We start from the raw sequence: 144,179 nt of genomic DNA on the forward strand, positions 1-144,179 counted from the left end.
AGTCTTCTTGAAAATCCTACAGAGTATGGTCAATATCGGGCTACATTGGAATATAGAACCATATACACCGATCTCACGTTGTATGTTCTATGGCTCATAAAATGCGCATTAGTTATCCGATTTCTCTGAAATTTGGCACAGTGGCCTATGTTAGAATTTTCGACATTCGTAGTATATATAGTTCAGATTGGTCTTTATAAGGATATAGCTGCCATATACACCGATCTGCCGATTTAAGGTATTGGCCCCATCGGAGATTATTAAGGTGCTGTGATAGTCGAATGTGTAAGAATTCCAACCACCAAACATCGAAATATACTTTTTGTCCACAGGTTACGGATAGTGGATTTCTCTCTAAGGAGAAGCTGCAATTGCAGTTGCGGACAATCAGCGTTATGGAGCAGAGAGTCTCAGTGAGTGGCCAGGCGGCACCGGCTCTTGCATATATACTGTGGGCCTATGGTGCTCGATATGACAAGGCGCCTTTAAATATCCAATGATCATCGGCGGCGGTCGGACCTTTGGACCGAATCGAACTTACTGTCCTACACGAGGTTGACGAGGATCGCTACCTCCTCATATAGAGATGTGGTCATGAGTAGAAACCAAGCCCTCTAGTCGCTTGCCGACAACACTTCGGCAGCTCACAAAGAAACCAGCCAGCCGGTCGAATACCACAAGTGCGGTTCAATTTCCCGGCCCAGGCAATGATAGCGTGACGAGTGTGAGGGAATTCGTTGCACGGACCCCACTAAGCCCTCAATCAGCTAGCTGAATCTGAAAACAAACAGGGAAATCAACGAACATAAGCGGAATGTCTAGAACACTTAGAGGAATGTTACTTAGCTATAGGTTAAGGTTAAGCTGTGATCTACTGTTAAGTCATTATCGTATCCCGGAAGAAGGGATGACAGGTTTTCAGTCACTTGGCGACGTAACTATGACTGGCCCAAAGAGAGGCGCCAGGTTATTCAACCGTCAATATATCTACACTAACAAAGCTAGGAGGAGAGCCATTCGTCGTCGTCATGGTCTACGAACCAATGGACAGCCACTACAATTTATAGTGGACGAAGTTATAAACCGATCTCGTTGAAAATTGGGCAAGTTCAATATGGATATTTCCATATTTGGATATAACAGCCATATAAACCGATCTCTGGATTTATTATCAATTGCCCATAAGAGTCGCATTGGTTAACCCATTTCGCTGAAATTTCATACAGTGAACTATGTTAGGCTTCCAGTCTCTATCTAGCGGCTCCCATATTTTAACAGAATCCATGGTGGGGAGTTCCCAAGAATCGACCCGGCCGAACTTAGCACGCTTTTACTTGTTTTTACATTATTTTTGTGCTTTATTTATTACTGTTAGGAGAAGAAATTCTTCCGTTAGCTTTTGTCAAAAGAATTCCTAACTTAAAATTTCTCCCAGTGTCAATGTCTATCGTGACTTTTTGTACACAAAACAAAAGACTTAAGAAACATACTTATCTCGATTACCTACCACTTGTCTTCATCCCCACACCTACATAAACCCTTGCCCGTTTTATTTTCAGATGCTCAAATACTTACTATTGAGCGCCTTGGTTACCATTCATACAGTGGTATGGGCAAAACCAGCACCCGCAACGATTCATCATCATGGACAGTTGACGCCTCATGTTGTTATAATGACACCGCAAGCTCAGTTACAACTGGAGCCGGTGGCTCACGGTTCTCCTTTAATACAACATTTATCGCCATTTACTCGATTCGTGGCACCACATGAAGAGACAATAATCTACGTGCCAACGAGTGCACTTGGCGGCAGTTCGGTGCCTTCTATAATCTCCCCCTATCAGTTTGAAGCGCGATCAGTGGCTCCCAGACAAGCATCTACTGTTATCGAAAGCATCACCAATGCCATCAACAACCCCAATGAAATTATTAATGGTCTAAATCCGAATGGAGTCTTTGAAGCCATACAAAATAGTGTTACCAATGCCATAACGAATGCAGCACACAATAGTCCCTGTGATACACTCAATACCATAGCCACCAATTCACCACAAGAATGGGCGGAAAATATTTCCAACTCGGCAGGTATTGCTGGGGCAGCGCTGCAAAGCGCTAAAGCTGAAACAGCTGCACAAAAACCCCAGAGCAATGCTAAACTAGCTGCCGCTGAATCACCACAACCACAAGCATTGCCCAAGGTACAGCATATTGAATATGAAATTCCCATTACCCCCATATTGGCACATGAGCCCAGGCACCAACATCAGCACTATGCAAGTGTCATTGGACCCTCGGTACCCCATGTGGTGGATTTAATACAAACCCCCATTTTTCTGGCACCCTCAATACCCACCATCAAGGGACGTAGCCTGGCATTGGATGAAAGCAAACCGATTATTGCCTTACCCATACCGGAACCACCAAAGCCAGAAGCCTTACCCTTACAGCCTATATTGCAGGAGCTGCAACAGAGTGCCATGGCCGCAGATAAAAAGGAAGAAGAAAAACTTCCGGAATTAGGACGTTTCCTTGAAGCTGATGATAGTTTAAAGCAGGAGAAGCTAAGTGAAGCCATTTCGCCGATTAAAGAACTTCCACCACAGGGTAAGTGTTACCGATTGGAGCGTTTTCTGTTCCTTTCGTTATCGGTAAAAACAATCTTCTACTTATATATTGGTTGCCCAAAAAGTAATTGCGGATTTTTTAAAAGAAAGTAAATGCATTTTTAATAAAGCTTAGAATGAACTTTAATCAAATTTACTTTTTTTACACTTTTTTTCTAAAGCAAGCTAAAAGTAACAGCTGATAACTGACAGAAGAAAGAATGCAATTACAGAGTCACAAGCTGTGAAAAAATTTGTCAACGCCGACTATATGAAATGTCAGCAATTACTTTTTGGGCAACCTATAGAAATCAATTTGCGTTTGTTTGTTTGTATGTTTGTGTGTTCCTTATAGACTCAGAAACGACTGAACCGATTTTCTTGAAATTTTCACAGATGGTGCATAATGGCCCCGTGGTGAAAATAGGTTTTTGATATCTGAAGGGGGGGCGGACCCTCCCCCTTACCCTAATTTTCAGAAACGCCAGATCTCGGAGATGAGTGGTGCGATTTAAGCGAAATTTTGGGTGGTCTCATACAGTATCCTAAAAATAAAAATTTGGTATCCAAATTTCGGATGGGGCTGCCCCACCCTTAAATCTACCAAACATATAATTAGACCAATCATGACAATATGGGACTCAAATAAAAGATATTTAGGATAAGAAAACGTATCTGATATCCAAATGTCGGACCAAGTGCTAGGGGGACCACCCCAAGCCCCAAAAAACCCATAAATCGGACATATTTACCGACCATGGCAATATGGGACTCAAATGAAAGGCATTTGCGAGTAGAATACGAATCTGGTGTCCAAATGCAGGACCATGTTTCTGGGGGTCCACCCCTTCCCCAAAACACCCCCCAAAAAGGACTTATTTACTGACCATGGGAATATGGGGCTTAAATAAAAGGTATTTGAGTGTAGAATACGAATCTGATATCCAAATATGGGACCAAGTGCTTGGGGGGCCGCCTCTCACCAAAGAAATCCCCCAAAGGGGACAAATTTACGACCATAGCAATATGGGCCTGAAATGAAAGGTCTTTGGGAGTAAAGATAAGAAAACGTATCTGATATCCAAAAAGTAATTGCGGATTTTTTAAAAGAAAGTAAATGCATTTTTAATAAAACTTAGAATGAACTTTAATCAAATATACTTTTTTTACACTTTTTTTCTAAAGCAAGCTAAAAGTAACAGCTGATAACTGACAGAAGAAAGAATGCAATTACAGAGTCACAAGCTGTGGAAAAATTTGTCAACGCCGACTATATGAAAAATCCGCAATTACTTTTTGGGCTACCAATATTTTCGTTGCATGGTATTTCACCAGAAGATCTTTAATTGTCGAAAATAAATATTCCAAGGAAACTTTTGTTCCGTATAAAGTAAAAGAAGGCGCAGCGGAGCGGGCCCGGGTCCACTTAATGCTAACTAATTCACTTTTGTACTTCCTTTCAGCTGAAAAACTTGAAACGGAAATTCCCGCTCTGAAGCCCCAAGCCCCTGAGGACAATAAGCTCGATGAAAAACCTCAAATTCAGTTGGCTGCCTAGAGACTCCGCGAGAACAGCTAACACAAATCCAGACATCATTCAACATTCGAAGTATTTAAATACACTATGGGCCAGTTAAACAAAAAAGAAGAAGACCAGAAGAAATGTTCACCAACACAAACAACAACACCGCATTAAAATCTAAGATTTCATATATTTTATTGTAGTTTAATATTCATTTTATTATAGACTTACAAACAACATCAATTATAGAAGCCATTTTTAAAATGTCCTTAATACACTGAGAAAAGCAAATTCAAACAATCATACATTCATGCATACAAAATCATCATATATCATAATTCATTCATGGAAAAAATAGAGGAGGAAAAATGAAAAAATATTTATTTAAGTCATAAGATGAAGAAAAAACAACACTTTAACAATAACAAATTCAAAACAAGCAGTCTGATTTAGTTGAAGTAAGGTAACAAAAATAAAATAAACTATAGCCATTGAGTTTGTGGTATTACCCAATTACGAAATGAGTACGATTGGCATTAAAATAGATACTAAAGGTGTGTTTTTAAGCATTTTGTATCTGCCCTGGATAAGTAACCCAATCCAGAGCAGAGACAAATTCATGTACAATATGGCCAAAATGAAGTGAACATTGTGTGAATATCAATAGCGAGTAAATGTCCGCTATTTTCGGTTTAAATGTCAACAGAGGGAAAAATGTTGTAGCATTGCTATCATACTACAACCAGCTAACGTATGGCAGAGAAACCTACATATATTGTGGGGCTTTTTTGAAAGAAAATAAAAAAAAATGTGCGTAAAGCATCTTAAGTGACATTTTGTCTGAAGGTCACGGTCATTACCTGGAGCCTTTAGTGGGGGTATTTTTTAGATTTGCACTTCATTTCATTTGAGCTCCATATTGCAATGGTCACTAAATACATCCAGTTTGGGGGTTGTTTCGGGATTGGGTGACCACCCAGACGCTTTGGCCTGAAAATACAGGGTGCGCCCGAGAAACTTACTTATTTGAAACAAGTAAAAGCGTGCTAAATTCGGCCGAGCCGAATCTTATATACCCTCCACCATGGATCGCATTTGTCGAGTTCTTTTCCCGGTATCACTTTCAAGGCAAACATATGATAAAAGGAAAGAATTGCTATGATATTGGAGGCTCAATATCAAGTGATCGTCCGATTCGGACCATAATTCAACTGAATGTTGGAGACCATAGTAAAGGGGAACACTGATTTTGGTAATAAAATTCAATGATTTGCAAGCGTTGCTCGTTAGTAAGTCTATTCATGATGAAATGTCAAAGCATACTGAGCATCTTTCTCTTTGACACCATGTCTGAAATCCCACGTAATCTGTCAAATACTAATGCATGAAAATCCTAACCTCAAAAAAATCACCCTTTAGAAGTCGTGTAAAATTTCAGCCAATTCGAATAAAAATTGCGCCCTTAAGGGACTCAAGGAGTAAGATAGGGAGATCGGTTTATATGGGAGCTGTATCAGGCTATAGACTGATTCAGACCATAATTGACACGTATGTTGAAGTACATGAGAGAATTTGTTGAACAAAAAAAAAACAAAATAAAAACAGCCAAATCGGATAAGAACGACGCTCTCTAGTGCCTCTAGAACTCAAGATCCCAGATGGATTTATATGGCAGCTATATAAGGTTATGGACCGATTTAAACCACACTTAACACAGTTGTTGGAAATTATAAAAAAACACGTCATGCTAAATTTCAGCCAAATCGGATTAGAATTGCGCCCTATAGAGGCTGAAGAAGTCAAGACCCCAGATCGGTTTATATGGCAGCTATATTAGGTTATGGACCGATTTAAACCACACTCAACAAAGTTGTTGGAAGTGATAACAAAACACCTCATGCAAAATTTCAGCCAAATCGGATTAGAATTGCGCCCTATAGAGGCTGAAGAAGTCAAGACCCCAGATCGGTTTATATGGCAGCTATATTAGGTTATGGTCCGATTTAAACCACACTTAACCCAGTTGTTGGAAGTCATAACAAAAAACCTCATGCAAAATTTCAGCCAAATCGGGTCAGAATTGCGCCCCATAGAGGCTGAAGAAGTCAAGAGCCCAGATCGATTTATATGGCAGCTATGTTAGGTTATGGACCGATTTGAACCACACTTAACATAGTTGTTGGATATCATAACAAAACACCTCATGCAAAATTTCAGCCAAATCGGTTAAGAATTGCGCCCCATAGAGGCTAAAGAAGTCAAGACCCCAGATCGGTTTATATGGCAGCTATATAAGATTATGGACCGACTTGAACCACACTTAACACAGTTGTTGGGTATCATAACAAAACACGTCGTGCTAAATTTCAGCCAAATCTGATAAGAATTGCGCCCTCTAGTGACTCAAGAAGTCAAGATCCCAGACCGGTTTATATGGCAGCTATATTAGGTTATGGACCGACTTGAACCACACTAAACACAGTTGTTGGGTATCATAACAAAACACCTCATGCAAAATTTCAGCCAAATCGGTTAAGAATTGCGCCCCATAGAGGCTGAAGAAATCAAGACCCCAGATCGGTTTATATGGCAGCTATATTAGGATATGGACCAATTTGAACCACACTTAACACAGTTGTTGGAAATCATAAAAAACACATCGTGCAAAATTTCATTTCAATTCGATAAGAATTGCGCCCTCCAGTGACTCAAGAAGTCAAGTTCCAAGATCGGTCTATAGGGCAGCTATATCAAAACATGGACCGATTCGGCCCATTTACAATCCCCACCGACCTACGGTAATAAGAAGTATTTGTGCAAAATTTCAAGCGGCTAGCTCCTTCAAAAGTAAGCGTGCTTTCGACAGACAGACGGACGGATAGATGGACGGGCGGACGGACGGACGGACGGACAGACGGACGGACGGACAGACGGACGGACAGACGGACGGACAGACAGACGGACTGACATGGCTAGATCGACTTAAAATGACATGACGATCAAGAATATATATACTTGATGGGGTCTCAGAGAAATATTTCGAGGAGTTACAAACAGAATGACGAAAGTAGTATACCCCCATCATATGGTGGAGGGTATAAAAACTCCCGAGCGGTGAGTTGGGTAGAGAGGGGGTCGAGAGGGGGTCGAGAGGGGGTCGAGAGGGGGTCCGAGAGGGGGTCGAGAGGGGATGAATCTGTAGGGTGAAATTCCCCATTCTAGTTCTCTCTCTAGTCATTTGCCATCTCTGCTCGAGCCGAGAGCTTCTTTTCTCACGGTCGCTCAATTGTTGCTACGCAGCGTGCCTTTCGCACTCACTTTGAAATTCCTCCTCATAGACTCATATCTGACCGTAATTAGATATTCTGTTGGGCGTTAACTCATATCGGAAGTGTGGAAGTGTCTCTAAATACAGAAATGAACTTCAACGTACCATCAGAACTCCGCAAAATATCGAAAGAATGAGGCCTTCAGTTGTGCATTCCCTCCGGTGCACAGTGTTGACAAATCGAAAAATCTTGGAAATAATTCTGGAACATTTGAACGCATAGAGTTATGCAAATTTTGCCCATAAACATTCTTGGAAATAATTCTGGAACATTTGAACGCATAGAGTTATGCAAATTTTGCCCATAAACATTCCACTTAGGAACAGGGACAAGCTTCTCACATATCGATGAGTGCAGTCCGATTCAAGTTGTAAGCTCAATGATAAGGGGTATCCTTTTTATAGCCGAGTCCGAACGGCGTGCCGCAGGGCGACACCTCTTTGGAGAGAAGTTTTACATGGCATAGTACCTCACAAATGTTGCCAGCATTAGGGGGGGGGAAAACCACCGATGAAATTTTTTTCTGATGGTCTCGCCAGGATTCGAACCCAGGCGTTCAGCGTCATAGGCGGACATGCTCACCTCTGCGCTACAGTGGCCTCCGTAGTTTACATATATATACCCGAGGTGGTGGTTATCCACCTCCACCTTCGACCCGGCTGAACTTAACGCCTTTTTACTTGTTTTTTTCTTTGTAGTTTAGGTGGCTGATATTGGAGAAAGAGCGCAAAGGAACGTAGCGCTTGGAAATCTATTCTGATGGAATATTCGGCTGATGGAACAAACCATTGTAGCAGCCAACTTAGTAAGTAAGGGTGATTTATGGTGAGTTGCGGTTGGTTGGCAAATGCACATGTCTGTTGTTTTTATCATTGTTTTAAAAATTAAACTTTTGTTAAAAGCCCAAAAATATGATGACAAATATCAAACAAATTGACCAAAACAAACGCAATAATTATCAATTTGTTTTATATTTCATTACCAGATTGGTTTATATTTAATGTTCCTTATTAACAAATTTATTTATCACCTTCTTGTGTTGTGCCTAAATATGAAATAAATAAATAAAAAACACTTAAATGCTAATTTAAATGGCAAAAACAAAAAAATGAAAAGAGAAACCGGTACTGAAGTGACAACAAACACCTTGTTGTTGCTGTTATTGTTCAAGATTTTCCTTTCGATTTGTGGTTTTTGATTTCGTTAAATTCATTTTCTTCACTGATGGGCGGCATGGCCGGCACCAATGCTGGCTTTGGTGATGACGATGGTGACAATGATGGTTGCGCATGCGTAGCAGTCTCATTTTTTGTTGCTATGGATTCGTTTACTTTGCTTGCAGTTGTTGTTGTTATTGTTTTAGCCGTTGTCGATTTCATTGGCACCGTTGCTTTCGTTGCAACCGACGATGTTGTTTTGTGCATTTCTGCATTCGGCTTGATTGTTGTATTTTTATTAGCTCCATTATCACTGTCCAAATCGGTATCGATTTCTTCGTAAAGCGTATCATTTATGGGCGTAATTGGTTTGTTTTTATCTCGCAACGGCTCACTACTATCGGTGTATTTGTACACCGAAAAATAGGTCTGTATACGCTGGATAACACGTTCCAAAAATGGTGGAAATTTATGCTCTATTCCCTCGCCATAGATCTTCATGCTAAGGTCGTTTAGGCTATTTCCCGAATGTCGTATGGCATTCAAAATGGTCCTAAACAGTACCGCTTGTTGTATGGCATTCTGTATGGCATTGGGAGAATTTTCCATGGTACTGCGTAAAATCAATGTCCCATTGGGACGTAACTCCAAAAATCCCTCCTCATTGTTGGCAATGACATTCAGTTTGGGATTTGGTATGATGGCACTTCGACTTAGTCTAGTTTGAATAACTACCGTTAAAATGATTGCACTAAACAAGCGTTTTATCATTTTATTCCGACTCGTTTGGAAAAATTGAATTTCTATTTATTTTAACACTTATTGGGGTAGGTATGTCTGGCTTCACTCTCCTATTAACACTGCTTAACGATCGATCCAACACTGATTGCCAAACCATGGGATTTGTGGTCGCTGAGGTTTATATTAACTAAGTGTGACTTGCATCCACTATGAGCACTGGTGGTCAGGCATTTCTTTGCAGCGTCTTTATCGTTTGCTTGGTGTTTTACTTCTGTGGAATACCCAACTTTGTTGTACTCTTCCATTGCATTATGCTCTGCACAATGTGGTTGGGCGCAGAGTGTTGTCAAGACCATGGCGTTGGAAGAAAACTGCCAAAATTTGGAAAGAAAAAAAAAACGTTAAAAATATGAAAATCGAATTGAGCTTATTTGGCCAGTGGGCATATCCATTTGAAAGTTTTTATAAATTATCAATTTGAAAATTCTTCGTAATTTTAGATAGATAGTGAAAAAACTAAGAAGAAGAAAACGGTGCCCCTCCCCCATGGTGACGGCATCCGCAAACGTTTTAAGGACCATGTACCTTAAATATCCGCACTCTTTATAGAGAGGGTGCAATGTACGCACTCGCAGATGAATTGGAGAAGTACAAGGGCTAGGGAATGGCTCCACAACAGCACCAGGTGGTGAAGCCCTATGCCATTAGGCGAGGCATGACTTTGGCTGTGGATTTGTGGCTAGTCGGAGAATGTAACACTCTGTCGCCAGGTTTACTCCGGTGGATGGGAGGCTAGCCACAATCCGCATAAAGGCTAAAGTCGTCAACATCAGCCAAATATACGCCCATGTCCCGAAGGAAGACAAGGACAAAAAGACCAAGAATATTTTCTAAGAGCGCCTAAAAAGAGAATATAACCGCTATCACGCCCACGATATTAAAATCGTTCTGGGAGGTTTTAATGCAAAAACAAGTAAAAGCGTGCTAAGTTCGGCTGGGCCGAATCTTGGGAGCCCACCACCATGGATTCTGCTAAAAATTTATATTGGGTTGCCCAAAAAGTAATTGCGGATTTTTTAAAAGAAAGTAAATGCATTTTTAATAAAGCTTAGAATGAACTTTAATCAAATATACTTTTTTACACTTTTTTTCTAAAGCAAGCTAAAAGTAACAGCTGATAACTGACAGAAGAAAGAATGCAATTACAGAGTCACAAGCTGTGAAAAAATTTGTCAATGCCGACTATATGAAAAATCCGCAATTACTTTTTGGGCAACCCAATAGAAAAAAAACTTTGTAAAAAAATTTAAAGCCTCTAGGAATCGAACAAGGATGATCGAGAGACCGCTTTACATGGAAGCTATATCAGGTTATAGACGGATCTGGACCGTATTTGCCACAATTGTTAGAAGTCGTAACAGAACACCGCATGCAAAATTTTAGCCAAATCGGACAAAAATTTCGGCTTGTAAGGGCTCAAGAAATCAAATCGGGAGATCGGTTTATATGGGAGCTATATCAGGTTATAGACAGATTTGAACCGCACTTGGCACAGTTGTTGAAAGTCTTAACAGAACACTACCCGCAAGCCAAATCAGCCAAATCGGGCAAAAATTGCGGATTCCAGGGGCTCAAGAAATCAAATCGAGAGATCGGTTTATATGGGAGCTATATCAAGTTATAAACCGATTCGGACCGTACTTAACAAAGTTATTGGAAGTCTTAACAGAACACTACCCGCAAGCCAAATCAGCCAAATCGGGCAAAAATTGCGGTTTCCAGGGGCTCAAGAAATCAAATCGAGAGATCGGTTTATATGGGAGCTATATCAAGCTATAAACCGATTTGAACCGTACTTTGCACAGTTGTTGGAAGAACACTTCCCGCAAAATTTCAGCCAAATCTAGCAAACATTGCGGTTTCCAGGGGCTCAAGAAGTCATATCTGGAGATCGGTTTATATGAGAGCTATATCTACATCTGAGGAGGCCACCGTAGAACAGAGGTTAGCATGTCCACCTGTGATGCTGGACGCCTGGGTTTGAATGCTGGCGAGACCATCAGAAAAAATGTTCAGCGGTGGGTTTCCCCTACGAATGCTGGCAACATTTGTGAGGTACTATGCCATGTAAAAGTTCTCTCCAAAGAGGTGTCGCACTACAGCACGCCGTTCGGACTCGGCTATAAAAAGAAGGCCCCTTATCATTGAGCTTAAACTTAAATCGGACTGCACTCATTGATATGTGAGAAGTTTACCCCTGTTCCTAAATGGAATGTTCATGGGAAAAATTTGCATGTTTTGTATCAACGTCTGAACTGATATGACCCAATTGCAATCCCCAACGACCTACATCAATACTAGGTTAGGTTGAAAAGAGGGTGCTGATATTTATCCGCCCCATGCCACTATGGACATCCTTCTAAGCCAGTAATCGGCTTGTTGTGCGCTCTAAAAACTATAAAGAAACCTCAAAAAAGAAAATTTTAATTTTACGTGCTAATTACAAAATCCTTAATTGTTTCCAATACCACTTCCCTAAGTTGGTTCATGTCTGGAATTGTGTCCTCACCTAAGTGCCGGTATCTGTTGGACGCGAAAGCCGGGCAATGACAAAGGAAATGCTCCAACGTCTCATTATCTTCCCCGCATGCCCTACACATGCTATCACTTGCCACACCGATTTTACATAAGTGAGCTCGTAGTCCTATGTGTCCCGTTATGATACCAATAGCTATACTAACCTCCTTCTTGCTTCCGTTCAGTAATAACCTTGTCTTCTTACGATCTGGATCCCCCCATAGGATTTTCACCGTCCTACCGACCGTTTCGCTGTTCCACAATGTTTCATGCGCATTCCTCGACCACTCTCTTAATTCGGATTGCGTTAGCCCGAAAGGCTTCGGGTTAACCAAGTTAATTGATGGCTGTCTTCTGGCCTTCACCGCCAAATTGTCTGTCCTTTCATTTCCCCTTACTCAGTTATGACCCGGCACCCAAACGATGCGGATTTTGCCATCCTCAGAGAAGGCGTTAATCTCCTACTTACACTGCAAGACTGTTCGTGACCCTATCCTCCTGGTTGTTATTGCCCTTATGGCAATTTTACTGTCGGTAAAGATGTTCACACTCGACATTCTCGCGTTAGCACCACACCACTTTACGCAATCCGTAATCGCCCGAATCTCTGCCTACAGAACCGTATTATGGTCAGGTAGTCTAAAACAGATCTCAGTCCCTGGGTTTTCAATGTAAACCCCCAGGCCCACTCTGTCCTCTAGCTTTGATCCATCCGTGCAACATGATCACCCAGATGGCAATACTAGGTTTTCGTCAATCCAAGACTGTGCCGATGGCAGCAGTGCCTCGCACTAGACCTCAAGGTTCATCTCAGGTATCCGATCGGAAACCTATTCCCTTCCTTCCAGGTTTCCTATCGTCGCCTAGATTATACCGCGGTGGTATGAACTGCTCCCATCATCGCCTTAAGTCTCATAGCCGCAGTGGCTATATCACACATAATCTGTATGTCAATAGGTCGGATATCAAGAATTGTCTCCAATGCCCCAGTGAGCGTGGTCCTCATTGCTCCGCCTATGCCAAGACAAAATGTTCTCTGAACCTATTGTATGGTCCTTATGTTGCACTTTTTCTCCATAGCAGTCCACCAAACTACTAAGGCGTATGTAAGTATTGGTCTAATCACGCTCCTGTATAGCCAGTGGACTATCCTCGGATTCAGGCCCCATTTCGAGCCTACGGCCCGTCTATGTAGTGCCCAACATCTGTGAGCCTTCTCAGTTCGCTCCTGAATGTGACACTTCCAATTCAGTTTCCTGTCCAAGATCACGCCTAAGTATTTGACCTTGTCAGATATCGAAATCGTCTTATTGAGGAAACGTGGTGTGTTAAATTGGGCCACCTTGGTCTTCCTCGTGATCAGGCATAGGCATATTTCAGTCTTCTCTGGGTTAACATTGAGACCTCTGGGTCTAGCCCAGTCAAATGCAATATGGAAGACCCTTTCGGCCCATCTGCATAGCTCGTTCGGATCATTACCCTTTAGAAGTATCATAGCATCGTTTGTGTAGAAGACGGGTTCAAATCCCTCCTCAGTCAGCATCCGTAATAGGTCATTTATGGTAGTCACCCATAGGAAAGCGATATAATGCCCACCTGTTCCTTAGCATATGGTTTATCCAGTCTCTAAGAACCGGGTCCACCCGTTACTGGTCTAAGGATTGGATCAATGTGTCGGTCCGCACATTGTTAAACGCCCCCACATCAATACTAAGTATCTGTGCAAAATTTCAGGCGGTTTCACGCGTTCGATCGCTATGGCGATTTCAAAAGACGGACGGACATGGCTACATCGACTCGGAGCGTCGAGGCGATCAAGAATATATATACTTTATGGGTTCTTAACGGAATGACTACATTAGAACACCCCCATCTTATGGTGGTGGATATAAAAATGATATGGCAACCATGTAAAAACTTCTCCACAAAGAGGTGTCGCACTGCGGCACGCCGTTCGGACTCGTCTATAAAAAGGAGGCCCCTTATCATTTAGCTTTAACTTGAACCGGATAGCACTCATTTTTATGGGAGAAGTTTGCCCCTGTTCCCTAATGGAAGCTCTGTTAAGAAAGGTCATCGCGCCCTTCTTCTTCTTCAGCGTCGAAGCTCATCTTTTGCTCAATGGGTTTGTAAATAAGCAGAATAGTCGATTTTGGAGTGAATATTAGCCAGTAGCATTGGAAGAGCTACCAATGCACTCAAAAACGTCACAGTTTGGTGCGGTTTATAGGCTGGTGGCATCATTGGACCGAACTTCTTCAAAGATGATGCGAATCATAACATAACTGTGAATGGTGAGCGCTATGGTGAGGAGATATCCAACTTTGTTTTTGATCCAAAATGCAAGAGCTTGACTTGCATGACATGTGGTTTCAACAAGACGGTCCCACATGCCACACAGCACGCGTGACATTGGGCTTATTGAGAGGCGAGTTCGTTGAACATTTTTTTTCACGTTCGGGATCGGTCAATTGGCCACCTAGATTGTGCGATTCAACGCCTCTAGACTATTTTTTGTGGGGCAATGTTTAAGCTCATGTCTATACAGGCAAACCAGCTTCAATTGACGCATTGGAAGACAACATTGAAGCACTTATTCGTGAGATACCGGCCGAAATGTTGGAAAGAGTATGCCAAAATTGCACTAAGCGGATGGACCATTTGAGGCGCAATCACGGTCAAAATTTGCATGAAATAATCTTCAAACATTAAATTTTATGGACCGTACTATTGATTCAAATAAAGATTTCATGCATTTTTCCGAATTTTACCCACCACCGAAGGATGGTGGGTAACACATCGAAATATCCATTTTCGACCCTATAAGGTATATATATTCTTGATCAGCGTAAAAATCTAAGACGATCTAACCATGTCCGTCCGTCTGTCTGTTGAAATCTCGCTACAGTCTTTAAACATAGAGATATTGAGCTGAAACTTTGCACAGATTCCTTTTTTGTCCGTAAGCAGGTTAAATTCGAAGATGGGCTATATCGGACTATATTTTGATATAGCCCCCCTTATAGGCCGATCCGCCGATTTAGGGTCTTACGCCCATAAAAAATACATTTATTATTTGATTTTTCTGAAATTTGGGACAGTGAGTTGTGTTGTGCCCTTCGACATTCTTCTACAATTTAGCTCAGATCGGACCAAATTTGGATATAGCTGTCATATAGACCGATCTCTCCATTTAAGGTTTTAGGCCCATGAAAGGCGGATTTATTGTCCGATGTCGCCGAAATTTCTGACAGTGAGTTGTGTTAGGTCCCTCGACATTTTTCTGCAATTTGCCTCAGACCGGTTCAGATTTGGATATAGATGCCATATAGACCGATCTCTCGATCTAAGGTTTTAGGCCCATAAAAGGCGCATTTATGGTCCGATTTCGCCGAAACTTGGGACAGTGAGTTGTGTTAGGTCCCCCGACATTTTTCTGCCATTTGCCATATAGACCGATCCGTCGATTTAGGGTCTTAGGCCTATAAAATCTACATTTATTATCCGGTTTCCCCGAAATTTGGGACAGTGAGTTGTGTTGGGCTCTTCGACATCTTTCTTTAATTTGGCGCAGATCAGTCCAGATTTGGATATAGCGACCATATAAACCGATCTTTTGATTTAAGGTTTTGGGGCCATAAAAGGCGCATTTATTATCCGATTTCGCCGAAATTTGGGACAGTGAGTTGTGTTGGGCTCTTCGTCATTTTTTTTTAAACTTGACCCAAATCGGTCTAGATTTGGATATAGCTGCCATATAGGCCGATATCTCGATTTAAAGTCTTGGCCCCATAAAAAGCGCATTTAAAATCCGATTTCACTGAAATTTGACACAGTGACTTATGTTGGGCTTTTCGACATCAGTGTCGTATATGGTTCAGATCGGTTAATTTTAAGATATAGCATTTAAACAATGACTTGTACTTATTAGTATTTGCTCCAAATCGGAACATATTTCGATATAGCTGCTATGGGCATAAGGAATGCATTTTTCACCTAATGGTGATTTACTTATATACCCGAGATGTTGGGTATTCAAAGTTCGTCCCGGCTGAAATTAACGCCTTTTTACTTGTTTTTTTTTGTTTTCCTATAGCGCTTGAAAAATCACCCTTTATATGAGAAAAGAAAACTCCAAAGAAATTGGGAAAACTGTAGTTTATATGGCGCACCCCTATATTTTTTAATTTTTTGCACCCCCTCTAATTTTGACCCAGGAGCACGAATATGAAGCCCGTTTTTGGGGCAAAGGCTACTGGGCCCTCCGTAGGGGCCAAAAACCACCCTTGAGGGAAGTGGTCCATCCTAAGCAATATGGGTATTTAATGACAGGTTTTTTTTCGAGAAGATTACGAATATGTATAAAAATTGGACCCGGGAAGGACCTAGAGGGTCTTGAGAATTTACAACCCAGATAACATAGGCAATATGGGTATCAAATGAAAGCTGCAAAGAAGTAGAATACAATAGATATGCATAAAAATAAATCAAGCTCAATGCTCGCACCTTTCATTTGATACCCATATTGCCTAAGTTGGACAACTTCCCCCCAAGGGCTGATTTTTGGCGCCATAGGGAGGCCCAGGGGCCATTGCCCCAAAAGCGGACTTCGGATGCTTGTTCCTGAGGTCAACCCACATCTACACACCAAATATGAAATTGGAGGTGCGCCCTATAAAGTGCAATTTTGCCAAAAAATTTGTTTACCTGTTTTATGATGGCGTCAAACCAACATTTGGCATAGTGGGTGAGGGCTATATAAAACCTTTATCTTTTTTTTCTATGTGTGCCTACATTTGCTTTGACAAGTTAGTGCAAGAGAGTTGCATCCCATTTTTTTTTTTTGTTGTTGGGCATCTGACAATACCTTGTATATGATTCTACCATATATTTAAGTATACAAATAAATCTTAATGATCAAATGCCCACAACTTAAAAGAAATTTTAAGTTTTAATCATATTCAAATAATTAATTAAACACACGCTTTCATGTAATGGCGCCAAAATGATCTTTTGACATGAGTCTAAAAAAAAATAGCTAACACTCCCTGTTTATGCATTGTGCTATCAATTGTGGCATTAAATTTCCACGATTTACCTTTCACAGTTCCATGGGTCATTTGACTTTTTAATGTTTTTTCGACTTTTTTTTTGTGGTAGTCATTTCAATTGTGGGATTTTCCGGCCAGCAAATTGCGCAATACGAACTCATTCAAGCACATAATTACTAAGATAAATAATGGTAAATTGCCAAACGATAGCCACAGCTTCTACATTCAAAGTTCATTCAGTAATATTTTTAGAAATTCTAAACCAAAACAAACACAAATTAGGAGAAACACAAATCCAAAACAATCATTAGGCTTTTATTGAAATTCAATACAAGTGATTAAAATTAAATGACACGAACTATCGTGAAATGCAATCTTCTCTATGATATCAATTAAATGCTTGCACAGTTCTAGCTTTGTTTTTGAGTTCAGTGAATAAAAAAGAGAATACAAAGTTGAACGAAACATTATAGAACCAACATGTGCAAACAATGGGCCAATAATCTCCTAACGAAATCAATTTGTTATACCCTACACCACTACTGTGGTATAGGGTATTATAACTTAGTGCATTTGTTTGTAACACCCAGCAGGAAAGAGATAGGCCTATTGATAAGTATACCGATAGACTCAGAATCACTTTCTGATTCGATTCAGCTATGTCTGTGAATCTGTATGTCTGTCCGTCAGTATGTCTGTCAGTATGTCCGTGAGTATGTCCGTCCATCTGTCTGCCCGTCTGTCTGTCTGTCTGTCTGTTCGTCTGTCTGTCCGTCTGTCTGTCCGTCTGTCAGTCCGTCTGTCTGTCCGTCTGTCTGTCTGTCTGTCCGTCTGTCTGTCTGTCCGTCTGTCTGTCCATCTGTCCGTCCGTCCGTGTGTCTGTCCCTCTTTCTGTCTGTCCGTTTGTCTGTCTGTCCCTCTTTCTGTCCGTCTGTCTGTCTGTCTGTCTGTCTGTCTGTCTGTCTGTCTGTCTGTCTGTCTGTCTGTCTGTCTGTCTGCCTGTCTGTCTGTCTGTCTGTCTGTCTGTCTGTCTGTCTGTCTGTCTGTCTGTCTGTCTGTCTGTCTGTCTGTCTGTCTGTCTGTCTGTCTGTCTGTCTGTCTGTCTGTCTGTCTGTCTGTCTGTCTGTCTGTCTGTCTGTCTGTCTGTCTGTCTGTCTGTCTGTCTGCCTGTCTGTCTGTCTGTCTGTCTGTCTGTCTGTCTGTCTGTCTGTCTGTCTGTCTGTCTGTCTGTCTGTCTGTCTGTCTGTCTGTCTGTCTGTCTGTCTGTCTGTCTGTCTGTCTGTCTGTCTGTCTGTCTGTCTGTCTGTCTGTCTGTCTGTCTGTCTGTCTGTCTGTCTGTCTGTCTGTCTGTCTGTCTGTCTGTCTGTCTGTCTGTCTGTCTGTCTGTCTGTCTGTCTGTCTGTCTGTCTGTCTGTCTGTCTGTCTGTCTGTCTGTCTGTCTGTCTGTCTGTCTGTCTGTCTGTCTGTCTGTCTGTCTGTCTGTCTGTCTGTCTGTCTGTCTGTCTGTCTGTCTGTCTGTCTGTCTGTCTGTCTGTCTGTCTGTCTGTCTGTCTGTCTGTCTGTCTGTCTGTCTGTCTGTCTGTCTGTCTGTCTGTCTGTCTGTCTGTCTGTCTGTCTGTCTGTCTGTCTGTCTGTCTGTCTGTCTGTCTGTCTGTCTGTCTGTCTGTCTGTCTGTCTGTCTGTCTGTCTGTCTGTCTGTCTGTCTGTCTGTCTGTCTGTCTGTCTGTCTGTCTGTCTGTCTGTCTGTCTGTCTGTCTGTCTGTCTGTCTGTCTGTCTGTCTGTCTGTCTGTCTGTCTGTCTGTCTGTCTGTCTGTCTGTCTGTCTGTCTGTCTGTCTGTCTGTCTGTCTGTCTGTCTGTCTGTCTGTCTGTCTGTCTGTCCGTCTGTCTGTCTGTCCGTCTGTCTGTCCATCTGTCCGTCCGTTTGTCTGTCTGTCTGTCTGTCTGTCTGTCTGTCTGTCTGTCTGTCTGTCTGTCAGTCAGTCTGTCTGTCTGTCTGTCTGTCTGTCTGTCTGTCTGTCTGTCTGTCTGTCTGTCTGTCTGTCTGTCTGTCTGTCTGTCTGTCTGTCTGTCTGTCTGTCTGTCTGTCTGTCTGTCTGTCTGTCTGTCTGTCTGTCTGTCTGTCTGTCTGTCTGTCTGTCTGTCTGTCTGTCTGTCTGTCTGTCTGTCTGTCTGTCTGTCTGTCTGTCTGTCTGTCTGTCTGTCTGTCTGTCTGTCTGTCTGTCTGTCTGTCTGTCTGTCTGTCTGTCTGTCTGTCTGTCTGTCTGTCTGTCTGTCAGTCTGTCTGTCTGTCTGTCTGTCTGTCTGTCTGTCTGTCTGTCTGTCTGTCTGTCTGTCTGTCTGTCTGTCTGTCTGTCTGTCTGTCTGTCTGTCTGTCTGTCTGTCTGTCTGTCTGTCTGTCTGTCTGTCTGTCTGTCTGTCTGTCTGTCTGTCTGTCTGTCTGTCTGTCCGTCTGTCCGTCCATCTGTTTGTCCGTCTGTCTGTCTGCCCCTCTGTCCATGTTAATTTGTATACAAAATACAGGTCGCAGTTTTCATCCGATCGTCTTAAAATTTGGTACAGTCATGTTTTTCGGCTTAGAGACGAAGCCTATTGAAATTGGAAAAAATCGGTTCCGATTTGGATATAGCTCCCATATATATGTTCGTCCGATTTGCAGTAATAATGCAATAAAATGGTCATTTGTCAACCGATTTTCTCGAAATTTGGCCGGAAAGATTTTCTTATGACATTTCTGGTTAATTTCATAGAAATCGTTTCAGATTTAAACATAGCTCTAATATATAAATATAAATATACTAACCGAACCGGGCCCGCTCCGCTGCGCCTTCTTTAACTCTCTAATATCTTTTGAGGTTGGCGACACTTCGCCCTGAATGCGGATATCCAATTCGTGCCTAGCCTATGACGCTGAACGCGTTCGAATCATGGCTAAAACATCAGACAAAACGGTGTTTATCCCCTCTTAATGTTGACGGCATTTGCTAGGTAAGATGCCATGCATGGTTATTTAAAAATTTTTCAGCAAAAAGGTTTCGCACTGCAGGACTCCGTTCGGACTCGGCTATAAAAAAAGGTCCTTCATCATTGAGTTTTAACTTGAATGGGAAAGCACTCATTGATGTGTGACAATTTGCCCCTTCTAGGTTCCTGGTAGTAATGTTCTTCCTTAGGGTAATGTTCTCTTTAGGGGAAGGATGGCACCTCAGACATTTCGACTCAAATATGGGTAAAAAATTCATGCTGCAATTCCAAATCCTTTTAATTTGAGCTCCATATTGCCATGGCAGGCAAATATGAATCATTTGGAGGGTGTTTTGGGGTTGGGGCGGGCACCGGCACCCCCTAATACCTTTCATTTGAGTCCCATATAGCCATCCGTGGTCGGCTAATATGCCTATTTGGGGGTATTTTGAGGTGGGCGACCTCCCATTACTTGGACCTAATGTTTTATGCCATATTTGTAATCTACTGCCGAATACTTTTCACTTGAGTCCCATATCGACATGAACTTCGAATATATCTGTTTAGATGAGTTTTAGGGTTGGGATGAGGGCGCTGGGTACTTGCACCCAAATTTTAATACCATATTCGTTTTCTAGTCTCCAATAGCTTTCATTTCATACCCTTATTGTGCCCATCGAACCACTTTCGGATATGGATGGCGTTTATGGGGTTAGGGGGTGGGTCCGCCTCCACCCGATATCTAAAAATTATATAGCCTTTGTTTCCTTCCAGACAAACATACACAGGCTATGAAATTTTTAAGAAAATCGGTTCGGCCAAGTACGATATAGTCATAATGGATCTAATGGCATTTTTGAGGGGTGGTGTGACCCCCTATACTTCGATTTGATTTTGTATGCCAGATTCGAAATCTGCTCCTGAATACCTTTCATTTGACCCTCATATTGAAATGAACGTCCAATATGTCTGTTTGGGTGAGTTTTGGGGTTGGGGCGGCCCGATGGCTACATAGACTCCATTTTAATACCATATTCGCATTCTACTCTCTGCAATACCATTCATTTGATACCTATATTGTCCCGATCGGTTCACTTTTGATTTTGGGTGGTGTTTGTGGCATAAGGGGGAGGGTGCGTTCCGCTTCCGATACCGAAAAATTATATAGCCTATGTTTCCTTCCAGGCCAACCTACACAATATGCGAAAATTTCACTATAATCGGTTCTGCCGTTTTTCAATCTATACGGAACAAACAAACCAAGTTCCATATATCCGTGATTGGCTAATGTGCCCATTTTGGGTGTTTTTGTGGGGATGGGGTGTCCCCTTTCGTTATCTACTCCCGCATACTTTTTATTTGATACCCATATTGTCTTTATCGGTCCACTTGTGATTTTGGGTGGTATTTTTGGGGTAACGGGAAGGGTCAGCCCCCTTCCGATATCAACAAATCATAAAGCCTATTTCTACTTCCTGACCATATTCGGAATCTACTCCCGAATACCTTTCATTTGAGTCCCATATTGTCATGATCGTTAAATAAACCTATTTTAAGAGGTTTTGGGGCTGGGGCGGCCCACCAGTTATTTGGACCCAATTTTTAATATGAATTTCGTATTCAACACCTGAATACCTTTCATTTGAATACCATAGTGTCCTGAACGGTACACTTTTATTTTTGGGTAGTACTTTTGGGTAAGGGGGAGGGTCCGCTCCCCTCCCTATGTCAAAAAATTATATGGCCTATGCTTCCTTCTAGACCAACCTACATAATCTGTTTAAATTTCGAAATTTCAAGGTAATAGATTCAGACGTTTTGGAGTCTATAAGGAACAAACAAATAAACCGACAAACAAACACAAATTCATTTTTATACCCACCACCGAAAGATGGGGGTATATTCATTTTGTCATTCCGTTTGCAACACATCGAAATATCCATTTTCGACCCTATAAAATATACATGTCCGTCCGTCTGTCTATTGAAATCATGCTACAGTCTTTCAAAATAGAGATATCAATCTGAAATTTTGCACAGGTTATTTTTTTGTCCATAAGTAGGTTAAGTTCGAAGATGGGCTATATCGGACTATATCATGATATAGCCCCCATATAGACCGATCGGCCGATTTTGGGTCTTAGGCCCATAAAAACCACATTTATTATCCGATTTTGTTGAAATTTAAAGACAGTGAGTTGTGTTAGGCCATTCGACATCCTTCGTCAGTTTGGACCGATCTGTCCAGATTTGGATATAGCTGCCATATAGACCGATCCTCCGATTTAGTGTAAGCTACATTTAGTGTAAGCTACATTTATTATCCGATTTTGCTGAAATTTGGGACAGTGAGTTGTGTTAGACCCTTCGATATCCTTCGTCAATTTGGCCCAGATCGGTCCAGATTTGGATATAGCTGCCATATAGACCGATCCTCCGATTTAGGGTCTTAGCCACATAAAAGCCACTCTTATTATCCGATTTTGCTGAAATTTGAGACAGTGAATTTGGGACATGAGTTGTTGAGTGAGTGATCGGAACATATTTCGATATAACTGCTATGGGACAAAAGGTATGCAATTTTCACCGTATTTTGGTGGAAGGTAGTTTACATATATACCCGAAGTGGTGGGTATCCAAAGTTCGGCCCGGCCGAACTTAACGCCTTTTTACTTGTTATATATAAGAAGAAGATGTCGCCCGATTTTCACTCCTAGAGCCACTACAAGCGTATTTATTGACCAATCTTCCCAAAACTTCGTACAACGACTTGACCTTGTTGACTTCCACAATGTCCATAAAGTTTGTTCGAAATCGGTTCAGATTTAGCTATAGCTCCCATATATATGTTCGTCCGATTTGCAGTAATATTGCAATAAAATGGCCATTTGTTAACCGATTCTTTCGAAATTTGGCAGGAAATATTTTCTCTGTACTCTCGACATTACTGGTGAGTTTCATGGAAATCTGTACAGATTTAGATATAGCTCTCATATATATATATATAGCACGATTTTAAGTTCTAGAGTCGCTGAAAGCGCATTTACTGACCCATCTTGCCAACATTTTGCAAAAAGCTTTTCTCGACGGCTGCCACAGTATCTGAGAAGTTTCCTCAAAATCGGTACAGATTTAGGTATAGCTATATGTGCGTCCGAGTTTGCGAAATATTGTAATAAAGTGCTCATTTTTTAACCGATTCTATCGAAATTTGGCAGAAGGAATTTTCCTATGACTCCCGGTATTACTGGCGAATTTCATAGAAATCGGTCCAGATTTAGATATAGCTGTCATATATGTATATCGCCCGATTTTCACTCCAAGAGCCACTGCAAGCGCATTGTTTGACCAATCTTGCCAAAACGTTACACACCGCTTTCCTTGACGACTACCACATTATCTGAGAAGTTTTCACCAAATTGGTTCAGAATTAGATATAGCTTTCATATATATGTTCGACAGATTTTGGGTATTTTCCAATATTATTGTCATTTGTCAACCGTAGTTATTAGAGTTTGAACATATTGCATATTTTTGCCCATGAACATTCCATTAAGGAACAGGGGCAAACTTCTCACATATCAATGAGGGCAGTCCGATTCAAGTTTAAGCTCAATGATAAGGGGCCTCCTTTTTATAGCCGAGTCTGAACGGCGTGCCGCAGTGCGACATCTCTTTGGAGAAAAGTTTTACATGGCATAGTACCTCACAAATGTTGCCAGCATTAGGAGGGGAAAACCCACCGCTGAAAATTTTTTCTGATGGTCTCGCCAGGGTTCGAACCCAGGCGTTAGCGTCATAGGCGGACATGCTAACCTCTGCCTCCGCCACATATTTGCTCGTAATTTGATACGGATTGTTTAATAACCCATCGGAAAACATCCGCCGAGGTCCAACAAAATTGGTTCAGAATTGGATATGCCTCCCACATTATACTTATAGGGAAGGTGTAGGGTATTATACAGGCGACACAGCCCGACTTTTGTTCTTCCTTACTGGTTTCTAATATCATAAAATTTAATGAAGAAAATAATGTTATTGAAATAATGCCTTTAAATTAAACTTTATTTTAACATAAGTTTTTGAAAATTTTATGTTTACAGAAAATTTAATGAAAATTTTGGTTTTAGAAAAATTGTATCGAAATTTTGTTTTTAGTGAAAATAAAATCTTAATACTTTAAAACCAATTAGATTGTCATATTTTCTGTGAAAATTTTATAGAATTTTTTTTTTTTGTAAAATTGTTTATTAAAATTTTGTCTTCTCTGCTTGTGTCATAAAATTTCGGATTAAAATTCCGCGCCTTTGTGATGCCAAATTATTTATGTTTTCTAAGTCTCCCACTGTGTTTTGACATTATAAATGATTGTTCGACAACTGGGCGGTGCTTAACAAAAGTGTTTATAAAAAAAGTCCTAAGTTCTATTAAGTTTTAATCGTTTGCTCAAAACTGACAGATTCTGCGCTACAGAAAAAACCCAAAAAAAAAAAACAAAAGCATCAAAAACATCGAAAACATCAAAAAATGATTAAAAGGTGTAGTTATTTATGGTAATTAGCAATAAGTTGCTAACCTTACATTTATTAAGATACGTAAATTTCTTTCTAATTCTAGCACTCACCGCATCAGTTTCCATCATATCATGGGTTTTGATTCAAATATTCTTAATCCAGACTTTAAAACGTCACTTATGTTGATATAAATATGATTTTTTTTTTCTTTTTAATTTTTGCTTTGTAATCCTCGGAAAAAAAAGAAAACAGAAAAACTTGTTTTGAAATTTATTACTCAATAGAAATATTATTTATATTTAATATGTTATTAATATTCAAAACAATGTTTTGTTTTGCATATTAAACGGAGAGTGATTCAGAGAACGGATCCTCATATCCCGCAATGATTTAAAGTCTTTGTAAATAAACATTTAGAACCTGTTGAGTATTTAAATGGTATAAATAGGGTGAGGAAAAAAGAAATGTTCGACCTAGCCATGTCCGTCTGTCGTAATCATGATAGCAGTCGAACTCATAAAGCTTGAAATTTTGCACAGATACTTCATATCGATGTATTGGGTTGCCAAATTTTTTCACAGCTTGTGACTCTGTAATTGCATTCTTTCTCCTGTCAGTTATCAGCTGTTACTTTTAGCTTGCTTTAGAAAAAAAGTGTAAAAAAGTATATTTGATTAAAATTTATAATAAGTTTTATTAAAAATGCATTTACTTTCTTTTAAAAAATCCGCAATTACTTTTTGGGCAACCCAATAGGTCGCTGAGGATTGCAAATGGACTATATCGGTTCAGATTTGGATATAGCCCCCATATAAACCGATCCCCATATTTGGCTTCTTGAGTCCCAAGAAGCCTATGTTTCCATTTGGCTACAATTTAGAACAAAGACTTGAGTTATGACTTCCAACATCCATGCCAAGTATGATCCGAATCGGTCTTTAAACAGATATAGCCCCCACATAAACCGATCCCCCGATTTCACTTCTTGAGCCCTTAGAAGCCCCACTTTTAATCCCATGTGTCTGAAATTTAGAACAAGGACTTGAGTTATGATTTCCAACATCCATGCCAAGTATGATCCGAATCGGTCTTTAAACAGATATAGCCCCCATATAATCCGATCACCAGATTTGACTTCTTGAGCCCCTAGACGACTGAACTTTAATGCGATTTGGCTGAAATTTGAAACAGAGGCTTGAGTTATGACTTCCAACATCCATGCCAAGTATGATCCGAATCGGTCTTTAAACAGATATAGCCCCCATATCATCCGATCACCAGATTTGACTTCTTGAGCCCTTAGACGCCTGAACTCTAATGCGATTTGGCTGAAATTAGAAACAGAGTCTTGAGTTATTACTTCCAACATCCATGCCAAGTCTAATCCGAATCGGTCTTTAAACAGATATAGCCCCCATGTAAACCGATCCTCCGATTTAAATTCATGAGCCCCTGGAAGCCGCAATTTTTGTCCGATTTGGCTGAAGTTTTGCATGTGGTGATCTGTTATGACTTCCAACAATTGTGCCAGGTACGGTTCAAATCAAGCTTTATGCGTTCGACCTCTATCGTGATTTCGACAGATGGACGGACGGACATGGCTAGATCGATCCAGAATGACGAGACGATCAAGAATATATATACTATATGGGGTTCTAGACGAATATTTCGAGGTGTTACAAACGGAATGACTAGATTAGTATACCCCCATCCTATGGTGGTTGGTATAAAAAGAGGTATTTTTGTTACGACTATTGGATAACCTGTCTTAACCACGCATACCACATTGTAATCACTATGTCCAGAGACATCTTCTTATATATAAAAATCAATTTGTGTTCCTTATAGACTCAGAAACGGCTGAACCGATTTTCTTGAAATTTTCACAAATGGTGCATAATGATCCTGTGGTGACAATAGGGTACTACATTTTTTGATATCTGAAGGGGGGGAGGGGGACCCTTCCCCTTACCCTAATTTTCAGAAACGACAGATCTCGGAGATGGGTGGTGCGATTAAGCGAAATTTTGTGTGCTCTCATATGCTAATTTTTGCCCATGAACATTCCACTAAGGATCAAGCGCAAACTTCTCAAGTTTAAGTTCACGTTTAAGCTCAATGATAAGGGGCCTCCGAGTCCGAACGGCGTGCCGCAGTGCGACACCTCTTTGGAGGGAAGTTTTACATGGCATAGTACTTCATAAATGTTGCCAGCATTAGGAGGGGATAACCACCGCCGAAAATTTTCTCCCATAGGCGGACATGCCAACCTCTGCGCTACGGTGGCTTCATAAAGTACCCTAAAAATAAACATTTGGTATCCAAAATTTCGGATGGGGTACCTAGGGGGGCTGGCCCACCCTAAAACCTACCAAACATATATTTAGATCAATCACGACAATATGGGACTCAAATGAATGGTATTAAGGATAAGAAAACGTATCTGATATCCAATTGTCGGACCAAGTGCTAGGGGGACCACCCCAGCCCCCAAAACACCCCTAAATCGAACATATTTACCCACCATGGCAATATGGGACTCAAATGAAAGGTATTTGCGAGTAGAATACGAATCCGATAACCAAATGTGGGACCACGTTTCTGGGGGTCCACCCCTTCCCCAAAACACCCCCCAAACAGGACTTATTTACTGACCATGGGAATATGGGGCTTAAATAAAAGGTATTTGAGTGTAGAATACGAATCTGATATCCAAATGTGGAACCAAGTGTCTGGGGGGGCGCCTCTTCCCAAAAACCTCCCCCAAAGGGGACACATTTACAACCATAGCAATATGGGGCTCAAATGAAAGATCTTTGCGAGTAAAGCACGAATCTGATATCAATATTTGGGAAAAGTGTCTATGGGGCCACCCCAGAGGGGACAAAATTTACGACCATAGCAATATGGGGCTCAAATGAAAGGTCTTTGCGAGTAAAGCACAAATCTTTTATTTATTTATTTATTTATTTATTTATTTGATGAATACCTACACAACAAGATAAAAAATCTTATAATTATAGTGCAGGCTTATAAGAACAGTCATATATCCTTTGAAAAAAATAATAATAAAAATAATATAAAAATTTTAAGGAAATATAAAGGAAATGTAAAAAAATTTTTTGAATATTAATGATGGAAATACAAATTATTGAGAAAAATAATAAATTAAAATAGTTTTCACTTTAAGGAAGAAGTTAACAATGTTTAAAAGGAGAGAAAAACAATTTTTGAATAATTAGTTACTAAGAAGAATAAAAAGTCTTTTCTTAAAGTCTGACGCGTTGCTGATGTTTTGGATTTCGTGGGGAATGGTATTCCAAAGACGTATGGTACTCGTATAAAATTGCCATTTAGATACTAGACTCCTTCTTCGAAAAGGTACAAGTTTTCTACCCCTTCTAGATCGGGCGAATACTAATTTGTCGTAGAGGAAATTGGGTGTTTGTGTCACAATGATCTTATGCAGGAATTGTAGAGATCTGATTCTGAGTAAATTGTCAAAACTACAGCCATAAAGGGAATTCGCCATGGTGGAAATATGTTGATTTCTTCTTACACCATAGACATACCGAATAATGCTGTTAAAAACTACATTCAATTTCCGTTGGCTTAGTGAATCGCAGTTCGCAAACAGTTCACAGCCATAGATCAAACCAGGAATTAGAAACATCTTCGCTAATAGAGTCCGAACCTCAATAGGTGTATAAGAGTGTGTGATCCACAGTGTACGCAGCTTTGCATATGTCTGCCCTGCTATAGCATTCACATGATTAGACCAAGTCAATGAGCTATTAAAAATTACACCTAAATTCTTCGCACTAGACACAATATCAATCTTCTGACGATTTATAGTGACATCCAAGTCTCGTAGAGTAAATCTTTTACTCTTGTGAAAAACAATAATTTTCGATTTATGAGGATTCAGAAATAAACCATTTGCTGTGGCCCAGTTATAAACACGTGAAAGGTCCTGGTTGAGTTTTGTAACGCATTCACCAATATCATCAACAGAACCGCTAAGAAACAACTGAACGTCATCAGCATACATGATGATCTGACTGTGGACTAGCTGGCTTGGAAGATCGTTTGCGTAAAGTGAAAAAAGAAGCGGACCTATTATAGAGCCTTGGGGAACCCCCTTGGGCACTATTATTGACTCTGATATGGCATCTCCTACGTACACTGACTGCTGCCGATTACTGAGATACGATTGAAAAAGCTTTATAGAAGTATCACTGAACTTGAAGAATCTTCTGAGCTTCATACAGGGTGGCTGATGAATATTGCTACAATGATGAATATTGCTACATTTTTTTTTCGGTGTATGGAATACATTTTTCTTTTATTCATGTTAAATTAAATTATTAAATTAATTATTAAATTATTATTAATTAAATTAATTAATTAATTAATTAAATTAATTATTAAATTATTATTATTAAATAGAAAAAAAGTTATTACATTTTTTTTTGGTAGCGGCTTTCATCAGCCACCCTGTATATAGATTACGATGATCAACCGAGTCGAAAGCCTTTGAATGGTCAAGAAGGACGAGAAAACTAACATTACCATCATCAATTTTACTCCTTATCGATTCCGAAACTTCAACTAATGCACTAACGCAACTATAATGAGCTCGAAACCCGGTTTGTCTATCAGATAACAGCGATTCCCTTTGGAGATATTCAGACATTTGTCTATGTAAAATCTTTTCGAAAACTTTCGAGAGGTAGCATAATATCGAAATCGGACGAAAATCGCCATTGGATTTAGGGATAGGAATTATCTTTGATCGTTTCCAGATACTCGGATATCTACTGGAGATTAGAATTGAGTTAAAGAGATGAGTAAAATAAGGTAGTAGGTAAGGAATCAGTATTTTAATAAATCTTGGGTCAATACCATCAAGACCAATGGCATTAGACTTCACTGACATAAGACTATGTATAACTTCATCGTGCGATACACATCTAAACTCAAAACTGCAGTCAACATGTGTGTTGTCCACTACCCTATTAGTGACTTGATAGAAAGTGGTGTCTATATCCAAGGTCGGAATATTAACAAAAGATCTATTCAATTCGTTGATATCTCCATGGTAGGTAGAAATCGCCTTGGATTTACCAACTCCGATATCATTTATAACCTTCCACTTGCTTCTCGTGTCTAACGCCGAATAATATTTGGATGAAAAATATCGTAACTTTGCATCATTAATAACTTTATTAACCTTATTCCTGGCCGTGCGAAATTCTTCCTGAAGTTCAGGAGTCTTAAAACGTTTCCACCTAGAGTAGGCTAGGTCCCTATTTCTAATGAAATTTCTAATAGTGGAATTAAACCAAGGCTTAGTGTTTGATCTTTTCATTTTCGTTTTAATAGGGACTGTTGTATCATAGATACGAAGAATGTTTTCTTGAAGAAAGCTCAATTTATCATCAACAGATATAAGTCCATATATTTCATGCCAATCGACTTCCTGAATCCTCTCATCTAAAGCAGAATAGTTCAAGTTCCTGAAATCGCGGTACGAAAACTTCTCCACTTTCTCCGACAATCTGATATCAATATCTCCGACAAATCTGATATCAATATTTGGGAAAAGTGACTATGGGGCCACCCCACCCCCACAACACCACCCAAATAGGAAGTAGTTGCTGACTATTGCAATATGAGGCTCAAATAAGAGGCTTTTTAGAGTAGAACACGAATCCGATACATATTTTCAAGGCCAACTCACTGAGTGGCCGCCCATACCCAAAAACACCCACCAAGCCGGTCATGCTAGCCGATGGAAATATGGGACGCAAATTAAAGGTATTTGGGAGTATACCACGTATCTGATATCAACATTAGGGACCATAGGACGTATTTAGTCACCAAGACAATTTGGGTCTTAAAGAGAATGGAACTAAATATTTATAGTGTTTAGGGCCAATACCCCCCAAACCGGACATATTTGCTGAATTTTTCAATAAGGATTTTAAATGAGATTAGAAAACGAATTTGATATCCAATTTTGAGGCCAATCGCAATATGGGGTTCAAATAAATGATACATAGATATATGAGAATAGAGCACGTTGCAAGAATTGATACCCACTTTCGGGGTAAATTTTCTGGGGGTCTACCCCTATTTTAGGGCGTCATCGTGTAAACTCCCCTTAACCAAGGGCAATATGGGGTTTAAATAAATGGTATTTGAAAGAAGAGCACGAAGCTGATATTTTTTTAGGGCCAAGAGTCTGGGGGACCACCTCACCCCCGAAAACACCCCTAAATCAGATATCATGAGAATATCGGGCTGAAATAAAGTATTTTAAGAATAGAGTACACCTTTCATCGAAACATAAATTCGTAGGCCAATAAATTTATGGGATTCAGACTGTTAGTCAAACGATATGCTATTTTCGTAGCATGGTATTTCACTAAATTGTCTCTTTAATTGTCGAATATAAATATTCCAAGGAAACTTTTGTTCCATATAAAGTAAAAGAAGGCGCAGCGGAGCGGGCCCGGGTCAGCTAGTTTAATATAGAATTACATTCAGGTTATTATATTAGATTGAGTTGTCCCCTGTGGGGCTCTGATTTACAGACTTTACATCTTTTGAATTCAACAGAGTATTGCTGTTCATCATACTCGTACCACAACACCATATTGCATTATAAGTCTGTCAATTGTAATATGCAGGAAATACCTTACACTCGATTCCAAACGAGCTAATTATTTTCAGCGTATTATTATTTCCATCTAGCCATGTCCGTCCGTCTGTCTGTTTAAATCACGCTACAGTCTTTAAAAGTAGAGATATTGAGCTGAAACTTTGCACAGATTCTTTTTTTATCCATAAGCAAATTAAGTTCGAAGATGGGCCACATCGGACTATATCTTGATTTGGCCCACATATAGACCGATTCGCCGATTTAGGGTCTTAGACCAATAAAAGCCACATTTATTACCCGATTTTGCTGAAATTTGGAACAGTGAGTTGTGTTAGGCCCTTCGACATCCTTCGTCAATTTGGCTCAGATTGGTCCAGATTTGGTTATAGCTGCCATATAGAACGATATCTCGAATTTAAGGTCTGGGGCCCATAAAATACGCATTTTTTACCCAATTAAGCCATAATTTGGGACGGTGAGTTTTTTTAGTCCCTTCGACGTACATCTTCAATTTGGCCCAGATCGGTCCAGATTTGAATATAGCTGTCATATAAACCGATCTCTCGATTTAAGGTTTTGGGCCTATAAGAGGCGCATGTATTGTCCGATTTCGCCGAAATTTGGGAAAGTGGGTTGTATGAGGCCTTTCAATATTCGTCTTTAATTTGGCCCATATCGGTCCAGATTGGAATATAGCTCCCATATAGACCGATCTCTCGATTTAAGGTTTTGGGCCCATAAAAGGCGCATTTATTGTCCGATTTCGTTGAAATTTGGGACAATGAGTTGTGTTAGGCCCTTCGACATACTTCTTCAATGTGGTCCAGATCGGTCCAGATTTGGATACAGCTGCCATATAGACCGATCTCTTGATTTAAGGTTTTGGACCCATAAAAGGCACATTTCGGAGAATTTTGACGCATTCGTGTCGTATATTGTTCAGATCAGTCAATATTTGGATATGTTCTAAAAAATTTAACAATGTTTTGTACTTATTAGACCTCTCAATGTCCGTGTCAAATTTGGTCCAAATCGGACCATTTTTCGGTATATCTGCTATGGGGGCATAAATTATACATTTTTTACCGGATTATGACGGAAGGTGGGTTACGTATTGGGTTGCCCAAAAAGAAATTGCGGATTTTTTAAAGGAAAGTAAATGCATTTTTAATAAAACTTAGAATGAACTTTAATCAAATATACTTTTTTTACACTTTTTTTCTAAAGCAAGCTAAAAGTAACAGCTGATAACTGACAGAAGAAAGAATGCAATTACAGAGTCACAAGCTGTGAAAAAATTTGTCTTTAAAAGTAAAGATATTGTGCTGAAACTTTGCACAGATTCTTTTTTTGTCCATAAGCAGGTTAAGTTCGAAGATGGACTATATCTTCATATAGCCCCCATATAGGCCGATCCGCCGATTTAGGGTCTTAGGCCAATAAAAGCCACATTTATTATACGATTATGCTAAAATTTGGGACAGTGAGTTGTGTTAGGCCTGCCGACATTTTTCTTCAATTTAGCCCAGATCGGTCCAGATTTGGTTATAGCTGCCATATAGAACGATATCTCGATTTAAGGTCTGGGGCCCATAAAGTACGCATTTTTTTCCAATTAAGCCATAATTTGGGACGGTGAGTTTTTTTAGTCCCTTCGACGTACATCTTCAATTTGGCCCAGATCGGTCCAGATTTGAATATAGCTGTCATATAGACCGATCTCTCGATTTAAAGTTTTGGGCCCATAAGAGGCGCATGTATTGTCCGATTTCGGCGAAATTTGGGAAAGTGGGTTGTATGATGCCTTTCAATATTCGTCTTTAATTTGGCCCATATCGGTCCAGATTGGAAAAAATTTGTCAACGCCGACTATATGAAAAATCCGCAATTACTTTTTGGGCAAACCCAATACATACCCACGGTGGTGGGTATCCAAAGTTCGGCCCGACCGAACTTTACGCCTTTTTACTTGTTTTTATTTATTATTTTATTTAAACATATATTAAAAACTTTTATTTCCTCTTCCCTTTTGAAAAAAAAACAACAAATATTAAAATATCGTTTCATTTCAAAAGCTATATGCCATTTTGGCCATTAAATATTAAGATTACAAAAAAATAATTTTGGACAATTTTTAAGGCATGTCATGTGGTCAATCCTTCTCAATTGCAATGTTTATAACTTTTGTCAAAAAATCTTTAACTTTGTACATTTTAAATACAATAACCATAATTTTAACATTATTAAATACATTTCTCTCATTGACGTCAGTCTGCGTGTTAAACCCAATACTTTTGGAAATTTTTTTCCGAGATGCGTTTTAAGGAATTAGTCACACATATATAAATCTGTCAAGTCAGGTTTCTTTTTTGCTTTAAGTTATGTATTAAATATTTTTTGCTTCTAAGGTGATGATGTAAATTCTAAATTAATCAAACGACCTAATTTCCATATGCAAAAAGCATGTTTGAAGCTATCGATTTCATTCACACATTTTGTGGAAGATTTTCAACTGTGTGTGTGGTTTGTCATAAAACGTTTGGCTTTCAAAAAACATTCTCAGGTCATTATTTTTGAAATCAGTTAAGTCTCCTATAGAAATGAATAGATTGACTAAATTTAATTTTCTAACGGAGAATTATTGAGCGTGATGTTCAGTTAGGAAGAGATTTAAAGCGGCTGCTATTAAGTACGCCATACCATTTTGAAACGAAAAAATAGAAAATCCAGAGTGAAAATAGTGCTTACTTTACTTTACTTTAATTGGCTATGACAGAATATTTGTTCCACTAGCCGAACGTAGAATAGCGTTCCAAGCGCCTCGATCTTCTGTGCTCATTCTAAAATCTCTGACACCAAGTTCCGAGGTGTCTCCCACAACTTGATCTTTCCATCGGGCTTTTGGTCTTCCCGGTTTGCGTGTACCACCGTGTTTGCCTTCAAAAGACTTCTTCGCTGGAGCTTATTCATCCATTCTGACAACATGACCTAGCCAACGCAGCCGTTGTATTTTGATGCGTTTAACTATGCTATCGTTGTCATACAGCAAACTGGTCCATATATTTTACGTAGAATCTTTCTCTCAAATACTCCAAGTACTACCTCATCTGCTTTCACAAGTACCTATGCTTCAGAACCATATAACAGCATGGGTAGTAGCAGTGTCACTGTCCCAAATTTCAGCAGAATCGCATAATAAATGTAGCTTTTATGGGCCTAATACCCTAAATCGGCGGATCGGTCTATATGGCAGCTATATCCTAATCTGGACCGATCTGGGCCAAATTGACGATGGATGTCGAAGTGCCTAACACAACTCACTGTCCCAAATTTCAGTGAAATCGGATAATAAATGTAACTTTTATGGGCCTAAGACCCTAAATCGGAGGATCGTTCTATATGGCAGCTATATCCAAATCTGGACCAATCTGGGCCAAATTGAAGATGAATGTTGAAGGTCCTGACACAACTCACTGTCCCAAATTTCAGCAAAATCGGATAATAAATGTAGTTTTTATGGGCCTAAGACCCTAAATCGGCGGATCTGTCTATATCGCAGCTTTATCCAAATCTGGACCAAATTCAAGATGAATGTTGAAGGCCCTAACACAACTCACTGTCCCCAATTTCAGCAAAATCGGATAATAAATGTGGCTTTTGTGGGCCTAGGACCCTAAATCGGCGGATCGGTCTATATGGGGGCTATATCAAGATATAGTGCGATATATCCCATCTTCGAACTTAATCTGCTTATGGACAAAAAAAGGAATCTGGGCAAAGTCTCAGCTCAATATCTCTATTTTTAAAGACTGTAGCGTGATTTCAACAGACAGACGGACGGACATAGGTAACGCTGATCAAGAATATATATACTTTATAGGGTCGGAACTGAATATATCGATGTGTTGCAAGTGAATATACCCCATCCTTCGATATCGGTATTTAAAATAAAACGAATCGCATTGCCAATCTCGGAGATCTGCTATTTTTGAAAATTAGGGTAAAGAGCTTTTAAGGGGAGGGATGCCACCACAGACATTTCGACTCACATTTTGGTATCAAATTCGTGCTCCACTGCCAATTTCCCTTAATTTGAGCCCCATATTGCCATGGTCGGTTAATATGAATCGTTTGAAGGGTGTTTTGGGGCTGGGGCGGCCACCGGCACTTTGCCCTGAAAATACATATAAAATTCATTCTTTACTCCCAAATACCATTGATTTGAGCTCGTATTGCCATAGTTGGAAATGAAGTTCAGTTAAGGGGATGCTTTAGGGCTTACTCCAAATACTTGGCCCCAAAATTGGGTATCAGATTCGTTTTCTACTCTCAAATTCCCTTATTGTCATAATGGATAAATTAACCTGTTTGCCGTATTTCTTGGGAGGAAAAGTGCCACCCAGACTTGAACGCAAATTTTAATGTCATATTCGTAATCTACTCCCAAATACCTTTCATTTGAGTCCCATATAGCCATGGTCGGCTAATATGCCCATTTGGGGGTATTTGGGGGCGGGGCGACCTTCCATTACTTGAATCAAATTTTTTATGCCATATTTGTAATCTACTGCCGAATACGTTTCATTTGAGTCCCATATTGACATGGATGTTGAATATTTTTGTTTGGAGGAGTTTTGCGGTTGGGGCGGCCCGCTGGGTATTTGACCCAAATTTTAATACGATATATTTCTATTCCTCCGGTATTCGTTTTCTAGTCTTCCATTTGATATACCTATCGTACATATCGTTCCACTTTTCGTTTTTGGTGGCGTTTTGGGATGAGGGGCAGGGTCCAACCCCATCCGGTATAAAAAAATTATATATCCTATGTTTCCTTTCAGTCAAACCTGCACCAACTTGGAACATTTTAAGAAAATCCGTTCAGCCGTTGTTGATTCTAAGGAACAAATAAACAAACCAAGTCCCATATGGTCATGATTGGTTCATATGCGCATTTGGTGCGTTTTTTGAAGGTGGGGTGACACCTTATACTTTGATCTGACTTTGTATGCTAGATTCGTAATTTACTCCCGATTACTTTTCATTTAAGACCCATATTGACATGAACATCCAATATGTCTGTTTGCGGAAGTTTTGGAGTTGGGGCAGCCCGATGGGTACTTGGACTCACACTTAAATACCATATTCATATTCTACTCCTCAATACCTATAACTTGATACCCATATTGTCCCGATCGGTCACCTTTTGATTTTGAGCGGTGTTTTTGGCATAAGGGGGAAGGTCCGTCCCCCCTTCCGACTTCAAAAAATTATATAACCTATGTTTGCTTGCAGACCAACCTACCCAATCTGTGATAATTTCAAGGTAATCGGTTCAGCCGTTTTTGAGTCTATACGGAACAAAAAAACACACAATTGATTTTAATGTCTTCTGCATAGGATTTACCCATTTGGGATGACATTTGGTGTTATGCGTCTCACACAAATTTTGCGGTATTTTTTGTTTTTAAGATCAGAGGTCTAGAAATCCCCGGAATATACTAATCAAAAAATTCATTCAAAGTCAATGCCAAAGAATGTAGAATTTCTAAAGAAATGCGTTAGTGATAACAATATGCCAAAATTAAAACCAAAATACAAACAACAAACTTGATTTGTTATTCCCTTGCGGCGAGCGAAAAAGCAATTAATTATAGAAACTGCGGTTTGGGTTTGTCATAATGATTTCTTGGAAATTTCTTTGACCTTTAAGACAAGAAAGAGGATATGAAATGAATTTAAATAATTTTTAAAAATTCTAAAATCACATTTTTACCTACATTGTTGATGTTAGCATTGGTATTGAACATCTACCATAAGGAAATACAGTACAACTTTTCATTCAGCCATGTGAAGTTTCCTGGAATTGATGGATTCTAATCATAGGCATCATTTGTCGTAGCTAAAGAAAACATAAAACGGGAATATGATAATGTTTTATTAAGACAACACATCCGACATGAGTAGGAAATAAACATGTCAAGTAAATATTTTTTATAAATTTTTCTTAAAGTGCTACATCAATTTGTTTTCTTCATGCAAAACAAAATTAATTGTTGTTGTAATGGAAATTAATTGAGACATGTCTAACAAAATGACTGCCTGGTCAATGAATAAATGGTCGATAATGTATTTTATTACATAACAAAATTGCTCAACAGCTTTTATAATCGTGGATTAGAAAACTATCATCATTTTACGATTACAAATTATATGTTATTTAATAAAACTTCTAGTGATGCAACATTCAAATTAGTAATGATTTTATATAGGGTGGCCTACGAACTTTAATCAGAACAGGCAAAAATCTGCTGGGGCGAATCTTGGGAAACCACCACCACGGATTCTGCTAATAATTTACGTAAAAACAAGTAAGAGCGTGCTAAGTTTGGCCGGGACGAATCTCCACCATGGATCGCATTTGTCGAGTTCTTCGCGCGGCAAACAAAGAATAATGAATAAGAACTTTATGCTATTGGAGCTATATCAAGTTATAGTCTGACTCGGAACATAAATGAATTGAATGCTGAACATTGTAGAAGTCATCGTGTAATATTGGTTGCCCAAAAAGTAATTGCGGATTTTTTAAAAGAAAGTAAATGCATTTTTAATAAAACTTAGAATGAACTTTAATCAAATATATAATTGCCATTTTGTTTGATAACCTTTTGCCATCTTCCTGGCAAATTTAGTATTCCACGGTCATAGAACTTCTGGCCTTTATCTGCAAAAAACTGAACCAAGTGCGATTTTATAGCCTCATCATTGCCGAAAGTTTTACCATTTAAGGAGTTCTGCAAAGATCGAAATAAATGGTAGTCTGATGGTGCAAGGTAAGGGCTATATGGTGGATGCATCAAAAGTTCCCAGCCAAGCTCACTCGGTTTTTGGCGAGTGACCAAAGATGTGTGCGGTCTAGCGTTGTCCTGGTGGAATATGACACCTTTACGATTGACCAATTCTGGTCGCTTCTCCTTGATGGCTGTATTCAATTTGTCCAATTGTTGACAGTAAACATCCGAACACCCTTCCAATCCCACCAAACAGGCAGCATAACCTTCTTTTGGTGGATATCAGCCTTTGAAGTGGTTTGAGCTGGTTCACCATGCTAACGTTGTTGTAAACAATCCATTTTTCATCTCCAGTTATGAATCGTTTTCTGTCGGTATCTGTGAAAATTTCAAGCGCCTAGCTTTACTCCTTCGAAAGTTAGCGTGCTTTTGACAGACAGACGGACGGACATGCCTAGATCGACTTAAAATGACATGAAAATCAAGAATATATATACTTTATAGGGTCTTAGACGCTTATTTCGAGGTGTTACAAATGAATGAGTTTGGTATAACCCCATCTATGGTGGAGGGTATACAAATTTAGTAGAGAGGCATATTTTTATACCCGCCACCATTGGATGGGGTTATACTAATCTAGTCATACCGTTTGTAACACCTCGAAATATTGTTCTAGGACCCCATGAAGAATATATATTCTCGATATTCTAAGTCAAACCAGCCATATTCATCTGTCCGCCTGTCGAAATCACCATAGCGGTCGAATTTGGAAAGCTAGCTACTTGAAATTTTGCACAGATACCTAATATTGGTGTAGTTCGTTGGGGATTGCAAATGGCTCATGTCTTTTCAGATTTGGATACAGCCCCCCCTATAAACCGATCTCCCGATTTGACTTCTTGGGCCCTTACAAGCCGTAACTTTTGTCCGTTTGGGCTGAAATTTTGCACATAGTGTTCCGTTATGACTTCCAATAACTGTGTTAAGTAAAGTCCGAATCGGTCAAGAACCTGATATAGCTCCCATATAAACCGATATCCCGATTTGAACTCTTGAGCCCCTGGAAGCCTCAGTTTTTGCCCGCTTTGACTGAAATTTTGTACATAGTGTTACAACTTCCAACAACTGTGCCAAGTACGGTCTGAATCGGTCTATAACCTGACATAGCTCACACATAAACCCATCTTCCGATTTGATTTCTAGAGTCCCTGGAAGCCTCAGTTTTTGCCCGTCCAAAACTGTCTATAACCAGATATAGCTCCCATATTTTGGCAGAATTCATGGTGAAGGGTTCCCAAGATTCGGCCCGGCCGAACTTAGCACGCTTTTTGTTGTTAATTGACGAACCACATTTCTGCCAAGCCAGGCAAAAATTAAAGCTTCTAGGAACCGAACAAGGATATTATAAAGATCGGTTTATATGACAACTCTATCAGTTCAAAAATCTATTTGGACCGAACTTGGCACAGTTGTTGATAGTCGTAATAGAATACCATGTGCGAGATTTTACCCAAATCGGTTAAAAATTACGGCTTGTAAGGGCTCAAGATGTGAAATCGGAGATCGGTTTATATGGCAACTATATCAGGTCAAAGGCCAATTTGGAACGTATTAGCGCATTTTTTGAACTCATAACAAAACACTACTGGCAAAATATTAGCCAATCGGATAAAAATTGTCGCTTATAACGGTTCAAGAAGTCAAATCGGAAGATCGGTTTATATGGGAGCTATATTAGATTATGAACCGATTTGAACCCTACTTGGCTCCATTGTTGGAAGTCATAACGCAACACCATGTGCAAAATGTCAGCCAAATGGGACAAAAATTGTGGCTTCCAAGGGCTCAATAAGTCAAATCGGAAGATCGGTTTATATGGGAGCTTTATCCAAATCTGAACCGATATAAACTATTTGCAATCCCCAACAACCTACATCAATATAAAGTATCTGTGCAAAATTTGAAGCGAATAGCTCTACACGTTCGACCGCTATCGTGTTTTCGACAGACGGACGGACATGGCTAGTTTGAATCAGAATTTCGAGACGATCAAGAATATATATACTTTATGGGGTCCTAGATCAATATTTCGAGGTGTTACAAACGGAATGACCAGATTAGTATACCCCCACCCTTTGGTGGTGCGTATAAAACCAAATTAGATATCCAAATTTTGCACAAAATGTTTGGGTGGCCATCTGGCGGTTGAAGGTCCTTTTCCCATAACTAGCCTATTTATTACCCGATTTTGCTGGAATGAGCTATGTTTATCCCCAACTCATTCTCCCCGAATACCGCGCAGATAGGATCATATTTGAATATACCTGACTTATATTTTATTTTACTTTATTTTTATGCCCACCACCGAAGGATGGGGGTATATTCATTCTGTCATTCCGTTTGCAACACATCGAAATATCCATTTCCGACCCTATAAAGTATATATATTCTTGATCAGCGTAAAAATCTAAGACGATCTAGACATGTTCGTCCGTCTGTCCGTCTGTCTGTTGAAATCACGCTACAGTCTTTAAAACTAGAGATATTGAGCTGAAATTTTGCACAGATTCTTCTTTTGCCCATAGGCAGGTTAAGTTCGAAGATGGGCTATATGGGACCATATCTTGATATAGCCCCCATATAGACCGATTCGCCGATTTAGGGTTTTAGCTCCATAAAAGCCACTTTTATTATCCGATTTTGCTGAAATTTGGGACAGTGAGTTATGTTAGGCCCCTCGACTTCTTTCTGCAATTTGGTCCAGATTTGGATATAGCTGATATAGACCGATCTCACCATTTAAGGTTTTGGGCCCATAAAAGGCGCATTTACTGCCCGATGTCGCCGAAATTTGGAACAGTGAGTTGTGTTGGGCCCTTTAACATCCCTCTTCGAGTTGGCATAGATCGGTTTAGATTTTGATATACCTGCCATATAGACCGATCTCCCGATTTAAGGTCTTGCACCCATAAAAGGCGCAATAATTGTCCGTTGTCGCCGAAATTTAGGACAGTGGGTTGTGTTAGGCCCCTCGACATTTTTCTGCAATTTGGCTCAGATCGGTTCAGATTTGGATATAGCTGCCATATAGACCGATCTCCCGATTTAACGTCTTGCACCCATAAAAGGCGCAATAATTGTCCGTTGTCACTGAAATTTAGGACAGTGAGTTGTGTTGGGCCCTTTAACATCCCTCTTCGAATTGGCATGGGTCGGTTCAGATTTGGATATAGCTGCCATATAGACCGATCTCCCGATTTAAGGTCTTGCACCCATAAAAGGCGCAATAATTGTCCGTTGTCGCCGAAATTTGGGACAGTGGGTTGTGTTAGGCCCCTCGACATTTTTCTGCAATTTGGCTCAGATCGGTTCAGATTTGGATATAGCTGCCATATAGACCGAACACTCGATTTAAAGTTGTGGGCCCATAAATGGCGCATTTTTTGTTCGATTTCTCCCAAATTTGGGACAGTGAGTTGTGTTAGGCCCTTCGACATCCCTCTTCGAGTTGGCATAGATCGGTTCAGATTTGGATATAGCTGCCATATAGACCGATCTCCCCATTTAAGATCTTGCGCCCACAAAAGGCGGAATAATTATCCGTTGTCGCCGAAATTTGGGACAATGGGTTGTGTTAGACCCCTCGACATTTTTCTGCACTTTGGCTCAGATCGGTTCAGATTCGGATATAGCTGCCATATAGACCGATCACTCGATATAAGGTTGTGGGCCCATAAAAGGCGCATTTATTGTCCAATGTCGCCGAAATTTGGGACAATGGGTAGTGTTAAGCCACTCGAAATTTTTCTGCAATTTGGCTCAGATCGGTTCAGATTTGGATGTAGCTGCCATATAGACCGATCACTCGATTTAAGGTTGTGGGCCCAGATTTGGATATAGCTTCTATATAGACCGATCTTTCGATTTAAGGGTTTGGGCCTATAAAAGGCGCATGTATAGTCCGATATTGCCGAAATTTGGGACAGTGAGTTGTCTTAGGCTCCTCGACATTTTTCTTCAATTTGATCCCTGATCGGTTCAGATTTGGATATATCTGCCATATAGACCGAACTCTCGATTTAAGGTTTTGGGCCCATAAAAGGCGCATTTATTGTCCGATGTTGCCGAAATTTGAGACACTGAGTTGAATTAAGTCCCTCGACATACTGCTGCATTATGGTACAGATCGGTCCAGATTTGGATATAACTGCCATATAGACCAATCTCTCGGTTTTACGTTTTGCGCCCATAAAAAGCGCATTTATTGTCCGATTTCGCTGAAATTTGGGACAGTGCGTTGTGTTAGACATTTTCTGAAACTTGACTCAAATCGGTCCAGATTTGGATATAGCTGCCATATAGACCGATATCTCGATTTAAAGTCTTGGCCCCATAAAAGGCGCATTTATAATCCGATTTCACTGAAATTTGACACAGTGACTTATGTTAGGATTCTCGACGTCCGTGTCGTATATGGTTCAGATCGGTCTATATTTGGATATAGCTACTACTATTTTGTTCTACAAAATTGAACAAGGACTTGTACTTATTAGGCCACTCAATGTCCGTGGCGAATTTGATCCAGATTGAACCATATTTCGATATAGCTACAATGGGGGCATAAATTATTCGTTTTTCAGCGGACTATGGGGAAAGTTGTTTTACATATATACTCGATGTGGTGGCCATCTAAAGTTCGGCCCGGCCAAACTTAACGCCTTTATACTTGTTTTACTTTATTTTATTTTATTTAATTTTTTTTTTATTTTTTTTTTCTTTTTATGTTATTTTTTATTACTTTCATTGGGGAAGTAATATGAAAATTTTTGTAAATTTTGTACAAGTGCCTTTTAAGAACAAAGATATGTAAAAAGTTGATTAAACTTTACGGCTCATTACATTGAGAAACTACAGCAACAAATATCAACCACGTGTAACAATGATGAGGCACATGGGCATAACAACTATCAGACGTAATAACCACTTTACTATCAAAGTGGAGACAATTAAATGATGAGGGTGCTAATAAATGTTTACACAAAACCACCATAACATCTCGCTTGCCAACAAAAACAACATTTAAATGCAAATTGACAGAGTGATTTTAACAACAACAACAGCATAGCATACGTCATAACTGACCCATCATGCCGACCATTCTAAACACATTTCGAGTTATGCTCGCTAAATTGTGTTATCAAAAAAGAAAAACATTAAATGAATGGCAGACAATGGAAAAAAAAGGCGCAAAAAATATCGCATTATTTCCAAAAAGGTGAGTAATAAACCGGACCCTAGTCGATAAGGAGCCGAGAATCTTTCTACTGACGCAGTTCTCGATTCAGCTCATCGCCGAATCGAGAAGATGAGTTGAGATAAAGATGCTGCGCTGCTACTGCTCTTGCTGCTTGGGGGTTATCAAAGCTTTGAGAGTATCATCTTCAGCTGGTTTAAGATATTCAGCAGCTTATATTTTTCATTTGAGCAAAATTCCAAATATAAATAGATAGAATTTTAGTATTTCGAAATCATTAACATTTCGCTAGTGAAGAGAATCAATTCGATCGAATCGAGTGTGCGTGCGAGAAGTTTTTTAAAATACAATACAAAAAAAAAAACAAGGATTGCTGTATAAAGCTAGTTCGTGTCTTAAGTCTTTTGTATTATCCATTATCTCTGTAGATAACATGAAGTGTGCTGTCTTAAGTGTCTTCTTGGTGGTTAGTATCTATTTTTTTTTTTCAATAGTCTAAAGTGCTGCAAAGATAAATTAAGTCGTTAATAATTTTAACACCCCCTTTAAAAAAAATGTATTTTAAAGTGGCCAAAAATTATGGCAAACGTTCAGAAAGAAAAAACAAAAACTTAACAATTTAGTGGCAAATGTCTGACCATATAATATAAAGTGATTTGGAAGTTAAGGTGTCTTACCTAATTAAAAATCCTTAGTTACTTAAAAAAAAGTGATTTTTCCCAAAAATTCATTTGACATACCAATTTGGGTTTTTTTTATATTTTTGAACCGTGTTTGGTGATAAGTTTTGAATATTGAACAAATTTTGACGCATAAGCATTGTGAAAGCTTCGACAACTGGTATAAGAATTAATAAGAAAATTGTATAATATTGACAATATTATTCAAATATTGTTCAAAAACAAAAGTGTTCAAAAACTGGTAATTAAAAATTTTTATGACAAAAATATGACCAGCACCTTAGATTACAAAAACCTCTTAACTTCTTAAATGTGCATAAAAGTAGTTAAAGTGAGTTTAGTATGGCAGCAAAATTTGTATTCATAAGCATAGGGAGAACTTTTCTCTGGGAGAATTTAAAAAAAAAATCAACATTGTCCAGTCAATTTTCTTCAAAGTCTTATAAATATAGAAATATTTAAGAAAAAGCAAGTAAAAGCGTGTTAACTTCGGTTGGACCGAATCTTATATGCCCTCCCCCATGGATCGAATTTTTCGAGTTCTTTTCCCGGCATCTCTTCTTAGGCAAAAAAGGATATAAGACAGATTTGCTCTGCTATTAGAGCGATATCAAGATATGATCCGGTTTGAACTACAATTAGATTTTATGTGTAAAATATCAGCCAATTCGAATAAGAATTGCGCCCTTTGGGGGCTCAAGAAGTAAAATAGAGAGATCGATTTATATGGGAGCTGTATCAGGCTATAGACCGATTCAGATCATAACAAACACGTATATTAATGGTCATGCGAGGATCCGCATCAGGCAAATCGGATAGTCCGGCCGTCCGTCTGTCCGTCCGTCTGTTTGTCAAAAGCACGCTAACTTTCGAAGGAGTGAAGCTAGCCGCTTGAAATTTTGCACAAATACTTCTTATTAGTGTAGATAGGTTGGGATTGTAAATGGGCCATATCGGTCCATGTTTTGATATAGCTGCCATATAAACCAATATTGGATCTTGACTTCTTGAGTCTCCAGAGGGCGCAATTTTTATCCGATTGGAATGAACTTTTGCACGATGTGTTTTGTTATAATATGCAACAACTGTGCTTAGTATGGTTCAAATCGGTTCATAACCTTATATAGCTGCCATATAAACCGATCTTGGGTCTTGACTTCTTGAGCCTCTAGAGGGCGCAATTCTTATCCGATTTGAATGAACTTTGGCACGACGTTTTTCGCTATGACTTCCAACAGCTGTGCCAAGTATGGTTCAAATCGGTCCATAACCCTATATAGATGCCATATGAACCGATCTTGGGTCTTGACTTCTTGAGCCTCTAGAGGGCGCAATTCTTATCCGATTGGAATGAACTTTTGCACGACATTTTTTGTTCTAATATCCAACAACTGTGAGAAGTATGATTAAAATCGGTCCATAACCTTATATAGCTGCCATATAAACCGATCTTGGGTCTTGACTTCTTGAGCCTCTAGAGGGCGCAATTCTTATCCGATTGGTATGAAATTTTGCACGACATTTTTTGTTATGATATCCAACAACGAAGTATTTTGTTATGATATCCAACAACTGTGCTTAGTATGGTTAAAATCGGTCCATAACCTTATATAGCTGCCATATAAACCGATCTTGGGTCTTGACTTCTTGAGCCTCTAGAGGGCACAATTTTTATCCAATTGGCATGAAATTCTGCACGACGTGTTTCGCTATGACTTCCAACAACTGTGTCAAGTATGGTTAAAATCGGTTCATAACCTTATATAGCTGCCATATAAACCGATCTCGGGTCTTGACTTCTTGAGCCTCTAGAGGGCACAATTTTTATCCAATTGGCATGAAATTCTGCACGACGTGTTCCGCTATGACTTCCAACAACTGTGTCAAGTATGGTTCAAATCGGTCCATAACCTTATATAGCTGCCATATAAACCGATCTTGGGTCTTGACTTCTTGAGCCTCTAAAGGGCGCAATTCTTATCCGATTGGTATGAAATTCTGCACGACAAGTTTTGTTATAATATCCAACAACTGTGCCAAGAATGGTTCAAATCGGTTCATAACCTTATATAGCTGCCATATAAACCGATCTTGGGTCTTGACTTCTTGAGCCTCTAGAGGGCGCAATTCTTATCCGATTGGAATGAACTTTTGCACGACGTGTTTTGTTATGATATCCAACAACTGTGCTAAGTATGGTTCAAATCGGTTCATGACCTGATATAGCTCCCATATAAACCAATCCCTATTGAACATAGCACGTTTTTACTTGTTGAGCTTACACTTGAGAAGTTCAATATGACTATTGTTTATAATCTTTAATGCATTTCCGTTTATGAATGCATAGCCACTTTTCTGACACTTTTTCAATAACAAATATTTAATAAATTTTATAAATAAAAAAATCAAAGCTAATTGTTGACTTAAAGTTGAGATCATCTTTTAATACGTTTTACTTGTTTAGCCCTGTTGCTAAGATAGCCCTGCCTATACTTTAAATTCGTAGATCATAACTTAATATCGTTATTATTATTATCGTTAGCTGTCTGTTCTCTTCATTTTCATAATATCTGTCACGCTTATTTGCAAATATGCCATACTCTGCCAAGTAAGGTCCGGCAAAAACAGCTCTTCTTCTCTTTGCGGTTTTTGATTTTTATCTTTTTTTTGTTTTTGCCAAGAAGTTACTAGAAGTTAACAGGTTTCCATAAAAGCAAAGGCATTAACCAAGATTATTATAGCATTCATAAATGGCAATAAAATTTGCATTGTATAAACTTCAATGGAAAAAAGTAGAATTAACAACCCGGATTTGTTGAGTTATTCTTGAATTCCCTAAGAAATTCACAAATCTTTTTCAACAGGATGGATCTCTGAAAAGAAATACAAATGGTTTTTTTTAGCATTCAATCTTTTGATCTAATTTGAAAATATGCAACAGCCTTTCACTTTTAAAGGCACTTAACTTTTTTTTAATTATAAAGTTTTTTTTTCAATAGTTTCGAAAATATCAAGGTTGTGCCAATCTCTGATAACCTGATGCCAATCAAGAGATATTGAAGCATTTAAATTTTGTGAAATCAAGCTCTAGGTCTTCAGATTTTTGTTTATTTATTCGATATTTCGCCCATCCGTTGGTGGGCATTTTCAAGAAAATCTACAACAACATCGTATTAAATAGTAAAAGTGGGAAGGTTAGGTTAGGCTAGGTTTAAGTGGCAGTCTGCCATCAGACTCACTTTGACGTTTTCGTCCATTGTGATACCACAGGAACAGAAGAAGGAAGATGCTTTAAAAACTCCAATAACTTGCGAATGTTCACATCCGCTAAATCAAAAAGGTTCTCAAAGAAATGAGAAACCTAAAGTGGAACTCCTTCTAACTGCTAGTGCGGGAGACACACACACACACAGAAGGTGTTCTATAGTCTCTTCTTCCTCGATGTCCCTACAGCTTCTACAAACGTCATTGCTGGCAACCTTCAGTCTGTCAGCATGTTTTCCGATGAGACAGTGACCTGTCATGACGGACACAATGATTGAGACATCTGTTCTAACCAATGACAAGTCAACCTCTTCAAGTCAAGGCCTGGTCCTGAAAACCTATCTTACATGTCGCTAGAGGCATACCCACAGATTTCAGTGTCCCTGGAGTGTGTAGGGTAGTTCCTAGTCTCGCAAGCTCGTCTGCTTTACAATTCCTTGGGACATCTCTGTGGCCCGGCACCCAGAACTGGTGAATTTTGAACTGTTAAGCCATACCGTTGAGAGAGCTGCGACAGTTGAGGGCGGTTTTTGTGTTCAGAAATACGTGCTCCAGGGATTTAATGGCTGTCTTAGGAGATATTTATGCCAATCGTCGTAATAACATAATATCTAAGCCATTCCACCACTTCCTTAATTGCAAGGATCTCTGCTTGATACACACTGCAGTGGTCGGGTAACCTCTTCGATATGACCAGTTTTAGATCTTTAGAGTACACCCCAAAGCCAAACTGGTCGTTTAGTATGGAACCATCCGTATAGAAGTCTATGTAACTTCTGTTACCAGGGATGTGGTAGTTCCAATCGGTTCTTTCAGGAATAGTGGTAAAGGAATTTTTATCAAAAAGCGGCTCAGGTAGGGTGTAATCCACACTACCTGTAACATGGGATATTGTATCGAGCATAACACAGTGTCTGTGGCCGCCACATGACCAATGAGAAAGCTCCCTTAACCTCACGGCAGTGGTCGCTGCAATTTGATGCAGCATTAAATTCAGTGCATCAGATGTGTCGTCGTCCTCAGTGCGGCTGTGATGCACAAACAAGACATCCTTTGGATCCGTTTAAGTGTTGAGCAGTAGGTGAATTTTTGAAGCGCGGTCCACCAGACCACAACACCATATAGCATGATAGGTCTGACAACTGTAGTATATACCCAATGCATGACACGCGGTCTAAATCCCCAACTTTTGCCAATTGGCTCTCTTGCAGGTGTATAATGCAAGAGTGGCCTCTCTTGCATGGACAGACAGACGGACACACAGACGGACAGACAGACGGACAGACAGACGGACAGACAGACGGACAGACAGACAGACGGACAGACAGACGGATAGACAGACGGACAGACAAACAGACGGACAGACAGACGGACAGACAGACGGACAGACAGACGGACAGACAGACGGACAGACAGACAGACGGACAGACAGACAGACAGACAGACGGACAGACAGACGGATAGACAGACGGACAGACAGACAGACAGACGGACAGACAGACGGACAGACAGACGGACAGACAGACGGACAGACAGACGGACAGACAGACGGACAGACAGACAGACGGACAGACAGACGGACAGACAGACGGACAGACAGACGGACAGACAGACGGACAGACAGACGGACAGACAGACGGACAGACAGAAAGACGGACAGACAGACGGACAGCAGACGGACAGACAGACGGACATAGCTAAATCGAATCAGAAAAGGATTCTGAGTCGATTGGTATACATATCAATGGGTCTATCTCTTTTCCTTCTGGGCGTTACAAACGAATGCTTTAAGTTATAATACCTTGTACCACAGTAGTGGTGTTGGTATCAAATAAAAGGGTTTTAGCAGTAGAGTACGAACTGAGATTGCCCATATATATAGTCAAGTATCTGAGCACCCACCTCTCCTTAATATACCAATAAACGGACCTTTAACCCGATCCTAACATTGTGGTTTCAATTGTAGTCATCTAGAAGTGAGGACAGAAACATTTTAGATCAAGTATCAATAGCAAGTCATTCGGTGCCAAGTCAGGACCATACGGCGGATGACTCATCAAATCAATGTTCTGAGTGCTCAAAAATTCAATTGTTTCAGCCGATGTGTGAGAGCTCATATTGTCGCGATTGGTTTTCCTGATTTCTTGAAAGACAACCGGCAAACAAATGGTTGGGTACCACTAAGAATTGACTGTTCTTCGTTGTTCTAGTGATGCGATTGCGACATGTCCAGTTTTTCTGCAAAAAAACAGGCGATCATTTGCTGGGAACTGCTTGCTGTATTTGGCTCATGTTGAAACACCCATACAGTCGGCTGCTGTTTACTTTCGGGCTCATCAACACGAGCCTTTTTTTGAGCGATTGACAAATTGTGTGGCATCCAAGGCGAACAAATTTTTTTGAAGGTCAAATGTTCATGCAACATTGAATGTATGCTGGTCCCACTAATGCCTAAGGTTGTCTCAATCTCGCGATAGGTCACATGACGATCTTGCAACATTAGTTGGCGCACAGCATCAATGATTTTTGGAACAACAACTGATTTTGAACAACCTTCACGAAATTCGTTTTGGAGTGAACTACCGACCTCTGTTGAATACATCATACATTGGTCCTTGATGGAGCTTCATCACCAAAAATTTAATTAAGTTCATCGATGCACTTTTGTGGAGTTTACCCACGTCGAAAGTTGTAAAAAATAATCGCACAAAAAAGTTCACGATTTAATTCCATTTTTTGGGCGAGATGATTCTTTTATGTTACTGTAAACAACACAAATAGCGCTCATATGTCAAAACGTTCAAACATTTCATTGAAATTTTATAAATATTTCTGTAGAAATGTTTCCTTAGGAATTTAGAGAATGCTAGTCCATCCAGGCACGCTGCGCTGTGCCCTCCTTTACAGCTTTATCGAAAAGCTTGGCAGAACGTTTTGACATACGAGCGCTATTTGTGTTGGCATTTTTCATGTTATACGTACTGTATAACATGAAAAATGCCAACACAAATAGCGCTCGTATGTCAAAACGTTCTGAGTACGTATAACATGAAAAATGGCAAGCTTTTCGATTAAGCTGTAAAGGAGGGCACAGCGCAGCGTGCCTGGATGGGCTAGCATTCTCTAAATTCCTAAGGAAACATTTCTACAGAAATATTTATAAAATTTCAATGAAATGTTCTGTTAAGGCAAAATCCTCTGACAAACAAAAAAAATCTCTAACAACAAGGAGCTAAGGAATTTTTCTAAGGATAAATAAGAGTTTTTTAAAGAATCGGTAACGATATGTAACTGTTCCTTGATATATTTTTTTTTTTTCATTTTATTGTCTCATTCTATTTTCTGTTATATTCATTATTTTTTTATATTTTACTCTCATTAAATTTTTCCCATTGCTTTTGTTTCTTTTTAGGTTTTGCCCACCGTCCTCTTGGCTGAGAATATTTTCAAAATCAACATTTCACCCGAAGAGGCTCAACAGTACATTAACCAAGTCAGCTCGAAGGGTTTCAACAACATTGAATATGCACCCAAGACCGGTGAGAATCCTTTGCCCGAGGCTCGCAACGAAAAAGGTGAATTCGTCTATATGGGTCGTGTAATTGACAATCCCAATGATTTTGTGGAAGAGCATTATGATGCCCATCAGTATCATGGTCAAGATGGTTTGGGTCAATATGCCTATGGCTATAAGGATTGGAATCAGGGAAAAAATGAAAAGAAGGATGCCAGTGGCACTGTGACCGGTACCTATAAGTATGTTCAGCCTCATGGTCGTGATTTCATTGCCAACTATTATGCTGACAAAAGTGGTTTCCATGTTGAGGACAATCGCCCCGCCCATTTGAAGAACCCACCCACCAAGACTCCCGCCGTTAAGAAAGCCGAGGAGGAGCATTTCCGTCTTTGGGGCGAGTTTGCCGCAGCTGCTGGCCAAAACCCCGATCCTTATGCTCCCGAATACCAAACTGGCGAGGGTCGTTATGAACCTCAAGGCACCGATCAGGAATATGTTCATCAAGAACCCGAATATGTGCCCGGTCCCGAGGAAACTGGTGAACCTAAAGGCTTCTATTATGCCTTCGATTACAATGTACCCCTGTTGCGTAACAAGAAGGAACGCGAAGAATTGGAACAGCTGCGAGCCATTAATAACAAAGACTAAACGCAGGCAAACTGGCAGATATTTTGGGCGAGATTAAATGTTAATTTATACTAAATTATTATTTATTTTCTTTTTCTATTGTCATATTTAAATAATTTATTTAAAAGCTAAAAAAAACATATATCGATAATTATAACCTGGCTTAATGCTCTACAAATGTACCTCATAGTGTTGTAAATATGTGAAGCACAAATGCATACAAAATGAAATAAAAAAAAATTAAAACGAAATACATTTTCTACTAAAAAAAAGTTCAGACCTTATTAGTGACTCCATCAAAAAACTCAGTATATCAACTCTAAACCAGTAAGGAAAGGCAAAAGTCGGACGATGTCAACTTTATAATACCCCTTAGGTACAAAGCTATAGGCACGGAGGCCACCGTAGCGCAGAGGTTAGCAAGTCCGCCTATGACGCTGAACGCCTAGGTTCGAATTCTGGCGAGACTATCAGAAAAAATGTTCAGCGGTGGTTTTCCCCTCCTAATGCTGGCTACGCTTTGTGAGGTCCTATGTCATGTAAAACTTGTCGCTAAAGAGATGTCACACTGCGGAACGCCGTTCGGACTCGGCTACAAAAAGGTGGCCCCTCATCATTGAGCTTAAACTTGAATCGGACTTCACTCATTGATATGTGAGAGCTAGATCTAATTCCGAAACAATTTTGATGGATATCGGCGGATGTTTTCAGATGAGTTATTAAACAGTCCGTATCAAATTTCGAGCAAATATGTTTAAACTGTAATAAATACGGTTGGCAAATGACAAATATTGAAAATCGGATTTTCACATTCAAAACTTAAAAATGGTTGTAACTCCTAAACTATCCGTACTAGAGGGAAAAAAACCATAATTCGTGACTTCATCAAAAACTTCAAAATTTCATTTTCACATAAGAAATATGTCGGTATTTCTTAAACTATGCCCCCAGAGAGTAATGGGCCATCATTTGTGACACCATAAAAAATTTAAAATTCATCGAAAATCCATTAAAAATTGGATTTTCACTTTCATAACTTTAAAATGGTTGTAACTCCTAAACTATACGCCCTAGAGGGAAATGGTTGCACCATCAAAAATTCAAAACTTCTTCGAAAATCCATTCAAAATCGGATTTTCGCTTTCAAAACTTTTAAATGGCTCAGGCGTCCTAGAGGGAAATGGACCATCATTCACGACCCCATCAAAAAATTCAAAATTTCATTGAAAATCCGTTAAAAAATCTAATTTTCACTTTCAAAAATGTAAAATGGCTGTAACTCCTAAACTATACGTCGTAGGGGGAAATGGGCAACCATTTGTTACGCCATCAAAAATTTCAAAATTTCCTCGCAATTCACTTTACACTGAATTCTAACTTTCAAAACTTTCAAATGGCTGTATCTCCAAAACTGAGCATCCTACAAAGAAAAAGGCCATAATTGGTGACTTCAACAAAAATTTTGAAAATTTCATTGAAAATCCATTAAAAATCGAATTTTCACATTCAAAACTTCAAAATGGGTGGAACTCCTAAACTATGAGTACTAGAGGGAAAAGGCCATAATTCGTGACTTCATCAAAAACTTCAAAATTTCATTAAATATCCATTAAAAATTTCATTTTCACATAAGAAATTTGTCGGTATTTCTTAAACTATGCCCCCAGAGAGTAATGGGCCATCATTTGTGACACCATAAAAAATTTAAAATTCATCGAAAATCCATTAAAAATTGGATTTTCACTTTCATAACTTTAAAATGGTTGTAACTCCTAAACTACACGCCCTAGAGGGAAATGGTTGCACCATCAAAAAATTCAAAACTTCTTTGAAAATCCATTCAAAATCGGATTTTCGCTTTCAAAACTTTAAAATGGCTCAGGCGTCCTAGAGGGAAATGGACCATCATTCACGACCCCATCAAAAAATTCAAAATTTCATTGAAAACCCATTAAAAATCTAATTTTCAGTTTCAAAAATTTAAAATGGCTGTAACTCCTAAACTATACGTCGTAGGGGGAAATGGGCAATCATTTGTTACGCCATCAAAAATTTCAAAATTTCCTCGCAATCCACTTTACACTGAATTCTAACTTTCAAAACTTTCAAATGGCTGTATCTCCAAAACAGTGCATCCTACAAAGAAAAAGGCCATAATTGGTGACTTCAACAAAAATTTTGAAATTTTATTAAAAAAAAAATCACCAAAAAATCGAATTCTCACTTTGAAAACATTCAAACATTCCCTTAGAGGGAAAAGGGCGATTGGTCGCGAGTCCATCAAAAATTTCGAAATTTTATCGAAAATCAATTAAATATGGAATTTTTAATTTTGAAATTTTATAAAAAAAATCACCAAAAATCGAATTCTCACCATGAAAACATTCAAACGGTCAAACTACGCATTTTAGAGGGAAAAGGGCGATTGGTCGCGACTCCATCAAAAATTTAGAAATTTCATCGAAAATCAATTAAACATCGAATTTTTAATTTCAAAACTTTTAATTGACAGTATCTCCTACACTATGGGCCCGAGAGGGAAATGAGCCTTAATTGTTGATCTTAAAAAATTCAAAGTTTTATCGAAAATCCATCAAAAATTTAAAATTCCATTTGAAAATTTTTATTTTTTACAATCGAATATTGTCCGGCTGCAGACCGTAGGGTAATCTGTTTCTATTACACATAGAAAACAAACAAGTAACAGCGTGCTAAGTTCGGCCGGGCCGAATCTTATATAGACTCCACCATGGATCGCATTTGTCGAGTTCTTTTCCCGGCATCTATTTTTAGGCAAACAAAAGATAAAAGAAAATAATTGCTATGCTATTAGAGCAATATCACGTTTTGGTCGGATTAATTTTAATTACGCTTTCTGGAGGCACAAAAAATCAAGATCCCAGATCGGTTTGTATGACAGCTATATCAGTTTATAGACCGATGTAAACCATATTTGGCACAGTTGTTGACTTGAAAAAACACGTCAGGCAAAATTTCAGCTAAATCGGATAAGAATTGCGCCATCTAGAGGCTCAAGAAGTCACGATTCAAGATCGGTTTATATGGCAGCTATATCAGTTTATAGACCGATTTAAACCATATTTGGCACAGTCGTTGACTTGAAAAACACGTCAGGCAAAATTTCAGCTAAATCGGATAAGAATTGCACCCTCTAGAGGCTCAAGAAGTCACGATTCAAGATCGGTTTATATGGCAGCTGTATCAGGTTTTGGACCGATTTAAACCATACCTTCCTACTTTAATAAGAAGTATTTTTGCAAAATTTCAAGTAGCTAGCTAGCTTTACTCCTTCGAAAGTTAGCGTGCTTTCGACATACAGACGGACATGGCTAGGTCGACTTAAAATGTCATGACGATCAAGAATATATACAATTTATGGGGTCTTAGACGAATATTTCGAGGAGTTAGAAACAGAATGACGAAATTAGTCTACCCCTCTCCTATGGCGGAGGGGATAAAAACTCCTTATTTTTTAAAGTTTGACAGAAAAATGAGTTTTTATACCCACCACCATAGGATGGAAGTATACTAATCTAGTCATTCCGTTTGTAAAACCTCGACATATTGATCTAGGGCCCCATAAAGTTCATTTATTCTTGATCGTCTCGAAATTATAATTCGAACTAGCCATGAAATTTTGCACAGATACTTTATATTGATGTAGGGGATTGCCAAAGGGCCATATCGGTTCATATTTGGACATAGCTCCTATATTAACCGAACTCCCGATTTGACTTCTTGAGCCCCTGGAAGCCACAATTTTTGTTCGATATGGCTGAAAATTTGCATGTGGTGTTTTGCTATAACTTTCAACAAGTGTGCCGAGTACGGTGCAAATCGGTCTATAACCTGATATAGCTCCCATACAAACCGATCGCCCGATTTGACTTCTTGAGCGCTTACAAGCTGCAATTTTTGTCCGATATGGCAAAAATTTCGCATGTAGTGTTTTGTTATGACTCCCAAGAACGGAGCCAAGTACGGTCCAAATCGGTCTATAACCTGATATAGCTCCCATATAAATCGATCTCCCCCTGGAAGCTGCAATTTTGACCCGATTTGGCTTAAATTTTGCACATAGTATTCTATTTCGACTTCCAACAATTTTGCCAAGCACGGTCTGAATCGGTCAAGAACCTGATATTAGCTCCTATATAAACCGATCTGCCGATTTGACTTCTTGCGCCCCTGGAAGTCTCAATTTTCATTCGATTTGGCTGAAATTTTGAACAAAGTATTCTGTTATGACTCCCAACAACGGAGCCAAGTATGGTCCAAATCGGCCAATAATCTTATATAGCTCTCATTTAAGCCCATCTCCCAATTTGATTTCCTGAGCCCCTGGAAGCCGCAATTTTTGTCCGATTTGGCAGAAATTTTGCAAGTAGTGTTCCCTTATGACTTCCAACAACTGTGCCAAGTACGGTCCAAATGGGTCTATAAGCTGATTAGCTCCCATATAAACCGATCTCCCGATTTGACTTCTTGAGCCCTATTTTCAATTGTTTCTTGATTTCCCGTTGTTTTATTCATTAATTGTTAAATAAAACTACCATCTAGTTTGTGTATATATAATTTTTTTTATTACATTTCTTTAAGTTCATTCACAATCATATAAAAAGATTATTAATATATAATATATATATATATAATTTTTTGTTTTATTTTTTTTATTTTTATTATAAGAAAATTAACACATTTGTATTTTGTATTCGGGTTTGTATTTTTGTTTTTTTTTTTACATAATTTTGTAAGTTTTTCGTCTATGTGTATGACTGTGTAATAATAATGAAAATGTTTGCAAACTTTTTTCTCTTTTTTTTGTTGTTTTTAAACAATTGTTGAAAATTTATTTAGTTTTATTTCATAATTTTAAACATAGATTATTGAAATTTTGATTACTTTCTTTCATTTAGTGTGGGGAAATCAATATTTCATCATGTTTGTTTGTTTACTTCTTTATTTTATCTGTTTTACATACATACTGACTTCTTATAATACTCAATTAAATACAACATTATAAAGTAAATAATTTAAAATAACAAAATAACTAATAGTAGTGTTGCTGCTGTTTGTTCTTTTCTTCAACTTGACAAAATTATTTATAAAATAGTTGCCATATTTGAAACAGGTTTTTGTTTTTTTTTTGTTTGTTCAGATTTCTAAGCTGCCTACCATTTCATTAAACAGAGACTAAACTATATCAGAAGAGGGATTGTTGTTGTTGCTGCTGATAATAAAGTGGAAATATTTAATTAACAAACTTAGTTTCTTGTTTCGGTTTAATGTAGTATTAAGTAAAATGTTTTTAAATAAATTTGAAGTTTTTTTTTAATTTTTTAAAATTAACCAAAGCATTACAAGCTGTATGAGAAGTTTCAAAAATTTAAGCAAATCACAATGAATATTGTTTGTATGTAATACGAAATTAAAAAAAATAGAAGATGGATAAAATACGTTGTTTAAATCAATTGTGGTCGCAGAGACAATGGTGATACACTACTCAATGAATAGTATGATGAGTTAATACCGACATGTACTTAGAGTAACGCCAAACAGAGTCTTTACTCAAATATGGTCGTGAAGACACTAATCAAACACGTTGATATATAATGAGGTAATATCGCCATATTGTTTTATTTAGCGTTAGGTGTTATTGGTTCTTCAATTTATCAAAAATATAGATAAAAACTTTCCTGGCCTCAAAATTTATTGTAAAGACTTTATTTTATCTTTGACTTAGACTTATAGTTGTAGAGACACTGATGATATACAATTTGATGGACATCAACATATGCTAATACCATGAGCAAATACCGCCAATTTGTTTTATGTAGCGTAAAGTCTTATTGAGACAAAGGCAATATGTTGTTAGACTCAAATATGGTCGCAGCAATTTCCACTCAAACAATATATTCGGTAAGTCTTTGACTTGAATACAGTTTAAAATTTTGGAATATTTAGCATTTAAACATAAAAAAGTATAAATAAAGCCCTTACACAGGAGCTATATTAGAAAATATGGTTGTAATACAAGACCTGTTTCCCTTCAACTCTCAAAATTTGAGAAAAGAAACATTGTGGTGTATCACCATCACATTATGTTGCCATGTACTTCGTTTAATGTTTTGTTTTGCCACCGCTGATCAAGTTGCACAGCGATTTCAATGCATTCATTCTTTGAGTCATTCGTTTTCCTATTTTGTTCTTCACTCATATATAGGGCAATGGTTTAAAGTTCCAATTGGAATTTAAACATGCATTGTATTGAGTCATAGTTTTGGCCAATGGGAATGAAGAATATCGCAAAAGTAAATTCCTATAGTGGAGTAATGAATTGATTCATGAGTGACTGAACATGAATGCATGACGACATATATGTGTATGAACTCTTACCCTATTGGTTCAGAGTTGATCCATATTGTTTTATTCAGCACTTTTGTCCAATCAATGTTAGATTTAAGAATACAATGTTAGGCTAAGATCTTGTATATAAATAGTTGCTTGAGAATAAAGACACCGAACTGGTTTTGAAAGCATCTCTGAAATACACCAAAGAATCCACATTCTTTACAGTCCACCATGAATCTGAATTGTTCATTAACCTGCGTAATACAAAATCCTGAGAAGGTAGCAATATTTTGACAACTAAAATTATTTAAAAGCCTAATGCAAGCAATTAGCAATTTATAAAAAGAAATAATTAATTCAATATTAACTTTAAGTAGAAGAAGGAGAATAAATATAGGGTGAATCATGAAAAATATAAGTCACCAGTTGGTGAAGGAATTTCCTTGGATTATTAATTCATGCATTCTCCATCATAGCTTATGATTGTTCTGATCCTCAGGCCAACCTAACTCAATCATCATTAGTATTTCAGAATGTAAAGTGGATAAAAAATAAAACAAAACGGTAATGTCTGAAGAATACAAGATTCAATTACGGAACGTGGCCACCATCAATAAATATGAAGTGTGGAAAAACAATCGACACGATATATTCTAAAGTTCTATTCTGACTTTATTGAACTTAACGTACTACACTGTGATCACTTACATTTTAATTTACAACCTTATGGTTACCAGTAGATTGGGAAAACTAAAAGCAAGTCAGGTAAATGTTAGCTCTTCTGTGACAAAAATAGGGGCGAAATCTAGTAAGGGAATTTGCACTCCAGGGATACCTTTAAGAGTATCTAAATTCAAAATATTTTTCAAGAGGACTAACTGAAGGGCTCTTCCGCACACACACAATAAAAAACAAATTAAGATTGAAAGACTTACATTTTTGTCAATTCTACAATGGTCAATGCTTTTCTCGTTCACTTGGTATACCATACCATTTTAGATCTCAAAGCTTGTGAGGCAGATAAATCTGTCACTCGGTTGTATGAGGGGAAGTTTATAAAGTTTATTGAATACATTGGAGGTACCAAAATTCAGTCAAATATACTTTCAGCGCTTCATGAAACCTCATTTGCCAATGTTTCACAAACTGTAACAGTATAATTCAAACAGAACGCCCTTACTTTTCATTACGGAAGCAGCAGATCCAACTGTTTTAGACACGTATAACTTATAAGTGACTACAGCTGATGTTGATAATATAACACAGTTGTTTAACTCCAAACTGATGTACATAATGAGAGACATTAAAAGCCAATTAGATGAGTTCTACAACATCTTTATAGAAGAAAGATGTAAATGAGAATAAACTCAATTACGGCATCTACAAACAGCTGCTTATCAATCTCCTAATCAAATCTCAAATTTGGGTTGAAATTTAAAAAAAAAAAAGAAAAGAAACAGATCACTTACTTACAAACACGACTATGTCTGTATAGTTAATGTAGCGTACTCTTGCATTCATGCCAACCAACCTACTGTAAACAAAGAGAATGGGAAATTACACTAAGCAACAGCTAACATGAGTGAATGCTCAATCCATTATACCATCAAAAATTCAATCCAACTTAATAGATTTCTACGGTGATCTAGTACAATCCGAGGACCGTGGAATGAAGGACGGGACCACAGAACCAAAACCTTTAACTATAAAGGAATACTGGTCACGTATAGGGAAAACAAAGAAGACCAAGGAACCAGTGATCCCAGTGGTTAAAGCCCCAAAACGCAGAGGAGGATATTCCTGGCGCTTGAAGCGCGAAAAGGCAATACGGTTAGGGCAAATTAACAGTCATCCCCCACCAAGTTGGGAAATTTCCAGCAAATGTTGGAATAGAATCCACGAGGACGATTTCCTGATAAAACAATACTTACAAAATAAAAACACACTTCACTAAAATCAATTGGTGAAGATTTTATCGAAGCACCACATTGATCAGGAGGTTCCCCATGCTATTGATAGCCCTCTGGAGGTAGATATATATATTTTATTCCCGAAGGGAGAGACTGGAATACTTGAACCTATCGAGGAGCATTCGAAAGAAAGTGAAACTGATTATAAAATGGGCCAGGCGACAGTGGAATTCTTGACTGACCTGACTTCAAGACTGATATCCGACTTCGATGGGAAACCAGAAAACTTGCGTTCTTTCATCGATGCTTTATCACTGGTGGTTACCATAAAAAATTCAATAAAGCAACATCATAGGGCATACATCTGCCCAATCCAGCTTAATAGATTTCTAATTTTTTTATTCTACACCAATGTGAAAATGGTGGTCAGCGAACTCTTTTCATTGTCAAGGCCGCTAAACACTTTCGCTGACATTGCTACAATTCTTATACACTTTTCGGGAGAATTGACTGTCCGAGCAGGGTCCAAAAAACCCCGACAATAGCTAAATATTGGAAGCAGACCAAAAAAAAGGCAGTCAAAATCGATAAAGAACCGATGGTGCTCGCAGTTCAACCGCCAAAAAGACGAGGTGAATAAATCTGGCGCTTCAAAAGAGAAAAGGCGATACTCATCAGTTCGGTAAATAGCTCCCCCCACCAAGCTGGGAAAACGCTTCGGCATATTCGAATCGAATCGAAAGAATCGAAATCGAAATATAATCGATTTCCTCATTAAACAATACTTTAAATCAAATATCAAACATTAAAATAATCTTCTTTTTATTTCCAGATTAAAAAAATTGTGTAATACAAAATCCTGAGATGGTAGCAATACTTTGACATCTCAAATTATTTAAAAGCCTAATAATAGGTTGCAATTTATAAAAAGAAATAATTAAAAAAGTATTCACTCAAAATAGAAGAGAATAAGAATTCATTTTGCGTTACCTCTTTGAACAATGAGCAAAAAACACTGCCAAACTGTCCAGGCAGTGCAGTCTAGTCCGGTCCAAGCCGAGGATCGTGAAATCAATTTACTCTAGCAAGAATGAGTTAGACTGAACCGAAGAGGCTGACAATCGAAGAATATATTAAACGGACTAAAAAGCCACAAAAGAATCCAGAAGCTGTAGTCCCGAAAGTCAGGCCCCCCAAAAGGAGGGGCGGCTATACCTGGAGACTCGGGATGGAAAATGCAGTATAGCGTACTCATAGCACAAAGAAAATGATATTCATGCACTCCAACAAGAAAGCGGCATAATAAATATCAAAGCCATCGGCACAAACCAATGTCAAGTGAAATGAATGTCATGGCCACCGCGAGTAAATGTTTAGGCAGCACTTGCATTATCAATTTCTACGATTAATAAACTCATTACAATATTGTGGCCACAGAACTCTTTCTGCCGATATTGCTACATTTCTTGTACACTACGGGAGAATGCAAAGGCATTGACCCCATTATAAATGCACTATCTGCATATTGTATATAAAGAACTTCGATATGGTATGATATGTATTGGAAAATGTCGACTGACGTCGGCAGAGCCGATCATTAAGTATAAATTAAATGGTTTTTCCCCAAGAGGATACATTCAATAAAGGAATGTCAACAGGCATATTGCTGCCTGCCTACAAAGACTAATAGTTATATTCTACAGCAGTGCTCATCAGAATAATAAACTCAGACCAACCACCAAAGTGGGAGGTAACCGCAAGACTTTGAAAAGAATTGATGAGATTGATTTTTTAATAAATCCATGCATGAATTGATATCTTGCTTGATTATATCAAGAAAAATGGAAACAAGTTATATAAAATTTATGATTTACTAAGTCTAAAACACGACTATGTCTGCACAATGGAATGTTTCGTTGATAAGAAAACACTATTAACGAAACCTCCGTATTTTTGCGTAATACAAAATCCTGAGATGGTAGCAATACTTCGACATCTCATATATGTTAAAAGTGTAATAATAGTTTGTAATTTAGCGAAAATATTTCATTTATAATAGAATTCAGATTTCGGTAGAGAGGAGACTAATAAATATTTCGCTTTATGATTTAATCTCTAATTTTTCTCAGTTAATATGACTGTTATATAGGACATATTTCTAGTATATATTAAAATTTGTATTTTAGGCATAAAGTATCACCTTAATGTTTTATGGGAAGTTGTTTTAAATTTCAACTCCCTTATCTAGCTCAAGTTGATTTTAAATTCAAATAACCTCACGGAAGAGGTGATGATACACCTTATCTAGGAGGTGTTTACAAATGTGGTTATACCTTATCTAGGAGGTGTTTAGACGTTATTTTTTGTGAGGAAAAAAGATACATAGGTTTATATAAAAATGGGCAATAATATTTTGTGATTTCGTTTTTTTTTTTTGTTCTTCCTCAAACCGAATTTTTTATAAATACACCAAAATGCTCAGCAATGTCTGGTATTCGTTCAAGATTAAAGCATAAGAAACTAGATATGCTCTCTATACAGGGTGCTTTTATTCTCTTGGAATATTATTCGGTTTAAGTATATGTAAAATTGATTTAGTTGATATAGACCAACATTGAAGGAATTTCATTATTTCAAATAAAAGATTATGCCCTAATTCTATCATTGACGATTGTTTTATTAAACTTGGTTCCCCATTAAAGATATATACTACTTTTAGATCGAATAACTATATTGAATGGTATCAAGATACTGTTCAAACGATCTAAAGTACATTAACATCAATTATAACAAACCGTAATAATATTTTGAAATTGGAAATATTTTATTTATTAGCCAGAAATGAGTATGTATGTTATACAATCGATGGGCATAGGATTGTGGTGAAAATTCTGTGGAAATATGACAAAACCCCATAACTTGAGGTTGGACAATTTCCCACAAATTTAATTTTGTGTACAAGTTTTGAAGGCGCGTCCTTCTGTGTTTACAGATTTTCTATATCTATCCTAAATCGGGAGATATAGAAACGAGCTTAACACCATAACTCATGAATTTTTCCCATTTCCCATGTCAGCAGCCATAGCCACAAACACCAGCAGCGGATATGTAAATGCAAGCAATTTGAGTCATGTTTCAATATCATAGTATTCATCAGTTTTAGTTTAGTGTAAACTATAGCCCAATAAAGAACAAGTTGCGTTGCTCTGCTACACGCATTTAAAAAAAAAAAAAACTTTATTCTTTAAATTATATGAAAAGCTGGTGATTGATAATAGACATTATACTGCCGAAAAAGTGTTCAAGATCTTCAAAAAAGGTAAGAGCAAGTTCATATTGCAGCTAGATGTTTGTTAAGTGATTAATACATATTCTCATTGAATTAGTGAAATAATGGTGTAAGAAAGTTATAATAATCTCAATCAATCATCTCAATCAAAAATGATTTCGAATAGTTTCTTAAGTTAAGGTTTTCGTTATAAATATTTTTAATGTCAAATTGGATAAGCAAAACCTTTTCTTGCCCAACAAAAGAGCTCTTCATAAAAGTTTAGTATAATACTTTTTTTCTTTTTCATTGCATGAACTTGCATTTAACACAACAAGCCCAGGTGCGATTAACACTTTGATGTTTATATCACTTAAACAAGTAATCTCAAGATCTGATCCCATTGTCTTCTTTCGATTTTAATATAGAAACTTTTCACTTGATGATAGAGCGTTTTATGTTTGTTTAGCATAGTACGTAAAAAATGTACATCTATGGCACTACAATCTTTTATTTGTATAACTCAATTGAGAAGCTTGACATAAGTAACAGACAAAACTAACAGTTCATTTATTTTCATCAAAATGCTTCTGCATGGGAACAGCAAAAGGTAAAAACCTTAATGCCAAGCAATTTTGCTCCATATAAATGTCTAGAAAGTTCTATGTTAGCTAGGTTACTTAAAAAGTTTTTGCACTTTTTCTATAATCAGGACAAAATTTGATATTCATTCATTCATTCATTGAATTTAAGGTGTATGTCAATAATTCTCTTTCACAGAGTAAATATTTTGCGAAATACAAAATGTTCGCAAAATTATTTTTTTTTTCGTTTTTAAAGATCAGCTCTTTTATTGATTTTTATTTCAAAAGATGGATATTAAAGAAGTTTTCGTGTGAAATTAGTAAACAGACTTCAATATCTGATCAGTGAATCATTTTTATATTAGGGTTGCAATAAATATGCGCAATATACACGTCATCGATTATAAAACTATCAAACTAGACTTTAACATCTAGATGTCTAATCACAATATAGAAATTTGGTATAAGCTGTAATTATTCTTAAAATTTTTCTCTTTTATACCATGGTTTAACTAGCGGATTAGCATGATTTGTATGGCCTGACATCAATTGGAAGGATGAAGTACTTACTTTTGGCAACCGGAGTCTGTCTATAGGCCCCTATAAAGTCTCGCATGTAAATTTCCTTATGATGATATCTTTAAAAGCTGTCTTGAGAAGATTATGACGATCGAGCAATAGCTTTGTTCATGACTAAGTTTGTGCGTTTCTTCTCCCATCTAGCACAACTTGCAAATTTACATATCAGGGATCCCCTGAAAAACCTAGACTCTTCTCTACAATTCAATCAAACCTAAACTTGCATTTCCATTGAATTCTACTAACAGCATAGTGTGATGTTAAATTATGTTGTTTCCAAAGGAAACCCCTCATTATTACAATAAGTTGGTCTCTGTTTTTCTAGGTATAGTCAGTATAACTCCAAACATGGTCGCAGAGACACGGATGCTGCAGATGACCACTTGTCCAAATGCATATCGTACTTAATAATTCCTAATATGTGTATGTCGAGGTTTGTAAGAAATCTTGCGTAGGTAAATAGAGTACTCTGTGGACATAGTGGCTACATGGAATGTGAATGGGGACAACTAGCCATCGAACACACGCACATACCTTGTTGTGCAGTATGTCTGCTGACAAAAACGGAGAGAGACAGCTGCCCATTTGCAGAAGAGAAGCAACGTCGCACAGTGGGCCAAATGGCAAAAAAATTGGAAATAAGTCTACAACTTTTTATCTGTTGATTTTAGCCATACAAAATGTTCTAGACATTTGTAGAGGAGGACATAGGCTTTCAGAAAAGTGCTGTTGTTGGTCCATATCTTTAATACAGGGTGAGCTACAGGGTGTCAAAGTTGACCACTTTTGACTTCTCCAAGCTTCTGGGGGCCATAACTTTTGATCTACTCAACCGATTTACATGATTTAGGACTCTAGAGAAAGAGCTTGACAAGATCTAAAAAACTTATGCATAAAGTACCATGCCATCGTGTACTGTTAAGGAGTTATGAATTGTTTAATTTTAAAATATGAAAATTTGGCCTTGGTTTTTTTCAGTGTTTTTTAAATAACTCCGTCAATTTTAAAGCTATAAACTTCATACTTCACACAAATTATGCCAGCATATGTGTGCATAAAATACAAAAGGAATCACGTGAATATCTTTGGCGGTTTAAAAATGGCATCGTTTTCAATATGAAAAATATTTTTTTTGTCAAAAAATTGCAAAATTTTTCAAAAAAGATACTCCCATTTCCTTTAAGTTTTCGCAAACTTTGGCCGTCAAAGCATTATCATTTCTTTCCATTTTCACAAAGTCGAGGTATTAAGAAAAGTTTTAAGTGCTAATTTGGCTAATTTCGATATCAAACAACACCGTTATCTTAAGACCAAAATGGCCAATTTTTTTACTAAACTTCAAAAGTTTCTCACTGGAAAAAAAGTTCCACGGGGATTTTTTCGCTTTTTTTGAACTTAAATGAAAGCTTAAAATGTTCCCAACATTTTAAGGTATGTCTCGCCATATCCTAGCCATAAATGAGATCGTAGCGATCAAAATACTGAAAAAAGTCAATTTTGAAGTAGTGCTATATTCATTGCTAAAAAACAAGTATTACGTCACATTTTATTGCAAAGATGTTAAATAAACTTTTATTTGGTAACACTTCTTCTACAAAACACAAAAAGAATCATGGAAATATCTCTATTCTATTCCATTTTATGGAACCGGCAATAAAAAAGTCAATTTTTCAAAAAAGTCGAATTTCCCAAATTTTGTTTTTGTTGTCCTAATTGCACATGACACACTATAGCCATATTTACGCAACATACCTTATCGTAAAGGAAATTTTCATACCTTTCCAACAATGTATAAAACATTTCTCAACTCGGATTCTATCTACTCTAAAATTCATTTACACTTCATTAAACTCTATATAAAAATGTCTATTTGTGAAATGGAACCTTATATGGGGCCTACACTAAAACATTGATAGATTTGCCCAGGGTTTACAATACAAATGTGTTAGAATAAAAAAAGGTCTCCTGCCAAAGTTTAAAAAAATTGGAATAAAAATATGTGTTTTAGAGCGAAAACACTTCGCATCGGCGTGTGTTTATATGTATATTAGCTACTCCCAAAATAAAAAAGCATTTTAGTTTTGTATTATTTGATTTTATTCTCTACCAAATAATCTAAGGTATCAAAATTTAAAAGCTCTTTAATTTGAATGGCATCGGGATCGTCCTTATCTATATCGTCACATATTTTTGGTAGCCATTTAGTTCTGATGCTGTATAGTACCGGATCAGACGATAACAATAAATATTGAAGTAAATCATAATTTTGGTTAAATTTGGTGCTCTTTCGGGTATTGAAAAGCCGGAACTGTTTAACATCTCTATTACGGGATTCCTGAGCTTCTTCTGTAAGTTCTCCTAACGGAAGTATGTTGTATTCCACAATTTCCTTGCCATGATGTAAGACTTTATGTACTGTCGGTGTTAAAGCTTTCCACGAATATAAATCAGATAAAATGTTTTTTGTGTCATTACTATAAGCTTCAAATTTGGTTGAATTTATCATCTTTTTGCTATTGATTACAGCCAAAATCACTTTGAATCGTCTTAGCAAGTGTTCATCAAGACCGGTTATTTTAGATGTCGATACGGGGTCCTCAAAAAACCGCCTTGCCGAGTTGCCATCATTTGTGCTTCCGTATCCGTAAAGAGGTTTATCTATTATAAGTCCCTTTTGTTTAAACTCCAACTGGATTCGATTCTTCTCTTCCTGCCTCATTTTGTGAAGATCTTGGTTGTTTCTAGCAGAGACATCGCGGTTTCCAGGGCTAGTCCGATATTTAAGGTCATACGATAAATGCAAACAATACTCCATGAATCGAATTCTACAGTGCAGGGGCGAAATACCGAAATTGAGCGCATTTTCGTTTACTAAATTTTCATCAGACTTGTCCTCGAATTGCCCATTCTTCTTGCCACAAATATTGCATCTCCAATTGGACATAACGCCAGAGGAAGACGGAAGAGGAAGATGCACTGGCCCTGATTTTGAACCTAGGCCTCTCAAGAAACAAATACTCAACAATGAGGAAGGCTCTTCGTGAAAAAGGATGGGGTTGTTTACCCTCAAAACATAAATTGTACAACACCAGGACGAAAATGGTGCCATCAAATATATACGTGGACGAATTAAAAGCAAGAGTGAAACTTGCTGATCTTGTTGAAAATACAGCTGTTAGAATTATTTCTAATTTTACTGAAGAACAGTTGAACACATGTAATAATTCCGAAGTGGTTTTGATCAGCAAATGGGGTTGTGATGGATCATCTGGATTTTCCGAATATATGCAACAAACAGAAATAGATGCCAACTTCGCATCAATTTTCATGGCATCATTAGTACCATTGAGAATGAGATTGTACAAGGACCAATCTTCATCATCGAAAGAAAATGCATTTCAAGATATATGGATAAATAGAACACCTGGGTCAAAATATTTATGTCGCCCAATTCGGTTTGAGTATACAAAGGAAGACCGGAACACAACACGATCTTTGGTGAACGAAATAAAGGAAGAAATTGCTGCATTACCCATGATTGTTATAAACCAATTGGGAAGAAATATAAAAGTTTCGTTTCAACTACAACTCACTATGATCGATGGAAAGGTGGCAAACGCATTAACTGGCGTTATGTCCAATTGGAGATGCAATATTTGTGGCAAGAAGAATGGGCAATTCGAGGACAAGTCTGATGAAAATTTAGTAAACGAAAATGCGCTCAATTTCGGTATTTCGCCCCTGCACTGTAGAATTCGATTCATGGAGTATTGTTTGCATTTATCGTATGACCTTAAATATCGGACTAGCCCTGGAAACCGCGATGTCTCTGCTAGAAACAACCAAGATCTTCACAAAATGAGGCAGGAAGAGAAGAATCGAATCCAGTTGGAGTTTAAACAAAAGGGACTTATAATAGATAAACCTCTTTACGGATACGGAAGCACAAATGATGGCAACTCGGCAAGGCGGTTTTTTGAGGACCCCGTATCGACATCTAAAATAACCGGTCTTGATGAACACTTGCTAAGACGATTCAAAGTGATTTTGGCTGTAATCAATAGCAAAAAGATGATAAATTCAACCAAATTTGAAGCTTATAGTAATGACACAAAAAACATTTTATCTGATTTATATTCGTGGAAAGCTTTAACACCGACAGTACATAAAGTCTTACATCATGGCAAGGAAATTGTGGAATACAACATACTTCCGTTAGGAGAACTTACAGAAGAAGCTCAGGAATCCCGTAATAGAGATGTTAAACAGTTCCGGCTTTTCAATACCCGAAAGAGCACCAAATTTAACCAAAATTATGATTTACTTCAATATTTATTGTTATCGTCTGATCCGGTACTATACAGCATCAGAACTAAATGGCTACCAAAAATATGTGACGATATAGATAAGGACGATCCCGATGCCATTCAAATTAAAGAGCTTTTAAATTTTGATACCTTAGATTATTTGGTAGAGAATAAAATCAAATAATACAAAACTAAAATGCTTTTTTATTTTGGGAGTAGCTAATATACATATAAACGCACGCCGATGCGAAGTGTTTTCGCTCTAAAACACATATTTTTATTCCAATTTTTTTAAACTTTGGCAGGAGACCTTTTTTTATTCTAACACATTTGTATTGTAAACCCTGGGCAAATCTATCAATGTTTTAGTGTAGGCCCCATATAAGGTTCCATTTCACAAATAGACATTTTTATATAGAGTTTAATGAAGTGTAAATGAATTTTAGAGTAGATAGAATCCGAGTTGAGAAATGTTTTATACATTGTTGGAAAGGTATGAAAATTTCCTTTACGATAAGGTATGTTGCGTAAATATGGCTATAGTGTGTCATGTGCAATTAGGACAACAAAAACAAAATTTGGGAAATTCGACTTTTTTGAAAAATTGACTTTTTTATTGCCGGTTCCATAAAATGGAATAGAATAGAGATATTTCCATGATTCTTTTTGTGTTTTGTAGAAGAAGTGTTACCAAATAAAAGTTTATTTAACATCTTTGCAATAAAATGTGACGTAATACTTGTTTTTTAGCAATGAATATAGCACTACTTCAAAATTGACTTTTTTCAGTATTTTGATCGCTACGATCTCATTTATGGCTAGGATATGGCGAGACATACCTTAAAATGTTGGGAACATTTTAAGCTTTCATTTAAGTTCAAAAAAAGCGAAAAAATCCCCGTGGAACTTTTTTTCCAGTGAGAAACTTTTGAAGTTTAGTAAAAAAATTGGCCATTTTGGTCTTAAGATAACGGTGTTGTTTGATATCGAAATTAGCCAAATTAGCACTTAAAACTTTTCTTAATACCTCGACTTTGTGAAAATGGAAAGAAATGATAATGCTTTGACGGCCAAAGTTTGCGAAAACTTAAAGGAAATGGGAGTATCTTTTTTGAAAAATTTTGCAATTTTTTGACAAAAAAAATATTTTTCATATTGAAAACGATGCCATTTTTAAACCGCCAAAGATATTCACGTGATTCCTTTTGTATTTTATGCACACATATGCTGGCATAATTTGTGTGAAGTATGAAGTTTATAGCTTTAAAATTGACGGAGTTATTTAAAAAACACTGAAAAAAACCAAGGCCAAATTTTCATATTTTAAAATTAAACAATTCATAACTCCTTAACAGTACACGATGGCATGGTACTTTATGCATAAGTTTTTTAGATCTTGTCAAGCTCTTTCTCTAGAGTCCTAAATCATGTAAATCGGTTGAGTAGATCAAAAGTTATGGCCCCCAGAAGCTTGGAGAAGTCAAAAGTGGTCAACTTTGACACCCTGTAGCTCACCCTGTATTAAAGATATGGACCAACAACAGCACTTTTCTGAAAGCCTATGTCCTCCTCTACAAATGTCTAGAACATTTTGTATGGCTAAAATCAACAGATAAAAAGTTGTAGACTTATTTCCAATTTTTTTGCCATTTGGCCCACTGTGCGTCGCTGCAGTGGTGAATTTGGGTAAGCACGCAGCCGATAAAAGCCTGACGATGGGCGGAAACGGGATCAATCAGTGAATAACTACGGGTGATTAGAGTGCATGAACAACAAAAGTTAACAGCGCCATTGTTACTTCGGGGTCGTGCCGAATTTTTGCAATTATCTCGGGCCTTCTTGGAGCAGCGCCGTGTTTTCGATCAGGCGTGGAGACGAATCCCGCTTGCTGCTAGTGTTACCGCAATAACCTTTGGTGGTGCCGTACCCGGTAGCCACACCCTACATCGTGTCCCCAACCAGGCACATTTGCTTTAAATTGTCCACTCAGGAATGTTACTTGTAAGTCATTTTTATAGTGCCTTATATTATAAGCAAATATTCTTCAGTTCGTTTTTCACCTTTCAAGAAACAACATTGATAATTTTCAATTCGGTTCTTTTACCATATACATATATGGGCAATTAACTTGTTTTTTATGTTTATAACAAAAGACATTAGCAATGAATATTTAATAATGCAATACGACTCGAATGACTGCTTCAAAACTGTAATTGTGTAATGCGTCAACATTACATGTTGACATCCATTTCATTGAATGTTTGATGTCTTGTTTCCTTTTGCTAACGCTGGTCAAGTGTTCAGCGAGTTCAATACATTCTTTCTTTGTTTCTTTCTTTTGTTATTTTGATGTTCGCTCATATGTAGGACAATGGTTTAGAGTTCCAATTGAAATTTAAACATGCATTGAAACGAATCATTGTTTTGGCCAATGGGAATGAAGAATATCCCAACAGCAAAATCATAGAGTAGATTATTTGAATAGAAAATTATGAGTGGCTGAACTTGGATGCATGACAACATATATTTGTATGCAATTGTAATAGCAACTCTTTTCCTATTGGTTAAGAGTTGATCAATATTGAGTGCTTTTGCAAATATAGAATCATAGATCGTACTCGATGTTAGATTAAGATTTTGTATATAAATAGTTGCTTGGAAAATAAAGGCAGCAGACTTGGTTCAAGACTTGTCTGAACAACTCACAAGAATTGTTCTACATTTTCATTACAATTGTAGGAGTAAGAAAAATGTTTGTGAAATGTACTGCTTATCCTGTTAAATGATAAAAACAATCAATTTTTGCTCTCAATAAAGAAATGTTGTAAAAGGATTGATCTTCAAAAACCATAAAATTTATAATATTTTGGAAGAAAGTAATTAAATAAAAAGACATGATATTTAAATTAAAGTAAACTTTGAGAGACAACAAAAAGTATCAATGTAAAATCTTTAAGTTTTTGCAATGAGCTAAAACATTCAATATCTATAAATCTTTAATCTTCATACCCTACGACACCTAAATGCCCTGCAATGTGATATGGAGTCTTTGTTTGAATTATATTATGAAACAATAAGAAACAATTCACATCAAGTGATTATTAATTTAACTGAATTGCCTAAATATTTTGCAAATCGTTTGATTATCTTTATGCGACAATAAAGGGTTATTCATTTTCTGGTAAAACGAATCAATTTTTGATCTCAATAAAGAAATTTATATACAGGAAGATGATATAAAATTTTCGAAATGTTTTATTTCGATGAATGTAAGGGGGTGTATGAAATATGTCGAATTAAATTCGAATACAAAGAAAACCGGTAACTTGCCATCTTTTTTCGAGAATATATTTTGCAGCTGATTTTCATAATTTAAAAAAAAATGTAAAGACAAATTATCGAAGAAAAAAAAAATTTAGTAAGCTTATAGAAAAAATCAATAAATAAAATTAATAAAAAAAAGAAAATATAATAACGTGTGTTATAGTTGGCCTTAATTTTAAACTTTATTTAATATACCTCCGAGGTATACTAAAGTTTAAAATTAGAAGAATTCTTGTGTATTTTAATTACGGACCTCAAGCCGAACCAACTGAAAAAATTAAAAAAAAAAATAATAAAAAAAAAATAAAAAAAAAACAAATAAGAAAAAAACAAATAAAAAAAATAATAAAAAAAATAATAAAAAAAATAATAAAAAAAATAATAAAAAAAATAATAAAAAAAATAATAAAAAAATAAATAATAAAAAAATAAATAATAAAAAAAACAATATTAAGGAAACCAATAATAAAAAAAAAACAAATAAAAACAAATAAAAAAAATTAAAAAAAAAAATTAAAAAAAAAATTAAAAAAAAAATTAAAAAAAAATATTAATAAAAAAATCTATAAAAAACGGTTTTTTTTTTGTGTCGCATCATTTTATTTTACAATTTCTCGCTTGTTTCTCTTTCGAGCTGCAATTGAATTTTTGCTATTTCTTATGAACTGTGAGACCCAGCTAAAGAAGATACTGCCAGACTGTCCGGGCAGTCCGATCCAAGCCAAGAATCGTGGAAACAAGGATGACCGAGATCGAAGCCATTAACGATCGAAGAATACTGGAGGCGAATAAATAAAAAAAAAAAAAACCAAAAACGACCCAGAACGAGTTGTACCCGCTGTCCAACCACCCAAAAGGCAGAGAGCATATACCTGGCATCTTAAGAAGGAAAAAAGCAACAATTCTGACGCGCGTAATTAATAGCTCTCCCGCACCAAGTTGGTCCAAACATTGGAAGAGAGTAGTACATATAGGTCGGTTCTGGCCCCGAGCATCAATCATTTCTGAGTCATCAACGAGCATTGATGACTCATCACCCCACCCCACCCGACTGGAGCGACCCGGAGTGGTAAGTGTTGTTGATAATATGTTTTGTATGGAGGGCGGTTTTATAATTAGAGTAAAAATCGTTGGGTAGCCCATACACGCCAGAAACCATAAATGCAAAGTTATCGGAGATAAAAAAGCTACAGTTAGATTTTGAAGCATTTTTAGTAGAAGGAAACTTTGAAAGCGCAAGAGTTTAAAAGGTTCAAAAAGAGGCGTTGGATATAATAGACCAACATAGTAAAGATAAAGCAACCCCAGAAAAAACTAAAAACTTGGATACCAACGTATGACGCAGGCAGAGCCAATCATTTAGTATAAATTCGATGGTTTTTCTCCAAGAAAAACATTCATAAAAAATCATACAGAGCTTAACATCCAACTGAAAGTCTTGCTACTTAAGGGTTCACTTTGCTCAGTATTCTCAAAAGGGAAACACTACAGGAATACTTTTCTTTTTTTTTGTAAAACGAATCAATTTTTGATCTCAATAAAGAAATTTATGTAAAGGAAGGGGATGAAGATTTAATTTTAAATCGTAATTTTTTAACAAATGGATGAGGTGATTTAGGCATTAGAGACTTTAGTAAGGAACAAGAAGAAATCGATGGGTAGACTATACACGCGAGAAACCATAAATGCAAAGTTATCGGAGATAAAAAAGTTGCAGTTAGATTTTGAAGCATTTTTGGTAGAAGGAAACAATGAAAGCGCAAAAGAGTTTAAAAGATTTAAAAAAAGGCGTTGGATATATTAGACCAACATAGTGAAGATAAAGCAATCGTAGAAAACACTAAAAACATGGATACCAACGAATGACGCAGCCAGAGCCAATCATTTAGTATAAATTCGATGAATTTTCTCCAAGAAAAACATTCATAAAAAAACATACAGAGCTTAACATCCAACTGAAAGTCTTGCTACTTAAGGGTTCACTTTGCTCAGTATTCTCAAAAGGGAAACACTACAGGAATACTTTTCTTTTTTTTTTGTAAAACGAATCAATTTTTGATCTCAATAAAGAAATTTATGTAAAGGAGGGGGTGAAGATTTAATTTTAAATTGTAATTTTTTAACAAATGGATGAGGTGATTCAGGCATTAGAGACTTTAATAACGAACAAGAAGAAATCATTGGGTAGACTATACACGCGAAACCATAATTGCAAAATTATCGGAGATAAAAAAGTTGCAATTAGATTTTGAAGCATTTTTGGTAGAAGAAAACATTAAAAGCAACATGAAAGAAACCATAAATGCAAAATTATCGGAGATAAAAAAGCTACAGTTAGATTTTGAAGCATTTTTGGTAGAAGGAAACATTGAAAGCGCAAAAGAGTTTAAAAGGTTAAAAAAAGAGGCGTTGGATATATTAGACCAACATAGTGAAGATAAAGCAATCGTAGAAAACACTAAAAACATGGATACCAACGAATAACGCAGGCAGAGCCAATCATTTAGTATAAATTCGATGGTTTTTCTCCAAGTACAACATTCATAAAATAATCATACAGAGCTTAACATCCAACTGAAAGTCTTGTTACTTAAGGCTTCACTTTACCCAGTATCCTTGAAAGGGAAAAACTACAGTAATAATTTTTTTTTTTGTAAAACGAATCAATTTTTGATCTCAATAAAGAAATGTATGTAAAGGAAGAGGATGAAGATTTAATTTTAAATTGTAATTTTTTAACAAATGGATGAAATGATTCAGTCATTAGAGACTTTAGTACCGAACATGAAGAAATCGTTGGGTAGACCATAGACGCCAAAAACCATAAATGCAAAATTATCGGAAATAAAAAAGTTGCAGTTAGATTTTGAAGCATTTTTGGTAGAAAAAAACATTGAAAGCGCAAAAGAGTTTAAAAGGTTAAAAAAAGAGGCGTTGGATATATTAGACCAACATAGTGAAGATAAAGCAATCGTAGAAAAAACTAAGAACACGGATACCAACGAATAACGCAGGCAGAGCCAATCATTTAGTATAAATTCGATGGTTTTTCTCCAAGAAAAACATTCATAAAATAATCATACAGAGCTTAACATCCAACTGAAAGTCTTGCTACTTAAGGGTTCACTTTGCTCTGTATTCTCAAAAGGGAAACACTACAGGAATACAATTTTTTTTTTTTTTTTTTTTGTAAAACGAATCAATTTTTGATCTCAATAAAGAAATTTATGTAAAGGAAGGGGATTAAGATTTAATTTTAAATCGTAACTTTTTAAAGTAAACGTAGAAAAAACTAAAAACATGGATACCAACGAATGGCGCAGGCAAAGCCAATCATTTAGTATAAATTCGATGGTTTTGCTCCTAGAAAAACATTCAGTAAAGAATCATACAGAACTTAACATCAGTTCTAACATCCAACTGGAAGTCTTGTTACTAAGGGCTCACTTTGCCCAGTATTCTTAAAAGTGAAACACTACAGTAATCAATTTTTTTTTTGTAAAACGAATCAATTTTTGATCTCAATAAAGAAATTTATGTAAAGGAAGGGGATTAAGATTTAATTTTAAATCGTAATTTTTTAAAGTAAACGTAGAAAAAACTAAAAACATGGATACCAACGAATGGCGCAGGCAAAGCCAATCATTTAGTATAAATTCGATGGTTTTGCTCCTAGAAAAACATTCAGTAAAGAATCATACAGAACTTAAGATCAGTTCTAACATCCAACTGGAAGTCTTGTTACTTAAGGGCTCACTTTGCCCAGTATTCTTAAAAGTGAAACACTACAGTAAACAATTTTTTTTTTTTTTTGTAAAACGAATCAATTTTTGATCTCAATAAAGAAATTTATGTAAAGGAAGGGGATGAAGATTTTATTTTAATGAAGTTACAAAAGGTAGTTATGTGACAAATGTATAATGGAACTCGAAGACAATGAAAACCAGTGACCTGTCATAATTTTTCGAGCATTTATTATGCAGATGTGTTCTCGATTTAATGAAACTGATAAAAAGATTTAAGAGACAAATCCAGTCTCCATAGGCTACGACACAAAATGCCGTCTAATGTTATATGGAGACGAAGATAGTTATATTACAAAAAAAAAAAAAAAATCATATCAAATGATAACTAACTGAACTGAATTTCTATGGTGTTCATTTATATCATTTTTTGGTAAAACGAATCAATTTTTGATCTCAATAAAGAAATGTATGTAAAAGGAGATGACAATTTTCTAAATGTTTATATTTAAATGAAGTTACAAAATGAGATTATGAGACTTTAATCACTTTGCTCTAAATTTATTAATCTCGTAAAGCCTGCGACATGTAAATGCCATCAAATGCTAAATGGAGACATTCTATGAATTATGTTTTGAAAAAATAGGAAACGATTCAAATTGAATTGAATGCACTTAATATATTAGCAAATCGTACCGTTGACGCGTAAGTTTTGTCTGTTGGGACCTTTTTTGCCACCTGCGTGTGAACAAGTCACAGTATCCTTGTCTGTGTTATTCATTTGCCATTCCTTTAGCCACATGTCTATCGCCGAAATGCATTTCACATCAAAGTGGAGTGGAACGAGTAATTTGTTTTCTTTTACAAAGCTTTTGAGAAGCCGGAAAACGAGTAACACAAACAAGGAGCCAAACAAGTGCTCCAGTAAATTTTGAAACGTTAAAGTTTTGTTATTTTGGTAATATTAATCGGCCGTTGAAGTGTCAATAAAAAACTAACCTGGCATAAGTTTAGCGAATGATAAAAAGGAGATCTGTGCATTTTATTTAAGAGAAAAGTAGCGGAGATGTTTGTGCTGCTCGTCGGCGATCTACGGCAACACGCAGGCTCGCTGGAGTGATCGTTGGTTTGTAATCTGCTTGGCGTCCAGGGCTCTGTCTTTTTTTCGCCTTTGATTGGAAATGGTTTTGTGCATAGGTGTGTGTGAATTAGTTGATAGTTAGAATCGTGTTGATGTTTCATTCGCCTGCCACCAGCCAGCACGGTGGATACCAAGCAATAAACACATTCGAGAGCAAATTTTCTGGTACGTTCCGTTGTACGGTTCATTTGGACGTCAAAGCGTCCGATCATCTTTATGCCACAATTTTAGGCATATAATTTTTCTGGTTAAACGAATCAATTTTTGATCTCAATAAAGAAATTTATGTTAAGGAAACAGTCAAAGATATTTATAAATATTTCATTTTGATGAAGCTACAAAAGTGAAAAATGTTAAATGAAGCTTGTAGGTAATGAAAGCCAGTCAATTATAGGGTGACTTGCCATCATATTTCGAGCAAAGTGTTTTCTCGCATTGATAGAAACAAAAAAAAAAAAAAAACAGTCAAATTTTTTTTAAACGAATCAATTTTTGATCTCAATAAAGAAGTTTATGTGAAGGAATTAGCGAAATAGATCTAATCAATGTTTTACAAAGAGGTAAAAAATCTAAAACGACTGAGATGCATGCTGTAAAAGCATCATAGATAGTTGCAAAGGTATGAGAAGAATTCTTGTAGTTTATACTTTAAATTAAACTCATTGATGGTATGGGCCTACTTTCCACGGACTGGTTCGTTTAACTGGCGCCCGAGAAGGAGGGATCGTCCTTCGGACGGGTTCCCAAGTAGCAAATCCCGCATCTGCAATAGAAGTATATTTTTCTTTTTTTACCAAGACGAGTATGTTTATTTAATATATCAGTTAACACCACCAACCAGTGGAGGTGGCGAAGCTCGTTTCGGTCCCAAGAATCGAACGCCGCGGGAACAAGGTGGCCATTGGATATTTAAAGGCGCCAATAATTCGCCTTGTCATATCGAGCATCATAGGCACTGAGTCGGTGTCGCCCGACCTCTCACTGAGACTCTCCGTTCGATACCGCGAATTGTCCACGACCGCCGTTGCAGCTACTCCGTATAACAGAGCATTCCTCTACTATCTGCAACCTGTGGATGCGCCCGGTAGCTCGCAACTAAGCTTCTCGTGATAGCAAGGAACACCACACAGATCGGATCTCAATGTTCCGGCCTGTGTGGTGCTCACAGTACCAAATTTAGTTGATGATTTTGTTATGCTCTTGAAGAGAGATAATCTAACAAAATAAATAAACACATGTAATTTTTTGTTTTGGTTCTTGGCATAATATCAAATCACACAAAATAACTGAACATTGGTTTTGCATGGCTGGCATTATAGCAGAATTTTGTAATTTTGTTAAATTGGCGCCCGAGTAGGGCCTTTCTTTTTTTCAGCTCATCAAGAATATGATACCCACACTGTAGTCATTGCCCATCATGGTATGGATAATCTCTAAAATGGTCAACGAGAACTATCAAACACGACGATTTTACTATGACCAACATAATTGAAAATAGTAACAATTCAATACAACCAAAATAACTAGCATCCTAAACGCCGCAAGTATGTTTCCGTAGATAGTTCAGTTAATGCAACCGATCTCACACATTCTCATAGAGAACGAGAACAATGTGAGCGATTGACTCAGATTAGTGTTAATAAACTCAGCGCAACCATCCATTCCATTCCATTCAACCCATCACTTAAAACAAGCCATCTAAGCACAAATGGCTAAACCATCAGCAATAGCAGCGTCGGCTCAATTCCTTTACTTCTCAACTTACCAAAACGCGCCATCGATTTATTTATGCGCAAGCTAAGAGCATGGCAGGGCAGCAACGTTCCAGCCTATTTTTTTGCCTCAATCTTAAATTGGATTAGTCAAGATACCAAGTGCGAGTTTCATTGAATAAAGCCTAGCACCGACTAAAAGTCTCTTAAACACTCGACTTACATGAAGCTGAAATCTTTCTTAGTTTACATATTCTAACATTTGCCAATTATTGCAAACATTTTATATTTTGACAAGTTGTAACCAATGGCATACGAAGGAGTTTAGTTTTGATATTATTCTAAAATCTGAACTTGTCTTTATGAATAGAGAGATTTTGTACTATAAAAACGGAGATAAATGGTGGGGTAAAATAAACATTTCTCAAGTTGCGGTTAAAAAATTTTAAATCCTAGATTTTCTTTTGCCATTGTAAGATACAACCAATGTCATAATGATGTAGATGCATATTCTTTTCAGATATCTGTTGATGATCGAAAATCTTCCAAACCGCTAGATATTGAAACACTTTGCATATAACAATCTACCTAATGTTAAATATGTTATGGAATCCTTTGAACATTATTGTATACTAATTCTATTCAAAGGAAAAGTTTTCTATTCATTAACAAGAGCATTAGCATGTAAGAAAGCTATGAAACATTAGAGGATAGAATGAAAAATATGCAATAATACTAAAATAAATGGAAGATTTAGTGGATATTAAGGTTTTTAACATTTTGCAAGGGATTGTCGATAAGAGCGGCTTTCCAAAATTCTTTTTCTTGATAATTGTGATTCGCAATCACCCCTGAATCAATACCATTATAATACGTAGAGACGAAGTGAGAGTCTGTCTGCGGAACAAATGAAACAACATAAACTAAAGAATTTAATAGACAATTCTCAAAAAAATCCATTCAATTGGTCGAATTTTATCATTGGTGGTTGGTTGGTAAAACAAATGTACTATTTTAAGTCTAATTATTTGACCTATGACTAGGGTTAGCCAACCCTTAAAAAAGTCACGTATGCCTTATTAGAAAGCTATTCAAGAGCAACTTTGAATCATTACATTACATGAAAATCTTTCAATGGCATGGATTTACATTCAGCATGTATGCATCATAGTCTTGGGAGAATGGGTAAAAGAAATGCTGTATTATTTTGAGAACGTTCCTACTGCGATCGGTTGTATGTACCAGAGCGACCCAGCCTTCCCAGAGACTGGGCTGGCCAGGAACCACATTGTTTCGACAAAAAATATAAAAGTCTAATTATATGACCTGTGACTAGGGCTGACGAACCCTTTGAATAAGTCACGCATGAAACCAGATTTTTGCTTCTCTGGTGTTTTCCTTTTTTTGTGGGGTTTTATGATTATTTTCAAATATTAAGCGATGATATGTTCCTAAATAGATTTAAACGAAATTTATTAGTTTCAAAACATCCTAACATACAAATTGTTGGTACGGTGCACTACACAATAAAATTTATTAATTTTTCGTAAATGGCTGATCAGAGTGATCTGCGTTTCTCCTGATTCGTTAGTTGGTCAAAGTCCATTTTCTAGTAAATGTGATCTTCAACGACAGTATGGGTAAATTAGTATTTGGTTTGGTTTCGAAATATGGATACATTTAAATTTATATACTCAAATAAGAAATTTTGTATGGGTTGTTTTTTTTTTGTTTTTTGTTTTGTTAAGACAAAGATGATATTGTATCATCCTAAACAGTTTATATGTAGTATACAGATACAGGCCTGTTCGGATTTTCAAATTAGCAAAACGAAAAACTTATATAGAAATTTGATTTTCCATTAAAAATATGGCAAGATTTGTAAGATATAAGGCAAGAAAATCTTTCGTTATGAGTTTTCGAAAACCGAAACAGACCTGCTACATTAAGCTGTTTGTAATAGAGAAAATTAATAAGTTATTTTTCAATTATAATCATGGCATTAACTCCTATTCATATCAATTCCTTTTTTGTGTGTATTATTATGACATCGAATTATTCCATATCAAAATAAAGAGATTTTGTATATTAGGAGCTAAGGATTTTTTTTTTAATTAAAGAAAAGCCCATAAAGGTTTTTCCTCATTCTACTCAACGAATTATAGAATGGATATGCAATACTAAACTAAGTTCGGCTTGGCCGAACTAAAAGAATTTTTTAGAATATTTCGAAAAAACGACATTGATTTTAACAGATTTTCTATATTTGGAGTTAAAAATTTTAACTCAGCAAAAGAAAAGTCCAAAAGGACTTTGCCTCATTCTTTTTCCAATGACTTGGAAAATATAGAATGGATATGTTATAGTTATATTATAGCCAACATTTCGCATTCAAGTTAATAAACTGCATTTAAGTCATAGAAAGGAGAACAACATCACTTATTGTTATGGAAGGTGAAATATTAAATTATAAAATTGCGGACATAAGGAGTTTCTTGATCTCTGTATGAACTCGCTCTCTTCTGTTGAATTGGCTAAACCTAAACAAAAAGCGTACATTTAAAAAAAAAAACACCACTCCAACAATTCACACTTTCTAGACTTCAAATACATGTATGTCCTCATAGAGCCCTGTATTGGTATATCTTTTGTTTGGTTTTTTGTCCATTATGGACTCTAAGCTACACAAATTCTAGGCAACAAGCCTAATTGGGCCACTTCTTTCCATCTCACCTAAGTAAAATTTATTTTTCATTTGGATTCTTGACTCTAGCATTTCGGATTGATGCACCACTTAATAGCGTCGAAGAGCTTAAGCAAAGTTTTAGTTAGACCCTTGAAACCAATTGCTAAAATTCTTCTCTCTGTATGAACTCGCCCTTACTTTTGAATTGGTTAACCATAAACAAAAAGCGTAACTCTATAAAAAAAAAAATCCATCTTACAATTCACCCTTTCTAGACTTCAAATACATGTAAGTGTTCATAAAGCCCTGTATTGGTATATCTTTTGTTTGGCTTTTGGTCACTTATGAACTCTAAACCTAATTTAGACCACTTCTTGCCATCTCATCGAAGTACAATTAATTTATCATTTGGATTCTTGACTCTAACATTTCGGATTGCTGCACCACTTAACAGCGTTGAAGACTTTAGGCAAATTTTTAATTGGATCCTGGAAAGAAACCAATTGGTTAAATTCTTTGCCATCCATTCATTTTTTTAACTGTTTAAAAAATTTTCAATTTAATGGCTGAATGATGAAATTGTTTTCCATCACACTTGTAATGCTTTGTAATTTTCTTTGTCATTAGAGAATCGAATGTAGTAAATATTATGCCTAAAGTATGAATATAAAGGTGCATAACAAAAATTTTTATATATAGTTTTGTTTCGGTTTGTTTAGTATTTTTCTATTGCTTATTTTTCCCAGTGTTTGTTAATTATTAAAATTTCCATTTTTGTTTTTTTTTTCTTTTTGTGATGTTTGCTTTGTCTTATTACTCTTAATGGCACATTCTGTTTGTGATAGTTTTAGATATAAATACTGTATCTAACGGCGTAAATTTGTGAGTATTTGTGTGTGTGTGTGTGATATAAAATGAGTGAGTTGAAACGAGATAGCAATATAGTGAGGGTACAATAATAGCCGAGTTCGTCTTCTTTCTATAGTAGAAAATTATTTAAAATTGTTCTTTTCTTTTGAAGAAGGAGAAAACAGCGCCATCACGAATTGCTTGTGATTACCCGGTTATTTGTATTTCTTTTTCTAACGGTTTCTTTTTTGTTTCATTTGTTTGTTTCAATTTAAATTTACTATATTATTTTACTACAAATTTCATATAGTCTATGTATCAAAAAAAAAAACTTTTTGTATATTCCAAGTCTTGTTCAAAAATGCTGTTTTGTTATTGCTCTATGTAGTTGCTGTATGGTTGCGTCTGAAGAAGAATAAGAATTGACAAATGTTTTACTGGATGATTTCAAACTTGAATTGGTTCAAGTAATTATGGCAGGATAGACATAGAGAAAAATTAAACTAAATACTCGAAAGTAGTATATAAACCTATAGGGAAAATTATTTTATACATCTTTAGATGTACATTTGCCAGAATCAATAATACATAGCAGTAATAATACAAACTTACATTGTTGAAGTGTGTGTGTGTGTGTGTGTGTTATTTAATGTTTGTTTTAATAAAACTTTGAAGTTTATAGACTATTTAATAGCACTGTGTGATAATTAGAAGGCTTTACAAAATAATGGTTGAATTAAAGAAAAAATAATTCAATTGGTTCATTGTTGACGCCTAAGGTTTTTAATACAAGACATTTATCAGATGGCATAATTACTGCTATTCCACCACAGTCCGCTCCGCTGGGGCTTCCTTAACATAAATATTCTTATATTAATAATCTAAACTTTATGTACCATGACTGTATATTGATTTCTAAGGTTCAAAAATACTCTGCATTGTTGAAATACACATTGTCACCAATACCTTTCGTTTCAGTACAACAATGTAAGATTTAGCATTCTCAAGGCTTCATACGGCTAATCGTTGTATCATCATTAGATTCATACTCTACCCTCATATATCATTCATTTGAGCTACACATCCACTTGCAGTATTTGGGGCAGATTTTTCTTAAAAGGTTTCATTGATCAGTCTACTTGTCCATATAGCAAATTTAATAATTGCCTTAAAATTCGAAAACTTTTTTTGTACAAAGAAAAGGTCCTAGCTTTAATGATTCAAGTGCGAAGGTCAGCGCTATGAGCCGAAATTTTGCCAAGATCTATCTTTTAGACATTGGAAGGCATGTCAAGCTGGAGAATGGTCCAAAGCAGATCATACATGGGCCATGGTAGAATATATTCTCTCTGACAAACAAAATGCACAACTTTGGTAAAGTAATGCTAAAGTAATACTAAGTAAAGTAATACTAAAATAAGAAATCTATTAATTTTTAGTAGTAATTACACTTGTAAATGAAGCACGCTACCAACTCGGTGACTATTAAGGCACTGAAAAGTACCAAAAATGTATGAAATATACAAACTTTGCACAGGGCAAACGGGTAAAGCTAGAAGTTCGCAATTTCACCTGAATGCCGTTGCGTAAAATTGGGTGTGAAAACATTTTGAAAATTAGTTTACGAAACGGGAGAAAATGTAGTTACAACTAGAAAATGTATATTGAGTGACTGAAGGATTTTTTTTTCAAGATTTAAAATTCTTCGTCTACTGCGAACGGTAAGATTAAAAACCAATTTGGTAAAAATACGATAATTTTTTACAAAATTACTCAATTATAGCTGTCGCCGTTCGCTTATTCTGGATAATTATCCATATTATCGTACAAGACTGGTGCTAAAAAGTCTTTGTATAGTTTCAAACTTTTTGTATGCAGTTTAATATGCATAACTGTTAATTCCTTTCCTCAAAGCATATCGGTAACCACCCGTACTTATTCCATATTTCGTAGTTGTTCTACATATTTGTGAGCTTGCAATTCATGACCGAAATATGAAATACATCAATATGTAAAGTCAGAAAATGTTGGTCAATGCATAGGAAGGTCACTTTTTATAAATAGCATGTAACTTCAATAAAACATTGTCATTGTTCACAACTGAATTTGACTATTGTGTTTTCTTTGCTTTCTATTTCCAAGTGCTGGAAAGTAAACCCAGAGAAAAAGTTAACATCTGCCTCGATTCATGCGTCAAGACTGATGAACCTTAACAAAACTGACAGTAAACAGTAATTCAAAAACATTTGACAGTTGGCAAAACATAGGTTAGGTTAGGTTGAAAAGAGGGAGCAGATATTAATCCGCCCCATGCCATTATGGACATACACCTAAGCCAGTATTCGGCTTGTTGCGCGCTCTAAGGACTATAACCAAATCATAAGGATGGGCAAAATTCTAAAAGAGTAAATCTGAGCAAATATTTGGTTAAAGGTTATTTGTCTCTAAATGAAGGAAGATGCTTCTGGCTGAATTATCCGGAGAGAAGAACAATGATAGTAGATAATTGCTACGAGGTAAAAGTGATCGTAGTCTTGATAAAAATGTATTTTGTATAATCATCGGTATTATCGTACAATGTCCCCTAAGGTTTGACAAAATACAGCATTTTGCAAACCTTGAGTAAATCTGAGTAAATACTTTATTAAAGATGGTCTGTCTGATGAAGATGAAGGAAGATCTTTCTAGCTGATTAAATCGAGCAATATTAGTACATTTAAATTTTAAAATAATATTGTTTAAAAAAAAAAAACTACGGAATATTTTTAAAAACAGTAAGACAAGATTTTTTTTTTTTCTAAAAACGAATTTTTACTTGAATTGGGCAGTTTGGGACTTTATAGAATCATGGGAAATAAAGACCTAAATAAAAGATTTGAAAACCTATCATTTATCCATCCATGCATAAAACAAAAAATTAATGTTTGTTTTTTTTTGGGGGGGAGGAATTTATAAGTTTGTCCAGTAGGACCAAAAATGGCTGACGGGGAAAAATTTAAGTGAAATAGAAATAAGGTATGACAAAATGCTGTATGAGTAAATATTTTGTTAAAGATGGTCCGGCTGATGAAGATGAAGGAAATTCCTTCTGGCTGATTAAATCGGAAAGGGCAATATTAGTATATTATTGCTACGTGCGACAGTACATTTAAATTTTAAAATACAATTGTTTAAAAAAAACGGAATATTTTTAAAAACAGTAAGACAAGAATTTTTTTCTCCTTAAAAAACGGATTTTTACTTGAATTAGGCAGTTCGGGACTTTATAGCATCATGGGAAATAAAGACCTAAATAAAAGATTGAAAAAAACATATAATTTATCCACCCATGCATAAAACAAGGAATAAATTTGTTTTTTTGTGGATTTATGAGTTTGTCCAATAGAACCAAAAATGGCTGACTGGGAAAAATTTAAGTGAAATAGAAAATAGGACCAACTTTATATTATTAGACGCGATGAAGTTTTACATACAGTCGAGATAACGAAAATGATTACAGCTTAACCTGTTGTATCTTAATCAGTCATAAGTTTCCCTATTAAATAAAATGGAATATCAATGGTTTGATTATATAAGGTAATAGTGGCAGCAGGGAGTAATGAAGCTCACCGGCGGTATACTAGTCAATCGTAAAGGAAAATCCAAATAAAAAAGTGGACTCAGGTGTCATGTACATGGTGTAATAGAGGCCATTTCGTGGGATTTAAAAAGCGGCAAATACTTTTACAGGCCCACCCTATATATTGCCCTATCAGGGCTTGCAAATGCCTCCTTTTTAGAATTGAATTACAATGGTCTCCGAGACAAGACTGACGAGATAGTGGACTTGGAATTCAAAGAAGTATGTCGTAGACCTATGGTAGTCATTGGAATGTCTGTTTGGTATCTGTTTCTCCCTCCTCAAATTTAGCAATATAAATCAATGATGATTGTTGTACATTGTACTGATGCTAGTGTTTCCTTCATAGCAAAGCTGAACAAAATGGAACGGCCGAAAAAAAATATTGGAACAAACATAATGAAAAATATCTTTAATGAAAGTAATAGTTATTTTGAAAGGAAAAACAGTAAAACTACTTGTATGTTTCTCAATTGCAACGGAAGATTATGAATCATAAAGAAGCATCCAAATCAAGAAAATACACTCATATATCAAGTGCTTGGTTTAAAAAATGTCAATTCGTGGGCTTAAAAAAGCGGCCATTCCATTGGCGGAGAGTGATTGAACGATTTCAAATGCGCTGCCATAGTCTATGGTTTCATACACGAATTAAATCCATATCAACGAATTGGACTCATGTGTCATGTACAATACATGGTAGAAAAAAGGTCAATACATGGGTTTTAAAAAGCAGCAATATTTTTTACGGACCCACCTCAAATATTGACCTGAGGCAAATGCATCCTTTTTGGAAATAAAGTGCAATGGACTCCGAAGCAAGATTGACTAGATAGTGGATTTGGAATTCGCAGAAGTATGTCGTAGACCTATGGTAGTCATTGGAATGCCTGTTTGGTAAATGGTGAAAAAAAACCAACATCATTTCTGTTTCTCGCTCCTCAAATTTAGCAACATAAATCAATGGTGATTGTTGTACATTGTACTGATGCTAGTGCTTCCTTCAAAGCAAAGCGGAACAAAATGAAACAAATTGGAACAAACATAACGAAAGATATGTTCAATGAAACTAATAGTTATTTTAAAAGGAAAAACAGTGAAACTACTTGTATGTTTCTCAATTGCAACGGAAGATTATGAATCACAAAGAAGCATCCAAATCAAGAAAATGCACTCATATGTCAAGTGCTTGGTTTAAAAAAGGTCAATTCGTGGGCTTCAAAAAGCGGTCATTCCATTGGCGGAGTCTGTTTGAACTATTTCCAAGGTTAAAAAGAAAATCAAGAAGGAATCTGATTTTCCAACTGGAGAGGCAGTCGATCTATTATTTTAACAAGGCGTAAATTTTTGTTAAAATAAAATTCTTTTATGATAAACCAACAAAAATGTATACTGATTGTCCCAATAGTTTTGTGTCACTCAAGAGAGTCACTCGACTCTCTGAAGCATGTTTTTTCTTTATAAAATCAGATGATTTTGACAAACATGCAAAAGAAAATCGTTAATTATCAGTGGCAAGTTAAGTGGGACACACAAAATGATGTCAAGAAACAACGTGGTACACAGTTTTCAAAAGAATTGGCACGTCCAATACCAATTGCTGTGCTTTGTTTTTCAGAGAACTATAATTTTTCTGAGCTCAAATAGTTGAATAGGTATTTCAATCTATATGTCAACTACATATTTACATATAATCAATCCCCCTTGGCCCGTTCACTTGAACTTGAACTGCGTATCTACACCAAAAAACAATTCTATATCTTTATTATCAAAGTTTATGGCATAAACGCAAATTACGAAGGGACAGACAGATACACACGGCTAAACCTAAAATATTGCAACAAAAATTTGGAATTGCCTTATGTCTTTGCCCAAAGCCTTGAAATCATTATGAAATTTAAATTTCTTCTATGGCACATTCCATCAACTTTAAATTATTTTATAAAGCCTTCTATATTATCGTAAGTAGAGCCTGAAACTAAAATATGTTTAATCAACACACCTTAACAAATTCTACGGTTTTTTTTTAAACAATAAAGAAAAAATGATATAATACAATTTTACATGAGAGGGCGGGATTGGATTGCATCACCATGATCTTCAAGATCATAACATTCATAACTACTTACACGATGACAAAGAGTGGAGAGAAAACGTTGGTTTTAAGTGTCTTGTTGAGTAGGAGGTTTTACGGGGGACTGCAACCTTTGACAATATCAAAACCTCTAGACTTTTCAACCACTTTGTGTCATTGCAGAGCCCAAATCATTAATGGACTCCAACTCCGGCTTTAGTTGCATGACTTGAATTGCCAGTAGTTGAGGTGTTTGGCGATGATGATGATGATGGCGATGATGTTGGGCTTGTTGCTGAATTGCCCTCCACTATATGATTCAAATCCAACTTTTGAACCTCATTCTCCAATTGTTGTAGGCAATTCTTTTTATTTGTAGTCAGACTATAAAGATGGTGGTTATTTGTTGATGTGCTTGTTGAGGAATTGTTGGCAGTGACAGTTGTGGTAGATGTAGGCGAAGATGATGTTGTTGCTGTAGTTGTCGTCGATGCTGAGGTGTTATTGGTTGTTTTATTCAGTTCTTTTAGTTGTTGATCCTGCTGCTGTTGTGGTTGGCTGTTGTTAGCATTGCTGGCAGCCACTTGTGACTTTTTATCCTTGGATTTTTTCAAAGCACTTAACAAAGCGTTCTTTTCTTTGTCTTTAGTCTTGCCCTCCTTATCCTTATCCTTGTGCTTGTTGTTCTTGGTGAAACGGGGAAATATACAACCATTTGGCAAGAAACCCCCTAGTTTTTCTTTCTTTGTAGGGGGTGGTGGTGTTGGATTTACAGGCGTTTGTGCCACAGGCACGAGTGTGTTGTTGGCGGCTGTCGCATTTGTGTTTGCAGCCTTTGTTTTCTCCCCACCGCTAGTGGTGGTAGTGATTATGGTGGTGGTAAGAGTGGAGTTGGCGGAATTTCCAGGCACATTATTAGTTGTCGCCCCATTATTTGTGATTGCTGTAGTTGATGTTGTTATTGTACTATTGTCTACATTGTTTGCATTTGCAGCAGTCCCACTATTTGCTGTGGTGCTGCCATTGGATAGGGGAGTTAAGCAGGAGTTGCTACCAACAGTAGATCCATTCAACGTTGTGTTGTTTGTGGCACTATTGTTGGCATTTAATTGATTGTTTATTTCATTCTTTTGCAGATTGGTGCTATTGCCAGCCAATACTGCACCACCATTAGAATCCGTTGAATCTTTCAGTTCATTGCCATTACTAAGATTATCGTGGTTTAACAATTGCATTACATCTCTATGATTCTCGGCCGCTGGGGAATCATCACCAGCTCCACCCATTGCCACCTTATTATCTAACTTTTCGGCCAACATGGCCAAACTAATGTGATTTGTTGTATCTAAGTCGTTGCTACTCAGTAAATGGCTGAAATTTTCTTCACTCATTTGGCTTTCGGGCTGCATAAGTAATTTTCGACTACGGGGTGGGGTTCCCTCAACCATTATATTGCCAGAAATACCACCTTTCGAGAACATCTGCTGCGGCTGCTGTTGTGGGTTGAACAAGGGGTTGTTGCTATTATTTAGCCCGGGGTTTATTAATCCACCACCACCCCCACTAATACTACCATTTGTGGTGCCGCCGACGACACCACCACCACCACCATTTGTTGCTACATTGTGATAATGTTGTTGCTGTTGTTGGCGTTGCTGCATCATTTGTTCCTCCCTTTCACGATCTCTTTGAGCCTGCACGGCATTCCATACATCTTTCAGTTCACCCGATATATCGCGGTCCTTAAGAATAACAGCATTTCTGAAAAAAAAAAGAAAAACAAAACAATGATTAATTGGAAAGTTTTAGAGATGTATGTTTAGAGATGTAGCACCATGTTTACATATAGCTGCCATATAGAGCGATATACCGATTTAGGGTCTTAAGCCTATAACAGGCGTATTTATTACCCAATTTCGTTGAAATTCACAACAGTGAGTTTTATTAGGCCCGTCGATATCCGAACCAAAAATGGTCTAGATCGGAACATATTTGGATATAGCTGACATATAGAGCGATCTGCCGATTTTTTGTGTTAGGCCTTTAACTAAACTAAATTTTCAATGAACATTCCATTAAAGAAAAGGGGATACTTCTCTCGCATCAATGAGTGCAGTCCGATTAAAGTTTAAGCCCAATGTTAAGGGGGCTCCTTTTTTTATGCTGAGACCGAACGGTGTGCCGCATAGCAAAACCACTTGGTAGAGAAGTTTTAAAATGGCAGGATACTTTACAAATGTAGCCAGCATTTGAAGGGGAATAACCAATGCTAAAATTTTTGTTGATGTTCAAGCCGGGATTTGAACCCAGACGTTCGGCGTCAAAGAGGGACATACTAACTTTTGCGCTACAGTGGCCTACGTTAGGCCTATAACAGACGCATTTATTACCCGACTTTGCTGAAATTTGGAATAGTGAGTTGTAGTAAGACTCCCATCATTTGTCCCGAAAATGGTCCAGATAGGGCTCTATTTAGATACATAGAGACCGATCTTCAACTTAAGGGTCTAAAGACCATAAAAGGCGCATTTATTCTCCGATTTTGCTGCAATTTGAAACAGTGAGCTCCTTCAAAACTCCCGACATCCAACCCAAATATGGTCCAGGTCGGGCCATATTTAGAAATAGCTGTCATATAGATCGATCAACCGATTTAGGGCTTAAACACATAAATGGTGCATTTATTACCCGATTTTGCTGAAATTTTGCATGAGGTGTTTTATTATGACTTCCAACTACTGGGATGAGTATGATTGAAATCAGTTGATAACCGGATATAGCTGTCTTATAAACCTATCTGGGGTCTTGAGTTTTTCTTGAGCGTCTAGAGGGCGCAAGTCTATCCGATTTGGCTGAAATTTTGCACGGAGTGTTTTGGTAGGACTTCCAAAAACTGTGCTGAGTATGGTTGAAATCGGTTCATAACCTGACACAGCTGCCATATAAACCGATCTTGAATCTTGAATTCTTGAGCCACTAGAGGGCGCAATTCTTATCCAATTTGGATGAAATTTTGCAAGGGATGTTTTGGTATGACTTCCAAAAACTGTTCTAAGTATGGTCTAAATTGGTCCATAACCTGATATAGCTGTCATATAAACCGATCTTGAATTTTGAATTCTTGAGCCACTAGAGGGCGCACTTCTTATCCGATTTGGCTGAAATTTTGCATGAGGTGTTTTGTTATGCCTTCTAACTACTGTGTCAAATGTGGTTCAAATCAATCCATAAACTGATACAGCTGCCATATAAACCCATCTGGGACATTGACTTCTTGAGCCTCCAGAGGGCGTATTTAATCTCCAATTTGGTTAACATTTTCTACAACGGCTTCTCCCATGACCTTCAACATGTCGTGCCAAATACGGTTCAAATTGGTCTATAGCCTGATCCAGCTCCCATATAAACCGATATCTCCATTTTATTTCTTGAGAGCCTAAAGGGCTCCATTCTTACTCGAATTGGCTGAAATTTTACACATGACTTCTACAATAGTCTCCAACATTCAATTCAATTATGGTCCAAATCGGACCATAACTTGATTTAAATCAATTCTTTTCTTTTATCCTTTGTTTGCCTAAAAAAAGAGATATCGGGAAATGAACTCGACAAATGCGATTTATGGTGGAGGGTATGTAAGATTCGGCCCGGACGAACATAAAAAGCTTTTACTTGTTTTATATTAAATTCTTAAATATTCATAAAAGTAGACAATTAAATTGGAAAAACAGTACAAAGCTGTCCCAAATATTCCCCCTTCTTATAATAATAGGTATACCACCTCTTCTTCCCCTTCCATAATCGTACAAGGGATGTTGTTTTGGCACAACAAAGTAAACAACACCCTCCATCGCAAAGACGAATTTTCAAATAGGGTTGCTGCTTTCTGCCATAATCATCAAAACAGAGTTTCTTGCCTTATCGACCCATTCCCATGTCCATATATTTATGTATGTTGTACATACATAAGTACATAGTAGTATGTGGCTAAAAGGAAAAATATCAGGCAGTGGCAAGCAAGAAGCATTGGTTGCTTTAAAGGAGTATGGCAAAAAAAAAGAAAGTTCAAAAGGTTCTAGAAGAGGAGAACCATAAAAGGCATGTTAAGGGTAATGCGAAATTTCTATGAGTCAATGTACATTACATAGTTGGACTAGGCTGCTATATATACATACACATATACACTACTGCTACTACTTAAATGATACGTACATCTATTCGTGATTAAATGTTCGCCCCCAGCATCTTTTAGCGGAACTGTACCAAATATTAGACGATAGAACGTTGAACTTTGTGGATTGGAGGACCAAGAGAGATACTTCAATGAATGAATGGATAAAAGCTTGTTTGTTTTCCTTCTACATATCACCGTCCCACTGACTTCCTTCCAGTCTTCCTTCCTTCCATCCTTTCTTTGTTAATATGTAATGTGAAACTTGATGTAATCGTTTAGTTTTATGAAGCGAAAGGGAATATGAGAGTTTATCTAAAATAGGGTCAATGAAATCATAGCCCTCTCACCCAAATATTGTAGATTGGATTTGATAAAAACAAAAAAATCCAACAAAGTTGGTCTTGTCTTCTATTGATGTTGAACAAAATTCACATAAAAAAGCAATAAATAGAAAACTATATGACCAGTTTATTAGAAAACTCACTTGAACATGTATAACGGATATAACGCCTCAGTGTACAACTCACTGCTACAACAACAACCAATCCCAAGCAAGCCGATGGAGTCTTTCAACGGCAAGGACTGACTTAGCACTGCCACAACAAAAACAACAATTATTGGGCATACTTTTTTCTGCACAAATTTTTATAATAGACGGAAAACCCCAACCCGCCTAACCTAATTTTCCTCCATATCGTGGGTATTCAATATTTCAGTAAAAATCCTTCGAGAAGCCGAATGCCACAAGATTATGCCTTCTTTAGCATTGCAGGCCTAGTCAGATGCTGTTGTTTTATAAGCATCAGATAATCCACCACACTATTATCATGTCATCAACAATCGACAATGGTGGCTCACGACAGTGTGAGGCTCTTGATAAAGTCAGAATTCATCAAACTCCCCAGGAATGTGTTTTGCAGCCATGAATTCCGATTTCGTTTCGCTCTTGTACTTGCTTGCTTCGATGATCTAAGACCTATTTCAATTCTTCCAGTACTTTCTAAAGTGTTCGAACATATTCTTAAAGACCAGATAATGTTGGGTGCTGGGCATAAGATTGTTGTTTTTGTTGTTGTTGTTGCAGCAGTGTGCTGTACACTGAGGCGGTACGTACAACCGGCTGCCATGGGATTGATAAGATTGTTAATTCCCATATGCGTTTCGATCAGGTCACAGCACGACATCTATGCTGCTTCATCTTACTGAGTCAATACGGAATGGCTTCAACAATGGGAAAGATTGTGTCCTTTTGTCTCTTGACTTGTTTAAGGCATGTCATTCTATTTGCTTTGGTACTATGGTTAAAAAATTTAGGGATAACTTTTCTATATCTGCTTGCAGGCTTGTTATGTCGTATATGTGCGGTAGTTCACAATTGATTGATTTAAATTCGATCTGGAATTCCCCTCTCTTCTGGTGTGCTGCAGGGATCGGTTTGAGGACCTCTTCTGTTTATACTCTGCATTAATGATTTTTCTGAATTCCTTGGACCTAACTCGTGTGAAATCTTTCTTTTTTGCAGACGATATATATCTTCTTTTTAGTGCGGATTGTGGTTTTAGTAATATTTTGGGAACGAGTATTAACGCTTCTATAGGACGAATCTTGTTATGGTTTAACCTTAACTCGCTTTCTATCAATCCTTCAAAAATTAAGGCATTACAGTTTGGATCCCAGACTCAGCCTGGATTTGAAATTTTTGTGGGGACTTCTAGAGTAAATTACCTTGATAGGATTAAATGTTTGGGGATAGGGAGTGATAAACACTTTAATTTCGGTTGTCATATTGACCCTCTCCATTCTCATGTTAATGTTTGTTGTTGTTGTAGCAGTTTGTTGTGTTCTATGTTTCGTCTGCTTGATTCTGTTGAGTGTCGAGACCCAGGATCTCTGCGACTAAGATGGGATGCGTCCACAGGGATCTGGGTCTGAGTCGAGTAGTCTGCCTGGGCAATTAAACAGGTGACATGAATCGTGCGGAGTTGAGGCGGCTGCATCTGAGCCAGAACTACTCTGGTTTGCCGGGGGAGGTTCAGGTGCAATGGGAGGCGGTCGTTCTCCAAGGACTATATTCACCCGGTAGCCATTTACCGCATCTGCTACCGTGTCTGCATGAATGTTGTCTAGACCTGCTTGATATGCCACTTAATCTAGAGGTTCTCTCTTGTAGCGCTGGACCTCACGCTCTAGATCGTGTAGATCTACCTTAAGGCTTCTGAGCGGTGGGTATCTATCCACAAGATGATGATTTGGATGATTTCTGCGATAACAGCCCAAAAGGTATTGCTTAGACAGCATGTAGTTATGTCTTCGCACTGGTAGGATCTTTGTCTCCTGATGGAGGTGGTCCACATGAGAACTGAGGAGACAGCCCGTCGCAGTTCGGAGGGCGGCATTCTGACAAATCTGAATATTATTCCACTGCGTGTCACAAAGTTGACGCGACCACACTGGCGCTGCATAACTTACCACAGACCGGCCAATTGCTTTGTACGTGGTCAACAAGGTTTCTTTGTCTGCACCCCAAGTGCTGCCAGCGAGTGACTTGAGGACCTTGTTTCTACTTTTGACTTTATTGCAGATTGCTGTGGCATGTAGGGAGAAAATGTAGGTGCTGTCAAATGTGACGCCAAGTATTTTGGGACACTTGATGGTCGGAATCATTTCTCCATCGACCATCACAGTCAGCTCAGTATTCACCTCACGCGTATTTGTAGTGAACAGTGTGGCTGAAGATTTGGTGGCGGATATCTTCAGATTTCTTGCAGCGAAATATGAGGCAAGCTCGTTGAGGTAGACATTCAACCTATCGCAGATGTCATCAATGGGTGGGGGGCCGGCCTGATGCCATGATCGTACAATCGTCCGCATATGATACGATCTCTATGCCGTCTGGAGGAGGTGGGATGGAGGATAGGTAGAGGTTAAACAGAGCCGGAGATATCACCCCACCTTGGGGAACTCCCTGTTTCACTCTACGGTGTTTTGACTTCTTATCCCTAAATTCCACAAATGACTGGCGGCCACACAGATAATTCGCGACCCAACGTTTCAGGCCTGGCTGGAGGGACGTGTTGGCGATGTCCTCAAATAATTTGGCATGGCTGACCGTGTCGAATGCCTTCGATAGGTCCAGTGCCACGGGGACCGTCCTATCACATGGCCTGGATTGATTGAAGCCACGGCAAATGTGTGTGCTGATGGCATGCAAAGCTGTTGTTGTGCTGTGCAGTCTCCGAAATCCGTGTTGATGCTCGGCGAATGGAAATTCTCCTACGAGGCTCGGGAGGAGTAATGCCTCAGCCGTCTTAGCCACTGGTGAGAGAAGGGAGATCGGTCTGTTCGACTCCCCCAAACTCGGGTCTTTACCAGGCTTCAGTAGCGGGATCACTCTGCCCATTTTCCAGACATCTGGAACTATAAGAGTGTTCAATGACAGGTTAAGGACAGTGGTAAGGTACTCAACTCCAGGTAAATCCAGATTCTTCAGCATCAATGTAGAGATTCCGTCGGGGCCCAACGCCTTGGAAGATTTGGCGCCACGGATGACATTCGTAACTTCGCCCACGGTAAATTTTGATGGCTGTTCATCGGCTCGGAGACCACGAATACGGCGAATGGCTCTCCTCCTAGCCCTGTCTCTCTGGGGATTCACAATAAATTGACGGTTGAACAACCTGGCATATCTCTTCGGATCAGTCACGGTTACTTCACCAAAGGTGACTGAGGTCCTGTCATCCCGTCTACCGGGGTGCGAGAGTGACTTAACAGTAGACCACAGCTTGCCTTAACCGGTGCCTAAGTTACATTGTTCCAAGTGTTCCTGCCACAAATTCCTCTTATGTTCGTTGACTACCCTGTTTATTTCCAGATTCAGCTCGTTGATTCTGGGGTTAGTGAGATCCATAAAACGAATCCTCGTCTGCGAGTACCACTGCCTGCGCCGGGAAATCGGGCCGCAGTTGGGATTTTCGACCGGCTGGTATAAAGCCAGCGGCTGCTGCGTTAATGATGTCTCGGAATTTCCTATCGGCCACTAGCACATCCGAGGGGGTGGCAGTTCACTAAAGCGGCGACTGGTATAGTTTCTAAAGCCAACCCAATCGGCCTTCTTTTGATTAATAAACGTCCGGCGCTCAGAGGTTTTGAAGTCGGGTGGTCGGTCGATGGTGAGAATTATGGGGAGGTGATCTGACGCCAAAGATATGACAGCTTGCAGGACACGTCACTCAGGAGATCAGGGGATGCAATGGAAATGTCTGGCGAGCTAATGCACCTCCTCGTAATCCTAGTGGGGGCATACTCATTCACCGGGCAAAACATGGAGCTTTCAATCTGCTCTGCGAAAAGCTATGCCACGCTGGTCGTTTCTTAAGGGAGAATGCCATGAAGTGTGATGCGCATTAAAGTCCCCTAGAACCAGACGATTATGACCAGATAGTAACCCACTTATGTCAGGGTTGTAAGCTTGGCCATTAATCGGGACACAGCTACCAACCGGCGGTATGTATACGTTGTATAGCTCTATCTCGACAGTACCGGACCTGACTGCTATCCCCATGCATTCCATGTAGGGCTCACTAGCCCCTTGCGCAGGTCTATATTGCACTGAATGGTGTATTACGAAGGCCAATCCCCCACCTCCATTCCTTGAACGATCCTTATGTAGCACATTTTAATCGTGACAACTGTGCAAGCTGCAGTTGTTTGTCAACTTTGTGTCCTGGATCGCTGCAACCAGTATGCTCTTCCGACTCATAAAGTCCACAATCTCATCAATCTTGCCACGAAGTCCGTAGCAGTTTAACTGCAAAAACGATACACTTCCCGGCACTGGCCTGGCAATATTTGGGCAGGGATGCTGCCGTTGCGTAAATTGCCGTACGGGAGGTCATGTTGTCAGAATGGATGAAGAAGCTCCAGCAAAGAAGTCATTTGAAGGCAAACACGGTGGTATACGCAAACCGGGAAGACCAAAAGCCCGATGGAAAGATTAAGTAGTAGGAGACACCTCGAAACTTGGTGTAAGAGATTTTTGGAATGAGCGAAAAAAGATCGAGTCGCTTGGAACGCTATTCTACGTTCGGCTAGTGGAACAAATATTCTTTCATATCAAATTAAAATAAGTGCGCAGGTGTTGGAATGTATTGCCCGCCGAGCTAAGAATCTTTTCACACTCGAATAATGTTTTTCGCTTAAAACGTACTAACTTCTATTCTACAGCTCAAACATAGTGTTGTTTCTTGAATCTTTTTGAATTGCTAAAATGGGAATTCTTCAAAAATCCAACAGTTAAAATTTTCGCATAATCTTGTTATGGCTGGGGAGCCAACATTGTAATGTCTGCCTATAACGAAGTTTGTAGAAATGTGACTGTTTATATAACAATCCACATATATTTACTTTAAAGGTTTGAAAATCGACTACAAACCGAACGATGAAATCAGTTTTACCCATCATTCATGTTGTTGGACATAAAAAGTCGAATATGCTTTTCATGATCCACAATTAATGACAACATAAATCTCTAAGGGTATTATATCTTAAACACATTACACATCACAGTCTGATATTTAGTTTTTCGTTTTTATTATAAAAAATTAGTTTTTTTTTTTAATAAAATTCTTTAAACTAAGCCATCCAAAGTCATAAAACATTGTACAGCAAAATTTGTAGAAATTAATCGAGCAAGCCAACAAGAGCTACCGAAAGGAAAACAAGTAAAAAGGCGTTAAGTTCGGCCGGGCCGAACTTTGGATACCCACCACCTCGGGAATATATGTAAACCACTTTTCATCAAAATTCGTTGAAAATTTCATACCTTATGTCCCATATCAGTTATATCAAAATATGTTCCGATTTGGACCAAATACTAAAAGTACACTAGCTATATCTAAAAATAAACCGATCTGAACCATAAACGACACGGATGTCGAAAAGCCTAACATAAGTCACTGTGTCAAATTTCAGTGAAATCGGATTATAAATGCGCCTTTTATGGGGCCAAGACCTTAAATCGCGATATCGGTCTATATGGCAGCTATATTCAAATCTCGACCGATCTGGGCAAAATTGAAGAAGGACTTCGAAGAGCCTAACCAAACTCACTGTCTTAAATTTCAGCGACATCGGACAATAAATGCGTCTTTTATGGCCCCAAAACCTAAAACGTTTATATCGGCCAATATGGCAGCTATATCCAAATCTGAACCGATCTGTGCGATATTGCAGGAGTATGTCAAGGGGTTTAACTTAACTCACTGTCCCAAATTTTGGCGACATCGGATAATAAATAAGCATTTTATGGGCCCAAAACCATAAATCAAGAAATCGGTCTATATGGCAGCTATATCCAAATCTGAACCGATCTGGGCCAAATTGAAGAAAGATGTCGAAAGGCATAACACAACTCACTGTCTCAAATTTGAGCAAGATCGGATAATAAATGTGGCTTTTATGGAACTTAGACCCCAAATCGGATGATCGGTCTATATGGCAGCTATATCCAAATCTGGACCGATCTGAGCCAAATTCACGGAGGATATCGAAGAGCCTAACACAACTCACTGTCCCAAATTTCAGCAAAATCGGATAATAAATGTGGCTTTTATGGCCCTAAGACCCTAAATTGGCATATCGGTCTATATGGCAGCTATATCCAAATCTGGACCGATCTGAGCCAAATTCACGGAGGATGTCGAAGGGCCTAACACAACCCACTGTCCCAAATTTCAGCGAAATCGGATAATAAATGTGGCTTTTATGGTACTTAGACCCCAAATCGGATGATCGGTCTATATGGCAGCTATATCCAAATCTGGACCGATCTGAGCCAAATTCACGGAGGATGTCGAAGGGCCTAACAGAACTCACTGTTCCAAATTTCAGCAAAATCGGATAATAAATGTGGCTTTTATGGGCCTAAGACCCTAAATCGGCCGATTGGTCTATATGGGGGCTATATCAAGATATAGTCCGATATAGCTCATCTTCGAACTTAACCTGCTTATGGACAAAAAAAGAATCTGTGCAAAGTTTCAGCTCAATATCTCTATTTTTAAAGGCTGTAGCGTGATTTCAACAGACAGACGGACAGACGGACGGACATGTCTAGATCGTCTTAGATTTTTACGCTGATCAAGAATATATATACTTTATAGGGTCGGAAATGGATATTTCGATGTGTTGCAAACGGAATGACAAAATGAATATACCCCCATCCTTCGGTGGTGGGTATAAAAACACTATGCTTTGAAATATTGAAATACTTTTCACATTCTAATTTTTGTTTTGTTTTGGGTTTTATATGAAACGTCTGTCAAAGTTTTACTGGGTCTATAGAGGAGAGATAGACATATGTCAACTAGATTGACTGTCTATAAGCACAGATAGAACATAACCACCGATGTTTTCTTCTCTATGGTCTCTGAAATGTTTGAAAATACCCACCATCATCATCACCACCACTGCCAGCCACCACTTGTGTATGAACAAAAGAAGAGTTTTGTTTTTTCTAAATTTTCTATAATAAAATAATTGAGTCATCAGTGTGTCAAAGCAATGTGATCTCTTTGACTTTTTTTATTTTGAAAAATTTACACATTTGCTTGCGTGCGTTTATTGTCATTTGGCCAAGGCATCATGCCCATCTCATCATGTTTCCAACAATCTGCTTGGCTGTGCAATCACAACACCAAATCCTTCACTTACTTTGAACAATTACAACAATTGGTATCACTGACTAACTAATTAAAATCGAAAAATCGAGTGATTATTTTCGTTTGTTCAGACGACACCAGCAAAACGAAGACAGACGCGGGTTGACATGAAATTGTCTTTCAAAACTTTGAAACCAAAAAAGAAAACATGACATTCTCGTTGTTTACCCCTAAACTGCTGCTGGGCCATTTCAAATGTTTCACCGTGTCCATGTTTTTTTTTTTTTTGCAGCTATAATTAGCCATATCCTATTGCGAAGATTCTATGCTTACTTGGTTGGCAGCACAGCCACAAAGTTCAAATAGTTTCGAAACACACAAAAAAAAGCTCCATTTTGTACTGTGTGCACATGTATAGAATCAATAAATAATGTAGAGATTTTCAATTTTAATTTGAAAATTTTGCCATTTCATTAAAATGCTCCGAGCTATTTTGAAGCATGACATGATTGTGGCATATCAAGAAATTGTCGCCAATAGTCATAAGAAAAAATGACATAAACGACGAATGGGTAGAAAACTACCCAAGAAAAGAGGTGTCTTAGAAAAATTCTAGCTCGGGAAAAGACATATCCTTATTTGGATTGGTGTAAAGTAGACGAATGAAACTTGTTAATAAACTTATACAAGGTCATGTGTTCTGGAAAACAATTGACTTGTCGAAAGTCGGTAAGAGGTTGGTGTGTGTTAGTATCTCTGGCCTTTCTTGGCTTGTCGAAAGTCGGTAAAGAGGTTGGTGTGTGTTGGTATCTCTGGCTTTCCTTTTCCATTTGCAAAGAAAATCTCCAATCATTGAGCTCGTCTCGAAAGAGAAACAAACAAAAATTGTAAAATTTAATAATCTTCGCCCTAAAGCCAAAAAAAAAAAAACTTGAAAATGAAAAAGGTTAGGCAGATCCCGACCGGGATTAGAACCAGGCCGTTGCCGTTGTCTGGCATTCGAAGCCATCAATACAACTTCCAGCAGATGCACAGAATCATGTGTACTACGCAAGTAGTGCAATTGTCACAGAAAAAAGTCTGTCATTACACAAACAAACATGCATTGGGAAAAAGTACAGCTAATAGAGAGGGTTGTCGAGCGTGGTTAATGTGGTAATTGTATCATAGAGGCGTTTTCGCAATTATTACGATTCAAATACATAACACCAATGAACGGCCCTTGAAGCCATCACATCTAATATGGTTGAAGAAAAGTCTTCTAACCAAAGACGAAACGCGTCCCATAATGATTGTTGTGTGTTGCTATCTCTGGCTTTCCTTTTCCATTTGCAAAGAAAATTTCCGATCATTGAGCTCGTCTCAAAGGAGAAGCAAACAAAAAAAAATTATAATTTTTTATATCAAAAATAAAATCATACAAAAAATGTTCTCAAAATTCTTAGGAGTGAGATTTCTGTAACACGTTTAGTGTCGTCTTGTTGCATTTGATACGTTTTATATTAAAATTTATGACGATAAGCCTACAACTTTTGAAAGCAGGTCAAAGTCATTACAATCCACTTTTCTTCGGTAAATGATCTTAAAAAAAAGGATTCTTTGGATTCTGCTAAAATATGGAAGTTATATCTAGTTATAGACCGAATTGGACCGTACCTGGCGCAGGTGTTGAGAGTCATAACAAAACACTATATTCAAAATTTAAAATCGCGGCTTGTAAGGGCTTAAGAAGTCAAATTGGGAGTTCGGTTTATATGGGAGCTATATCAAGTTCTTGACCGTTTTAAACTGTACTTGGTCCCATTGTTGGGAGTCATAACAGAATACTATGTGTAAAATTCCAGCTAAATCGCATGAAAATTGAGGCTTTAAGGGGCTCAAGAAGTCAAATCGGGAGATCGGTTTATATGGGAGCTATATCAGGTTATACTCAGATTTAATTCGTACTTGACACAGTTGATGGAAGTCAAAATATAATGCTATGTGCAAAATTTCAGCCAAATCGAAAAAAAATTGTGGCTTCCAGGGGTTCATGAAGTCAAATCGGGAGATCGGTTTATATGGGAGCTATACCATGTTCTTGACCGATTTAAACTGTACTTGGCTCCGTGGTTGGCAGTCATAACAGAATACTATGTGTAAAATTCCAGCTAAATCGCATGAAAATTGAGGCTTTAAGGGGCTCAAGAAGTCAAATCGGGAGATCGGTTTATATGGGATCTACACAGGTTATACACAGATTTAATTTGTACTTGACACAGTTGTTGGAAATCAAAATAGAACACTATGTGCAAAATTTCAGCCAAATCGGCGAAAAATTGAGGCTTCTAGAGGCTCAGGAAGTCAAATCGGGAGATCGGTTTATATGGGAGCTATATCTGAATCTGAACCGATATGACCCATTAGCAATCCCCAATGACCTACATCAATGGAATGACCCGATGGATTCTTTCATCGGCAAAAGCTGCCGTCTCAGTGTACAACACACTGCTACAGCAAAAATAACAACCTACAATCCAATGGCAGCCGGTTGTACGTACAGGTTTGACCTGATGGATTCCTTCATCGGCAAAGCTGCCACCTCAGTGTACAACACACTGCTTCAGCCAAAAAACAACAACCTACATCAATATAAAGTATCGGTACTAAGTTTCAAGCGGCTTGCTCTGCGCGTCCAACGGACTTGTCTAGTTCGAATCAGAATTTCAGGACTATCAAGAATATATATACTTTATGGGATCCTAGATCAATATTTCGATGTGGTACAAACGGTATGAATAGAATAGTACACCCCCACGCGGCCGGGCCGAATCTTATATACCCTCCACGAGTTCTTTTGCCGGTAGCTCTTTTTAGGCCAACAAAGGATAAAAGAAAATCATTGGAGCTATATCAAGTTACGCTCCGAGTGGGACCATAATCGAATTGAATATTGGAGACCATAGTAGAATAGGGAGATCGGTTTATGTGGGAGCTGTATAAGGCTATGAGGAGATCGGTTTTTATGGGAGCTGTATCAGGCTATAGGGAGATCGATTTATATGGGAGCTGTTTGATTCGGACCATATATGATATCGGATAATAATTACGCCCTCTAGAGGTTCAAGAAGTCAAGATCCCAGATCGGTTTCTATGGCAGCTATATCAGGTTATAAACCGATTTGGACCATACTTAGCACAGTAAATGGAGGTCATAAGGAAACACCTCATGCCAAATCGGATAAGAATTGCGCTCTCTAGTGGCTCAAGAAGTCAAGATTCAAGATCGGTTAACATGTCCGCTAAACGCCTGGGTTCGAATCCTGGCGAGGCCAGAAATAACTTTCAACGTTGGTTTTCTCCTCCTAAAGCTGGCAACATTTGTGAGGTACAATGCCATGTAAAACTTCTCTCCAAAGAGGTGTCACACTGCGCCACGCCGTTTGGACTCGGCTATTAAAAGGAGGCCCCTTATCATTGAGCTTAAAACTTGAATCGGACTGCACTCAGTGATATGTGGGAAGTTTACCGCTGTTCCTTAGTGGAATGTTCATGGGCAAACTTTGCATTTGCAGGAAAAGGGAATTGAGGGTCAGGCGTTAATGGGTTATAGTGGGTCAGCTGAAACTTTGTACTCTGCTAGATGTACCTACAAGGTTTATTATAACACAAGGATGAAAAATTAGAAGGAAAAAAACCAAAAATGCGGCAGAAGTCGTGCGGAGAACTAAAACAACAGAAAAGGGGCGAACAGTTTGGTTTTTGAAACACAGTTTTCCATTTCTGTACTCACTACAATAAAAGTTTTTTCAATAAAGTGTTTCATAGAAATTTTGTTTTAAGGATACTAGTACAGAAATATTGTATAGCTTATAAAATAGCTTATTGTAAAGGAAAATAAAAAAGGCCTCCGTTATATACTACAATTCTCTTTTCAATGATGTGATGTATTTTTATTGATAGTCTAAATGGCCAGTATGTTGTCATATCCTCCAATAAATTGTTTCATTCATCATCAGCCAGAAAACAAATCTGCTGACGATTTAGTGTTTTTTTTTCGTATGCTGATTGATTGACTGAACTAAATATTGAAAATATGAACTGAATGCCTGACCAATTTGTTTGCAAAGTATTTTATGTTGCGATGTGAGTGTGTGTGTATGTGTATTTTCTGCTGTCCCATTGGGCGTTGCTACAGTCGGACTATCAGATTGCTTGCTGCCTTTTGGGTTCATTCATATCCATTTTGGTGACAATAATTAACTCAACCAAATGAAGCAGTCACACTAAATTCATTATGCTTTAATTATAATCATATATCGTAGCTATATGCAATTATGTGTCCCATGGCTTGTGCAAAATCCATTTATTCGGTAAATATTTCCGTTGTAATTGGTGTAAGCGAAAATAGAATATACACCCTCCCTCCACCTTAGTGTAAGGGGTTATTATAATCATTAGTTCTGTTTACAACACATACAATATTTAATTGCTTTCACATAACATAAATCCTTAATTGTTGTGCAATTCTAAACGATATGGCCATTGAAGAGAGTGGCCAAGCAATTATGGCAAAAAAAAATCTCGTTTTTCGTGAGAAAAAATTTCATAGAAATTTTTCGTGAGAGAAAATTTCATAGAGAAAATTTCATTCGTGAGAGAAAATTTCATAAAATTTTTTCGTGAGAGAAAATTTCATAAAATTTTTTCGTGAGAGAAAATTTCAGAAATAATTTCATTCGTGAGCGAAAATTTCATAGAAATTTTGTCGTGAGAGAAAATTTCATAGAAATTTTGTCGTGAGAGAAAATTTCATAGAAATTTTGTCGTGAGAGAAAATTTCATAGAAATTTTGTCGTGAGAGAAAATTTCATAGAAATTTTGTTGTGAGAGAAAATTTCATAGAAATTTTGTCGTGAGAGAAAATTTCATAGAAATTTTGTCGTGAGAGAAAATTTCATAGAAATTTTGTCGTGAGAGAAAATTTCATAGAAATTTTGTCGTGAGAGAAAATTTCATAGAAATTTTGTTGTGAGAGAAAATTTCATAGAAATTTTGTTGTGAGAGAAAATTTCATAGAAATTTTGTTGTGAGAGAAAATTTCATAGAAATTTTGTCGTGAGAGAAAATTTCATAGAAATTTTGTCGTGAGAGAAAATTTCATAGAAATTTTGTCGTGAGAGAAAATTTCATAGAAAATTTGTCGTGAGAGAAAATTTCATAGAAATTTTGTCGTGAGAGAATATTCATAGCAATTTTGATATAAGATTTCATTTCATACAAAATTTGTGGTGAAAAAAATTTTACAGACATTTTGAGAAAATTAATTTAATTAGCTATTTATTTCTATATAATATCAAAAGCCTAACGGCCAAAAAACTGCATTACAAGGCAAGCTCCCAAATTATCTATACGATATGAAAACGGTTGAAAATCAAATTTAAATAAAAAAAAATTAAAACCAAAAATTTACTATAAATGTTGAAGGCCACCGAAGCGCAGAGGTAAGCCAGTCCGCCTGGGTTCAAATTCTGATGAGAACATCAGAAAAAATATTCAGCGGTGGTGATTCCCTTCTAATTTTAACGACATTTTGAGAGTTGTCGCTCAGCGGCAAGCCGTTGGGATTCCGCTATAAAAAGTAGGCCCCTTATATTTGAGCTCAAACATGAATCAGGCAACTCATTGATATGTGAGCATGTGCAAATTTACATTTTAAAAATTTTGTCGCATGAGAAAATTTTATATTTTGCCGCAAGAGAAACTTTTTGTTTTGGAAAGTTTGACGTATGGCTGGTTAGATGAAAACACCTCGTAGGATGTTAGACCGACGGAAGGTTGTGGCCAAAGGTTTTGAAACATTTTAATTTTTTATTTACCCTTTCATTTTTTCATCCCCACTTTGGCCAATTGGGTCCTTGCAAAGCAAATTGGGAAAATAATCACCCTTATGGCGAACAACACTTCACTTTTAGTTGCCTATGCTATTTTTATGTATCCCATTATGGGGCTGGTGTGCTGTGCCAATAATTCGGTTACAACGCGCAAAACTTAGTGTGTACACTTGATGATGACAGACTGCATACATCCCTATAATGGGTAAATGTGACGATGTACACACCACCACCATCCATCGCTTTATTTATGGGAAATTTTACTATAAATATAGACAGCATTTTGGTATTTGTTGTGGCTGTGGCACATCACACACGTGGGGTGAAAATGTTTATTGAGATGAGAAACATGCCTTGTATCAATGGGGCTTTGGTTCATAATGATGTGCGTCGGCTGCATCGGTGATGGCCCACTAGCTAAGCTACACATCATGTCTCGCCCCATGTAATTCTAATCAAGTGTAATTTCAAATTTTTAATAATTAAACCATTACCCATTTACTTGTCATTTTGAGAATGGCTGTTGACATTTTGCATGTCAGAAACACTTTAAGTGATTAACAATAATGGCTGGCCTAATTTTCGCCTAGTTATTATTGTAGCATCAAGTCCCCATATATTTGGCAGACCATTACCATAAAGTGTTAGTAGGGTGTATTTAGTTTGTCTATGGGGCATGGACAACGACTCACGAAAAGGAGAAACCCAGAGCACACATTGACCATTTAGCCGGTGCCATAGGTGAGTGAAAGGGCGTATGATACCGAATCATAGGGGGTTGATTAGGCAAATGCCATTGGTGTAACAAAGACAAATGAATGCAATGGCGTGCCATAAAATGCACTAAAACTGGAGGGTGGGGAAGAAAAATGCATACGGCATTCCCCTCCAATTTTGTACATGTTTTTTAATAAATCAAACCAAGATCTTTGATATTTTGGTTTACAAACGAGATTTTGTATGGCTAATGGCATTTTTTATAAATTTAGTAGGCTTATAAAATTTTTCGTATGGATGTAAGGGAAATTCATTCTTCCATTCATTGAAAAGAAGTATTCCCCTAATCTTCTTAAAGCAACTTACCCTACAAAGTTTTCTTTTCTAATTATCATGTAATTTAGGCTTTGGAAATTAGTTTTTCCAGCATATAACAAATATTGGCATGACAGCCGGTTATACGTACCAGATTGACCCGATAGAATCCTTCATCGGCAAGCGCTGCCGCCTCGGTGTACAACACACTGCTACAATCATTTTTGCAAAGGATACATTTTCTACTAAATTCTTACTTCATATCAGGGCGTTGCCTTTTCTTTACTATCCCACAAATCATGTTACATATATCTATCAACTGTTTTCAGATATAGACTATGCTTTTTGTTAAACTTACCTCACTAGTTTGACCCCTGGATTCATGGCTTCCACAAAATCACACATTAATTCTACCATGGCACGTCGTTCTTCTGGATCCTTGCTATGCCGACCCGAATCTTTGAGAACCTCTGGATTGGCCATAACGGCAAACACAATAGGAGGACTACGAGGACTGCCGGGAGGTACCTTAGAATAAAAAAAAAAATTAAAGAAAATTAGCAAAAACCTATTGAAAGCCAATTTTAGGAAACTTCGGAAAGATAAAATAACACAAAATGTAAGGCAGTTGCTTTTAAACATAACCTCGAATTTGCAAATTAACACTTACCCTCATTCCACCATACAAAGGTATGGGGTCACTGGGCTCTTGAGGTATTACAATACGAGTCCAACTCAAGACATTGATGAAGAGCTCCTCGCCGGCTTCCGTTGTGGTGCGTATACACATGTGAGGCTGAGGAGGATTCTTAAAATGTCGATAGGCACGCGAGTGTCGATAGCTGTGGGGAGGTGGTGAGGAGGCGGCAGCTGCTTGCAGTAAACTTAAACCGGGACTTAATTGTTGTGTGTTTGATTCACCAGCACCACCGCCGCCGATTCCAATCAAATTATTAAAGGTATCGGAAATCTCTTCACGCCTTGTGGCATTGTCCTGCGACAGCTTTTCTCTATTCTCCTCATCTTCTTCTTCATTTGTAGAAGATGCCGCCGAAGGAACTTTAACGAGTCTTATCTGGTCTGTGGTATTGGCAACGGAATCTGTGACACATGGCAACTCTTGCAGCTGCTGCTCAGAATGACGTTGGTCTGTATCCGCTGAAGTTAGATAACGAAATGAATTCGACATATTGGAGAAAGAATTGTTGAAGCTGTTTTGCTGTGTTTTGTTGTTTAACCGATACACACACGCATGCAGTCGTCGTCGTTGTCGCTGCCACCACCAATACTACCACACTCCCTTAAGAAGTGGAGAAACCAACAACAGCCATACACGCAGAAGCGTGCGATAAGATTTTTAAGCCAAATCTACTCGAACTATACCAAATTTAATGGTATTTATCAAGGGCAAAACAAAAAATAAAACTTTGTTTTTCTTTAACAAAGCTGTTTTTTTCTTTTTAAAATTAAATCTTTCAATTGAATGTTAGTTATTAAATTTTAATACATTTTACATGTACATCACAATTATTATTGCCTTAAAGTTATGTATGACTATCTCTTTCTAGCCAGCTGTTTGAGCAATGAACCGGCAGCCATTCGTTTACATACTCCTTTTCAGTTTATGATCTTGGGGTACGTTCAGTTAAAGGCCATTCGATGCAGTGTTGTATTCCGGTCTGTTCTAGTCTAGTCTTGCATATTCCTCTTTTTATGTGTTGCAAATACCATGAACTTTTTTTATACACCAATTTTCAATTTTATTTTTTGTATATTAACAAATATCAGGTATTGATTTCTTTATAAGTACAAAAGTTACCAGCAAAAAAATTTTAGAAATTGTTTCACTTGTTTTCTTCTCTCCGTCGAGTGTGTGCCGTATACGTAAAAAACCACCACCTCCTTCGTTCAACACACTGTGGTTGTGGTATCGTCGTTCACTTGGCTTTTAGCTTTTTACCGTAACAAAGTCCAAAAGTCCTTTATTGTTAATGTGTCATTTGACATTTGCCATTTTCCTTTATAATTTCACTTTTACACACACACACACACATGTATACGCATGCAGCACCGGAGCATACCACTTTGTTTCACTTGACGCAAATCGCTGAAAATTGAATAAAAATGAGGTGGTTAATGATGGGTGATATATCCTCTCGCAGTGGTTGCTTTGTCTGGACAGAATAGCACAACGAAAAAACCTGCAAGCTATGCTCTTTGTTTCTATGCAAACACTGCTGTTATTCCTCGTTGCTCGTCAAAACCCACATTAATCCTTTTGAGAAATTTCCTCGATATTCCGGGAATTTTTCAATCTATCGATAAATAACAGGTAGAAACATTGGACACGATGCTAAATGGGCTAAAATTCCTTTTTTTTCTTCAATCTTTCAGATACTCTTTCTCCCATGCACATACACAGTCACTCCAATTTCTGAATGTAGAATTGAACAGAAATAATTTCGAATTTTAATTTTAGATTGCTCTTATTTGGTTTGGTTCAAGTGTTTTTTATTCTCGTAATTTTTTTTACATCCTCATCGTACGCTGTGCTTGCGGCGGCTCTCGACTTGCTCCCGTTTTCCGTTCTTTACATGAATAGCACCAACAATAACAACAGCGCACATAAACTGGTCCGGTTTTTCTTCATATTTTCTTTCTTGCTGACTGCCTGTCTGTTTGCCTCTTCTTCTTCTAAAGTGCACGCACTATCGGGAATTGAATGGGCCTAGAGCTGCTGCTTTTCTTTGTTTTTTATTTTTTGCTTTTTGATAGAGCGACTGTGTAAGTTCTGCCGTTGGGATACATTCGGACTGCTTTAATGGATTTTTTCTCCACTCCCACCATTAGTTCATTTCACTTACAATAACAACAATAATGCTATTCTTTTGTTTATTCTATCCACACTATTTGTTTATTTTTCGCAATCCCAGTGCGTTAATGTTTTTATGGAAAATAGACAACAACAACTTCTGCACCCATCAAGATACCCAGGCATGAAAACAAAGTCGAAGCTTACTTTTCGACGGCGTATAAGCAAAATGAGGCGTTCAGTCACATTGGAAACGCCAATGCCGGAGACAAGTAAAACAAAGATGCTAAAGATGGCGCTGACTATGTGCTATTTTCTTTTAATACGTCTGTTTTATTTCATGAAATATGCAGTGGAAATACTTATGTCCAATATGAATTTCTGGAAAAGTATTCAGTCCAAACCTGAGGTAGATTCAGATAAGTCAAATATTTGACCCTACTTATTTTATCGAAATATTTTACGAAAATGTGTTAAATTCATGTAGTGTTGATTTTGGGCTTACATTAAGTGCTGATTTCGACTTTTCCATTATAAAAATATGGTGACGAAGAGAATGGAAATACATTTCGTAGAAGTGGTACTGATTTTTATTGTCAAAACAGTAGCGACATGTCGCTGCGCCATCACAAATTTCGATTCAATTAACTGAAAATATAATTAAATGCTCACGGAATGGGCGCCTATTAACTCTTTGATTGTCTTTTGTTTGTGTTCTGACGGAGAATAGAGCCCGTCAGATTTCGCAATAATTTTATATGCATTTCCGCTGCAAATGAAGTCACTAGATTTAAGCGGGTCATCGCGCTTGAGCTTAGTACTGACTTCACTCAATCCCATGCCTGCCGCTTGTATGTACCGTATTGACCCGATGGCTACCTCTATTCTTCGTCAGAACACAAACGAAACAGAGTTGGTTAGTGGCCATTTCGTAAGCATTTAATTCTATTTGCAATTAATTGAAGCGAAATTTATACTGACGCAGCGACATGTCGCTAATATTTTGATTATAGAACTTAGTACCACTGTTTGCATTTTCTTCATCATTTTTTGTTTGTAGTTGTCTTATGACGTTTCACTTTTTGTTGTCATGTTGTCATTGTTTTTTTTGTAATGTTTCAAAAAAGTAATCGCGAAAAAAATGGTTTTTGCTTTAGAAAAAAGTGTAAAAAAGTATATTTGATTAAAGTTCATTCTAAGTTTTATTAAAAATGCATTTGCTTTCTTTTAAAAAATCCGCGAGTTCTTTTTGGGCAACCCAATATATAAATTTTTTTTCAAAAATACATGTGATTTAAATCTTTAGATATGAACCTGCCCACAATGCTGGCAGCTAAGTTATGCCGCACGCAAGTTGGTTACCAAAACGCATGACATAATTACCAGGTAGTGTACCGTTAACAGCTGAGTACAATTTTTTCTTGCGAAGTGCACTATCTGTCAACAAACAATGAAAAATGGCGCGAACTAGTAACATACACGAAATCACAGTTGCACTAATCACTGATTTTGACAGATAGTGCACTCAATATTTTGTTGTTAGGCAACTACCGCTACCTGTAAATTAGTATATCTTGCCAAAACGCAAATTAATTTAAAATAACTGATATGGGACTTTTCTCAATGAAACGTCAAAATTTGCTGTGCTGTCAAAAATCTTACTAGCTTACTGGGCTACTCAAAAATTATTCACCTCACTTAACGCCATATTTTTACTATCCCTACAATTTTGCTACCATTCGAAACACAGTCTAAGGCTTGTAATAAAAGCAGTGGTGGCCAAAATTAAAATTTTCTTTACGCTAGATTGCATACTCAAATTGTCGGTTAAATGAATTTTCATTTAAAAGAAAATATATTAAAAACTATGGGGAGTAACTTACGCATACCATCTCATTTTTATTTTAGGCACCATTGATTAACAGTCATAAAATATCAGGCCTATTGTTTCTTTTAGTAAAAAAAAACACCTCAATACATCTAGATGTGGCTAGAATTTATTTGGCAGCGTCTGTATGCCTTATGAAAAATTCTCTCCAGCGACATCTTTTAGCGGTTGTTGATCTCTTGCCCTCTCCCCGCTCACTTGGCATGTGGCTGACCATTGGTGTAATGTTGTACCTGCGGCCATCTGGCTGCTGATAGCAACATCTTTGGATTTTTGATTTCCATTGCTTCTTCAGCAAAGCTTTACCATTGGGCAAAGCAAAGCACAACATAAAAAGCTTTCGATAATATAATGAAAAAAGCATGATCATGGGAGTAAACCAATTGCCGGTCGCATGCAAGTTGGTTAAGAGGAAAGTCTGAAAACCGAGCTCAGTTTCTTCGCAACTCTTTGAGATTTAAGCCACATTTAGCGGCAGATGACTTGCAAACGTTTTATTTAATTTTTGTTATTACGTCGGTTACGAGACGAGTCGCGGGTGTTTTGTTTTAACAAACGAGTGTATGTGTTTATGTGCGTGTATGTAGTAGGTTTAAATGCATGCATGCATGCATTGGCAACAACAATTGCAGGCATATCAGCAATCAGCCAACCAACCAAAAAATACTCATAGAAAAAAATATAAAAAGTATACAAAAACAACAACAACAGCACAGAAAAAAAGAAAAAGAAAAATATCGAAACTTATAACTACAGTGAAATCGCATTTTTGTTAACACCGTAGTGAAAAAAATCAAAGTTTTTACACATCAACAAACAACAAGAGAAAATCATCAACGAAGAAACAAAAACAAAAGCAAAAGCAATAAATGTGCTAGTGTCAGCAGAGAATTATGGTACATGAAGATGTATGTTAAAGAAATGTAAACATCTTAAGTGCAATCAAAAAAAGAAAAAGTTGGACAATGCAAAAGAAAGGGTGAATATAAAATCATAGGAAGTGTGGGTACCACTATCATGTTTTTTATTATGAAAAAAAAAAATCAGAGTGCAAATTTAAGTGGTGAATTGCTGTTGTAAATAACAAATTTAAAGAGAAACAACCTATGGAAAGTTATACGTTTTTTTTTACAAAAAAAATTAAATAAAAAACGGCTTCAAATGTTCAAGTTTGTTTTTTTTGTTTGTGCCTTGGTTTCGAATTCTTGTATTTTCTAAGAATTTCAATGCAACTTTGTTTTGCCAAAGAATTTCATATATTATTCAGAAACCAAAACCACACACACACACACACTAATTGGAATAGAACTCAAATTGTGTTAACGAACGTTGTGATTTATGACCGGGCTACCTACCAAATCGTTTCATTTCGTTTGCATAAAATATACGAGACAACTCTATTTGACAAATGGTTGCTGGTGAATGAGTTAGAGTCTGCGAGAGAGTGAGCGGAAGAGAGAGAGACAGAATCGGAGAGTGAAAAACAGAGAGTAAGCCCCAACACCCATCAATACAGCACAGCACAGCACCTACACGGCTACACCTGTTTTGACGTTGTTTGTTTTTTTGTTTTCATCTGGTACTTGTTTTGTTTTCTAAGCTCCCCTGCCAACTTCGTTTATAATTATTCATTCAATCGGTCGTTCGGATTCTTCTAAAAGTGCCTCGTCGTTTGATATTTTACTTTGTTATTATATATTTTTTTTTCTATTCAAAGATACACAAACAAGTACCATTGAATTCTTGTTTTTTCTTTCAATGATTTTAAGTGATATTCATAGTGGTTTTTTTGTTGTTCTTGCTTTTCTTCATGCAGCGTAAAATGTTTTCGTTGTTCAATTTCGTGCATTTTACCATGTAAACTTTAAAAGAAAGTTGAAAAAAGAAATACCCAAATAATTCAACTTCAAAAAGTTTCTCCAATGATCAACACAGCGCAAAGCAACAACAACAACAACAACAACAAGGCAATTCAATTGCATGTGAGTGAGTGAGTGAGTGTGAGAAAGAAACGCGTTGAGCTTGAATTCCCCCCCTAATCCAACAACCTAAGCAATACCGCCCGCCCTCAATACCACCACACCCCCATAACACATTGTTCATCCATTCAGAATTCATGGCTTGAATATTGTTTGGAGTTATACAAAAGTTGGATTACATTTCAAATGGCAGTGAAGGTAAGTCCAATGAAATCTTTGTAACAAAAAATATATAAAAGTAAATAAAACACTACTACATAGTTAGGGTTGCCAACGCTCAATAAAAAAATTGCCTAAAAGAATCTTTGGTGTAAAGACGTCTAATATCAAAAAATTTTTGAAAAATTTGTCAATTTAGGGTTACCAACATAACAAAAAGTAAAACCGGGCTAATTTCGACCAGATCGAATCTTGGGTACACTCCCATAAGGAATAGATTGAAGAAAAAAAAAACGGGGGATTGATTTGTATGAGGCTACTAGCCGAAACGGGGCCGCTCCAATTCGATTTCTTTAACTCTCTTATATCGTTTTAGAGTGGATACACTTCACCCTGAATTCGTGCCATTGTAGCCTATGACGATGAACGCGTTCGCATCCTGGCGAGAACATCGGACAAAGCGGTGTTTATCCCCTCTTAATGTTGACAACATTTGCTAGGTACAATGCCATGCATGGTCATTTAAAAAATTATCCCCAAAGAGGTGTCGCACTGCGGGACGCCGTTCGGACTCGGCTATAAAAAAAGGTCCCTTATCATTGAGTTTAAACTTGAAGCGGAAAGCACTCATTGATGTGTGAGAATTTGCGCCTTCACGGTTCCGGGTGGTAATGTTCTTCCTTAGGGTAATGTTCTCATTGAGAGGAGGGATGGCACCTCAGACATTTCGACTCAAATATGGATATGATATTCTTGCTGCACTTCCAAATTCTTTTAATTTGAGCCCCATATTGCCATGGCCGGTAAATATCAACCGTTTGGAGGTTATTTTGGGGCTGAGGCCGGCCACCGGCACTTTGCACTGCAAATAGATATAAAATTCGTTCTTAATTCCCTACGGAAATGAAGTTCAGTTTAGGGGGTGCTTTAGGGCGTAGCCCAAAACACTTGGCTCCAAAATTGGATACCAAATTCGTTTTCTACTCTCAAATAATCCATTTGACGTATCTTCAGGAGAAAAAGCGTTACCTAGACTTGACCGCAAATTTTAATGTCATATTCGTAATCTACTCCCAAATACCTTTCATTTGAGTCCCTTGTTGCCATGGTCGGCTTATATGCCCATTTGGGGGTATTTGGGGGGGGGGGGGGGGGGTACCTCCCATCAATTGGACCTAATGTTTTATGCCACATTTGTAATGTACTGCCTAATACTTTTCATATGAAACCCATATTGACATGAACTTCGAATATATCTGTTTAGAGGAGTTAAGGGGTTGGGGGGCGCCCGCTGGGTACTTGGACCCAAATTTTAATACGATATTCGTTTTCTGGTCTCTAATACCTTTCATATGATACCCTTATTGTGGCCATTGGACCACCTTCGGATATGGGTGGTGTTTTTGGGGTAAGGGGGAGGGTCCCGATATCAAAAAATTATATAGCCTATGTTTCCTTCCAGACCAGGTTCAGCCAAGTATCATATAGTCATAATGGGTCTAAAGGCGTTTTTGAGGGGTGGCGTGATCCCCTATACTTCGATCGACCAGATTCGAAATCTGCTCCCGAATACATTTCATTTGAGCCCCACATTGAAATGAACGTCCAATATGTCTATTTGGGGGAGTTTTGAGGTTGGGGCGGCCCGAAGGGTACTTGGACTCAAATTTTAGCACCCTATGCTTATTCTACTCTCCAATACCTTTCATTTGATACCTATATTGTGCTGATCGGTTCACTTTTAATTTTGCGTTGTATTTTTGGCATAAGGGGGAGGGTCCGTCCCCCTTCCGATACAGAAAAATTATATATCCCATGTTTCCTTCCAGACCAACCTACACAATATGCGAAAATTTCAAGGAAATTGTTTCTGCCGTTTTTCAGTCTATATGGAACAAATAAACCGAGTCCCATATATCCGTGATTGGCTAATGTTCCCATTTTAGGCGTTTTTGGGGGGGTGGGGTGACCCCCTATATTTCGACATGAATTTCTAGGCCAGATTCGTTATCTACTCCCGCATACTTTTCATTTGATACCCATATTGTCCTTATGGGTCCACTTTTTATTTTGGGTGGTGTTTTTGGGGTAACGGTGGAGGGTCCTTCCCCATTCCGTTATCAATAAATTATAAAGCATTTTCCAACTTCCTGACTATATTCGTAATCTACTCCCAAATACCTTTCATTTGAGCCCCATATTGTCATGATCGTAAAATAAACCTATTTTAAGGGATTTTGGGGCTGGGGCAGTTAGGTACTTGGCCCCAACTTTTTTTTTATGAAATTCGTACTCTACTCTTGAATACCTTTCATTTGAATTCCATATTGTCGCGATCGGTCCACTTTTATTTTTGGATAGTACTTTTGGGGTGAGGGGGAGGGTCCGTCCCCCTCCCGATATCAAAAAATTATATAGCCTATGTTTCCCTCCAGACCAACCTACACAATCTGTGAACATTTTAAGGAAATCGGTTCAGCCGTTTTTGAGTCCATACGGAACAAACAAACAAACCGACAAACAAACATTCCACTAAGGAACAGGGGCAAACTTCTCACATACTAATGAGTGCAGTCCGATTCAAGTTTAACCTCAATGATAAGGGGCCTCCTTTTTATAGCCGAGTCCGAACGGCGAGCCGCAATGCGACACCTCTTTGGAGAGAAGTTTTACATGGCATAGTACCTCACAAATGTTGCCAGCGTTAGGAGGGGAAAACCACCGCTGAAAACTTTTTCTGATGTTCTTGCCAGGATTCCAACGTAGGCGTTCGGCGTCATAGGCGGACATGCTACGGTGGTCTCCATCTATCTAGGCGATATTTTACGTGGTGAGTAGAAGGCAAGTCTGCACTACACGTACCAAATTTCAACAAAACCGGATAATTCGTATAGGATGTCAAATCGGGGAATCGGTTTATATGGGGGGTATTTGTAACACATCGAAATATTGATCTAAGACCCAACAAAGTATATATATTCTTGATCGTCTTGACATTCTAAGTTGATTTGCCCTATCCGTCCGTCTGTCCTTCTGTCGAAAGCTCGCTAACTTACGAAGAAGTATGGCTAAGTGCTTGAAATTTTGCACGAATATTTCCTGTTATTGTAGGTCGATTGGGATTGTAAATGGGCTTATTGGTCCATGTTTTGATAAAGCCGCCATATAAATCGATACAGGATCTTGACTTCCTTAGCCTCTAGAGGGCGCAATTCTGGTACGATGTGGCTAAAATTTAGTGTTTTGTTCCCCATATAAATCTATCTCGGATCTTGACTTCTTGAGCCGCTAGAGGGCGCCATTATTATCCGATTTGGGTGAAATTTTGCATGACATGATTTGTTCTGATTTCCAACTATTGTGCCATGTATGGTCTAAATCGGTTCATAACCTGACATAAATCCCTTATAAATCTATCTCGGATCATGACTTTTTGAGCCGCTAGAGGGCGCAATTTTTATCCGATTTGGCTGAAATTTAGCACGGAGTGTTTTGTTTTGACTTCGAACAACTCTGCCATGTATGGTCTAAATCGGTTCATAACCTGACAAAAATCCCTTATAAATCTATCTCGGATCATGACTTTTTGAGCCGCTAGAGGGCGCAATTGTTATCCGATTTGGCTGAAATTTAGCACGGAGTGTTTTGTTTTAATTTCCAACAACTGTGCCATATATGGTCTAAATCGGTTCATAACCTGACAAAAATCCCTTATAAATCTATCTCAGATCATGACTTTTTGAGCCGCTAGAGGGCGCAATTTTTATCCGATTTGGCTGAAATTTAGCACGGAGTGTTTTGTTTTGACTTCCAACAACTCTGCCATGTATGGTCTAAGTCGGTGCATAACCTGACATAGCACCCATATAAATCTAACTCGGATCTTGACTTCTTGAGGCGCTAGAGGGCGCAATTATTATCCGATTTGGGTGAAATTTTGCATGAAGTGTTTTGTTCTGATTTCTGAGAACAGTGCATAGTATGATTTAAACCGGTTCATAATCCGATAAGCGCCCATATAAATCTATCTCGGATTTTGACTTCTTGAGCCGCTAGAGGGCGCAATTTTTATCCGATTTGGCTGAAATTTAGCAAGAAGTGTTTTATTCTAACTTTCAACAATTGTGCCATGTATGGTCTAAATCGGTTCATAACCTGACATAAATCCCTTATAAATCTATCTCGGATCATGACTTTTTGAGCCGCTAGAGGGCGCAATTTTAATCCGATTTGGCTGAAATTTAGCACGGAGTGTTTTGTTCTGACTTCGAACAACTGTGCCATGTATGTTCTAAATCGGTTCATAACCTGACAAAAATCCCTTATAAATCTATCTCGGATCATGACTTTTTGAGCCGCTAGAGGGCGCAATTTTTATCCGATTTGGCTGAAACTTAGCACGGAGTGTTTTGTTTTGATTTCCAACAACTGTGCCATGTATGGTCTAAATCGGTTCATAACCTGACAAAAATCCCTTATAAATCTATCTCAGATCATGACTTTTTGAGCCGCTAGAGGGCGCAATTTTTATCCGATTTGGCTGAAATTTAGCACGGAGTGTTTTGTTTTGACTTCCAACAACTCTGCCATGTATGGTCTAAGTCGGTGCATAACCTGACATAACACCCATATAAATCTAACTCGGATCTTGACTTCTTGAGGCGCTAGAGGGCGCAATTATTATCCGATTTGGGTGAAATTTTGCATGAAGTGTTTTGTTCTGATTTCTGAGAACAGTGCATTGTATGATTTAAACCGGTTCATAATCCGATAAGCGCCCATATAAATCTATCTCGGATTTTGACTTCTTGAGCTGCTAGAGGGCGCAATTATTATCCGATTTGTGTGAAATTTTGCACGAAGTGTTTTGTTTTGATTTCCAACAACTGTGCCATGTGTGTTCTAATTCGGTTCATAAACTGACATAGCTCCCATATAAATCTCTCTTGGATCATGACTTTTTGAGCCGCTAGAGGGCGCAATTTTTATCCGATTTGGCTGAAATTTTGCATGAGATGGTGAACTAAATTGTTTCATAACCAGATATTGCGTCCATGTAAACCAATCTCACAACTAGTTTCTTCAGCCTTTAGAGGGCGCAATTCTCATCTGATTTGGTTGATATTTTGCACAATGAATTCCATTTTGGTCTCCAACAGCCAAACTAAGTATGGCCCCAATCGGTTCATAACTTGGTATATCTTGGTATAGCATAGCAATTCTTACTCCTTATCCTTTGTTTGCCTTGAAACAGATACTGGGCAAAGAACTTGACAAATGCCATCCATGGTGGAGTGTATATTAGATTCAGCCCGATCGAACTTTGCACACTTTTACTTATTTTTACTTTCTTGGGGCGGAATGTGGTGTGGGTTTGGAAAGCATCAACGTATTTTATATACCAAATCGAAGAAAATTTAAATCTTTTAAACCAATTAAAATAACTGAATGATTTAAACGGCATATGAAAGATAACTGTTCAAGCTATGAAATCAATGTTTGAATTGGATAGGTGCTTAGTTATAGCTCATCAAAGTCAGAATTTGTGGAAAAATGATAAATAAGTCGACTAAAAAAAATTTTTTTTTGTAAATTTTATATTTGTTTCCCTTTTCTTAAAGCTTTAATGTTTTAAAATTATAAACAAAAAAATTGAAAAAAAAATAAATTTTTTTTTAACTTTCTGTTAAATTTTCATCAGAATTCGTATATGAATCTATGTCTAAAAGACTAATCATTTCTAAACTTTATTTTTATGCCCTCCACCATAGGATGGGGGTATACTAATTTCGTCATTCTGTTTGTAACACCTCGAAATGTGCGTCTAAGACCCCATAAAGTATATTTATTCTTGTTCGTCGTGACATTTTAAGTCAAACTAGCCATGTCCGTCCGTCTGTCTGTCGAAAGCACGCTAACTTTTGAACGAGTAGAGCTAGCCGCTTGAAATTTTGCACACATACTTCTTATAGGTGTAGGTCGGTTGGGATTGTAAATGGGCCAAATTGGTCCATGTTTTGATATAGCTGCCATATAAACCGATCTTGGGTCTTGACTTTTTGAGCCTCTAGAGTGCGCAATTCTCGTCCGATTTGACTGAAATTTTGCACATAGTGTTTTGTCATGTCACTTTCAATAACTGTGCTAAGTTTGGTACAAATCGGTGCATAACCTGGTATAGCTGCCATATAAACCGATCTTGGTTCTTGACTTCTTAAGCTTTTAGAAGGCGCAATTCTCGTCCGATTTGACTGAAATTTTGCACATAGTGTTTTGATGTCACTCCCAATAACTGTGCGAAGTATGGTTCAAATCGGTCCATAACCTGATATAGCTGCCATATAAACCGATCTTGGGTCCTAATTTTTTGAGCCTCTAGAGGGCGCCATTCTCATCCAATTTGACTGAAATTTTGCACATAGTGTTTTGATGTCACTCCCAATAACTGTGCGAAGTATGGTTCAAATCGGTCCATAACCTGATATAGCTGTCATATAAACCGATCTTGGGTCCCAATTTTTTGAGCCTCTAGAGGGCGCCATTCTCATCCAATTTGCCAGAAATTTTGCACATAGTGTTTTGACGTCACTCCCAATAACTGTGCGAAGTATGGTTCAAATCGGTTCACAACCTCATATAGCTGCTATATAAACCGATCTTGGGTCTTGACTTCTTGAGCTTTTAGAAGGCGCAATTCCTATACGATTTGGCTGTAATTTTGCATGTGGTGTTTTGGTATCACTTCCAACATTTATGCGAAGTATCATCCAAATCGGTCCATACCCTGATATATAGCTGCCATATTAACCCATCTGGGATCTTGAGTTCTTGAGCTTCTAGAGAGCGCAATTCTCATCCGACTTGGCACAAATTTTGTACAACGGCTTCTCCCATGGCCTTCAATATACGTGTGCAATATGGCCTGAATCGATCTATAGCTTGACACAGCTCCCACATAAACCGATCTCCCAATTTTGCTTCTTGAGCCCCGAATCAGACTATTACTTGTTTTTTTCTAATTTTTTTCGTGACAATGTTCAATACTGTGGGCTTAATCTTGCTCATATGTTGTTCAATATCCTTCACCGTTGCACTTTGAGTTTTCCAGATTTCTTTGCAAATTGAAAAATTATTTGTCGGCAATAATGCACTGATGAAGGACGTGGATTTTTCCAGTGAAGGGAAACGTCAAATAGTAGCCGCAAAGGAACAACTGTTCCCATAAACATATTTGCGTCCGGTATTGTTTCAAAGATATCCTTTGCTTATAAATACCTTGTCCTCATGATCCATCGCAACCCCACTTACTGATGAATGTAAGTTTTTTGGGAAGAGTCGCCTGCTCATTTTCAGGAAGATTCTCAAGCAGCAGTTCTGAACTACGGCCCATAAGATCCTGCAGGCTGGTTTTCGCAAAGACTTCCGTAAATTCCGTATGCAGTGGTCGTGAATCCAAATTGACCTGTGAAGCGATGAAGTAAGTGCGTGAAATAATGTGTGAGGTAATTGGGGTCCAAGAAGAAAATGGGTAAGAGGCGGCCTTGGACCATGGTTGGGGGGCAAGTGTAGGATCGTAACAACAAGATCTCTGTGTAAAATTTTTTCCTCTCGAGTTTAGTCGCAAGTGAAATAGTGACCTCTCATATTTTCAATGTTTGTGTGCAGGGTTTGATTTGACGGGTTGAGGCCCTGAGTGTCTCTCTACAGCTAACCGGTAACCATTTCAAACGCCGACCAAGCGCACACATAACAGAGATAGCCTATATGTGGGTAAAATGTCAACCCCGTGTTGGATTAACGATGTCGTTAGTATGTCAAATTTGTCTTTGGTAAGTGCTAGGTCCATAAACAAGGCCAAGGCTTCTTCCAAACTATATTTTTTAATGGGTGCATTTGGAGGCGTGGGAATGCTTCCTTTTATCCTCTTTAAACGCATTGCGCTTGCATCAGCAACAGATTTTGTAATCTGCAATCTAACTTTTTGTTTGTCCTTTGTATATTTGATAGAAAGCGCTTCCTCCATACTCGTTTTTGATCTTCCTTTTGCTTTTCCGGTTGATGTAGCGGGTATCTCTTATACCAACACGTATCCAAGATGGTGTTCTCCTGAAGCCAGTCCTGATAGTTTGCGTTGAATCTTTCACTGGTTCGATTAGAATTAATCCATTTTCTTTTAATTTTTATATAGTTGAGACAAAGTTTTGTTTTTATACTTTCGCGTCTGTCAATATATTCGTGTGCATACACGGTCGGCAGTTCTTTTAATGCAGCTTCGGCAAACATTTTTTGCGTGGTGAACTGGTGAAAAAATTTCAACTAGGTTTACCTACTGATCATATACGGAATTAGATGAAAATCCCATTTTACGCATGACCTTCAAATTCTTCGTATATTCATAGTGGCCTCTACCTATGACCTGTTTATGATGTAATTGTTGAATCTATGGGCATTTACCTGAAATTTCCCAAGCATTACAGAATGAATAAGTAATAAAAGGCGTTAAGTTCGGCCGGGCCGCACTTTGGATATCCACCATCTCGGGTATATACGTAAACCACCTTTCGTCAAAATCCGGTGAAAAATACAAATCTTATGCCCCATAGCAGCTATATCGAAATATTTTCCGATTTGGACCAAATACTAATAAGAACTGGTCATTGTACTAAAAACAAACCGATCTGAACCATGGGGTTCAGCTAAATCCAAATCTGGACCGATTTGGATCAAGTTGCGGAAAAATGTCGAAGAGCCTAACACAACTCAGTGACCCAAACTTCGGTGAAATCGGACAATAAATGTGCCTTATATGGCCCCAAAACCTTAAATAGAGTGATCGATCTATATGGCAGCTATATCCAAATCTAGACCGATCTGAGCCAAATTGAAGAAGAATGTAGAAGGGCCCAACACAACTCACTGTTCCAAAATTTCGGCGACATCGACATAAAACCCTTAATCGAGAGATCGGTCTATATGCCAGCTATTTTCAAATTTGGACCGATCTGGGCCAAATTGAAGAAAGATGTCGAAGGGCCTAACACAACTCATTGTCACAAATTTTGTCGGACAATAAATGCGCCTTTAATGGGCGCAAGAGCTTAAATCGAGAGATCGGTCAATATGGCAGCTATATGCAAATTTTGACTGTTCTAAGCTATATTGCAGAAATATGTCGAGGGGATTAACTTAATTCACTGTTCCAAATTTGTGGCAACATCGGACAATAAATGTGGCTGTTATGGGCCTAAGACCCTAAATCGGCGGATCGGTCTATATGGGGGCTATATCATGATATAGTCCGATATGGCCCATTTTTGACCTTTATCTGTTATGGAGAAAAAAAAGAATCTGTGCAAAGTTTCAGCTCAATATCTCTATTTTAAAAGACTGCAGCGTGAGTTCAACAGACAGACGGACGGACATGGCTAGATCGTCTTAGATATTTACGCTGATCAAGTAGGCTTAAGGACTGAGTGCCCATTATGCTCGAAAAGAAAAGGCAAGTTATTGGCACCTTTAAATAACCAATGGCCATCATGTTCTTGCGGCGATCGGTTGTATAGACAGAAACGAGCTTGCTCTCTTGTATGAGCTTGAGGAAGATCGACAAATGTGGCTACAACGACGCCGACGACAATTTCAGTTCAGTGTGCTATCCAAGATCCCTGCCAGGTGTTTGACCTTGTCGTATATCAAAATCCTACTGTTGGAGAAGCGTGGCGCCTTGAATTGGCTTCTTCGTTCTTCTCGTACACAGCCAGTGTTTAGTCTTATTTGGGTTAATACTCAAACCCCAAGAACTAGCTCTTCAAGAATCCTTTGGCCATCTTGCATAGCTGCCATAGTCAGTATTCGAACCAAGGCACCTGAATGCATTGTTGCAAATATTTTATGAAATGAAACAATGGTGAAATGTTGCAAGAGCTTGCCTGGCAATCATTTGCACTCAGCAGCTTTGAACAATGATTATTCTTGACTTGATGATGATTTAAGGGAATGCAGTTATTGCTGTAATTAAGTGTGTCTGATCAATACAATGTCAATGTTGTGATCATTACAAATGTAAGACAAGTCTCAAACTCATTCAAATCATCTGCGTTAAGTAAATTATGGCCCGGTAAAAACGCAACAGTTGCAAATTGAATTTTAAAATCTGAAATAAAATATTTTTTTATGACCTAATCTGTCAATCATGTTCGATATTTTAAATGCCCCCATAGACAATGGCCAAGAAGAGCAAACAATGGAGGTATATGTAATGTATTGCCATGGCTTTTGTTTGCTTTCAATTCCCGCCACAGCTGATGTACAATCGTCCAATGAACACACAAAACGGCAATGCGAGCAAAAATCAATGAAACCACAGTTCATAATCACAATCGCGGAGCAGCCACATATTGTTTTAATCACATCAATGATGATGGTTAACAACCTGCTTCCCAAGCATTGCTTCAGATGCTTTTTTGCTTACAATTTTGGGGTTTTTGGATGGATTGGATGGTTTTGGTAGAGCAAGATTGTTTTTTTTTTTTTTTTTTGGTTTTTGGTTGTATACCACACATCTTAACAACAATGATAATCATCATAATAATGGCAACACATTTCCGCTACTGTTTGATTTTTTTGAAATTTCAAATCTATCTATAAAGCATTAGCAACAATAACAACAGCCATATTTATTTGTATTCACTAGAAATGCGCTTAACTCTAATTTAGGAAGCTTTGGAATGCCGCATCATCATTATCCAATACACCATACCTGACATTAGCATAAGTAACTCACACTTGTCTGTCCGTCCATCTCCATTGTGGATAGATGGATAAATAATGAGGGAATGAATCTTTTTAGAACAAAAAAAATCGTTTTTTTTTCTTCCATTTTATATATAAGGTTCTAAAAATTCAATTAACGTTTTTTTGGCGATGGGTTTCATTTTAGTGCTGAAAAAGTCCGGCTGGAAAAATATAGCGTTTTTTTGGTTCATCAAAGAAAATAACTCCCGCATCATTATATTGGAAAATCGGTATTTAAGAGTGCGGAAGAATCTGACTGAGATCTGAGCTTCTTTTAATGGAGGTTTAAATTATCCAAAAAACGAAAGTTCGTGGCAAGAGATCTCAAAGTCATACTTCGTAGCCAATTGAGTTTCGATTGATTTCGAATATCAGGTGATGCATATTAACATTACAGAGCTTCTATTTGCCTGCAGTAGAAACTTTTACCAGCAGGCTGAAATCTCTGAATCTCTGGTGCTAATTCTTCATCTAAAATACCTTCAGTGTAAAACGACAGAAAATGAAATCAGTACGGAAAGGCTAAAGTCGGGCGGAAACGACTATATAATACCCTACACCTATCATACAATTATAAATTCGGGGAATATACAAATATATATGTATATGAGAACTATATCTAAATCTGAACCGACTTTCAAACAGATCGTTTGAAAATAGGTTGTTACTACGGCCATATAAGTGCAAATTCAACGATAACAAGAAGTAAAATAGAGTGATCGATTTATATGGGAGCTGTATCGGGCTATAGACCGATTCAGACCATAATAAACACGTATGTTGATGGTCATGAGACAATACGTTGTACAAAATTTCAGGCAAATCGGATAATAATTGCGACCTCTAGAGGCTCAAGAAGTCAAGACCCAAGATCGGTTTATATGGTAGCTATATCAGGTTATGAACCGATTTGAACCATACTTAGCACAGTTGTTAGAAGTGATACTAAAACACTTTGTGCAAAATTTCATTCCAATCGGGTAAGAATTGCGCTCCCTAGAGGCTCAAGAAGTCAAGACCCAAGATCGGTTTATATGGCAGCTATACCAGGTTATGGACCGATTTGAACCATACTTAACACAGTTGTTAGAAGTGATACTAAAACATTTTGTGCAAAATTTCAGTCAAATCGGATGAGAATTGCGACCTCTAGAGGCTCAAGAAGTCAAGACCCAAGATCGGTTTATATGGTAGCTATATCAGGTTATGAACCGAATTGAATCATACTTAAGACAGTTGTTGGATATCATAACAAAACACGTCGTGCAAAATTTCATTCCAATCAAGTCAAGACCCAAGATCGGTTTATATGGCAGCTATACCAGGTTATGGACCGATTTGAACCATACTACTTAACACAGTAGTTAGAAGTGATACTAAAACACTTTGTGCAAAATTTCAGTCAAATCGGATGAGAATTGCGCTCTCTAGAGGCTCAAGAAGTCGAGACCCAAGATCGGTTTATATGACAGCTATACCAGGTTATGGACCGATTTGAACCATACTTAGCACAGTTGTTAGAAGTGATACTAAAACACTTTGTGCAAAATTTCAGTCAAATCGGATGAGAATTGCGCTCTCTAGAGGCTCAAGAAGTCAAGACCCAAGATCGGTTTATATGGCAGCTATATCAAAACATGGACCGATATGGTCCATTTACAATCCCAACCGACCTACACTAATAAAAAGTATTTGTGCAAAATTTCAAGCGGCTAGCTTTACTCCTTCGGAAGTTAGCGTGCTTTCGACAGACAGACGGACGGACGGACAGACGGACGGACGGACGGACGTACGGACGGACGGAGGGACAGACGGACGGACATGGCTAGATCGACATAAAATGTCGCGACGATCAAGAATATATATACTTTATAGGGCCTCAGACGAATATTTCGAGTAGTTACAAACAGAATGACGAAATTAGTATACCCCCCATCCTATGGTGGAGGGTGTAAAAATGTATGGGTGCTACATCCGATTTTGATGATATGATCGCAGATATGTTAAAATCAGTAACAAAATAAATCCGTGCCAAATTTTGTGCAGATCGGTTGAAAATTGTAACTGCTACGGCCATTTAAGTGCAAATCGGGCGATACATATATATGGAAGCTATAACTAAATCGGAACCGATTTCGATGAAACTTCGCAGATATGTTAAGATCAGTAACAAAACAATCCGTACCAAATTTTGTGCAGATCGGTTGAAAATTGTAACTGCTACGGCCATTTAAGTGCAAATCGGGCGATACATATATATGGGAGCTATATCTAAATCTGATCCGATTTTGATGAAATCTCGCAGATATGTTAAGATCAGTAACAAAATAATCTGTGCCAAATTTTGTGCAGATCCGTTGAAAATTGTAGTTACTACGGCCAATTAAGTGCAAATCGGGCGATACATATATATGGGAGCTATCTCTAAATCTGAACCGATTTTGACAGACTTTTGCAGATATGTTAAGATCAGCAACAAAACAATCCGTGCCAAATATTGTGCAGATCGGTTGAAAATTGTAGCTACTACGGCCATTTAAGTGAAAATCAGGCGATATATATATGGGAGCTATATCTAAATCTGAACCGATTTTGATGAAATCTCGCAGACATGTTAAGATCAGCAACAAAACAATCCGTGCCAAATTGTGTGCAGATGGGTAAAAAATTGTAGCTCCTACGTCCATTTAAGTGTAAATTGGGCGATACATATATATGGGAGCTATATCTAAATCTGATCCGATTTTGATGAAATCTCGCAGATATGTTAAAATCAGTAACAAAATAATCTGTGCCAAATTTTGTGCAGATCGGTTGAAAATTGTAGCTGCTATGGCCATTTAAGTGCAAATAGGGCGATACATATACATGGGAGCTATATCTAAATCTGAACCGATTTTGATGAAATCTCGCTGATATGTTAAAATCAGTAACAAAATAATCTGTGCCAAATTTTGTGCAGATCGGTTGAAAATTGTAGCTGCTACGGCCATTTAAGTGCAAATCGGGCGATACATATATATGGGAGCTATAACTAAATCGGAACCGATTTAGATGAAACTTCGCAGATATGTTAAGATCAGCAACAAAACAATTCAAATTTTGTGCAGATCGGTTGAAAATTGTAGCTACTACGGCCATTTAAGTGAAAATCAGGCGATATATATATATGGGAGCTATATCTAAATCTGAACCGATTTTGATGAAATTTTGAAGATATATTAAAATTATTAACAAAACAATCCGCGCCAAATTTTGTGCAGATCGGTAGAAAATTGTAACTGCTACGGCCATTTAAGTGCAAATCGGGCGATACATATATATGGGAGCTATATCTAAATCTGGACCGATTTTTACCAAAATCAACAGCGTTCGTTCTTTAGCCAAAAAAGTGATATTTGAAAAATTTCTTGACGATTGGACAGCAAAAACGAACTTTACCTTTATTACAAGAATACATTGGCTCACAGACGGACGGACGGACAAACAGACATGGCTAAATCGAGCCAGAAAGTGATTCTGAGTCGATCGGTATACTTATCAATGGGTCTAGCTCTTCTCCTTCTTAGCGTTGCAAACAAAGGCACAAACTTATAATACCCTGTACCACTGTGGTGGTGTAAGGTATAAAAATACCCACTTTCCGCATGATTAGGCTGTAATCCTTAGTCTTTGAACCCCAACTATGGTTTCTGAATAAGAACAACGTCTACCTCGGCTGGCATCAGAAGGTCTTTTGGAAGCGACCCTGTTGTTTTGTCTGCAGAAAGCAGACCATGGATAGGTTTCAGATTTTCCACCACAGTGACATTAAATTCTGAACCACAGAATTGGCTGGCTTAAAGAATAAAGGAAACTGTTTAACTTAAACTAAAGCCACAGAGAAAATTTCATAAAAGTTTAGACTTTAGAGAAAATTTTGCAGGAATTTTGTCCTTGGGCAAAAAATTTCATAGAAATGTTGTCTTTAGAGCAATTTTTAAAGAAATTTTGGCTTTAAATATTGAAGGAGGCTCACAGATGTTGGGCAGTATGTATATGGGCCGATGGCACCAAATGGGGCTTGAACTCCACACTTAGCTCTACAGAAGCGTGATAGGACCAATACTAACTCACTCTTCCGTGATTTTGGTGGACATGTTAGCATAAGCGTTGTGATAATGACCACGCCTTTAAGGTCACTAGAGACTAGTCCATATGTCCTGCCCATAGACATACAGATTAGGTTATGAGGCGGCCAATGCGCCTATGAGATTGAGGTTAGGTTAGGTTGAAAACAGGATGCGGCTATTAATCTGCCCATCTGCCCACTATGAACATACACCTCAGCTAGTTATCGGTTTGCTGTGCGCTCTACATACTAACAAGTAAAAGCGTGCTTAGTTCGGCCGGGCAGATTCTTGGGAACCCACCACCATGGATTCTGTTAAAAATTTATGCAAACTCGATTTAGTTGAAGGGCATAATTTTATACTATTGGGTTGCCCAAAAAGTAATTGCGGATTTTTAAAAAGAAAGTAAATGCATTTTTAATAAAACTTAGAATGAACATTAATCAAATATACTTTTTTTACACTTTTTTTCTAAAGCAAGCTAAAAGTAACAGCTGATAACTGACAGAAGAAAGAATGCAATTACAGAGTCACAAGCTGTGAAAAAATTTGTCAACGCCGACTATATGAAAAATCCGCAATTACTTTTTGGGCAACTTAATACATACCAAATTTCTGTCAAACCAACAGAAATTAAAGCTTCTAGGAGCCAAACAAGGATGATCGAGAGACTCCTTTATATGGGAGCTTTATCAGGTAATAGACTGATTAAGACCGTATTTGGCACAGTTGTTCGGAGTCGTAACAGAACCCCAAAAATTCAGCCAAATCGGACAAAAATTGTGGTTTCTAGGAGCATAAGAAGTCAAATCGGGAGATCGGTTTATATGGGAGCTATATCGGGTTATAGACCGATTTGGACAGTACTTTGCACAGTTGTTGGACTACATGCAAAATTTCAGCCAAATCGGACAAAAATAGCGGTTTTCAGGGGCTCAAGAAATCAAATCGGGAGATCGGTTTATATGGGAGCTATATCAGGTTATGGACCGATTGTGACCATACTAGGCACAGTTATTGGAAGTCATAACATAATACTACATGCCAAATTTCAGCCAAATCGGTAAAAAATTGCGGCTTGTAAGGGCTCAAGAAGTCAAATCGGGAGATCGGTTTATATGGGAGCTATATCAGGTTATAGACCGATTGGGATCGTACTAGGCACAGTTGTTGGAAGTCATAACATAACACTACATGCCAAATTTCAGCCAAATCGGTAAAAAATTGCGGCTTGTAAGGGCTCAAGAAGTCAAATCGGGAGATCGGTTTATATGTGGGGTATATCCGGTTCTTAACCGATTTGTATTGTACTTAGCACAGTTATTGGAAGTTATAAAAGACCGATTTACATCGTACTTGGTATAGGTATTAGAAGTCGTAACAGAACACCGCATGCAAAATTTCAGCCAAATCGGACAAAAATTGCGGCTTGTAAGGGCTCAAGAAGTCAAATCTGAAAATTGGTTTATATGGGAGCTATATCAGGTTATAGGCCGATTTAGACCGTACTTGGCACTGTTGTTGGAAGTCAAAGTAGAACACTATGTGCACAATTTCAGCCAAATCGGACAAAAATTGAGGTATGTAAGGGTTCAAGAAGACAAATCGGGAGATCGGTTTATATGGGAGCTATATCGGGTTATAGACTGATCCGGACTGTACTTATTACAGTTGTTGGAAGTCATTACAGAACACTACGTGCAAAATTTCATATAAATCGGACAAAAATTGCAGCTTCCAGGGGCTCAAGAATTCAAATCGGGAGATCGGTTTATATGGGAGCTACATCAGGTTATAGACCGATTGTGGCCATACTAGGCACAGTTGTTGGAAGTCATAACAGAACACTACACGCATAATTTCAGCCAAATCGGTAAAAAATTGCGGCTTGTAAGGGCTTAAGAAGTCAAATCGAGAGATCGGCTATCCTTATTAAATACGGCCCGGATCGGTCTAGATTCTGAAATAGTTGCCATATATAACGATCTTCCGATTTAAGGTTTAAGGCCCATAAAAGGTGAATTTATTAACCGATTTTGCAGAAAATAGGCACAATGAGTTGCGTTTGGCCCTTGACATTCGTAGCGAGTATGGTTAAGATCGGCCTATATTTCGATATTAATCCCATATAGGTCCATCTCTCAATTTAAGGTCTTGGGTCCATTATGGACGCATTTACTGTCCGATTTCGCTGAAATTTGGAATAGCGAGTTTTGTTAGGCTCGTCGACATCTCTGTCCAATACAGTCCATATCGGTCTAGATTGGGATATAGCTGCCTTATTACCCCTCTTCCAATTTAAGGTTTTAGACCCATAAAAGCGATTTAGCAAAAATTCAGCACAATGAGTTGACATTCGTACCGAGTTCGGGTTATACGTCAAGATCGGATTATACTTGAATATAGCTGCCATTTATGCCGATCTCCGGATTTAAGTTCTTGGGACCATGAAAGCACGTTTGTTACTTGATTTCGCTAAAAATGGTTTGTGTTAGGCTCTTCGACCTTCGTGTTCAATATGGCCCAGATCGGTCTATATTTGTATATAGCTGCCACATAGACCGATCTCCAGATTTAAGGTCTCGGACCTTTAAAATGCACAATTGTTGTCCGATTTCGCTGAAATTTGGCACAGTGAGCCCTGTAAAGCTCTTCATAATCCGTGCAGTATATACTACAGATCGGTTAATATTTTGATATACCTGTCATATACATATGTATATACCTATCTCCCGATTTAAGCTAATATGCTCATAAAAGGTGCCGTTTTTATTAATCAATGATTTTGGTGCAAAGAGTTGTGTTAGACTCTCACATAGACTTCCTGAATATGGTGGAGATCGGACTGTATTTAGATGTAGCTGCTATGGGTTCATAAGTGATGTATTTTTCACCGTATTATGACGAAAGGTGACTAGTACATATATTTCCAAGGTAGTAGGTATCTAAGATTCGGCCCGGCCGAACTTATTGCCTTTTTAATTGTTATACCCTACACCACTACAATGGTACAGGGTATTATAACTTTGGCCATTTGTTTGTAACACCCAGAAGGAAGAAAGATAGACCCCTAGATTAGTCTACCGATCCACTCAGAATCACTTTCTGATTCGATTTAGCTATGCCCGTCTGTCTGTCCTTCTGTCCATGTTAATTTGTGTCCTAAGTACAGGTCGCAGTTTTCATCCTATCGTCTTGAAATTTGGTACAGGCATGAGTTTTGGCCTAGAAACGAAGCCTATTGAAATTGGAAAAAATCGGTTCAGATTTGGATATAGCTCCCATATATATTTTCGTCCGATTTGCAATAAAAATGCAAAAAAATGGAAATTTTTAACCGATTTTTAACCGCAGGAAGAATTTTCCCTTGACTCTCGATATTAATGTTGAATTTCATGGAAATCGGTTCAAATTAAGATATAGCTCCCATATATATGTTCGTGCGATTTTGAGAAATATTGCAATAAAGTGCTAATTTGTTAACCGATTCTCTCGAAATTTGGCAGTAAGGATTTTCTTTTGACTTTCGACAATACTGGTGAATTTCAAAGAAATCGGTCCAGATTTAGATATAGCTGTCATATATGTATATAGCCCGATTTTCACTGCTAGAGCCACTGCAAAGGCAATTTTCGACCAATCATGCCAAAATTTTGCACAACGCTTTCCTCGACAACTACCACAATATCTGAGAAATTTGCTCCAAATCGGTTCAGATTTAGATATAGCTCCCATGTATATGTTCGTCCGATTTTCAGAAATATTGCAATAAAGTGCTAATTTGTTAACTGATTCTCTCGTAATATGGCAGGAGGGATTTTCTTATGATTTCGAAATTTTTGGTGAGTTTCATGGAAATCGGTTCAGATTTACATATAGCTGTCATATATGTATATCGCCCGATTTTCACTTCTAGAGCCACTGCAAAGGCTTTTATTGACCAATCTTCCCAAAACTTTGTTCAACGCTTTCCCCGACGACTTTCCAACATCTAAATCGGTTCAGATTTAGTTATAGCTCCCATATATATGTTCGTCCGATTTTGAGAAATATTGCAATAAAGTGCTCATTTGTTAACCGATTCTCTCGAAATATCGCAGGAAAGATTTTTTTATGACTTTCGACAATACTGGTGAATTTCAAAGAAATCGGTCCAGATTTAGATATAGCTGTCATATATGTATATAGCCCGATTTTCACTTCTAGAGCCACTGCAAAGGCAATTTTCAATCAATCTTGTCAAAATTTTGCACAACGCTTTCCTCGGAAACTACCACAATATCTAAGAAAGTTTTTCCAAATCGGTTCAGATTTAGATATAGCTCCCACATATATGTTCGTCCGATTTTGAGAGATATTGCAACAAAGTGCTCATTTGTTAAACGATTCTATCGAAATTTCGCAGGGAAGATTTTCTTATGACTCTCGACATTACTGGTGAATTTCAAAGAAATCGGTCCAGATTTAGATATAGCTGTCATATATGTATTTCGCCCGATTTTCACTTCTAGAGCCACTGCAATGGCAATTTTTGACCAATCTTGCCAAAATTTTGCACAACGCTTTCCTCGACGACTACCACAATATCTGAGAAATTTGCTCCAAATCGGTTCAGATTTAGATATAGCTCCCACATATATGTTCGTCCGATTTTGAGAGATATTGCAATAAAGTGCTCATTTGTTAAACGATTCTATCGAAATTTCGCAGGGAAGATTTTCTTATGACTCTCGACATTGCTGGTGAATTTCAAAGAAATCGGTCCAGATTTAGATATAGCTGTCATATATGTATATCGCCCGATTTTCACTTCTAGAGCCACTGCAAAGGCTTTTATTGACCAATCTTCCCAAAACTTTGTTCAACGCTTTCCCCGACGACTATTCCAACATCTATGAAGTTTGGTCTAAATCGGTTCAGATTTAGTTATAGCTCCCATATATATGTTCGTCCAATTTTGAGAAATATTGCAATAAAGTGCTCATTTGTTAACCGATTTCTCTCGAAATTTCGCAGGAAAGATTTTCTTATGACTCTCGACATTACTGGTGAATTTCAAAGAAATCGGTCCGGATTTAGATATATCTGTCATATATGTATATAGCCCGATTTTCACTTCTAGAGCCACTGCAAAGGCAATTTTCAATCAATCTTGCCAAAATTTTGCACAACGCTTTCCTCGGTAACTACCACAATATCTGAGAAAGTTGTTCCTAATCGGTTCAGATTTAGATATAGCTCCCATATATATGTTCGTCCGATTTTGAGAAATATTGCAATAAAGTGCTCATTTGTTAACCGATTCTCTCAAAATTTCGCAGGAAAGATTTTCTTATGACTCTCAACATTACTGGTGTATTTCAAAGAAATCGGTCCAGATTTAGATATAGCTGTCATATATGTATATCGCCCGATTTTCACTTCTAGAGCCACTGCAAAGGCATTTATTGACCAATCTTCCCAAAACTTTGTTCAACGCCTTCCCCGACGACTATTCCAACATCTATGAAGTTTGGTCGAAATCGGTTCAGATTTAGATATAGCTCCCATATATAAGTTCGTCCGATTATGAGAAATATTGCAATAAAGTGCTCATTTGTTAACCGATTCTCTCGAAATTTCGCAGGAAAGATTTTCTTATGACTCTCGACATTACTGGTGAATTTCAAAGAAATCGGTCCAGATTGAGATATAGCTGTCATATATGTATTTCGCCCGATTTTCACTTCTAGAGCCACTGCAAAGGCAATTTTCGATCAATCTTGCCAAAATTTTGCACAACGCTTTCCTCGGTAACTACCACCATATCTGAGAAAGTTGCTCCAAATCGGTTCAGAATTAGATATAGCTCCCATATATATGTTCCTCCGATTTGCAATAATGTTGTCATTTGTCAACCGTAGTTATTACAGTTTGAACATATTTGCTCGAAATTTGATAGGGATAGTTTAATAACCCATCGGAAAACATCCGCCGAGGTCCATAAAAATTGGTTCAGAATTAGATATAACTCCCATATTGTACTTATAGGGTCGACATACCGTCGACACCGCCCGACTTTTGCCCTTCCTTACTGGTTTTTGATTAATTTTGTCGAAAATATGTAAAAATATGAAAGGTTAAGGTAAGGTTATTTCAATGTCAATACCATCCCTCCTTAAAGTACAGTAGCATCCAAACAAAATATTGACCTAACCTTTCAATAAGTGCTGTGAATTCTATTAATTGTAATATTTTTTTTATACATACAACAAAATGATAAACTACCACAAATCATTTCACGTGTTTTGAAATAATTTTAGTTTTACAACCAACACTTCAATGGAGTATTTAAAATAAAATTTAACACTGGAGCATACATCAATTGGTGTGTGTTGAAATGGTTTTTTTGCTTTGCATCTCCTGACAATAGCACACATGAATTGAAGATGTTCGAACTCAAGGTTGCAAAAAAACTACGTATATGGATTTTTGTATAGAAGTCTATAAGAAACAAAAAAAAGCAACAACAACAACAATGAAATACGTATCTCAAGTGCCATTAAACTTTGAGCGTGCTCGAATCCATGCCTGTATATGCTAAACAATTCCATAACAATAATAGTCAAACAATAACAATAATAGTAATAAAAAAAAAATCTAAAAAAAAGGAAAAAAACGTAACAAAAATAATTATTAAGTACTAATTTTGATAACACTTTGTGCGGTCTGAATATTTGGCTATAACACCAAAGTGTTACTCTTGATGCGTGATGCTGTGTGTTAAAGTCAGGTTTTTGTTTGCTGGCTGTGGCTTATTCAAGCCACAGCCAATGTACCATTGCGGAACTCTCAATTGAATCTTTGGAAATCCATAGGCACGGTTTTCCTCTATGTGTTGTTATTAATGGCACTTATTACCCAGTTCCTGAGTAACCAATATCTGATTACATTCGGATGCCTTTGGTTGGCAGATGACTTTACACATGACATTTAGAAGTAACATCATGTCGAGGTCATTGTGTCAAACACTTGGCGTGATAATGACATTAATGTAGGTTGTTTCTTATAATTGGTTACTTTAATGGCATCTAAATGGTAAAATAACAAACAAGTAAAAGCGTGCTAAGTTCGGCCGTGCCGAATCTTATATACCCTTCTCCATAGATCGCATTTGTTGAGTTCTAAATCCGTTATCTCTCTCTGTTATCCGAAACTCTGGTAACTATTTATGGAGATGGTATAGATAATTTAAAATTAGATTATGATACTCTTTTATACAACCTAAAGACAAAAAACTTCTAAAAGATAACGAAAGAAAGAAACCTATAGAAAATAAAAAATATAATTTAAAAAATAATACCAAAAAATACAATTCGGTCATAAATATAGTGGCATATAATGTTCATGGTCTAGGAAACAAGTATCTTCACCCCGAATTTTATGATTTTTTAGAACAGTTTGATATATTTATTTTATTGGAAACTCATGTGGAAGAGAAAAACCTAGTAAACTATGGGAATAAATTTAAAAACTTTAATACCTACTGGAAACCTGCTTCTAGAACAAATAATAGAGGAAGAGGAATTGGAGGACAAGTATGTGGGGTGAAAAAGGATTTGCGGGAAGCAGGCTTCAAGCATACATTAGTACATCGAAGAAGTTACGATATCATTTACTGTGAACTAAACACAATCAAATTTGAATTAATCCCTATATATCTAAGAGGAGTAAAATGGATGGAAGATTTCAATGAAATGAACAAAGTTGTAGAAGACAATGACTTTAAGAAAATTATTATTCGTGATCACAACATTCGTATTGGAGAGGAACAGCTGCTGCCTGAAGAAATTGGGGAGGAATTCCAGGTTCTAAATACTGGTAGAAAATCAAATGATAAAATTTTAAACGCCCACGGCAAAAAATATATCGAATTCTGCAATAACAACGGCCTAGTGATTCTAAACGGAAGAACTTTTGGTGATGAGGAAGGATGTTTCACATTTACCAACAGAAACGGAAGCTCGGTGATAGACTTATGTGCTGTATCCTTGGACATAATAAATAATGTGCAGTCTTTTGAAGTAAAACCTCAATTATGGTCAGATCATTTACCGATTGTAATAACTCTTAGGGTAAACAGTGATTTAGAAACAGGAATTGAAAAGTTAAAATTACTGCCAAAGCTAAAGTGGAAACAACAAAACAAGGAAAATTACCAAAAACAATTAAATGATGAACTATCAAGCTTAGAAAATAACCCCTCCCTATCAGACTTTACACGCCTTATCATGAGGGCGTACCCAGCCCCTTCAATCATAAGGAAGCCGGAATACCATAACCGATGGTTTGATAAAGAATGTATGAAAGCTAGAGATAAAACCATGAAACTTCTTAATAAATTCAGATCTTCGAAGAACTCTTCAGATAGAGAAGCTTACGTGTCACAAAAAAACCTCTACCAGAAACTTTGTGGAAAAAAACGATTGGATTATTATCGCAGCATAGAGATTAGACTAGATTTCATATCTGATAGCAAATCATGGTGGTCTTTGGCAAAGGAAATAAGACAGAAGGAGAATTGTATAGGATGCGCCATTGCAACGGGCGCTCTGAAAACATATTTTGAAACTTTATTAAACCCAAAGGTCAACTCACAAGAGATTCTTTACGCCCCAAATCAAGTTCTGAATGAGATGTTGGATAGAGACTTTACTCTTCCAGAATTGCAGTGCCAACTGAAAAAGGTGCAAGAGAACAAAGCCCCAGGTGATGACAGGATACCATATGAGTTTTTCATACACGCAACAGATGAATTTTTAAATGAACTGTGCAAAACATTCACAAGAATTTTCAACGGATATGATGACTTTAGTAATTTTAAGTCAAGTATTATTTTTCCCATACACAAAAAAGGTGATCCCAATATCCCAAGTAACTATAGAGGAATCACATTCATGAATTGCATTGGTAAGCTTATGATTGGCATGATTAATACAAGAATAACTGAATGGACGAACGAGTACTGTATACTAAATGAATTCCAGGCTGGTTTCAGGAAAGGGTATTCAACGATTGATAATGTGTTTAATTTAAAATCAATAGTAGACCTAAAAAGATTGGAATCAAGAAAAGTCTACGCCTTTTTTGTTGATTTCAAGGCCGCGTTTGATAGAGTTCCGAGAAACCAATTAATTTATAAATTATATGAAATGGGCCTTTCGACAAAAATAGTGAATTTTATAGAAAAGCTATACACATATACGAAAACTGCAGTATGGAACGGCAAGGAGTTATCTGATCATTTTATAACTAAAACGGGAGTAAAACAAGGTTGCTTACTATCGCCATTGCTATTTTCTATATATTTAAATGATCTCCATGAGTCATTGGGTGGTGGACTTAGCATAGACGAAATTGACATCCGCCTGTTAATGTATGCGGATGACATCGTGATCCTAGCCGATGATCCACTGATATTGCAACGAATGATAGATAACCTATCATTTTACTGCAAAAGATGGGGGATGGAGGTCAACCAGGCAAAATCTGAAATAATGATATTTCGTAATAGCGGAAGATTAGCTGCAAATGAAAAATGGATATTTAACGGTGAACATCTGAGAGTTACTAATGAGTACAAGTATCTTGGGATCACGCTTACACCAAAACTGTCATTTAATAAGCATGCAATGGAAAAAAACGAAGCCGCCAAGTCTTGCCTAAATTCAACATGGGCAAATTTTATAGGCAAACCTAAAATTTCGCTCAAAGCCAAGTGGAAAATGTTTTTATCGGTATGCCGATCTATCCAGAGCTACGGTGCACAAATTTGGGGAAATGGATATTTTGACGAAGTTGACAAGCTATATAGATTCTTCATCAAACGTATACTTAAGCTGCCGGAAAATACCCCAAACTATATCATCGCTCTGGAGACTGGGTATGAACCAGGATATATATATACATACTCTTTGCACCTTAAATATTTGGCAAAAGTACTGTTCGATTTGGAAAATCATAGACTTCCACATACCCTTGCGGTGAAAATAATGCAGAACAATACCTCCTGGTATAAAGATTTTAAAGACCGATTGCAATGTTACGGAATAGAACACCAAAATGTCAACACAGATAAAATTTATTGGTACGAAGCCTGCCAACTATTAACATGCGAACTCCAAAACAGCAACTACCTCCACCATAACCAAAAATCACAAGAAAGTGAAAGCCGAATATACAAATTACTTGACCCCACAGTAGGTTCATCTTATTGTAATGACAAATTTAGTCAAATACAAATATCTTATATAATGAGAGCTAGAGCTGGTGCGATGGGGCTAAATGGTGTTAGTTACAGAGAAGAACAAGCTCGAATGTGCTCCATCTGTAACCTAGGAGAAATAGAAACCACGCAACATTTCATAGGGGTATGTCCAATATTTAGTAGAATTAGAAGCAAGAATTTCAAAAAAAGCATTCTATCAGACACAGAAATTATATCTGTTTTAAACGGCGGTGAAGATAATTGTTGGATTAGACTATTTAATTTCTTACGAGAGGCAATGAATTATAGAAGAACTCTTATAAATGAATTTAATTACTAGCTAAAAATAAAACTCACTTCTCCGGCAGACGGTTTACAAAAACCATGCCGTACATTTTCAAAACACATTTTAAATATTGATACTTACATTTAAAATATATTGTATATATAGTATTATAACGTTTTTGAAAAATTAATAAAAAAAAAAAAAAAAAATCCGTTATCTCTATATATGGAAGCTGTATCAGGCTATAGATCGATTTCGACCATATTTGACACGAATGTTAAAGGTCACAGGAGAAGCTGTTGTACAACATTTCAGTGAAATTGGTAAGCAATTGCGCCCTCTAGAGGCTCAAGAAGTCAAGATCGCAGATCGGTTTATATGACAGCTATATCAGGTTATGAACCGATTTTAACCATACTTAGGACAGTTGTTGGAAGTCATAACAAAACACGTCATGCAAAATTTTAGCCAAATTGGATAAAAATTGCGCCCTCTAGAGGCTCAAGAAGTCAAGATCCCAGATCGGTATATATGGCAGCTATATCAGGTTATGGACCGATTTTAACCATACTTAGCATAGTTGTGGGAAGTTATAACAAAACACCTCATGCAAAAGTTCAGACAAATTGGATACGAATTGCGCCCTCTAGAGGCTCAAGAAGTCAAGATTCCAGATCAGTTTATATAGCAGCTATATCAGATTATGGACCGATTTCAACCATACTTAAAAAAGATGTTGGAAACCATAATAAAACATCTCGTGCAAAATTTCAGCCAAATCGGATGAGAATTGCGCCCTCTAGTGGCTAAAGAAGTCAAGACCCCAGATCGGTTAATATGACAGGTTATGGACCGATTTGAACCATACATAATACCGTTGTTGGAAATCATAACAAAACTTCTCATGCAAAAATTCAGCCAAAACGGTTAAGAAATGCGCCCTCTAGTGGATCAAGAGGTCCAGATCCAAGCTGTTGGAAGTCATAACAAAACACGTCTTGCAAAATTTCAGTCAAATTGGATGAGAATTCCGACCTCTAGTGGCTCAAGAAGTCAAGATTCAAGATCGGTTTATATGGCAGCTATATCAGGTTATGGACCGATTTATACCATATTTAGAACAGTTTTTAGAAGTCACAACAAAATACTTCATGCGAAATATCAGCCAAATCGGATAGGAATTGCGCCCTCTAGAGTCAAGACCCCTGGTTGGTTTATATGGCAGCTATATCAGGTTGTGAACCGATTTTAACCATGCCTAGCACAGTTGTTGGAAGTCATAACAAAACACGTCTTGCAAAATTTCAGTCAAATTGGATAAAAATTGCGCCCTCTAGAGGCACAAGAAGTCAAGATCCCAGATCAGTATATATGGCAGCTATATCAGGTTATGGACCGATTTGAACCATACTTAGCACAGTTGTTGTTGTTGTCATAACGAAACACCTCGTGCAAAATTTCAGCCAAATCGGGAGAGAAATGCGCCCTCTAGTGGCTAAAGAAGTCAAGACCCCAGATCAGTTTATATGACAGCTTTATCAGGTGGTTAACCGATTTCAACCATACTTAACAAAGTTGTTGGAAACCATAACAAAACACCTCGTGCAAAATTTCAGCCAAATCGGTTAAGAAATGCGCCCTCTAGGGGCTCAAGAAGTCAAGATCCAAGATCGGTTTATATGGCAGCCATATCAAAACATGAACCCATATGGCCCATATACAATCCCAACCGACCTACACTAATAAAAGCATCTATGCAAAATTTCAAGCGGTTGGCTTTACTTCTTCGAAAGTTAGAGTGCTTTCGGACGGACAGACGGTCGGATGGACAGACGTACCGACGGACATGGCTAGATCGACTTAAATATCATGACGGTCAAAAATCTATATACTTTATGGGGCCTTAACTGAATATTTCGAGGAGTTACAAACAGAATGACGAAATTAAAATACCCCTATCCTATAGTGGAGGGTATTAAAATTTGGAGTTTTTATTAAAAGTTAAGATATGAAGAGCGATAGGGCGAGTGGCAAAAATTGTTCCGTAGAACACTAATTGGGAAATCGGTTTATACGGGAGCTAAATCATGTTATAGATCAATTCGGATAATACTTACCATGGATGTCGGAAGTCATTATAATCCACAACGTGCAAAATTTCAGCCCAATTGGGTAAAAATTGTGTCTTCCATAGGCTTAAGAAATATAATCGACGATATAGTCATGGCCGTCCGTCTGTCTGCTGAAATCACGCTACAGTCTTTAAAAATAGAGATCTTGAGCTGAAACTTTGCACAGATTCTTTTTTGTCCATAAGCTGGTTAAGTTCGAAGATGGGCTAAATCGGACTATATCTTTATATAGCCCCCATATAGACCGATCCGCAGATTTAGGGTATTAGGCCCATAAAAGTCACATTTATTGTCCGATTTTGCCAAAATTTGGCACAGTGAGTTGTGTTAGGCCCTTCGACATGCCTCTTCAATTATATCCAGATTTGGATATAGCTGCCATATAGGCCGATCTCTCGATTTAAGGCCTTGGGCCCATAAAAGGCGCATTTATTGTCCGATTTCGCTGACATTTTGAATAGTGAGTTGTGCTAGGCCCTCCAACCTTCTTTTGTAATTTGGCTCAAATCGGTCCAGGTTTGGATATAGCTGCCGTATAGACCGATCTCTGGATTTAAGATCTTGGGCCCATAAAAGGCGCATTTATTGTCCGATTTCGTCGAAATTTGGGATAGTGAGTTGCATTAAGCTCTTCAATAACTTTCTGCAATTTGGCTCAAATCGGTCCAGATTTGGATATAGCTGCCATATAGACCGATCTCTCAATTTAAGGCATTGCGCCCATAAAAGGCGTATTTATTGTCCGATTTTGCCGAAATTTGGGACAGTGAGTTGGGCTAAGCCCTTCAACTTTCTTTTGTAATTTGGCTCCGATCGGTCCAGATTTGTATATAGCTGCCATATAGAACGATATCTCGATTTTAGGTTTTGGACCCATAAAAGTTGCATTTATTATCCGATTTTGACAAAATTTGGCACAGTGAGTAGTGTTAGGCCCTTTGACATGCCTCTTCAAATGGGCTGAGACCGGTCCAGGTTTGGATATAGCTGCCATATAGACCGATCTCTCGATTTAAGGTCTTGGGCCCATAAAAGGAGTGTTTATTGTCCGATTTCGCCGAAATTTGGGACAGTGAGTTGTGTTAGGCCAGTCGACATCCTACTTTAATTTGGCGCAGATCGGTCCAGATTTGGATATAGCTGTCATTTAGACCGATCTCTCAATTTAAGGCATTGCGCCCATAAAAGGCGTATTTATTGTCCGATTTTGTTGAAATTTGGGACAGTGAGTTGAGCTAAGCCCTTCAACTTTCTTTTGTAATTTGGCTCCGATCGGTCGAGATTTGGATATAGCTGTCATATAGACCGATCTCTCGATTTAAGGTCTTGGGCCCATAAAAGGTGTGTTTATTGTCCGATTTAGCTGAAATTTGGGACAGTGAGTTATGTAAGGCTCTTCGATAGCACTCTTCCATTTGGCCCAGATCGGTTTATATTTGGATATAGCTGCCATATAGACCGATCTCTCGATTTAAGGACTTGGGCCCATAAAAGGCGCATTTATTATCCGATTTTGCCAAAATTTGGGACAGTGAGTTATGTAAGGCTCCTCGATAGCCCTCTTCGATTTGGCCCAGATCGGTTTATATTTGGATATAGCTGCCATATAGACCGATCTCTCGATTTAAGGCCTTGGGCCCATAAAAGGCGCATTTATTTTCCGATATCGCCGAAATTTGGAATAGTGGGTTGTGTTAAGCCGCTCAACATACTTCTGCAATATGGCGCAAATCGGTCCAGATTTGGATATAGCTGCCATATAGACCGATCTCTCCATTTAAGATTGTGGACCCATAAAAGGGGAATTTATTGTCCGATTTTGCCGAAATTTGGGACAGCCCAAATGGGACTATATTTCGATAAAGCTGCTATGGGGGCATAAATTATGAATTTTTCACGGGATTGTGAAGAAAGGGGGTTTACATATATACATGAGGTAATGGGTATCCAAAGTTCCGCCCGGCCGAACTTAATGCCCTTTTACTATTGGGTTGCCCAAAAAGCAATTGCGGATTTTTTAAAAGAAATTAAATGCATTTTTAATAAAACTTAGAATGAACTTTAATCAAATATACTTTTTTTACACTTTTTTTCTAAAGCAAGCTAAAAGTAACAGCTGATAACTGACAGAAGAAGAATCACAGAGTCACAAGCTGTGAAGAAATTTGTCAACGCCGACTATATGAAAAATCCGCAATTACTTTTTGCGCAACCCAATAGTTTATTTATATTCTAAAATACCCAATGTGCGGTCTCACAAACCGAAACCCCATTTTTCTGTTCCTAGAAAAGTTTTGAAAAACATTTAAAAACTTTTTTTGTCGGCTTCTTTCTTTGCCACATTTTCAAATTAAAATTTGGGGATTAATGAACTTTTTTGCTTCTCCTGCAATTAAATTTTTATTAAAAGCAAAATAGAGTATGACACCATACACTAGATTACTTATAATTGTACTTTCATAAAGTCTCATTAATATGCATGATGCTGTTTTTTTTTTCTTGAATGACAACATTATTATAAAGTTTTGCTTTGCCAAGAGTAAAGTTATTAGAATATTAAATAATGCTATGTTATAAATAAAAGTGATTTTTTTTTATGAAATGACTCATACAAATCACATTTTAATCACGATCATTTCTTGTGGAACTAACAAAAAACAAAAAAAAATTCTAAATATCATATGCAAAAATTTCTCAAACACACCTTTGGGGCCTTCAATGCAATCCCTTTCCGATTTTGTGCATTTTATCGCAATGAGTGGTAAAATAGAGACCGATTGGTATTACGTCTCGTTTTAAATATAAACAAATGATTGTAACACCAATACTGCCATCACCATTACTCCGCCATCAACACACTTGCTAGCAAGCGTGACCGTCGTGGGGTCCACATGCTTTGCAAACTTGGCCAGAAGGACAGCAAAACAAAACGCCATTCATTTAATCCACAATTAATTACAAATCTCTTAAATGCCGCTTGTATTGTTTTCTTGGATTTTTCTTTTCATTGCTCAATAATCTTGTAACGTTTGTCACTTTAGCTCCCCTCCTCTCCCCTCCCGTGCAGTGAGTTTTGTTGTGTTGTTTGTTCTGAGGCAAGCGATTCTGGTGGTGGTTGATATTTTGTATTCTTGAGAACTTGTTGCTTGCATTCCTTCTAAATATCACCAGACTCACTCAAGGCATTGCACCTACCTACTTCACCTCCACCTGCTGGCATCAACTGAAAAAAAAGGCATTTGTTTATCTGGCATGCACTAAGAAAAATTAAAAACAAGTAAAAATGTGCTAAGTTCGACCGGGCCGGATCCTGGGAACTCACCACTATGGATTTTACTTTAAATTTACTCATATGAACTTAGTTGAAGGGCATACGTATTGCTTATGTAAAGGGTGATTTTTTAAGAGCTATAGGAAAGTTAAAAAAATACACATAAAATTCAGAAAAATGCATGAAATCTTTTGCATCGTTAGTTCATATGTTGTTCAAATGTTAACCGTGACTGTGCCTCAAATAGTCCATCCGCTGAGTCCAATTTTGGCATACTCTTTCCAACATTCCGGCCGGTATCTCACGAATAAATGTTTCAATGTTGTCTTACAATGCGTC

The 144,179-nt window shown here is 37.6% G+C and overlaps 4 protein-coding genes and 1 long non-coding RNA gene across 8 annotated transcripts in view; 2 read left to right on the forward strand and 3 right to left on the reverse strand.

Moving 5' to 3' along the window:
- Window positions 1–8,620: 8,620 nt before the first annotated feature.
- Window positions 8,621–9,382, reverse strand: LOC106092090 (uncharacterized). The gene has a single exon (XM_013258846.2). The coding sequence runs from the start codon at window positions 9,380–9,382 to the stop codon at window positions 8,621–8,623; it is 762 nt and encodes a 253-aa protein (XP_013114300.2).
- Window positions 9,383–36,499: 27,117 nt separating this feature from the next.
- LOC106092096 (uncharacterized) lies at window positions 36,500–37,067 on the reverse strand. The gene is made up of 2 exons (XR_001222097.2): window positions 36,900–37,067; window positions 36,500–36,829 (listed from the first exon to the last, which is right to left on the reverse strand). It is a non-coding gene; the product is annotated as an uncharacterized LOC106092096 (long non-coding RNA).
- Window positions 37,068–43,461: 6,394 nt separating this feature from the next.
- LOC106092097 (uncharacterized) lies at window positions 43,462–51,507 on the forward strand. The gene is made up of 2 exons (XM_013258853.2): window positions 43,462–43,634; window positions 50,525–51,507. The coding sequence occupies exons 1-2, from the start codon at window positions 43,602–43,604 to the stop codon at window positions 51,275–51,277; spliced, it is 786 nt and encodes a 261-aa protein (XP_013114307.2). The 5' UTR covers window positions 43,462–43,601; the 3' UTR covers window positions 51,278–51,507.
- A 30,144-nt stretch (window positions 51,508–81,651) lies between these two features.
- LOC106094170 (serine-rich adhesin for platelets) lies at window positions 81,652–107,737 on the reverse strand. 4 transcript variants are annotated; one of them, XR_009396392.1, is made up of 4 exons: window positions 106,832–107,737; window positions 106,520–106,689; window positions 87,480–89,185; window positions 81,652–82,136 (listed from the first exon to the last, which is right to left on the reverse strand). XR_009396392.1 is itself a non-coding variant. In XM_059360152.1 (3 exons), the coding sequence occupies exons 1-3, from the start codon at window positions 107,348–107,350 to the stop codon at window positions 87,619–87,621; spliced, it is 2,256 nt and encodes a 751-aa protein (XP_059216135.1). In that variant the 5' UTR covers window positions 107,351–107,737; the 3' UTR covers window positions 87,336–87,618. The 4 variants fall into 4 exon arrangements, 1 of the variants encoding a protein (XP_059216135.1); XR_009396394.1 differs by lacking the exon at window positions 81,652–82,136 and adding an exon at window positions 84,496–85,019; XR_009396393.1 differs by lacking the exon at window positions 81,652–82,136 and adding an exon at window positions 86,154–87,328.
- Window positions 107,738–135,399: 27,662 nt separating this feature from the next.
- LOC131997626 (uncharacterized) overlaps window positions 135,400–144,179 on the forward strand; it is a 19,308-nt gene continuing 10,528 nt past the window's right edge. Inside the window, exons 1-2 of the mRNA XM_059368690.1 lie at window positions 135,400–135,482; window positions 135,611–136,948. Coding sequence (XP_059224673.1) covers window positions 135,400–135,482; window positions 135,611–136,948 — 1,421 coding nt within the window. The remainder of the gene's footprint in view (window positions 135,483–135,610; window positions 136,949–144,179) is intronic.

The sequence above is a fragment of the Stomoxys calcitrans genome, chromosome 1, assembly GCF_963082655.1.
Source record: "Stomoxys calcitrans chromosome 1, idStoCalc2.1, whole genome shotgun sequence".
Classification (NCBI taxonomy): domain Eukaryota; kingdom Metazoa; phylum Arthropoda; class Insecta; order Diptera; family Muscidae; genus Stomoxys; species Stomoxys calcitrans.

What these genes read in the sequence shown, in the direction of transcription:
- LOC106092090 (XM_013258846.2), bottom strand. Translation starts at nt 9,382, where the DNA reads ATGATAAAACGCTTGTTTAGTGCAATCATTTTAACGGTAGTTATTCAA.
- LOC106092097 (XM_013258853.2), top strand. Translation starts at nt 43,602, where the DNA reads ATGAAGTGTGCTGTCTTAAGTGTCTTCTTGGTG. An exon ending in TCTTAAGTGTCTTCTTGGTG is followed by an intron (nt 43,635 to 50,524) that starts GTTAGTATCTAT and finishes GTTTCTTTTTAG; the next exon opens with GTTTTGCCCACCGTCCTCTT.
- LOC106094170 (XM_059360152.1), bottom strand. Translation starts at nt 107,350, where the DNA reads ATGTCGAATTCATTTCGTTATCTAACTTCAGCGGATACAGACCAACGT. An exon ending in CTTTGTATGGTGGAATGAGG is followed by an intron (nt 106,690 to 106,831) that starts GTAAGTGTTAAT and finishes TTTTATTCTAAG; the next exon opens with GTACCTCCCGGCAGTCCTCG. An exon ending in CCAGGGGTCAAACTAGTGAG is followed by an intron (nt 89,186 to 106,519) that starts GTAAGTTTAACA and finishes TTTTTTTTTCAG; the next exon opens with AAATGCTGTTATTCTTAAGG.